The sequence below is a fragment of the Lampetra fluviatilis genome, chromosome 30 (assembly GCF_964198595.1).
Source record: "Lampetra fluviatilis chromosome 30, kcLamFluv1.1, whole genome shotgun sequence".
Lineage (NCBI taxonomy): Eukaryota > Metazoa > Chordata > Hyperoartia > Petromyzontiformes > Petromyzontidae > Lampetra > Lampetra fluviatilis.
The window spans coordinates 4,377,821-4,521,668 of NC_136304.1; the positions used below are offsets into that span (position 1 = coordinate 4,377,821).

Below are 143,848 nucleotides of genomic sequence, written 5' to 3' on the forward strand. Positions count from 1 at the left end.
ATTCCAAATCTGGCATCAGTTTTTGTCTATCACATCAGGTTTTTGAGATATCAAATATTGCATTTACAATTAAAACTGCAGAAGAAAAATATTAAATAAATGTGGATATCTACATAAAATGATATTATAAACACACTATCCTAAAAATTCAGCACCATATTTTAACACTAAAGCAGTCACTGACTCGCAACAACTTGCAATCATAAGTGACAGAGTTAATTTCGGGTAAAATCAATGAAAATGGGGTATGCCGATTAAATAAAAATGAGATGTGATAGAGCAAATCTGAGATCAGATTTGGAATCAGCACCCTGAAATTAGTCTAAAACAGCTGCAAAAGTCTAGGCCAGAAAAAAAATGCTTTTTTTTGTTGATCAGTGTTATCAGAGTTGGGCCTTCACGAATGTACCCACTTACTCACGTACGTGCCAAACGTTAACACATCTAGCCCTTCTGCGACAGCGTTCGAATATTAACGTCGCTCGCTCGCTCGCTCGGTCATGCACGAGCGCCTGCACGGTTCAATGATGATTTATATTTGACGGGTTGAGTGTGTGTTTTTGGAATCGATAGATGGCAGGCAAGGAATTTCAGGTGACCAGTGTTGCATCAAAAATATCATCATCGTCGTCATCAGCATCATCGTCGTCACCATAATCATCATCAAATACGATGTCGCTCTTTGCAGGTGTAACGACGCAATCGATACGTATCGATATGCATCGATTCAAATAGATTATTACGATTATCACGATAGGTCAAAACTGGCCGTTAGAATAATCTAGAGATAAAAAAAATAATAATCAGCGATGTATTATTTCAAATTCATATAACGACGATTATTCGCAATTTGCAACAATTTCCTGATCCACTTGTGGATGACGGCCCTTCCTCGTTGCTGTCGGTCACGTGGCCCCCGCAGCCACGAGAGGCGCTACACCCACCACAACGTTAAATGATCGAATCTTCAAAGTTGTTCACAAAGGCGTCGAGGACGTTTTCGCATTGGGTGCATAAGGAGGGAACTCGTTACGAGAGATATAATCATCATCATCATCAGCAATGACATCGGTCTCTCTAGACCAGGGGTCAGCAACCTGCGGCTCCGGAGCAGTGCCGGATGAAGCTCATGCGGGGCCTGAAGCGTTACTGCTCTAATGAGCCAACAATGTCTGTCTGTGTGTCACGCGCGTGACGTCACTCCACATGCCACACCCCCGTCATTAATATTCATGAGCGGGTGGATTTTTACACTCACGCAGAAGAAGGTCGAGCGGAAATAAAATAAAATCGCAAATTCGCTTTAAGTTTGAACGTTTCTTTATTGAAAGTGAAATTATACGCAGCATCAAAGTGGATTTGGTGTCTTTATTTCTTCAGCACTTGAGACAAAAGGTAAGTCTAATGTATGCTTCTACATTATGGTAAAATAGACATTTATGGGTGACTTTCCAGATATTGTATAGAATTTAAGTTTATTTCAACCCCAGCGACCGAAAGCAGAAGAGAATAAAGTATCAGAGCAGTGAATTTGAACAAATTGAAGGTCAGTTATATACAGTGCTACAGTGACATGAAGTGAAGTGTTTGATGACATACTTTCGTGCAAGATTCACTGCAATTAAATTTACACAAGATACAATTATACTCTGCTCAATTTTTTCGTAAATATAACAGCTTCCGTCCTAGGACAGGCAATCAAGCAAGTTTTTTTTTCATAAAGGGGCCCTAAATTAAAAAAAACTTCATTATTAAAACACAAATGTTTTACTTACATAGTAAAGTAAGGCAAGGACACATCCCCCTCAGTAGGCTATCGTTCCTAGTTCGACGAATTATATTCTTCACAACGGCGCCGATGATTATTTAGACCAATGTATTACACGGTTTGTGTCCTTATTGATTATTGAAGGGTCATGCCCGTGACTCGTGAGCTCCTAATGGGTAACTATCCATGCGCCATTTGAAGCAGCGTTCGTCGAGAAAAGAAACGCAATTCTCAACGGGCCCCACGCTGGTATCGTACAGTCTCCAACTTTCATTTATCATCCACTCTATCTCGCGTCTGGCCTCTCTCTCTCTCCCTTCACGTGCTAATAATAATCGTACTCTTTTACGACAATTGTTACCGCCGTGGCTATTAAATCCTGGCCACATTACACGCCGGCCGGCCGGCGGAATGGCTGCGTTGTCACATCGACTAAGACGGTTCGCAGCCTTCTTCCATTTATAGCAAAGCCGCCCCCGGTGATTGATGGCCCACGCGTCTTTAACTTGCTGCACGCCTTCTCTCCCCTTGGCCGCATCCGCGACTGAGCTCGTAAAACGCACGGGAAGTGGGGGGGGTGTAACGAACACAGCCGGCGCATTTCCATTCATTACCGAGATGTTAACCGCCTCGCTTGGTAGACAGGAGGTCGTGGGTTCGATCCTGACGCCTGTTGTATATTTGGAGTTTGCGTGTCCCTTTTCTCTCTCTCTCTCCCCGTGGTCGCGTGGATTTTTCTCCGCGGGTTCCTCCGGTTTATAATTTTTTTACCTCCACATTTATAATCAACATCACGCGTTTAGAGTATTTGGCTGCCATGAATGTCCACGTGACAAGCTCACTTCGTTGAGCTATCACTTGTGATAGCCAGGTCGCATCAGGCCAAGAAACTACGCAGCTCAGTGGGTTTTACCCCGGTAAAAAATGTTTTTGTAAATTTCGTGTGCTACGAGCTGGCATTGGCCAGATTTCAAGGGTTCCAAGTGAAAGACACGCTGCGCGCGTATTGTTTGCTGTCGCATTGAAACGATTATGACTGTCCGCTCATTAGGGTTGGACCCCGTGTCCCAGTCTGACTCCCTGTCCGCGTTTGACCCGCACGGTCCAGGGATTGGCGTCTGCGTGCTGGTGGCTGCCGGAATTGAGTCGCACCGAGATGTGGTGGTGGTGGTGGTGGGATTGTGTTTAACATTTTATTTCTTTTTTTTTTGGCACTGAACTGCACTGTCATAATTATAGGCCTCTCTGCTGAAAATAATCGAGGTGTTGATGTTAAGATGTTCATCTTGATACTGGTTAAATAAAGGGTCCCATAGATATAAACTGCATAAGCAGAGCTATTAATGCTTGGGCGGTTTGCATTGTCCTTGTACTGTTCGCCTTTTGGCGTAATTTTGGTCTAGAGCGCTGCTGAAACAAGGCCATGAAGGAGGTTGTCTCTGGTGCAAGCCAATCAGTTTCAAGGATAATGCATCCATTGACCGGGCAAATTTGTTTGCATGTTACGACGAGTACGTACGCTTCACGCAGACTTGTAATGGGTATCTAGTTGGTGCTTGAGCATCTTAACACCTCCTGCATCGTTGCCTTTTTATTTTTCAATATATTGATCCTGGCAAAAAGGGTCCCATAGATATAACTGCTTGACCAAGTGCTGATTGAGACGTATATTTTGGTTTAGTGTACAGGTTGGTCCAGATGTATTGTGACCCCGAATGAATTAACCACTAAAAATTGTTTTACCCTTTGCAAATTAATTTATCTTTTAAATAAACCTAACTTTAAAAATAAATGAAGTTTTAGACAATTAAATGGGAGTCACAGGACATCTGGACCACCATGTACAGCGCTGGAAAAAAGGGGTGCAATTGAGGTCACGTGACCTCTGCAGGCCCGAGCGGCCGCTCCATTTCACCAGAAGCGTCAACCTCTCGTCAAAAAAAAAACCTCTCGGTCAAAACCAACCACGGCCTGGAGCGATTACAACTCGTCGTCGAATCGCCAGGATTGCGGGTGGATTCTGGGTGAATATTTACACGGCACCTCCGATTAGCACGGTTGGCTACGTACGGTGCGAAAGAAGTCTAACGTAGATACACATCCATACGTCAGTAGCCCGTGACGCTGCCTCATACCCCCCCCCCCTCAGCACCGCCCCCCCAGCTGTAATTGATGCTGGAACAGAGAAAGGAAATATTTCACCTGAAAATTGCCTCTCATCCGCTCTTTGAAGTAACACACGCGCACACAAAACGCGACGTTGATTGGCCGAGCCGGCTCTCGCACGCGCGTGAACCGGTGCCACGTGACCGTGCGGTAAGCGCGCGACGACGGTCTGCCGACGCTCATTAGAGAGAGGCACCCATTGGTTGCCGTGGTGACAAATTGATTCAATTTTGCTTGGAATGCGGTCAGTGTAATATCTATATCTCTGACAGCTCTCCACCCCCCCCCCCGCAACTCTCCATCCCCTACCACCACCTCTACTATAAAGACAAAGATCGCCCGTATAGCCTTACCAGACTGTTGGGGCAAGTGCTGTTAGCGATCACCTATGAAGGCCGGCACGGCTCACGAGGGGGTGGGTGGTCAGCAGAACGTCCGGCCGCCTTTGTCTCCCTCGCGGCGAAGTTTACACACCGCACCAGCTACCCATTTGAGGCTGAGTCGACCGAGGGCCAGGTGCGATTCAGATCATCGCTACTGGCGTTGGCCGTGAGCGGGAGTCGAACTCCGATAGCGCAGCGCGCTCGCCGCTGCACGACCACTCCCCACACCACAGACACCAGCATTTGACGCACATTTGATAATTTCACAAACTCAGGAAATCGTCCTTGCTCTCACCCCTTTGTCAATCCACTGCTGGATGAAGGCCTCCCCGTGCCATGTCCGTCGCGCGAATTGTTTGATCATACTTCAGCGTGCTGGTTAGTTAAGATTGGTTCGTGATGGTGGTGGTGGGGGGAGCGAATTAGAGGGGAGTGGGTGGGGGCAGGTAGGCTCTACTGCCACTCTTGGTAGATGCGAGTTGGGCCGGTCTATTACGAGGGCCGGTGGGCCGGTCGGTGTGGGGAATAATAAAAAAACACGCGAAAAAAATATGTTATGATTTCTAATGTGTACGTTTCATTGCTAATTTACGCTCTCAGTTTGACATTACGTTTCCATGTTCGACAGCCCCAAAGATTATCCCTCACCAGCCCCATTTAGTTTTTTTGGCACCCAGACCCAAATGGGGCCAAATGAGATCGCACGGTAAATTTGAGCCCTGCTGTGCCTACAAATCCCTGGGCCCATTTTTAGTCCCAGTCCGTCACTTGGTGGGACCGGTCCCGACGTGGACTCACCACTGACGCTAGCCGTGACCGGCGGTTAGACCCACTGCTGCCACCTCTCGCGACCACGTGATCGCGAGAGGTGGCAGCAGCTTGGAGAGACCTTCATCCAGCAGTGGATTGAGCACTGACTGCTGCTGATGATGATGTTGACGATGTTGACGATGGCTATGCACGATGTCACTGCGATCAGCCCCCGTCCGTTCGTCACCCCTTTGGCAGATACCGCACGCGCTCACGTTTTTGTTCCGGTTTGAACCACTTGCTTGCCCAGTTGGGTTACACGGTGTAAAACATACAAAAAAGTCCTGACGGTTAAATCAAAATAAAAACTGAACGAGCGATTGTTCGTCGCCCGGCGCTGCTCATTGCTGTGCTCGCGGCGAAACGGAGCGGGGACCGTGAATCGGTGCGCGGGAAAATGCTGCTGATTGCTTTGGCTGGCTCCCACCGTCCCATCCTGCAGTCTATTTATATCTAGCACGAGGCGTTCCGTCTCTCCGCATCCTCTCCCTCCCTCTCTCTTCCGTCTCGCAGTGAGTGCATTAAATGCTGACCGCCGGATTCGAAGGAAGCCAAACAAATCCAGGAGCACGTGGGGCTTCTGTTGGGGTTTGTTGTTGCTGCTGAAACTGCCCCTGGCCTGCCCCTGGCCTGCGGTTCTGGCCTGCGAAACTGCCCCTGGCTTGCGGTTCTGAATCTGTGCACCCTAACCCCTATCGATCCACGCTCCTGTTATCAATGCATCGGTTATTCCTGTTTGTGATTATATTTTAATTTGCATGAACAATAATTTTTATTATTGTCAATTATGCAATCAACGCATGAAACTATTGGTAAATCTATCAAAACATTGCACAACACAGACGGATATATCCCTGTAACATTCCGCCTGTCTGTCTGTTACGGTCAAGGGGCATTTTCTTGTATTGTCTTGCTCCTTTGGCTTTGCAAGCTTGCGGCTCTGCAGGCCACCTGTAGCGCCCAGACACATCACAAGCTGCCGTGATAATTGTCCTCCCCCCCCCCTTCGCATCCCCTACCGACACCCCCCCCGCGACCCCCCTCCACCGAGACTGTGTCCGTGTATCCAAATAATAACAAGCGGCGGGGGGGGGGGGGGCTTCCTTCCTGCCTCCCTTGGCATTTACTTGGTGTGAACTTTTATCTCAATAATTATTAATCCCTCTCCCCGGTCTCTGTTCAGAAGCAGCCGAAATGTCAGGCGGGCGGGCGGGCGCTTGGACCGCGACAGTGAGGAGAGAGACAGGGACACGATGAGCGAGAGGATCGTCACGTGAGATCCGTCTCCTTTCAAATGGTGCGATGGGGGGGAGTTGTTGTCGTTGCTGCTGCCTTCCGTTCGTTAATGATGAATAACATTAACACACACACACACAAAGAGACAGAGAGACGACAGACAGAGACAGAGTGAGACAGAGAGAGACACGCACAGGCACAGAGAGAAAGATAGAAAGACAGAAATAGACAGAGAGAGACAAAGTGAGAGACAGAGTGAGAGATAGAATGAGGGACAGCGAGAGAGAGAGAGAGGGGGGGCAGAGCAAGAGACAGTGTGAGAGACAGATGGAGACCGAGAGACATAGTGAGACAGAGAGAGACAGACAGAGAGATAGAGTGAGAGACATAGTGAGACACATAAACAGAGAGAGACAGAGAGAGAGACATAGTGAGACACAGAGACAGAGAGATACATAGAGAGAGACAGAGAGGAAGACATCGAGACACACAGAAGCTCAGACCACGATAACTGTCGATCCTGCATCGAGATTTTGCAGCCCCCCCTCCCCGTCAAAAAGCAGCACCGCTCGGTCTTCAAAACTGCCCCTACAATATAATGAAGATCACAAAGTTGTGAAAACCCCGTAACAGTAAATTCTCTCTGCTGTTGACGTCGTCTTGAAGTTATGTTTGCACTCAAATCGTTTCCGCGCCGTTCTTTTTTTCTTTCCCAAGGCCCTGTTCGTCATCATCATCACCATCATCTCATTCGTAGCCGTGTGCTGTATCATGAACCCCCTCCACGGAGCTCCCGTTCCACGTTCACAGCGCAAGCGCCACGTGCACCCTTCAGCCACGGCACGTCTCGCTCACGAGGGCCCATATCCCTCTCTCACTCTCTTTCTCTTTTTTTTACCATCAGAGGAAACAAGAAGATGCTCGGTGTAGTCGGCACTTTGCTTCGTTCATCATTTCTGTTTTTTAATGTTTTGCTTTATGTGCCCCCCCCCCCTTTTTAAATGAAAGATTTCACAAAAGATTTCACGCTCTACTCTCCTCCTTTGTACCCCTTCCCTCTCTCTGTACCCCCTCTCTCTGTACCCCCTCTCTCTGTACCCCCTCTCTCTGTACCCCCTCTCTCTGTACCCCCTCTCTCCCTGCTCTATGTCTATGCCCCCCCCCCCTGTTTCCTCTGTAATATTTTGAGCGTGTGTGCTGTGGTGACGGTGGTGGTGGTGCGGCAGTTAACGCACCGCGCTGCGCCACGAACACCCGTCGAGTCGTGATCGATTCCATCGGTGACGATCATCTGAACCGGTCCTGGACCTCGCCCTAGGTCGACTCGGCCTCAAAATGCGCGCGCGATTGCAGCGTGTAAACATCGCCACTGGGGAGACAAAGGCGGTCGCGTGTGGTGCTGATCACCCCCCCCCCCCCTCGTGTGCCGTGCTGGCCTTCATTGGTGCTACTCGCTCACAACATTTGGGGGGGAGAAAGTCTGCTCAAGGCTATACGGGGGGGGGGGTCTTTGTCTTTTGTTTCGTGTGTAAAGAAGGGCCATTTCCCTAAATGTCACCTATTATAGATAATTATATTTTTTCTGGTCAAGGCCACACGCACGCACAGCGCTGTTGACGAATGTTTTGGAGTTGTGGGTTGTGTGTGTGTGTTTTTTTAATCGGACCCTCTGGAACAAAGCACGAGAGCCGTTATAAAAACGATTGCCGCTGCGAGGAAAAACATTGATCGATCCGTACTCTCAACCCCCCCGCCGCCGCAACTATTTCCATTCAGGGATGAAGTTACCGCCGTCAGGAGATCTATTTGCAGTGTATTGATGCGAGCGCACAGGAGACGGCGGTGGCCTTTTTAAATCCTTTATATTAAGTTCACTTGCTTGCTTGCTTGCGTGCTTGCGTGCTTGCTTGCTTGCTTACGACCGTGCAAATCTTTCGGTCGTTTTTTAACCTACTTCCCGTGATCCAATCGAGCTGACGTTTTGCACACAGACTCGTTGTGCGTGACAATTCATTTTCGTGAAAAAAAATTCCAAAATTTTACACTGTTTAGGGAAATTTTTTAAAATATTTAATTACCAATTGCTTAATGGTGGCAGACAATCATCTGACCCATAGGTGGCAGCCATCTCAAGCCAGAGGACGAGAGGACTCTAGCCGCCCGTTTCATGATGACGCAAATGTTGACTAACCACATGGCATGTAATCCCTGCCCCCACGCTGTACAGTGGAGACTATTTATAGAGCAGTTAAATTGAAGCCGCCCTCTAGCCGCCACGCATATAAAGGATTTATAGTGAAAAACTTTGTTTTTACGGGTTAATTTTTTTCACGTGAACCGCTGCCACAAAAAAGGCCAACCCGACCGTCTCCGTGCAGCTGACGTGTTTCCTGCTTCCGTGTGGTGTTGTTGGTGGTATTGGTGTTGTTGTTGGTGGTGGTGGTGGTGTTGTTGTTGGTGGTGGTGTTGTTGGTGGTGTTGTTGGTGGTGTTGTTGATGGTGTTGTTGGTGGTGTTGTTGGCGTTGTTGGTGGTGGTGGTGTTGTTGGTGTTGTTGTTGGTGTTGTTGGTGGTGTTGGTGGTGTTGTTGGTGGTGGTGTTGGTGGCGTTGTTGGTGGTGTTGTTGGTGGTGTTGGTGGTGGTGTTGGTGGTGTTGTTGTTGGTGGTGTTGTTGGTGTTGTTGATGGTGTTGGTGGTGTTGTTGGTGGTGTTGTTGGTGGTGTTGTTGTTGGTGTTGTTGGTGGCGTTGTTTTTGTTGCAAAGCCTGCGAGCAGAAACTACCACCCTGTGTGTTCCACACGAATGAGCTGAAGACAAAGATTCCCCCCCCCCATAGTAGCCGACACAAGCTTGCCGGGCAATGTATGTATCTATGTTGAACTTCTTTCGCACCGTACGTATCCAACCGTGCTTGTCGGAGGCATGGGGGAAGGACAACAAACTAAACACAAAAAAGCAGTTCTAAAGAAATTCATTTTCGATCTAGATTATTTAAGAGTGCATAGCAGAGCGTTCCAGACGGCCGCAGAAGCGCATCTGAGCCGTCTTAGCACCTATATGACGGCTGGCACGGCGCACGAGATGAGTGGCGTGTCATCCAGCACTACACCCCATCGCCTTTGTCTCCCCAGTGCCGATGTTGGCACACACAAACACACCGCACCAGGTGTACGCCTTTAAGGTTGAGCGGTCCAAGAGAAGTATAACCCGTAAAAACAAAGTTTTTCACTATAAATCCTTTATATGCGTGGCAGCGAACTTAATATAAAGGATTTAAAAATATATTCGCCTGTGGAGGACGCGGGGATCGATCCCGCGACCGTTGGCATGGGAAGTGAGGGCGCTACCAACTGCGCTACTCCGCCACGGCCTGTGGAGGGGTTACGCTCTGGGCTCTTACACTCTGACGTTCAGCCAAAGCCATGAATGCGTTCTATTTGAATATATGTAAAATAAATTGTTTTTGCCTAAAAAGTGTAAAATTTTGGGAATTTTTTTCACGAACAATAATTGTCTGGCACAACGAGTCTGTGTGGAAAATGTCAGCTCGATTGGATCACGGGAAGTGGGTTAAAAAACGACCGAAAGATTTGCACGGTCTTAAGCAAGCAAGCAAGCACGCAAGCAAGCAAGCAAGCACGCGACCTTAATGTAAAGGATTTAATAAAAAAAATGGATTCAGATCCTCACCGCTGATGTTATCCGTTAGTGGGAGTCTAACTCGGGACGCCGGGTTCGTAGTGCAGCTTGCTAACCGCTACCGCTCACCACACACACTCACACAGAAGAACACACTCGTAAGAAAGCAAACGACAGCCGCCACGCGCCGCTAAGTACCTTAGCATCATCCCCTGGCTTGTACCAGGCTAGATGCACTTGAATGCCACATTAATCGTCGGAGGCTCGCTGGTGGCTAGGTGATGGGATATAGGGGCCGTCCAGACATTTGTGACGATGTGTGACAAGGGGGGGGGGGGGTTTGAGAAATGTGACGTCACATCAAAATGCGCAACTTAAAATAAATAGACTTTTTAATAACTGTTTTCTCCTACAACATCAGAGTGCAGCGCCACATTAAATACGCACTACAATGACAATAGTTTAAAGCGATTTGAAGCATGTTTTATTTTGGGAGGGGGGGGCAGAGCTTGTGACGTCATATTTGAGGGGGTCTGACATTTTGTGACGTCGTGTGACGAGGGGGGGGGGTTAAAAATCGTCCAAAATCGCGTGACGTCATTTACGGACGGCCCCATATGTCCAGGTGTTGTTCCAGGTTCACTGGCCCGGATGACTGGCAAATGCACCACATGTGCGCAGCTATGTGCCAACTAGTTTTATCCACCGGCATCTTTGCTCGTTGTTGTGAGCGTTGCCCCCCCCCCCCCCGCCCTCCGTTATCGCTGAAGATTGGTTGTTACCATTTGCCCAGTAGCGTCCTACACGGCCCACCTCCACAGAGGCCAATCTTGACACCGCTGGTACCAGTCATACAATCAGCTCTAAATCCTCCCATACCACCACATAAGCACATAAATCCCCTCGCCTGTGCTGTGACCATTTCGTTTTCCACTATTCGGCCAAACAGAAGCTGCATGGGCATGTGGTGGCTGGGCATGTGGGCTACGTGACCCAGCCAACGCAGCCTCGCCTGCCGGAGGAGCTCACCGATGGGACTGCGTCCAGATCTCTCAAGTATGTGTGTGTGTGTGCAGGTGTTCTAAAACATAGCGCCCTTACAAAAACACCTGCACTCAACACATCAAAGGAAATATTTTCCACTGCGCAAATTATGGATTGTCTGTTAGCGAGCGCCTATTAATATTGGAATGGCAGACAAGCGGGGTGATGTAACTGGCACCAGAGCAGTCTGCCTTCTTTACCCATTGCTGATGTTCATGGGCACACCACACCCGGTACTCATTTTAGGCTGAGTTGAACTAGGGTTATGCATCGAACTTGGGTCACTGGGTTCTCATTTGGATCTCATTGCTATGGAAAAGTGGGAATCGAACCCGGGTTGCGGGTTCATAGCGCAGCGTGCTAACAACTGCGCCACAAACACCAACCACACTGATACACAACGTGAAACGCATGCCCTACCAACACCAAACACACTGATACCCAACGTGAAACCAGTGCCTTACTAACACCAACCACACTGATACACCACGTGAAACAAATGCCAGGAATGCGCCACTAAGTTGATCTCATTGAACTGTGAGCGTAAGAGCCGATGTGTGTGTGTGAGCACATCCCTGTAACGTGCTTACAAGTTGTAATAAAACACATGGAACGTGCAATACGCCTCCTCCACCAGATCCCTGAACCGGTTTCGACATCCAATGTCTCATCAGCAGAGTCCGGCTTGCTTAAAACCAATTGTGGTGAAGCTGCAAGATGTTAAAGGCCTTCTCTGCTCGATGTGGGTTCGACACACAAACGTCTATGACACAGAACGCTAACTAATCCTCGACGTCGTCGTGGATAATACAAATGACTAAATAACATAACAGACAATCCATCCGCCTTGTTCGCATCGCTCCGTCGACGGCGGGCGATGTCCAGTCGGCCAGGTGCTCTGCTGCCCCCCAATGGAAGAGATCTATTGCCGCATGCTAATTGCAAATGCCAGGTCACGGAAGTCATTTTTGGACCAATGCGCTTAACCTCAATCAATGAGAATGTGAATCCCCGGCGAAGCTTTGAAAGCCGAATGGAGTTCAAAAGAACTCACAAACGAACACCTTGTTTTTTATTTAAAGCTTTCGTGACTGCAGGGATTCATATTCTTGGCTCTTTCGGTAAAGTCACGTAGAAGGGAAATAATAAAATAATACAAATATCAAACAATAAAAATTCTCACGTTTCACACCTGATGATGATTGCTTGTGTTGCAGTCGAAACGTCGTGAGAATGTTAATTGTTTTATATTTTTATTATTTCATTATTTCATTATTTCCCTTCTCCGTGACTTTACCGAAAGAACCAAGAATACAAACACTTTGTTGTTGAAAGACCCAACGCAGAAGATCCTTCCACGAAGCTCATGGTCCACCCTAAACCGTATCCAGTTTACAAACCATGGCAGCAGATAGGGATAGCTGATGCACAAATAAAAACTAAAAAATTAACCCGTAAAAACAAAGTTTTTCACTACAAATCCTTTATATGCGTGGCATCGGTTTTATTTTATTATTCATTTCTGTTTTTCTTGAGTAAGAGTTTCATTTTTATCACATTGGTATTTTAAATTAAATATGAAAAAAAAAATTCCTAAAAAGTGGAAAATTTTGGAAAAAAATGTTCACGAAAATAAATTGTCACGCACAACGAGTCTGTGTGCAAAATGTCAGCTCGATTGGATCACGGGAAGTGGGTTAAAAAACGACCGAAAGATTTGCACGGTCGTAAGCGCGCAAGCAAGCAAGTGAACTTAATATAAAGGATTTTAAAAAAAAGCCCCTAGCAGTGTGCGACTGTGGTCATCCAGAAAAGACCGTACACAACTTATGACGACGCAATGCCCGATGCACAAATACAAAGGGGACGTCGCAGCGATGCTACACTCTGCTGCTGCTGATGCGGTTACCTGGGCTTGACCACCTGAAGTGTGACCATCGTAGTTGTTGATCTGCATTGACACCAGCCGTACGAAAGAAGAAGAAGATTGCAGATGCCCCTGCTGCCTCTATGCAATGGGAGGGTAATTATTGTTCTGCTTGATCGCTCAGGAAAGCCTCACTGGAGTCGCAAGACTCATTTTCAGGAGGGTCCTGCCAGGTTTGTCGCAGTCGAGGACGAAGCTGCCACTGCGTGTGATCCCAATCGAGAAAATGTTGCAGGTAAAATGTCAACGTTGGGATAATATAATTGGCCAATTGCAGTTACACGGTGTCTTATTTTAGATATGGATGACCTCTTGTGCTGAAACAATTACCATATTCTCAGGAATATAATTACCTTTTAACGTTCCTTTGATCCTAACATGTATTTGGAGCCTCTTTAATCCTATTGTAATGATTATTGGGCACACTAATGCATCACTAAGTGGATTATACTAATGCCGGTTTTGTTGACCTCATTGCAACAGGGCTACCCATAATGCAATGTGCCAGCAACATTTTTTTATTTCACTTTGAACACAAATGAGTTTATTTACGAGGACACTTTTTATGATCGGAAGATATGTCTGTTATTCAATAGCTACGAATGGCTAACGATTCATATTCAAATTTAAAACTGTTCACCGGTTAACGTTTGTTACAATTTTATTATAATTATCAGACTCCATGGTGCAAGGTGCAACCTCCAAACCTTTCCACTCCATCTCTCAGCCCTCTCTATTTATGGCTACGAAGAAGGGCCTTTGCCCGAAACGTCGCCTCTTCTACATTTACTTACTAAGGCTGCAATGTGTTGTTGACAAATGCGTTGAGTTTTTTGTTGTTGTTGCATGAAATTCTCAGACATCTGGGAGGGGGTGGCAGAAAATGACCCAATTGTTTAATGACGCGGCTAGTGCTGCCCTTTTTAGGTCAAGGTCAATTGTGTTCAGGACGCGCAAAAACAGCGACAATAACGTAGGACTTTATTTCAAAAGCTTGACATTTCGCGTCCCCCCCCCTTCCCCACCGCCCTATCACCCCCCCCCCAACCCCCCCCCCCCCCCCCATGGGACGTTTCTGGGATCACATGATGGACTGTGACCTACTAAATGTCAATCGCCTGCGCGACTTTTATTAATTTGTCCACGTGTCTTGCCGAGCAATGTCTCGTGTGTCCTGCTTGGTCAGCCAGCTGGGTTCAAAGTCAGAGTTCGTTTTAGAGCTGGGCAGGTAATTGGTTACCTTACTGACAATAATCGTCATAATCGGTTCGATTACTCAACTGATGGGATAACACGGAACATGGCTGGACGGGAGGCGATGAGCGGATCTTGCTGGCATCATCGGCGTCACCAGCCGCGTCGCACGTGGGGGGGGGGGGGGGGGGGGCTTGTCGGCGGTTTCCCGCCTTCGGGAGGGATAGGGTGTCGGGAGTGACCGCCAATTTTTAAAGAATCGACCACAAGAGGTGGAATCGATCAATAATCTCAGCTCGAGTTAATTTATCTTGGAAATTCACAATAATTGGCGTAAGGCGTTGAGTTTTCATGTTAAGGCATATCCAGAAAATCTACGAGCGTTTATTATGCTTGTGTAGTAAGACCGAATTAGGTGCACACACACGCAACTTGGAGGCAACACTATTTATTAAACGGTAAATAATATAACACTCTACATGAGGTGGTGACCACCTTCCTCAACTCACTAACACTCTGGAACACGACACAGACTGGACCAGGCAGGCAACGGCCTGCCTGGCCCAGGACGACGACTCGGGACTTGACGACCGAAGATGTCTTCACCTTGGAGTACAGTACAACAGCAGCCTCGCTCTGCGTTCACACCACGCTTATATTTGGTTTGGCGTGGCTGGCTCCGCCCCGGCGTGGCTGGCTCTCTTCAGGCCACGCCTCCCTTCCCAGGACACGCCTCACTTCCCCCACCTCTGGGAGGGTCCGGATCCCTCCACCACGTGACCCCCCAGGCACCCCCTTGGGGCCCCCAGCCTTCGTACGGGCCGACACAGTAGTGACCTTTCTCTGTCACTACATCACCCCCCCCCTGTATAAACACACAGCCGTCCCCGGCTGTAACACAACTGTGAAACATCGAAAAGGTGTGCCTCCGAACCAACAACATCAATAAATGACCGGCGACCGATAAGAAATACAATCACGTAATATATACAGAATCGACGAGGGTAAAAGGGAACCGCATAGAAAACGGGGAATTAACAACAAATATACATGAAAACTGGCTAACCCACTTACGCTCCAGCACAGCCCCCCCCCCCCCCGTTAGAATCACGCATGCAATGACAGTCACCCGTTAGCACCCCCCCGCCTTTCCGACGTGGCGTCACAACTAGTAGCACGCGTCGGCCATATCGGGGGGGGAATTTCCATGTTACCACCCCACCGCCTTTCCGACGCGGCGTCACAACCAGTAGCACGCGTCGGCCATATCGGGGGGGGGAATTTCCATGTTACCACCCCACCGCCTTTCCGACGCGGCGTCACAACCAGTAGCACACGTCGGCCATATCGGTGGGATTTTAACCCAGTCTCTCTCCAAGACTCGCATCGCAGCATATAGCTGTACCGACCGAGCTGAGACGACCCATCGTTCACTCACTGCACAACATGCACCCTAACAACTGAGGGATACAGTCTCAACGTAACAGGACAACTCCACCTGAACCTTACGAATCTCCAACCCACTGTTTCAACGCGCCTCGGAGGGTCTCAACCTCCGAGCCGTCAGGTCAAGCTGTCAGCCATAGCATGACGGGACCACACTCTCTGAGCCATGTGAGCGCACAGCCCACAAGGCTAGACATGCCACGGAGTGTTTCAATCTCCGGGCTGTCAGGTCAAGCCGTCAGCCATTGCATGACGGGACCACACTCTCCGAGCCCTGTGAGCGCACAGCCCACTAGGCTAGACATGCCACGGAGTGTTTCAATCTCCGGGCTGTCAGGTCAAGCCGTCAGCCATTGCATGACGGGACCACACTCTCCGAGCCCTGTGAGCGCACAGCCCACTAGGCTAGACATACCACGGAGTGTTTCAATCTCCGGGCTGTCAGGTCAAGCCGTCAGCCATTGCATGACGGGACCACACTCTCCGAGCCATGTGAGCGCACAGCCCACTAGGCTAGACATGCCACGGAGTGTTTCAATCTCCGGGCTGTCAGGTCAAGCCGTCAGCCATTGCATGACGGGACCACAACGTTCATGTTAGACACGCAACACTCACTGGGCCATCCTGGTCAGGACCTGCGCCCCAAGATAGGTGACAGCCAGCAGCACAATTCCAAATCCCTGGCCGCATGTCACCATCGCAATTTAACACCATCACAACACATACAATTTGAATTATGATCCCCCACAGAACTGATCCAATGCCGAACAGGTACGCACAATTTGTGACGATCCCGAATATTCAATGGGTCACAACAATACACCTCACATCCCGTATCCGTACACATCATCTCCGAGACTCGCATTGCAGCATGCAGCTGTACCAACCGAGTGGAGAGCAACGCAATTTGACGGCAATTAACGGAAACGCACCCCCGATCCATGTAGAACACAAGGAGAATTCTCGCACAAAAGACATCATCTGTGCAACAACGGACAGGAACCAACCAGTGAGTTTGAAACAAATCGAACCTGTCATTTCAAAATCTCCTTCAACATTAACTATGGGACTCAGGGCATTCGAATTTTGAGAGCAAAAAAACTATACACAAACCCCAAGAATCGCCAAATTGATTAATACAGTATATGCAGTATATGAAATTCGTACAGTGAATCATTTGGCGCAATGCTCCATCCAGTCCCCACATGGCAACACACACAATCAATACTCCAGACAATCCGTACATAGTAAATAATCACAAGCAAGTACCCAACAGTCCCTACACTGTTAACAATTCCAAGCAAAGCTCCATACGGTCTGTACCTTGGCAACAATGACGATCAAAGTTTCTTACAGTTACACGTGACAATCACGAGCGAAACTCCATACAGTATACACAATAACAATGGCGATTTCGCAACAAAACGATGTAACAACACGAGTCGTTAACACGGCAACCTACAGCATATCAACGGAGCTCGGGACACCAACAACGAATTAATCATTAACTACACCCAGAAAATACCGATCTCGACGCCGTATTTAACCGTCCGCGGGGAACACAAAACCGGAGAGTCAAACTGAAAAAGTCCCTCCCAGCAGTGTCTCCAACGTCGAAACCCTCTCTTCAATCACGGGCCCCTCTCGCTCTCACCTCCGATGCCCTCCCCCGCTCTTCTTACTTCAATGTGGGGAGGGAGGCCCGTAATCACAGGGCTGCAGCGGCGCGCCGCCAGGCCGGCGCAGCACCCAAAGCGCAAAAGGCGGGAACGCCGCCACCGCGAAACCACTGCCGCGGTGAAAATGGCGGGAACGCGGCTGTGGGAAGTGCGGGAACGCCAACACGTTGAAATGGCGGGAACGCCGCCGCAGTGAAATGGCAGGAACGCCGGCACCGCCGAAACGGCGCGAACGCCACAGCTGCGTCATCTTGCAATTTCGCCATCACTCACCAACACCCGGCCACTCCCTTGCCACCAGCAGCTGGTCGAGTTGACGAGCGACGTCGCTCCAACTCGCCGTCGATGGCGACCAGCCCGGGCCCGCAGCCTCCTCCCATGCAGGCTGCAGTTGCCCATCCCCCGGGGCACATCACCGGGGCCCCGGACTCCGGGGTCGTCGCAGGGAGAGGCCAGGTGCAACCCACACCGTCCATCCGCACCTCCGGTTGGGTCTTGCACTTCGCTGCCAGCTTTTACACCATGGCAGCGAAGGGTACAGCTTCTTCAAATTAATCAGTGAAAGTTCGATGACCACTTCTACACCAAATGTAGTAAGACCGAATTAGGTGCACACACACGCAACTTGGAGGCAACACTATTTATTAAACGGTAAATAATATAACACTCTACATGAGGTGGTGACCACCTTCCTCAACTCACTAACACTCTGGAACACGACACAGACTGGACCAGGCAGGCAACGGCCTGCCTGGCCCAGGACGACGACTCGGGACTTGACGACCGAAGATGTCTTCACCTTGGAGTACAGTACAACAGCAGCCTCGCTCTGCGTTCACACCACGCTTATATTTGGTTTGGCGTGGCTGGCTCCGCCCCGGCGTGGCTGGCTCTCTTCAGGCCACGCCTCCCTTCCCAGGACACGCCTCACTTCCCCCACCTCTGGGAGGGTCCGGATCCCTCCACCACGTGACCCCCCAGGCACCCCCTTGGGGCCCCCAGCCTTCGTACGGGCCGACACAGTAGTGACCTTTCTCTGTCACTACACTTGTGGTAGGAAACCGGAACACCCTGAGAAAACCCACGCGTGCGAGGGGGCAACACTCAATCCCGAAACAGATGGCGTCAGTCCACTGGCTGTACCGCCTTCTACAGGCGAGCCAGAACCAGGGCACCTACTGTGAATATTCCGTCACAGTTCCTATGATCACTGTTTCATTGCTTTCATGGCTTTATTTTGGTGATTTCGAAAAGTGTATTGGTTTAGCCATGTTTGTTTGTTGTAGTGCAGAGTTAGACTGATGGCCTTAATCTAAGTTGTCTTGTGGTTGTTGTTGGTTGTTTGACTTGCATCCCACTGGGATTTTTGCACACAGCGTTGGTGTACAGTGAATTTTTTTTCTTCAATATTTTGCTGTCTTTTCTTGGATTCTCTGTTTGCACTTAGTCACATAGTCACTTTAAGATGTTTTTTTTCATGTTTTTTGTTTGTTGCGGTTGCACCCGATTCAAGAGCCGAATGGCTCACAGGGCTATACCTAATAAATGAACTTGAACCTACTCGACGCCCACGGCAAGTGAGTTTCATGTTCGTGGGATAATTATAATTTCCTGGATAAATTAAATGGTTACGATTGCTAGCAAACAACTGATCATTCCAAGCAAGACCTTCCTTCAAAATAACATTTTAAAAACTCAAAGGCTTAACGCGTTCGTTGAAGTAGGACCACTGTTGCAGTTCACGACACGTGGTGTGGTGACCTTCCCCCGCAACCTCCGATGAGCACGGCTGTCTACGTACGGTTGCGAAAGAAGTTCAACATGCACACGAACGTAGACATACAATATCGGTCAGCCCAGAGCGATGTTTTTTGTTGGAATCGCTCTGCCTCTCTGGCCTCTCGAGTACCGACCGATGTGCTGCTGAAGAAGGGCCATTGGCCCCCGGAACGTCGCCCACATTACGGATCGATTTTTTGCGTTTGTAAGTCCCGCGGTTCGTCGCCGTACCCAGGAGGCTCCGTCGTCCGCCGTCCCCTCGGTTCGGCGGGCGCCAAATTCAATCCGCGGCGCGGATCGCGCAATTGGGTTCGGGGGTCGGTGACATTTTTAAATATTTCAGGTGGCCCTCGGCGTGCTTGATATTTACTCATAAGCCTCATGAATATTTGTAATTACCCGGTGCACAATATGAGGATAGAAGAAGAGTTGGGGGGGGAGGCATGTGGGATGGGGGGGGGGGTGACAGCCGTGCCATCGTCTCACCAGAGTCCGCGTCTCAACCCCTGCGGGCAGGGATTAATTTCTCACTGAATGTTCGCTGGTAAGCGTGCAACGGTGGTGATATGTTAACTACCTCGCCTGGTAAACAGGAGGTCCGATGACGTACTTGTGCATACTTGTACATCGCTAGTTTTTCTTCCGATTCCGTCCCGATGACGTACAAGGCCATGCAGGAGGGCGTGTGGCACAGTTTGGCGCCAGCTATCATAGAGTGCAGTCGTGTCCCTACACTTCTCTGCGGTGAGTACAATGTCTTTAAAAACAACGGCGCTACGCCCCTCTAAATCAAATGAAACGCTGAACCGCGTGCGCGTTCCGAGATTCGACGGCGAACAGGACACCCACCCTGCAACTGGCAGTCGTCTCGGAACGGGAAAGGGTTAATTTCTGCCGCCCCACCACCGCCGAGCGATGTACGATGACGAACACCTCTCTCGCCCCGCGTGCTGAGAGTCAGCGAAGTCAACAGAGCAATCTGCCCACCCCCCACGTGCCCCTCCCCGTCCTCCGATCCGATCACCCCCTCCTCCTACCCCCGCTCCTCCCCTCCCGCCGAGCCTGCCGGGCAGTGACATTCTGAGTGTGAGCAGAGATACTCGTTAATTACTACACTTAGGAGAAAGTTGGGGGGGAAAAACCCAACAAAATAAACAACCCGTATTCTCTAGATTACCTCCGTCCGTTCACCACCAACAAAACCCAGAGTATGTAAAGTGATCGTTGGGGATAAGTCTTATAATCTGGTAGGCACATGATAAAGGTTTTCTTTTGGGCTAGATCGCGTATATATAAATGTGTCGTTAAACCGGCCACCACCCGACACAGCCAATTAGTAAGGTTTGTCACGTAAACAGAACGTGCCAATTCCTAGTGTGTTTTGTTTATGTGAAAAACTTAACCAATTGGCTGTGTCGGGTGGTGGCGGGTTTAAAGACGCATTCATATTTACGCGATCTAACCCAAAAGAAAACCTCTATTATGGATAAAACTGGTCGTGAAAGCCCTACTGCGTGTTAATCTGGTAGACGTGTAACCAAAACTACGATCACATTATTGACACCGGACACAAGATAATACGGCAACTGCACGGTTGTTAGATAGACAGATTTGATGAAACGGATAGAGCTCGGTCGGAGGCAAAACCGCGAGCTGTCTGAGCTGTTGCCGTGATGAAAAATAAAAAGTCGGCTGGGCCCATTTTTTTATTTAAAAAAAAAGATAGCACCGTCGTATTAGCAGCGAACGTGTGTCGTGTCGATTAACACGAACAATTGAGAGCCGACCTTGTTTACACAGCGGCTGGCGATGGAATATATATCACACACACGCGTGTGTATATATAGAAAAAAGGGGAACGTTGCAGGCTCAAGTGCTTGCCTACGTGCTCAAACACAGGGGCCCATTCAGTGCCATTAAAACATCCACGCGAGCTGGGGGGGCGGGGGGCATTTGGTGACGGGGGGGTGGGGGGGGGACCATCACCCCCCTCCCCCCCACCGCCGCCGGCCAAAAAAGACAAAACGCTGCGGTCACAAATCCCCGTTCCGCAGAGCTGTGTCACGAACACAGCCGAAATGGTGCTCAGTTGAGGATGGACAAAAAAAATCGGAAACGCGACAAAAGCAACCAGAGGAAGAGGAGGGGGGAGGGAGTTGCGTACAAGTGTTCGGAAATTATTTTTTTAAATATATTTTTTAAACATTTACAATACATTAAAAAAAAACATAAAATGCCCTTGAACTCCTATTAATTACCGGAGACAAATTGTAAAACAAAAGTTACCCTGTTTGGTTTTGTTGAAGCCAAGGCTTAAAGGTGGGCCTTGAGGTACATAAATGTAATGAAGAATGGCAGGGTATACAACTAAATCAATAAGAATAACTAGAGATAGACAACTTGTAGATGTATTGGACACGTAAGGAGAAAACAAGGGAGTGAATATAAACTTGCTTTTGACTGGGAAAATCGTCGGCACAAGAAGCCGAGGAAGTTGCACGATCAATTAAAAACAAGCGGATGCAACTGGGAGAATCTGATACCAACTTTCTCGAGTGAATAAAATGGGACAGAGCTCCACGGATTGAAGGCCATGCCCGCTGACGTTATGAGAGAGAACGCGGCACAGAGAAAGATACATAATCGCTCTGTTAATATGTATTAATGCGTTAAAGCCACATGCATCGTTAGTTACTAATTAAAAGAAAATAAGCAATAGGTAAAGTCACGTAGAAGGGAAGTAATAAAATAATAAAAATAAAACATAATAAAATAATTCTCACGACGTTTCAGCCACAACGCAAGCAGCCGTCCTCAGGTGAAGACCAGGTCTGTCGGGGAGGCAGCGTCAAGTGCTTGCCAACCTGCCTGGTGAAGTATGGTTAAAGACCAGGTCTTCACCTGAGGACGGCTGCTTGCGTTGTGGCCGAAACTTCGTGAGAATTATTTTATTATGTTTTATTTTTATTATTTTATTACTTCCCTTCTACGTGACTTTACCGAAAGAACCAAGAAGATGAATCCCTGCAGTCACGAAAGCTTTAAATCGAAAAGCAATAGGTAGTTGGTGGTGCAGTGGAGACGGAGCGATGTGTGTTCGAAAGCCGGTCAACTTGAGTTGACATCGGTTCTGAACCCTCAACCCTTGAACCCCCATTTCACAAATCCACATCAACCTGCCTGGTGAAGTATGGTTAAAAAAAAACCCAATGGTCAAGCAAACCCCCCATGACTGACACGGTATGGGGAGGCCACATTCATTCAGCATTGGATTTACAAAGGCCTACACATTATATTTAGTTTTAATTATCAAAGTAACGGACCGTTGTATCCCCAGTTTTCGTCCACTGGCCAAACTAAAAAGACTGATGAGTCAATGTTTGTAGAAATTGTAGCTGGGACGATGAGTAGACCAACACTATTAATCTATTTAAAATTGTAGTCCACTGCTTGTCAATTACTCGGATGCCTTGATAAATGTTCGCCGTCCCCACTCCTGGCCCTCAGAAGCTGAGAAACCCCCCTAACAAGCCATGTCCATCGTGACAAGGCTACTTGTGCTGATGCCATCACTCATGAAATAGGATCGCCACTTCAGCGGTACAAAAAAAACATGGAACTGACAACCACGACGATGACGATCCTGGGACAACCTGGAGAGGTGGCAACCGTGACGTGGATAAAGCGTGGAGTGATACCTTTGATCGGGTGTTTTTGTGTTGTTCAACGAGTCGAGTAATCGAACCGATAACCGTTGTAGCAATCAATTCAAATCAAGAGCAATCAATGACTTTAACAGAGAAATAATGCGAGAGCCCAGCTCTAGCTGACACGTTCAAAATACTTTAGTTCAGTGTTCTTCACTGATTGTCAGAGGGGGGCGGGGGGCACTTTCCCCGATAAGACATCATCAGTGTGAGCGGCCGCCACACATTTGACACCATTGGGGGTTTGACAGCAAAACCACGATGATGATGATGGGGGGTGTTTTCATCATTTGTGTATTGTCGGGGCCCGCACGTCAAAGGCCGCGCTAAAGGCCACCAGGGGCCGCCAGGGGCATGTGAGGGCCTCGCAATGAAGAACGCCGCTTTCGATCGAGTCGTCCTCAAGCCTACTGAGGTCGTCGTGAGGATTAGTCGGGGGTGGGGAGAAGGGTGGAGATGTATCGATTGCGAGGCACGTTAAACTTTTAACCGTTGGCCCATGCATTTTTCATGAGGGCCTTTAAAGCCAAGCGTGGTCCATGGCCACGCTTGGCTTTTATTTTTCCACGATTGCGTCACCGCTTGGAAAAAAAGAGAAATTCTGCACGCTCCGTTGGGAGGTCGTGAGCAGTCAACCAGCGGATGTGCCGAAAGCGTGGCAGATTTTCGTCACTCCGCCTCGAGAACGTGGACAAGCGCGTGTCATACTTCCCCCCCCCCCCCCCGTTCCTCCAGGCAAGAAATTTCCCAATAATTTATTTTTAAGAGTTGTGTGCTCTGGATATTTTTTTTTCTTGAAGTTCACACTGCAGGCTAACCAAATGCGCTGACCTATACGTAAATGTAGAAATGCTTAGAGATGACGTGGCCTATTTGTGCGCAACAAAAGTGCTGGACAAAAAACAAATGGCAGAGCATGGCATTTATTTGAATTAAGTTATATTTTATTAAAATAAAAACCTATTCTAATGAAAAAAAACGCAAAATGTATATTTGTAATAACATGTTTCCTACAATATAAACCCAATGACGCATTCTTCAAAAATGGATGGGATATCATTTTCATTTTTTTTGTATGTGAGCATGCGTGCATAAACTCCCGCACATCATTATGAAACCTATTTCAAATGCCTTTTCCTGCGCCACAGCCCACAATCGAGTGTGCAGTCGACATCCGTCGACCGAACTGCCACAAGCATCTTTGATTACATCGCTCCCATCTCCTCTTCATTAGCACTGCTCTCTTCCGAGTGCTCCTTGCCCAGGATCTCACCGTGTCGGTTCGCTGTCCGTCTCGTATTCACACATCGCATGTTCAACTTATTTCGTACCGTACGCAGACAACAGCGCTAATCGAAGGTACGGAAGAGGAAAGACAACAAAAAACTAAACACAGAATGCAGCTCTAACGAGATAAGTTTTCAATCGAGATTTTAAAGTGCATAGTCCCGGTGGCTTCCTAATATCGAGAGGAGCGTTCCAGAACGTCCGCAGAAGCACACCTGAAAGTGCGCCATGCGGTGACCGTCTTCGTTTACCGTGCAGTAAACGAACATCACAAACTCTGGAGTACGCGGCAGGGAATTCACCGCGTGAATGGTCGTAAGCGAAAGAGTACTTGGGTCTCAATTGGACTTACTATACACGGTTCAGGCAGCAACATGGGTGAGGATTAAGGTTCGTGACGGAACTTTAATTTGCGTGTTTCCACTTCCCATTCATGGTGAAATAACACACCAAGCGTGCCCAGTTCTGTCGAATGCCGGCCGGAGCTTGCGTTCAGCTGGAGAAAACACAAAAAAACTACAGCGATTGCATCTTGTTGCAAAATATTTTAATTACACTTAATTACACACACACACACCGCCAATTACGCTTTCTGAAGCAGCGACGCGTATTAAGATAGAGGGCCACGCGTCACCTTAGGAGTAAAACATTAAACCAGAGGCGGAAATCATTTAACCTGCCCACGTGGAGGAAAAAAAATACCAGCGCGCTCAAATGTGAATTGAAAGACGTTTTTGTTCGTCTAAGATCTGAATCTTTTACGTTAACCTGGTTCAGATCTATGTCGAAACCACTCCAGTGACCGCTACATCACACGTCGAATCACACACGCTCATCATCACGAACCAAAGCGCGGTAAGTTCACCGAGTGCAAGTGTTTGACGTTATCCGATCTCCCCAAAAGATGTGGTCGTGAACCTACAATGCACTGACAGTCGTCACACCGACAGTAGCAGCAAGCGGCAACGCACCTACACACGTACATCAACCAAACTCACAAAGCCCTCCGCCTTAAGATTCCGCGTGTGCATTTATTGCACGGCAGTTGTGACATAAAAATGGCCCGTCCTTCAAAATACCTGCTTGCGTCCGGTGGAGTAAATTCATAATTCCCTCCTCCACCTCACATCTAAGCCACCCCCTCTCGCGGTGCACCTGTATACCGCCCGAGACCGCTCACAAGAGCCGCGGGGAACCATTCGCCCATCCGTGCGGCGGGTTAATTCTGCCGCACGCGATTATTTCACCCGGATTGACCCGTGCCGCGCGTGCCGTTGTTCCGAAGCACGCGCTCACATGCGATTAAAGCCGATGGGATTAACGTTGCTAACGATGCTGGGGGGTGGCGGTTGGAGTGGAGTGGGGGGGGGCTATACAAAGCGTCTTCTTGTGTACGTGCACAAGTGCGTTAGTGTAGACGCTGCGCCTCCAATTCACCCGACGTGCGCGCGTGCGTCGAGCGTGACGTCACGAGGGCCCGTTACATTATTTACACATCCTGCCACTCACGGCGCGCGCGGCTCACGTTCTCGAGACAAGGTCGGCCAGCCATCGTCCCCAGCGACGCCGTTCAGAATCAACGCAAGAGCTTCAAGGGTGGCTTTCAGTGCGGCAAACAACCATGCCCCCCCCCCCCCCGGTCCGGCCTTCCAACTTGCTTTTCAATTAACAGTGACAAACGTGTGGGTTTTCACAGTTAACCGATGTCATGAAAAATTACGCTACTTAACACGTTCGTCGATAACCACTGCCCGAGAGAGGTAACATTATACGAGAGGGGACAGTGGCAAACGGTATTTCTGTAGAGCAGATGGAGAAAGATCATTGCCCAAAACGTCGCCGATTGTAGTTTTTTCCCGTTGAGAGCATTATTATTGATGATCGTGTTTTTGTTATTTCCACCTTTGCGCCACTACCAACTTAGTATCACGTCGTCTACCTAATACAGAAGTGAGAATACTCCACGGCTTTGGGTGTTGGCCACGATTAAGTGACGTTCTTTGAGATCGTGGAGAAAACCTTAATGCCACGTGTTTTTATTAGTAGTATTATCTCCCACTGGATTACGTTCTCAACAGCACAAGTGACGGCCTCGCTGCTAAAATCAAAAGTCCAAATTGTCGCTTAAACATAGCCATTGCTTCGCCATAAGCCAAATAGAAGCGCACTCCCATCGTTTTTCCCACCGATATGCCGACACTTAACGCCACAATGCGTTCCATCAGTCACCATCTCAGGCACTTGCACCACTTTTATGTAACGAGGTATTACGCGCGCTAGTTAATTGGTTGCAACCACCTTCTTTCGTATGAGGGGGGGGGGGGGCGCTTATAATGGGACATCCAATTTAGCTATCCACTCCACAGTGGATAGCTAAATTGGCAACAGATCGTCGTGGGCAGGTTGACGAGATGATGGCTGTCTAACACGCGGTCGTTCTCCGAGAACCTGGCAGCTGATGTCATCAAGGCCTCTCCGGTATGGAAAGCATGGTAACCCAAACATGCGACGATCACCTGCGTTTTGCTGATGAAGCCTAAAGCTGCCATCGCCGGCTCGAGTTTCTAAGCACACACAGCGCCGTAGATATAGCAAAAATAAAAGGAAAATGCTCGCATCTTTAAATAAAGTTTGGATCAAAACAGTAAATTTTTTTGGTTCTTTCGGTAAAGTCACGAAGAAGGGAAATAATAAAATAATAAAAATAAAACTATAAAATACAATTCTCACGACGTTTCGGCCACAACACAAGCAGCCGTCCTCAGGTGAAGAAACAGAGCTGTCGGAAAGACAGCGCTGCCGTGAGAATTTTATTTTACTGTTTTATTTTTATATTTTATTATTTCCCTTCTACGTGACTTTACCGAAAGAACCAAGAAGATGAATCTCTGCAGTCACGAAAGCTTTAAATCGAAACAAGTTTTTTTTCCTTCCTCTCTTCAAAGCATTTTACATCGCACAGCAGTAAACTGACGGATGTATAACAGTGTTTGGTTTTGTTTAGATCAAGTGAAAGACACCATGGAAGGTTCAAGCATGGAAACACCAAGCATGGCAAATCGACGAAGGAATTTTCTTTCGTGAATGTTGCAGACAGCTTAAACAGATCATTAAAATGAGATAGAATGAGGCTATCAACGCTGCGCAAAGGATGACCAAAGAATGCTCTTTTATATCTTCATGATTCGGTAAATGATTCTCCAAGCATGAGGTGTGTAGTTTAAAAGGACAAATCTGGCCATGTAAAAGTCATTGTGGTCACCCTGGAAAATTAAGAATGCTATAAATTGTTTAATTTTTTTAAATAAAACTAAAATCAAACATACGACTCAAGTACAATTATCTACTGACAAATTGATAGAGGACATAGTTAAAATATTTCAAACGTTAACTTATTTGCTGGGTACCAATAGAGCTGATAAAAATGCATTGTGCCCACGGCGCTAAACGATCAATTAAATTACTCAAAATTGATGCGTTTACAATGATGATCTTCCCACAATGCATCATTGCTTCGTGACACTCTCAGCCCATCATCTCAACAGGGTTCATAAAACTAGTACCACTGTGCGGTGGAAGTCAAAGGTGGTTGTCCTATAGGAGAGACTCGCTCACCCTCGCTGTAGGAACGTGGATTTTACACCACCGGCTCTGCAAGGTTGTAAACCAGGAGACATGCACACAATGCTGAAAGCCTCAATGCTGATAAAAGCAACGCTCAAAGCACTGTGCCTTTGTGATAGAAAATGTTTGGTAGATCTGATAAGCGTATATTCCACTTTGCGAGCAGTCTCAACTTCCTCGGTCGTACCGCTTCAACAACACCGCCACCACAACAGAAACCAAAGCGTGAGAAACCAGATGTCACGTCGCAAGTCACGTGTTGGCACCCACGACAATTTTGTAAAAATATTTCACACGAAGCACGTATAATTTTTTCATCAGGGTGGGGGGGGTTCAGAAATTGTAGTTGTTTGACATTTATTTTATGTCACAAAAATAAATGTCTGGTTTTTTGTTCCCCCATCAAGGGAGTCCTGCAATGAAACATTTCTCGCCAATCCCTTCTGTAGAGTGGATGTGCATGCGAGAGGAAACCAGAGTATCTCGGAGCAAACCCGCACGCAGGCAACAGAAATAGAACATCTTGTTGGTTCTTTCGGTAAAGTCACGTAGAAGAGAAGTAATCAAATAATAAAAATAATAAAATAATTCTCACGACGTTTCGGCCACAACGCAAGCAGCCGTCCTCAGGTGAAGAATGAGGACGGCTGCTTGCGTTGTGGCTAAAACGTCGTGAGAATAATTGTATTATGTTTTATTTTTATTATTTTATTACTTCCCTTCTACGTGACTTTACCGAAAGAACCAAGAAGATGAATCCCTGCAGTCACGAAAGCTTTAAATAGAGAAATAGAACACGCAAATGCCACAGATCGTGCAGGCACGCAACCGTCCGCGTGTACTACCGCCACCTACAGGCAACTTTCCAGCCTGCGCATTGCCACCGTGATCCACACGCACGTGGATAATTCGACCGCCGACTCTTTATTGGTCAAGGTGACTGTCCGAAGTGACACCACCCCTCCACTAAAGTGCATACACCACACAGCCATTTACGTTAGAGAAAAACAATGATACCTTTACATCTTCCAGGTGAGAACACGAAAATCCCAAGGCCTATCAAATAAAACAAATTTGAAACGCAACCCCGCACAGGCCTGCCGACGTCTGTGTCCAGTTCTTGGACAACATATTTACCGACGCTAAACTTGGACAGAAGTAACTCGTTATGCAAAACTATACATAGGTGTGTCGCCATGGAAAGTATGATTTTAAAAAAAGAGTTTGTCAAAGTCATGCCTTGTAATGCCTACATCGTTTATACCACAGCCTCTTGCGTAATTTACATGTAATTTGTAAGTAAATTTGCATTGTCACTGCAGTTAATTTACCATTATAATTTACAACCTGCAGAGGAGCAGGAACCAAGACACGCGTTAATGCAGGTAGTACTAGACAGTGCCTCGACTCGGTTTATTTATTCACGTATTTACCTCAGATATATTGTATACCTACATATTTATGTACACATAATAGACCCTGGTCTAATCGCAGTCATCCCCTCGGCACACATTCTTAAAGACAAACGGTAGCCTGAGAAACCAGCAGGAGGAGGGTGGGGGGCGGCGGTGGTGTGTGACGCGTGGGATGTCGCATTTCCCACCACTGCAAAACCCCGCAGTATTACACAGGGCCAAGTTAAAACTAAAACTAAACTATTAAACAACTTGTGTTATTCTACCAGGTAAGGCCCTCAGAGCGAAACGGCTCTTTTTTTCTGGAAGCGGCCCGGCCACAAATACGAGCAGTGGATTAACACGTGGGAAATCATAACAGCCAAATACCCTTTCAATGAAACACCGCGAAAATAGCCCCCCCCCTCCCCCAATGCCACGACCACACCGCGCCGCGTGCACCACCATGCTATGTAAACAACGGCAGCCGAGAGTTGCGAGCTGTCATGCCCACCCCCCCCCCCCACTCCGTACAAAACGCTCGCCCCCCCTTCCCGCGTTACTCTCAAAGCTAGCGATAAGTCCTGGGCCCCCCCCCCCCCCCCCTGAAATGGAGATCCAAGTGAGCATTTTGTTGAAGACGCACGCCATCCACGTCGAACCAACGTGGTAGGCGTGAAACTAGTTATCAGTACGTCGATTTGAAACGCTATTCTTACGCTCCCTCGCGACGAACCCATCGCATTCTGCGCCTTCGGAATCGATCGTTTAAAGCCGGTGCAAATGACGTGCTACTTTGTAAATTTTCGCGAGCAGAATGTGACCGAACGAATAAGAACAAGACGGGCCAATGACCAAATCACCCAGAACGCGCTCGATCTAAAGATGTTAAGCAGATTTAAGCCTGGATACCGCTTGTATGGGTGACCACCATGCGTGCTAGGTTAACGTAGGCAGCTCAAGGGCTATGCGATGGTGAGCAGAGGTCAGTGCAGCGACGTTCATTCTACTTCATAGCACTTCTACGCCCGCGTGTCTGCTCCCCTGCCTAAGGCCAAACTCGTACTGACCGGCACGGTGAAGTACGGTCAAGAAACCCACAACGAACCGTAGGGGCTGGTATATGTTACGTGTACAAAATGAGATCGTGCAAACTGTAATTCATCGAAATGCCGTGGTGGCGAGTCGGTACGTGGCTACCGTATTGGGGGGACCCAAATCATCGGGGCAGGTTTGCGAATCTGACGATTGCAAGCCACGAGTATCTAAAACAAGACTCGCCGCTTGGAAGCAACAGCGTGATGGCGTCGTGCCCTGCAGAGATGGCACCCCCACCCTGTTGAGCTCGGCACAGGTCGGCCGACCGTTAATCGCACCAAACTTTGTACCCCCGTTCCGTTTACTCCCTAATTTTTTTATTCCCAGTCTTTCATGGGGAGGGGGGGGGGGGTTCAAATTGCACATTTTTACATACATATGTATAAAAAAAAACAAATCACGAGAAATAAGACAACAGTATCCCCCCCTACAGCATTGAGCGCAGCTCTTACACAGTTTGTGTCGACGAGGCAAAGTGCGCCCCCCCCACCAGGCGACGGCTTTCCTCAACGCCTTCGCAATTCACCTTCAGCCACAACAGGAGTCACAATCGTCGTCGAGTTGAAGTCTTCCTGCGGTCACCATTGTTCGCTCCGCGGCACCCCACTTCCGCGTCAGCCGTTGGGGGTGGGGGGGGAGTTTTCGGTTGCCCATTGCCGAGTTGTCGCCGATGGTTGAGCGGTCATGGTAACGGTGGATATTTTGGCAAAACGCCGGCTCCGCACGTGGTTGGGGCGGGAGGAGCAGGGTGGCGGGGGCAGGAGGCTGCGGTGGGGGACAGGAGCATTCTCCTCTTGGGGGAGGGGGGGGGGCGGTGGTAGATATCACCTCTTCTGCTCCCAGATCTCAGTCAGATTGAGGTCCAACTGCTCCAGGCCATTCAGCCCACGCAGATTCCCCACGTAGAACGCCAGGTCGGATGTCACCAGCCTGGCACGACGCACAACGCGTTATAGCTTGTACGCATCGTCGTCATCATCATCATCGTCGTCGTCGTCGTCGTCAGCTGTGATCTATCGCACCTCCGCTTAGCACGGTTGGCTTACGTACGGCACAAAAGAAATTCAACATTCGTATCCACTGCATGACGAAGGCCTCCCCCCACCCCGAACTGTCGGCGTCTCTCACGGTTCTGTGAAGTGACAATATCTGGTGCCCACTTTCATCGCTCAATCCCGACGGTGGTCTTACTCTGGGCCGCGTTTACCTCCTTTTTCTGCCACTCCATTGTTAGTCTCGGCCATCATCCCCCTCCAGCGACTCGTCCAGCCCCAAGCCCACTTACTTTTCGAAACAGTCAATGTCGTGTCTCGTACGTACGCATATCTCTACTCCAGGTGTTTATCTTTCTCTACTCTTGCTGTAATTCCATCGGAAAGAATGCTGTTCACACAGATCAATATCAAACTTTTAAACTTTAAATTTTACCGGGCAAGGCACACAGCCATATAGCTCTTGTTCAGAGGTGACCTGGCCACAAATGACAGCTCAACAAAGTGGCTTAACACGTGGACATTTATAGCAGCCAAATACTCTAAACGCGTGTGTCTAAATTTGGGAGGGACAAACTGGAGGACCAGGAGAAAAATCCACACGACCATGGTGAGAACACGCAAACTCCAAATATACAGCAGGCATCAGGGTCGGCATCGAACCCCACGACCTCCTGTATACCAGGCGAGGTAGTTTACACCTCACGACAAAGGCGAGATGTTAACCATCAAGTATGTTACCCTCTCATAACAAGACATTCTGAAATGCTACATATACCTGCACAGGCATCACAGGGTGGATTGAGCACAAGGGGAAACAGACCCGCTTAATACTTGGACTCTTCCCCATCCTACCCCTCCCCCTCGTGTCTCACTCAACCCTCTCCAACCACTCTCGGATTGAGCAATCAAGGCTTTCTGTCAGAGCCTCTATCCAGTCTTCCTTCGCTCAGTCGGTGGTCGCTCATTCTCCTCTGCTGTCCCCACAGTTTGGAACTCACTTCCCCCGGCCATCCGTGCTGTCGACTCCCTAACCCTGTTCAAGTCCAAGGTCAAGACCTTCCTTTTTTTCCCTCTGCCCATGAATTCCTGCCTCTCTCTACAAAATAAACATGCCCATAACAGTGAGTGTTGAAGTGTTGCCAATGTTGACAAGAGCTCAATCGATGCCAGCATTCCTGAACGGAGGATTGAAGTCAAGCTGAGCAGCCAGTGTATGCCAATGTTTCTCAGCAGGGCACCCAATGTGATACTGACCAGGTACTCTCTGTACATTTATCAACAACAACGCCTTCAAAGGCAAAAATATGTGATCGGTGACGGCGCAGGCAATGTCCCTTCTTCACAGCAAATTAGATTATCTAGCACACATGGTTATATAAGTGCTATGAAGATGGGGACATTGCCTGCAATGTTGCCTTTCCGTTTAAGGGCGGCGTTGTTGACGAGCGTTTGTCATTTGTGCTTTGTGCAGCGGCTGCCAACGGAGCTTCGCCATACAATCATCGACTCATCGACTGTCGTTTTCGATTCTGTCGTGGGGGGTGCGCACGCGCGGGAACCCACCCGTGCTGCGGTCCCCCGTCGTTCACGACGCCGAGACGAGACAGCTGCCCCTTGAGGTGCTGTTTGAAGCAGGCGTTGATCCGCAGGAAGAGCAACTTGGTTGCGGCCGGGAACAGGACAGGGGCCGAGAGAAAACAGGAGGGCCGTTCAAACTGTACGGGAGCCGGACAGCTATGCGTGCGATAAATAATCAGCTCAGAGACAATACACAACACGCGCGGTGCTGATGTTTCTAAATCGAGATTGGAAACTCATTTCTTTTGAGCTGCTTTTTGTGTTTAGTTTGTTGCCCTTACACCACACCTCCTACGTACGGTGCAAAAGAGGTTCAATATACAAACAAATAAACTATGGGACCTTTCCTCCCAAATTATATTCAAATCGTGCCACCGGTGGCCACGTCGAAGGATGCAAGGAAAGTTCCACCGGGAAAATCTTAACACGCACACCTGCGGACACTTTTTTGGCGACCCGCGCGGAGACACCGACAGCAACGGCGGTGCCGACGACTCACCTGCACCTGCTCGTTTGGCAGCAGCTCACACACGGCCTCGTGCATCTTGGCCATCTGCTTGCTCACGTTGCGGAAGCACGCCGACGGCACGGGCGCCTTTACCTCGTACTGCGCGCGCACGCAAGCACGCACGCAAGCACGCACGCACGCACGCAAGCGGGGAAAAAAACGACGGGGCGCAATCGGCGACGGGTGAAGCGGCGTGCGATTCCCAAAGCTCGTCAAAAAAGCCACGCGGGCGCCGAGATAGCAAATAAATAATTCACTTATGCGGTACTCCTTCGCCAGGTGAATTATTGTGTTTCGAGCCGAGGGTGCTTAACGTTTAATCCGCTACTCTGGGCAGAGCGGAAACCGTTCATTGTACGAGCGCGAGTTGCGTGGCTAAACTGGTGGCTACGTCAGCACTCTGCAATGGATCCTGTCACATGTTTGGTCGAACAATAACAGTGCCCAGGTTCATCGTAAAGAAAAGAAAAACACATTTTTAAAAAGAGGAACGGCCAACAAACTGGAGAGACGATCATTAACTATTGAAAGGTCATTTTTAATAACATTGGAAAAGGTGGCTCAGCTGATTGAAGACTGTAAAATGTGGCAACACTGTCATTCGATGTACTCCGCAGCATGGGAAGGACTGAAGCTCATTCTGTAAAGGCAACCGAGTTGATAATATCTACTTGGACATGTATTTTCATTTTAAAAAAACGGACCACGCTGGAATTCAGCGCACTTTTATCTGCTGCTCAATAGAACCTGCAATGTATTGGCATCCACGTGGCGCTGTTAACATATTGGCTTATTCGAAGTGAAGTTGGAAAACGACTCTTTGGACAAAGAAGAAAAGGAAAATTGATTCACTGAGATCGACGGATGCGTGGCTGTGAATTAAAACAAAACTCACTCTGAATAGCAGCTTCTCACACATGCTGTCCATTATCGCGACCAACTTGGCGGAAATCTCCCCTATGTGGTCGCTGTAATCCTGTGGCAAAAACAATGGCACATGGGAATAAAGAGTGCGTAGTGAGTGGTGTGTGGCATTGTGCTTGCATCTAGCACACAAGTCGTCCGCAAGGACTGCAACAACCCAAATAACAAATAGGTAGTACCACCTTGTGTCTCCTGGGATGTTTCAACGAGAGTTTGAAGGTGTGTAAATGAGACCAAAAAAAGTTCAAATTATAGAAAATGTAGGCATAGCTAAAGCACACAATGAGAGTTTTATCTGGGCAAGGAGGCAACGAAGTAGTATCATTCAGGTTCTAAAGAACAAAGTAACCCTATATGAAGCACCTCCCGATTGGCACGGTTGGTTACATACGGTGCGAAAGAAGTTCAACATACATCAACTGCCAAGTTGTCAAACGGTAATTTATGGACGGCGGACATCTCGCTGGACGTAGTGACGTCACGCGAAAGGCGACAACGCAATGACCGCAATGTTTGCGCGTGCTGTCAAATTTCCGGCGACGCACGCAACCTATTGACGGAAGATGTGCATATCGTGACTCAGGTCTCATTTCGCAAAACATCGCCCCCCACCGCCCCCCCTCCCTTACCTTGGTCATGTGGTCAAAGTGTCGCAGCATGTTGTACTGCTTGGGCTGGAGGCGGGCCTCGAAGTGTGCGCGGATGAGCGGGATGTATTGCAGGATGAGCTGCAGGCAGCGCGATGCCAGCGCTGGGCACACGGCAAGAGAAGACGCAGCAGGCAGTGAGCAGCACAGCAGCTAGTGATGGGCGATCCCGAGAAGAATCGTACTTTTTAATTTTTTACTGCAACAAAACGCTCACGCGGCACAACGCGCCGGTGACCATGAGGAGGGGAGAACGGAAAATTCGCGAAAAATTTGAATCGGCACGACGGGGACCATAGGTGGGGGAGAGGGCACTGGGTCCACTGCATCAACCAAGTCGGGACCCCATGTAGAGGAGGGGGGGGTGGAAATCTATATGGGGGGGAAGAGGGGGAGGGAGAAATAACCAACATACCAAGGGAATGTTTAACACGTAGGCTTTCGCAAGCAAATGTTTTTGTATTCTGGGCTTACTCTCCAACACACAAGTGGTGTGCTGAATCAGTGATGAATTGGCACGTTTTGTTTACGTGACAACCCTTACTAATTTGGCTGTCGGGTGGCGGGGGGTTTAACGACACATTCATATTACGTAGAAGGGAAACAATAAAATAATAAAATGATAAAACTATTATTTTATTGTTTCCCTTCTACGTGACTTTACCGAAAGAACCAAGAATCCCTGCAGTCACGAAAGCTTTAAATCAACATTTATATTTACGCGATATAACCCGAAAAACCTCAATTATCGATACTAAGGGAAGACCAAGGATAGGGGGGAGAGGGGAAGGAAGACAAGGGAGAAGAGGGGGGGGATAGGAATCGTACTTGAACCTTCATCCATGGGCAATCTTACAGGAATCGCGATTATTACTGCCGTGCCCATGTTAACCTACATTTGCTCGAATGTGGTTCTAGCAGGGTTAGCCTGCCATCTAAGGGCCATCTTCGGAATCGCTGCTACATTCCCATTCATTTGCATTGTGGTCCAGAAAATACAATGGAAATGTGGGATTCTATGAAATCCTGGATCTCTGTTCAAATGAATGTCATTCCATTCACGACTCCATGGTCCGTGAACAGATGGCACACTTTAGCAGTCCCACATACAATATTCTACAAAATTGCACAATAATAACTATCCAACAACCCTTTTACAAACATTAATCCATCCTGAGGATTTCATAGCAATTCCGGGATATGAATCACGGTAATCGTCCAGTATTACTTTCAGCATTTACTCACATTCAGTGCCGTACAGAGTACAACTCGGAGCCGCGAACTGGGAACTCTCACCGAGGTTTTTGGTGGTGATGGTCTTCAAGCCGACCACCTGCAAGGCCCCAGCGCCCAGCACGAGCTGACAGCTGCGAGAGTTGAAGTGCTTCATATGACAATGGGAATAAGCAAATAGATATTGGTCATCAGGGCTTTCAGAAACACACAGAGACGTCATCCTACACCACGATGTTTCTTTTTGAGTTTTCTGTCCCGAGTTGCCCTAAGGCAGATCTCCCCCGACTCAAGCACCCTCCTCCATCCATTCCCACAGAATCCTTTTACATCTCACAACTCCCACTGCGTATCAGAGTACTTTAGGCCGTAACAAGGCGAGGATACCAGAAATGGCTTCCGGTTATCTTTTGCAACAGAGTTTATTTGACGACACCCATCAGGCGTTCTAGATTTGAAGCTTTCGTGACTGCAAGGATTCATACTCTTTGTTTTTTTTGGTAAAGTCACGTAGGTAAAACAATAAAATAACTGTGTTATTATAATAACACAGTTATTTTGCTGTGCCTTTTTACACCTGATGAGGGAGGCTTGTGTTGCCTCCGAAACGTCGCGATTTAATTTAGTTGTTTTCATTTAGTTTATTTTATTAATTGGTTTACCTACGTGACTTTACCGAAAAAAACAAACAATATGAACCCATCAGGAGTGTTTGCCAATGGCGATGATGATGATGATTATGGCTACAAACTAACGTCAAATATTAGATGAATTTGCAATGTCCTGGGCTCTCACACCCGATTTAATGAAATAAACGAGTGACTAAACTAATGCGATGAAACTTCCAGATGCTGCGCGGCAGCGGGTGACGAAAAAAAGAGCGAATATTACAACAGAGCATCGTCAACAGTGCCCGACGCGACTGCCTCACACACCTTCAGGAGGTCTGTGAGCCTGGGCAGCATGTCCGTGGTGACGGACGGGATATCCTCCACACACTGGCAGTACTCCAGCACCATGCGGATCAACAGCAGCACGGTGCTGCATCCACACAATCGCAACACACGCGCGATCGCGTTATGCGTGCATGCGCACACAAAGACAATATCCTGCGCAAACACCACAATCCAGGGGCATTGGGCCTTAGTGACGGATTGCATAAAGACTTATGGCGCAGTGACGTGGGCCAGCGTTAGAGCGTTCGCAGCTCGTTTGGAATGTTCGCAGTTTGAGTCCGGCAGGCGACCCTGGTTATTACTGGGGGTTGCATTAACTGTGAAATATACGCAGTCTGTTTCGCATAGAACGTCAAAGATCTCCTGAATTCATCTGACATGAGCCGGCCTTTTATTGCTGGCATCAGGGTCCAAATGTTCCACATTTGAAAAATAACCTGCACAGTAGTCAATTGTGATTACACACAGCAGCATCACCCCCTACTGATAAACAACCGCAGACTACGTCTGTGCCAAACGTATTGCCTTAGTGATGGCCTTGCGCTATAAGAACGGCATGAATAGCAAATGTACAAAATAATTCGTTAATTATTAATACGATAGTGGTTACTGACGACATGGCAATAATAAAAACGCTCGATAGAATAACTCCCGCAGCAGCAGAAGGGCATGCAAGCATCGAGAGTGGACTACAATTATTATTTGTTAAACTACAGAATCCAGCCACGCAGAACAGAGTGTGTGGGGAACTCTCACCTCACCACCGTGTACTTCTGCCCGTCCACGAAGAGGTAGTCAGCCAGCTTCTTGTTTTGTGATGCTGTCACGCGCGAAAAAAAATTGTTCCATATAAATTATACGCTGATGCTGCGTTGGCAGTGGTACACAAACACAACAACAACATCACCAGCCGTCAATAACACGTCTGCCTTAAAATGAATGTATTTTCTTAGTCTGGAATACCCGGGTGGCCAGTGAAGGCCGTATAGGTTTTGGGTCTTGTCAAAGACCGGCCTTGGATACCTGCGGGCTTTCTCTCCGACAACGCGATCACTCCTCCGGCCATCGAGTCGACGAGCTGCTGAAACTCCGCGGGGACGTCCGCCTGTTTCCATCGCTCGTTATCGAGCAGCAAGCTGCTCCGCGCGACAATGGCAGGCGGATTAAAATCACTCACAGATGGACATCGACGCACCACCTAGAAATTTGTATTTTACAAACAAAACGTTTTTGTTGTTGTTGTTGATGGGCATGATAGTTCATGCCCGAGGTGTGGTTGGTGAGGCACCAAAAAAATTGTTTGGAAAGTAGATAGATGCTGTAGGATATGACGGTGCTGGTAGCGTGCGTGATGATCAAGGCGATGATGGTAATCTCGCTGGTACTCGAGTTGCTGGTACTGGTTTTATTGTTCCTGGTGGTGCTGGTCAAGGCAATGGTCGTCGTCGTTGTGGTGGTGGTGGTGGCGACGGTGAACCAGCCACGCTCATGGTGTGCGCGCACCTCAATTTTGTTCTCCGCTCCTCGTGGAAGCGCTGCACGAAGCGGCTCGCCTGGCTCTGCAGCGCCCCCCGCAGTGAGGTGCTCTTGCGGCCCGAGATCTCCTCCGATACGGCCACGAACCCCTCCACGGCCTGCGAGAGGGCCACGAACTCCGCGGGGCTCAGCCTCTCGAGCGATCCGTCCTGCTGACAACCACCACAAACCACCGCATTAAAATTGAGGAAGAACAATGGAAGGGTAACGCGTGGATTTTCCAACGCGCTATTTGCCGTCAAAATTATTTGATTAGCGACAGTGCACGGTTTAAACTCTGGACAATAAAATGAAGTCGCGTGCAATGATGTCGTGGAGAGGTGAGGTGCACGCGATCTGCCGATTGACGAACCATGGTGTAGCCATCTCTACTGCTGGGCGGACGGGACGGGGGGGGGGGTGGAATTTAACGAGACCCATTCCTTCAACCGCTGCTCCAGATTGAATTGAACCAGCGGCCCCTGATTCTGCAAGTCCGCTGTGCCAACCGTTACACTGCGGCAGCTCCCTTCGATGCCCGGTTCGTGCTGGATGCAGCAGTCGCGTTTTCAAATGTGATTTGTGACTTTGATCACTACCTGTGTATCGATAGTTCAATGTTAATGTGACATTTTATTGAGGGACTACTGCTGTGTGGTGTTATCATGGTGTGGTCTGTTCTGTTGTTTTTGCTTGCCTGGCCCAAGCTTGATAATTCGGACTAAAATAAAACACGGATTTATTTTTTGTTACTTGCTTACCATTGTCTCTATTTTGAACTATCGTTTTTTTAAATTGTTTGTTGTAACTTGCCGACCCACCCATTCTGGACATCTGTAAAAATAGCTTCATAGCTCATCGGATTCCTCCCTCCAGTCTAAATAAAGATTCTGAAAATCGTAAAATACATCATTGTTACGAGACGTTGCTATACGTGCAGGAAAAAAACCGACTGAACGCGTTTTTTTCGCCATTTATTCTCGCAAAAATGAAGCTCCACTTACACGTGCCCTGGCCATGATGAACTTGACGCAGCGGTCGTGGCAGCAGTCCGAGGTGCTGTGCAGCAGCTCCTGGACGCTGCTGGACACTCGCTCCAACTCCAGCACGCTGAGTCGCAGCTCCTCCCCCAACCTGGGCGCAAATGCACGAGAGGCGAGCGCCACGCACGCACACCGTAAAAACACATTGCCACGCGCGTCTTCAATCGACACGCCGTACAGCGCGTGTCAATACACTGCCAGTTGAGGACAACCCCAGGTCGTGCGGCACACGGGCAATGGTTGGTGAAGGCAAAGAGCGCAGACTTGGCAGTATAAAGGGACGCCAAGACCTCGCTTAAAGCGTGGTGTTCACACTGTAATGCGTGTATTCGCTATAACGCGGTTTTTCCACTCGGGAACACTTTTCGTACGAAGTGGAACGTGCACCGTGATAACGCGGAAAGCGTTCCTCTCTCTTTTTCTTGGTCTTCATATCCAAGCGCGTGTCTCTCCGTGATTGTCTGGACAATGTTTTAGCTTGAGTTGCGTTTTCTTTGTCAGTGTCCACTGTTTTCCGATTCATGCAATAGCCGGCAATATGCAGCGAAGGGAAACAGTGGTCGTATAATTTGTTTAACAGAGGCATTCGGACACAGACAGAGGGTAAAAGGAAATGGAGCTCCAAACTTTGGGGCAGCAGAGAATATTGAGTGACCACCCACACTGAGCTCTCATACTATTTAGATGCAGGCGTTAGGTGATGGGTTGAATAAAATGCACACGTTAAGTCTTTTAAAAAAAAACAAGCGTAAAACTCATACAGGAGGTAGAAAACATACGGCACGTAGCCAGAGACACTCGCAAGCAGAGAGCCGGACAATCACAACATTGGCACGAGCGCATTACGGGCGGTCGCGAAGCGTGCAGCTGCGTCCGAAACTCACAGCTGCAGCTGAAGGCCCTCGTGAGCCTTCGAGGAAGCCAAGGCCTTGTCACAGCTGGCCGAGGAGTCCGTCGTCTGCTCGGTGTCGGACGCAGAGCCACTCGACGGCGTGTCACCTCCGCCAGCAGCGTCCTGACGCACGACCCAGACAAAGTCACGATTGGCATTGAGAGCACTCGCTCTTATTATTATTGTGGTCCTCCCTTGCATGCGAGAGGGGCAAGCAGTGAAGCTGGCAGCAGACCTCGCGGCCTTTACCACCCCCACTGCTGCAGATGACATGCAACGTTAGGCACTCATTTTAGGCCGAGCGGAGTCGGCAGTGGGGTGGGGGGGGGCAAGGCCAGGAGGGAGTAGGGAGACAAAATATTTAGGGATTTTTATTTTTATTTTAACGTGTCCGAACCTCCTGCTGGCCAACATTGGGGAGCTCGCCGCCCGGCCTGCATTCCAGCACGGGGAGGTCCGAGCGTTCGGCGGCGTTGTGGCTGCGCTGCGATGGGCCGCGGGGAGGAGGCCGCGTCCTCTCCTCCAGCTCGCGGGCCCTCTCGTAAGCGCGCTCCAGCGCCATGTGCACCACGTCCCGCATCACGCCCAGCGTGGCCTGTGGGCGCGACAACACGCGCCCCGCGCGCCAAAACGAACATTGCATTTCCATCGAGACGGCACCGTTCGCGTAATCAATCGGAATCGGAATGTTTATTTACTGGAGGTACCTGGATGAGCTATAAAGGCCTTTTTCGTAGATGTCCAGTACGTGTCGGGTCAAAACGTTACAACACACAATACCAAAACACGATAGGAGTACAAAGTATAGAAAAAAATACAAATAAAACTAAACAATTTTTATCTTACCAGGTAAAGCCCACTGAGCTAATAGCTTATTTTTGAGAAGCGACCTCGCCACAAAGGATAGCTTAATAAAGTGGATGAACATGTGAAATTTCTAGTAGCAAAATAATCTAAATGCACGTTTCTAAATGTGGAAAAACCATGAAAAAATCCACATGACTACGGGAGAGAGGAACACGCAAAATACAAATATAAAGGCTTCAGGGTCAGGATAGAACCCCTGATCTCATGCATACCAGGCAAGGAAGATAACATCACACCACCATGGTTGCCTTGAAATAAAGAAATAATATTGGTTCTAATCGCTTGAGTACATTCTTCCAGTCAGTTCTCATATAAGTAACACATTCTTACATTACACCGATTGGGGGCGACACAGAGTAACTTCTGATACAATACAAACACACTTCTTACATAAGGACAGCTGGTCTTACTCCCAAGAGGTTGGGATTACATAAAGCGCCTAACACATTCCTTCGGAGGGAGCTGGTAAGAACGTTGGGTTGCTTGGTCAATGGCCAGGGTCAACGGCAGCGTGGTGTATTCCGCAAATATGCCCGACTGTGAGGGCGGGCACAAGCCGGCGTGAGTAGGTTAAACGTTGAGTTTTATAAGGGCACCACAGAGTGACCAGCCCCCCCCCACGCAGCCCCACCCCACCTAGCCCCACCCCTCCTACCCCCCCACGCAGCCCCACCCTATCCCACCAACCCTTCCCCACCCAGCCCCTCCCCACCCAGCCCCTCCCCACACTCCCCACCCAGCCCCACCCTCCCCACCCAACCCCACCCTCCCCTCCCTCCCCATCCAACCCCTCCCTGCACGACAGACACAATAATCCCCTGTGGGCTGGTGTAACCAGGAGCTTCCTACCAGTATAATCATGTCGCAAGACATACCTTCACCCGACGTAGAAATACGAGAAGGTTCGAGAAGACCTTCTGGAGGAGTTCGAGCCAGAGAGGAAAGATCATCAACCGTATTTGATCTGCCAGTCTAAAGACAAACAACAATGGGATGCACAGGCGACAGGGTTAACATTAAAACATCAATTTGAAGCTTTCGTGACTGCAGGGATTCATATTCTTGGTTCTTTCGGTAAAGTTACGTAGAAGAGAAATAATAACATAATAAAATAAAACAATAAAATTCTCCCGTTTCGATTGCAGCACAAGAAATCATCATCAGGTGTGAAAACCACGGCAAGAAAATTTGAAAAAAGTGGCGTTTTTTTTTTCAAATGATATTGCTGTGGTTTTCACAACTGATGATGATTGCTTGTGTTGCAATCGAAACGTCGTGATAATTTTTTTTTTCATTATTTCCCTTCTACGTGACTTTACCGAAAGAACCAAGAATATTAAAACATCAATCACGACTGCGTTTAATAAATGCATTGAGTTCCGAATGTAAGTACCAAGAAGGCGCAGATGAAATGTCCTTACTTTGTCACGATTTCAGTGTCAATTTCATCAACTTGAGAAATTGCTTCCATCACAGTCTGTGCAGAACAAGAAAGATCGTTATTCTCAATTTGACCTTGTACATACCTTTTTTCTCAAACTAATCATGCCTTCACGCTGCTCATGTGACGCAGCTGTTTCGGCGGCCAGACAGAGAGCTGTCACCACCATGTGGAAAAGTAGTGGAATGTAACCGCATGTTCGAGCAAAATTAAGTTCCATATATCATTATTACAAGCGCTGCTTATTTCAACAAGATATTGCCTCTCCCTTGAAATGTAGACGACAACAATACTTATGTTACTCCACCTAATATGCGCATTAAATATATCCATTTTCCAAACTAAGCAGAGGCGTTTGGTAAATGTTATAAACACAGCGCCGATCAGGATGTAATACCGCATCGTTTCATTGACCAAAATGGCTTATGACGCTCACAATATACGCATCGAATGTTGTGCAAGAATCGATTATTTATAATTATGCCCACGATATTCAGTTGATTATCTGTTACGCGAGGTTACTGTAATGGACACAACTGCGAATATCCTCAACAAAAACACGCAAAAATGTTTTAAACAATTACTGTCAAAAACTAGACAAAATACAAGCACCACATGGATTTATAAACAGTAGGGAAGAATACACAAATCATATGAAAGCATTACCACACTGCTGACGTAGCCTCAACAATGCCTTGGGAAAGCCCCTGAATCGTGACAGTTCATTGAATAGCTGGGGTGCATCACAGTGTGCCGACGATAGCGTGACGCCACGCCACGTGGCAACGATAGCATGTGACGCCACGCCACGTGGCAACGATAGCTTGTGACGCCACGCCACGTGGCAACGATAGCATGTGACGCCACGCCACAAACCTGCTTGACGATGTTCCTCACGGCCATGACGATGCGGTCATTGTACATGTCCAGAAAGTCCAACCTCCGCTGGCGCAGCAACCCAAACACGAGGGACACCAGCCGCTCCTGTACACAAGACCACACGCCATGCATTTTGGGACACGCGCGAGAGAGAGAGAGCGAGCGAGCGCACGTGCCTCGAGCGGCAGCGCGTTCGCCGCTCGTGTCAGAGGTTGTGCGGTTAAGACCCGGGGCAGTCAGCCCTGGTTCAATACTGGAGGCATATTAAATCGCAAAATTGCGTGCCGACTACTTTTACGGTGGACTTCAAAGGTCCCGTGACGCGATTCGCAAAAGGGGTAGGCCGGTGTATCTGCTGGCGTTATGGTACAAAAGTTGCCAATTTGGAATAATTCTGTGCACATTTTATAGTTTTTTACCGTAATTGATTAAAAATTTTTTGCGTGTTTTTGTTTAGGATATTCACAGTTTTGTCCATTACAGTAACCTGTTAAAATAGCATTTCATGCAAGTGTAAACATAATTACAGTGTTTGTATACCAATGTTTTGTTTCTATATTCCAATTTAAAATATGAACTGCAATGACAGTGAACAAGCACAGAATTAAATATCCAATGTTCTCTGTCTCTCTGCTTTTAATGGCCACTGCCAAAAACTTGAGTTTTCCACTAGATTATGCATATTGCCTCTAAAAATCTAAAATGTATGTAAAATTGTCATGCAACGAATGCTCCTTGCAGGACATAGAACATGTCTTCGCACCTCCGATTAGCACGGTTGGCTACATACATGCAAAAGATGTTCAACATACATACATCATCATCATATTTCTCCATTCTGCTCACCACAATAAAATCATCGTCGTATTATCGTGCAATCATCATCGCCGTCGTCATTAATCCATGTATAATACTGCTAACATCATAAATGTAAATAATAAAATTCGACATCTATTCACCAGCCATCATCGTCATTTGCTGCACTGTTCACCACGGTATAAGTAACTAATATTTACTGCAATAATCAATCTAATCAATCATCATTTCCAAAAACATTGTCATGCCTTGGAACAGCTGGCAGTTTACTCCACAGAGGAACACACACATTTTACAATAATACTTCACACCATAATCCATCAAAATCAGCCAACGTTCAATTAGACACGCGTGCACTATAATTAATTTCATAACTGAAGTCGAGATAATTTCAATATAGAGTAATAATTTACAGCCCTCCACTGCTCAATCCCTACATCGTGTTAGTTGTGGACGTGTATTGACCATACTTCACCAAACTGGTCAGTGCGGGTTGTTGAAGTAGCTAGGACTATATCAGTAGCAAGGACCCTTGCCTACGTACGGTGCGAAAGAAGTTAAACACACACATACGTACATACGTCTGCTCTCTAGGATTTTCACCGACACACACGGCTGTGTACTAACAGCAGCAAGAGTTACAAAAGGTAAACTATCCGTGCGTCACGTCAAGATACATCCTCTCCTCCGCGCCACGCACACCCCCCCCCCCCCCATGGGAATATTAAGAGATCCATACTCTTAGTTCTTTCGGTAAAGTCACGTAGGTAAAAAATGAAATTAAAATTTATAAAAATAAAACAGTAAAATCACGACGTTTCGTCATCAGCAAATCTGGCTGTGACGGTCCCACCTGATGACGGAGACTTGTGTTGCCTCCGAAACGTCGTGATTTTACTGTTTTATTTTTATAAATTTTAATTTCATTTTTTACCTACGTGACTTTACCGAAAGAACTAAGAGTATGAATCCTTGCAGTCACGGAAGCTTCAAATGTAGAAACATTAAGAGAGCGATGATCAATCACCGGGGCGAAAAGGGAAACCACACACACCTCCTCCAGCACGGCCTCCCCTTCCTGCAGGGTCCTGTTGAGGTCCACCTCGGCATACCTGCAGATCTCCTCCACCATCATCTTGTCGATGAGCTTTTCCAGCTCGCACAGCTGGGAGCCGAGGTGCCTGCGTACGCACGTCATTGGTCGCATTGGGCACTCGGGTCTGCATGGCCGATCGCGCGCAAAACATGTACACAGAGAGAGCGTAGCACACTGCAGAGAGAATAGCATTGGTGCAGGAAGGCCTTCATTCCGGAATGGCTCGGTGGTAGCTGTGCGTGTGTGTGGACAATTCTTGAACAGAAAGGGTTGCAATGCTCACCTCTACTTGACACACTCATGACATGGCAAAATTGATTAAACAAATACTTACCCGACCGTTGATTCCCTTTGCAAAATTATGAACTTTCACAATATAGATTCATGAAAAATCTATATTTTAGCATCGCCGCAATGTGGTGCACGCAAAGTCCAAAGTGACAGGTCAAGGGGCACGGCGGTGGTGAAATGTTAACTCCCTCGCTGGGTATACAGGAGGTTGTGGGTTCAATCCTGACCCTGACACCTGCTGTATATTTAAAATTTGCATGTCTCTCTCTCTCCCCGTGGTCGTGTGGATTTTTCTCCTCCAATTTTTCCCTCCACATGTAAAAACATGCGTTTAAGAGTATATGGCTGCTATAACATTTGTGCATGATAAGCCACTGTATTGGGCTATCATTTGTGGCCTGGTCTCTTCTGGAAAAGAGCGATATAGCTCAGTGTGCCTTACCTGGTGAAATAATAAATAGTTCATAGTTGATAATATAAAGTAGTATTTACAGAAGTTGAGACGTTTTAAAAGTTTACCACTCGAGTAGATGCCCATTTCACCACAGGGACTCTTCTACTTACGAACATTCTACTTACGAACTTTCAGATATATGAGCAAACTTGTCCGTATGTCCAGTTGCCTGTTCAGACCAAGAGTCATAAGTTCAACCGCCACGCAATAAATGGCGGTAGTGGCATCTACACCTGCAGAACATGAAGAACCAGTGGCATCTACATCCATAGGAAATTACTGTATACAACCTTTAAAGCCATTCCCCGTGTTTAATGTACATGCCGTACAACATGTTCATTAGACTTACGAACAAAATGACTTAACGAACAGACCTCTGGGACCCAACTCGTCCGTAATGCAGCGTCCTCATACAGCAGTTACTGTATAAGGGCGCTGCCTGCGTGCGCACGCGCGGGTCCGTCTCACCGGAAGCTGTGCACCCCCTGCAGCTCCTGCTGCAGCACCTCCTGCGTGGTGGCGATGAGGTCGAGGGCGCCGCTGTACTCGGCCGTGGACAGCAGCAGCTGCACGGTGGGCTGCGTCTGCTGCACGGCCGCCATCAGCTTGAGCTTGCCGTGCAGCGACGCGGCGTTGCGTCGCGCCGTCGCGAGGCGCAGCACCCGCAGCGAGCCACTCGCCAGCACCGTGTCCACGCGCCCCACGAGGGAGCGCAGCGAGCGAACCGTGAGCGCCGCTCGCCGCAGGTGCTCCTGCACGTCGCGCTGGGACTCCATCGCCTGGAAGAAGGCATCGGAGCGAAGCGAGATCTGCCGCGCCAGGTTCACCTCCACCACGTCCAGGTAGTGGCTCAGCTACGTTGGGAGCGGGCGGGGGCGGGGGTGTGAGAGGAGAGCGGAAGTTACGGACACATTAATTTCACGTTTCACAATTGGGTTTCTTTTGGCGAGGCCATAACCTGCTGCCGGGTGAGGACCTCTCCATGCCGAGCGAGTCGTGTGAGTTATTATGCCGGACTTCACCATGCTGGTTAGTGCGGATTAGTGAAGGCAGAGAACACACACATTGCAGCAGAGTAAAATACAGTAGAACCCCTCTTAACGACAGTAAACTGGTTCCACGAAATCGGTCGCTAAATTATTTGGTCATTAAGAGAGTATATGAAATGCATGTTAAAGGCTTAATTTGTTCCGATAGCATCGAAAGTTACCCTTTTACACCCAAAAAACGTACTTTATAATATTTTAACAATTAACAATGGATATAAATACATTAAGTTACTAACAACATTATAAACACATCGATTAACATGGTTAATGAATGCCCCGCGGCCGCCTATAATGGCTTGTCTATCCACGGCGGCTATCCATCCAGACACTATCAAAGTTCAAACTTGCTTATCTTCTAAAGGTCTGACAAGACTGGGCAGATTCTGGGTGATTTGATCAAAGGCAAAAACTGTTTAAATTACAATCCTCAATGACGGACGATACTTTTCACAGACACCTTGCATACTGCGATCGACCCGCAACTCTCCGTTGTGGCGCGAGGGATTAATTCGTGGCGGCGCGCACCTTCTCCTGCAGGAGGCGCGAAGAGAATCCGTCGGGCACCGCCGTGGCGTTCCTGGCGCCCACGCGCTTCTGCGCGCCGCCAAACTGTGACCAGGGCAGCACCGTGTTGAACGTGGCCGGATCCTCCAGGGCAAAGTCTGGCTTCAGAAACATCTGAAGGACGGGAACACCAACGTCCGCGTCGTACAAGGATGCACCTAAGAACGCTGACCCCATCCCCCCCCCATATAAAACCAGTACAAGTGTTGTGTGGTAAGAAGGACGCTGAAGCCAGTCGTGTTGGGGCTGACGCCAAACTCGGGGGAAGGGGTTAACACAGAGTTATTAACTAATCTCCCCAGGGGAAGGGTACTGGGAGTTCCCTACACCCCACCAGGCTATCAGGCTCTTCCCACAGCACTGACCGAGGGTTCATCCAACTCGGCCAGCCGGGTAAAGCAGCCCCCTTAGCCTGGCTCTCAATCCCTCTATCCCGGAGCCCCCTACTCCCCTAACACTCACTCTCCTGGCTCACCGCGAAGACCCCGTCTACGTCACGGGTCTCCCCTCAAATACGCCGGGTGGTATGACGTCACTTTTCCTTGACGGCATTCCCCCCCGAGGCGAGTGTGACCTGACGTCAGCACTCCACTCCTCAATGCAAGTATAAATTGCCTTGCATCGCGGACCCATGTCAAGATGCCCGAGTCGGCCGCGAGAGCCACTCATAGTCCGGTGGTGAGCTATGTGGTCTGCCTGCGATGTCCCGAACAGGACACAAATTCAAGATAAAGGGAGGAACTACCTGGCTTCTCTGTCTCGCAGGCACCTGGACCTCACATGACCGGGTTAGAACGACACATGGGTGGTACGACCGCCTCCTTCATAAGCGGAGAATTAAGGAGTCACATAAATGTGTCCGTGGTTAAGTGCAATCCATCACTCGCGTAACATTGTGTCGCGCAGCATGGCTATTTATGAGCATGTGGGTCTCTGTGCGAGTGAAGTGTAATCCATCACTGATAATTGCCCACCACACACTTTTGCAGAAGGTACCAATAAAATCTACCTGGCGACCCTAAATGCCATGGAATGGCTTTCCAAACTCAACAGTTAGTTATAAACTCAGTTCATTTATTTTCAAATGTCATAAGGTTTAAAGAATCATCTTGTATTGTGTGTTGTTGAGGTCTGTGTAACTTTAACAGACTCAAGGATAACAACTTGTATACGTGAAGCATGCATATGTTTCACGTGTGTGTGTGTTATCTTCTCAAGCATCTTGGGTCTATTCATGCACATGTACAGCCCTTTGTCAACTTCATGCTAGATGAGAGCTTTCTATAGGCCCCTTCGTCTCAACTGTTGTACTTATACTTGTGTGTTCTCGACCATTTCTGTCTACTCCTTTACATAATAATATACATGTAATTTAAGAATATAATCTAAACCATGAAATCTGATGGATGTTGTGGCGTTGCATGACCTATAATACCAGCGGTGGCCAACTGGCGTCTTCCGAGCCGCATGCGGCTCTTTAATACACCGCATGTGGCTCGATCGAAGGGGCGTAACGTCGAATGCACCATCTCAGTCGTAGCAAAGAATAAGGAATGTCTCCCGTGCCGTGCTGAAAACTGTCTACATATCTAGACACTTGGCTCTGTGCAGAACTCCTCGGTACGTTTTGCCTCTTGGTCTGTTTCAGGTTGGCCACCCTTGACCTATACTATCAATGTGTAATGCGCTGTTGAGTTTATGGCGATTATTGTTTAACTTACTTTAGGCACTTGTTCCAGATCACTTTGCTGTTTGCCTGTTGAAGATACAATAAGAAAGGCTTAATGATTCACTTGGGATTGTATGAAAAATTTCAACAACACTCGTTTCTATAAACTGTCAAGTTTACGTATGTAATTTTAAAAGCCAATACAGCCACAACCAAAGAAAATGTTCCGAAAAATCTTGTTTCAGTTTCAGCAATAAAGTGGGGGTTTCAAAACTTGAGTAAATTATCAACTCAAGACAATACAATACAAACTAGATGCGAGGGCTATTCTCCAACACAAAGGGTTGCACTGCTCGAAAACTCGAATGGAAGGACATTCAACCGAAAGCACAAAAGAAGTGTGTAATCGGCCTTCATGTGCCCACTCACCGTGCGTGCAACTGACAGCATCAAGGACCCGATCCACTTCGTCCTTCTGCGGACATGTAGCCTGGTACTTCTGGTGGACTGCGTAACACTGTGAGGGAACAAACACACGGTTAACCGCGCTGGCCCGTGAGATTCAGGGCACAAGAAGCCACTCGTTAAAAACAACTTCATTTAAACCGTTGTCATGCACAAGGCTGTGAATAGAAATAATACTTTTGGAGACAAAATGCCAGCATAGTAAAGGTTACATCCTGAATTCCTGCATATGTCAAACACTACCCAGGCTCCCTCCTGATTAAGATTCCGAGACATGATGAGATAGGGCGCATTTATGGTGGTTCGGTCATAGACAAAAATTCTGATTCTCGCTGTTGGGTCTTCCCTGTCAATGTTCACACTGTACAAGTTATCTCCTGCAAAACATCAGACAATGTTTCAACCCTTCCATCTCCATTACAATGTGCCATAAATTCAAGTCCCTTGTGGTTCTGTGCAGATGAACTAAAGAGGTTTGTTTGTTCGTATCCTTTACACAAGCGGGATATTAAAAATAAACCCACTGGAGACATGTGAGAAGGCAATGCCTCTTGATTATTAAAGACCTGGGTGACATCGAGAACAAATGAAGAACACAATATTAAAAAAAACATTTAAATATTCACAAAGGCAGGGTATATTTTCCAATTATATAATGCATAAGTGGTGACCCGTGGGCATCGCTTTGCCCACCTTGCTGGTGCTGCTCAGGTACTTCTCAAAGTCCTCGCGCGTCACCTCCGGCAGGTGGGGCGACGGCTGGACGGGCACCTCGGTGAACTCGAGGCCCCACGTCTTGGTGAAGAAGTCGGACTCGCGCTTGGCCCTCCGCGGGTCATTGAGCGCCGCCGGTAGGTTCACCTTCGAGTGGTACACCGTCCACTTGTGCTGGTCCGTCACTACGCTCGGCCCGTTCCGGGCCTCCCGCAACCCATCTGGTGGAACGAATTAAGCAATGAGCGGTGGAGGGGGGGGAAGGAGGTGGTCGCCCCCGGTGGCTCAGAGGTCAAAGAGAGCAGAGTTGGCACCGCTAAGAATCTGCATTCAAATCTAGGTTTCAGTCGCCCTCAATTGAATGTAAAACAGCCGATTGTCTCGGCCTGATCACCGTCGATGACTGCACACAGAGAAACATCGGGTTGAATTTGGTTCTCCACTACATTTGGCTCTGTGATAACTGCGTGTGGACAATTCTCTAACAGGAAGGGTTGCGATGCTCACTCTACGTGACAGTCTCATGAGATAGTAATATTTGGATAAAATTATGGTGAACATAAATCAATGCTCAAACATATGCTTAACCGACTTCATAATTTTCGCTAAACTATAAAATTTCACAATTTAGGTTCACGATTGAGTTTGCAAATAAATATTTTAGTTTTCCAATGTCGTGCATGCAAAGTCCATAGTGACAGGTATAACATGAAGTGGCATGTACAGAAGGTCATAAGTTTTACAAGTTTATGACTCGAGCATAGCCCATTGATCTATAAAACCTCTTTTTTAAGGGCAACTCAGCCAGCAGACAGCAGCAGCAGAATAGACATATCAGGAACCAGTAGTGGGCTCCGCCAGCCTTCCCATAACTACAGCATCCTCAATTGCTTCAGCATTCACACGTGCACCTAATATCACAGAACCTAGCTACTCGTGTATTCACGCGATGGTGTTACTTGTGCTGCCTCTATTGCTGGCGTGGGGTTTACAAACGGATGGCTTCCGTGACGCGAGACACCGCCGTGAGCCACCTTGCACACGTGGCACCGAAGAGTCGTTGGGGCACACATCCGGAAGCGAGCGGCTCGGGTGGAGTGCCTTGGCACGGGCCGCCGCTGCTGCGGTGACGACGCCGCCCTTGCCAAGCTCCTCGGCGGCCCTGCCGCGCGCCAACGCCGCCGACGCCGGTGTAGCTGTCGACGGGGGGCCTTGCCTGCCGCTGGCCATGACTCGATCTCGCCCCCCGCCCGCCACCGCCGCTGCTCGGCCTGCGCCTGCAGAGCGGTTTGGAAACAAGAAACGAAACGTTGGCCGACACGGAAAGGCCGCGCGTGGAGTCGAATAGAATTCTGCCGCGTAGGTTATCGCGCGTTTGTGTTCTGTAGAGCTCTTCGACGCCGGTTTTCCTGAAGAAGCCTCCAGCCATGTGCAACGAAACGTCAAGACATCACACCAAACAACACGAGGTGCAAACCCGAAAACATCGCAGAGCATGCCGGTCACGTGTTGCAATATTAACCAGTAGCAGCTGCTGCTGTGCTTTATTATTTAAACATGTACTGTGTATTGATATTGTAGAGTAATGTTTCAAGCCCTACACAAAAGCCAAATGTCAAAGTGCTGTCCCTGTTCAATGTGAGGGTGAAGCAGTATTAAATTCCTATTTACAACCCTCAGCCAGTGGTGGACGCTCTACATACAGTAGGTAGGTTTGATACGCTACGTCATGTATACCTCAAAAGTATTATTTTTTTCTGTCTCATAAATATACTGAATACCCATGTCCATTGTATTGTAATAAATGAAAAAAGTATATTCTGTAATGTATACATTGCAATAACGTACATTCATAGTGTTTATTAAATAATGATATAATATTAATGCACTCAGCATTTTTTTTCTTCCAAACATTGATAGTAATTGATTTGACATGCACCGGTATAATACGTTTTAATTATGCATGTCGGCATGCATAGAACACGCAGTTAACTTAACGACATTTAATCCCCCCCAATTTACCGCTAAAAGACAGCCTCCCCGTACCGTGCGGGCAATAGGGTTAATTTGACCATACTTCACCACACTGCGAGTTTGTGAAGGTGGGGAGCACGGACGTTGGAGCATAGTACCATACAATCAAGGTTTTTACCATTCTGTCCTCTGCTGACATCGTAGTCCCGCAGCTGGGGACAACATGCGTTTATATTTGCGGTGGTCGCCAACGGAATGTGGTCAAGAGGCATTAAAAGAGTGCAACCCTTTAAATTTGTTGTGAAACAGAGGCCAAAATATCGTGGCAAGTACTCGTGCTTAACAAGTAGCATGGTATAAACTGCGCATCACAATTGGACTCGGCTTCTAACACATCTGCAAGGGTTAAAAATCAAAGTGCTATGCCAAAGTTCAGTGAGCAGCATTAGCAGCTATACAAACGTGCCGTTTATAATGTAACACACACACAGTTTCACAAGCCCCAATGCTCATGGTCCATGAAAGAGCTGACTGCACCAGTGGTGTTGTGCTGGAAAACAGGTTTCATTGTGGGAGTGTTCGTGACAAATACTGAAGTGTGCAACAATGCCATCAAATTCGCAGTGAAATTTGTACAACAGATTTGCACTGCATCAGCACTCATTATCGAAACATAACCAATCAAGGCAGATAGCAAATCATCTAAGTTAAAACAAACTAATTTAAAGTAAAGCATTTTTTTCCAATTCATTTCTACTGCACCAAAATATCTACCATGAGTGATGCGATCCAGTCTAACACATGACCATTAATTTTAAAAAATATATAGCCCTCCAATCAACTGTTGGACTATGGCCTGTCCATGCCTTTCAGTCACTTCCTTTGCACCATACATAGCCAACCACGCTAAACGGATGACAACTAAACACAAAAAGCATTTCTAAAGAAATGAGTTTTCAAACTAAATTGAAAAGTGCATAGCTCCAGTGGCTTCTTAATAGCGCGAGGAAGAGTGTTCCAGACAGCCGCAGAAGCGGCTCCAAAACCGTGAGACGCAGTGGCCGTCTTTATTCAATGACTAGCCCGTGACCATACTGGTCTGTGCGTGTTGGTGAAGGAGGCGGCAGGCCCAGGACCGTTTCATATAAAACCTACTAATGACATTAGCCGCGGCTGGCAACGAAACTCAGGTTGCCAAGTTCAAAGTGCAGTGTGCTATCCACCGCTCCACCACTCTACCCCACATCAAAATGAGGGCATCTAATTACGAAATGCATTCGTGCATGCAATTTACACATCATATCAATGTGAATTACACGTGCCATTTAAGGTTAATGTGCAATAATACTCATTGAAATGTTTGCGTGGCTTACGTCTGCATGAAAAAAAAACTGATGCAAGCGAGATGAAAGCGTAGTCATCAACGTGCTCTGTGGGTCCTACGATGGAGAGTTTTGTCATTTGTACCGAAAAACTACCAACATTTTGAAGTAGAACACTATTTTGAAGGAATAAAAGGTATTTGAAAGATTGTCATTGAGAGCGGGTTTTGACCATCAATTGTAAAAACTCGGTCGCACTTGCCAGATTATAAGATGCCCAACATTTGCTTTGACATACAGAAGTCTCAATGTGGAGAATACCTCTGTATGGGAATGAAGCAGAAGTTGCGATACTTATAAAAAAACACATTGAACTGGTGACCAATAGCGACCTTACGGAAAAGCCACGTGGAATCTGATTTGATGCAATGCCAGGCCACATCCCCTAAACTTGTAGTGCCTTGAGATGATCAGATGACATTTAGACTCGATATGAATCCAAAGGCCATTATTATATTGATTAATCCAGTCACTTATAAACAAGCCAGGGGATATAGTAATAAGATGGACACTATAAAACACAAATGTCATTTAATAAGCACTATGCAATAGTTATGTAATACCATTGCTAGGCCAAGTCTTTATCTAATCGTAAAACTGAATATTATTGCCCAATCAAAATCAACGAATTTTGCCTCAACTGTTATGGTGAGCAGGGATCTCTGGGGGAACTTTAGGGGGGCTCATGCAGTTAGAAGTAGTCAAGTCAAGCAAGGGATGTTGCCACACTGCCATCTGCCACCCACCACGTAGCCCTGGTGTGGGGAGGCCCTTATCCAGCAGTAAATTTACAAAGGGCTATGCGTGAACACGTACAAAAAGAGGGTGTTCATATGGGTGGCCTCCTCTCCATACAAGGCAGATGCCCCGAGATGCCCCCACGTTTATTTTGTCCTCGCATCGCCACTTGTCGTGCAGGTTTCCTTGTACAGTCGAGTGACAACTGCACCGATTTGTTTTACAACACACGTTGCCACTCACAGAGTACCGCGGCAAATAATCCGCACAAAAATATTTAATTACTGAGATGCGCGTGCGATATACACACACACACAAGGACGTGGCCCCTTGGATATCCAGCCAAAAACAAACACTAAAAGCGCTCAGGTTTTGTAAGCACGAATGCAGGCAACACTTCCTAGACTAGACTAACACACTCCACCCCCATCAGTGGCTCGGTTGAAGCCGTGTACAGTGCCAGTACTCGAGAGACACGGTGACTTACCCCGATTATTAGTTTCAAATGAGGAATTCGCCTGCAACTAGATCGTTTCCCTGCATTCAATCCGGCCTCATTAGGCAGTATAGCCCTTCAATTGAGAATAAACCAAGCGTAGTGTCTGAAAACGTCCCAATTGTTTCTGCTCCTTGTGCTCATTAAGGCGATATTCACATCCCCTTGTTTAAAGTCCCTGTGCCAGCGGTGAGAATTCCACCATCCTCTGCTGGGGAGAATCTATTCACAGGACAGCCACTGATGACTACCCCCACCCCCACACACACAAAGTGGGGCATAAACAATCGACCCCAACAAAATGATGGGCTGAATCAACCCCCAGCATGTAATTTAAATTGGAACAGTCCGATTACGGGCCGTTCGTTCCACCAATGAGCCATCTAATAAGAATAGAATCCGGATCTAGGCATGCACAGCCCTCTGTTAATTCACTGCTATGTATACATTGCTATTTATTTTTTATCACGGTTGAGAAGCACAGGCTCAAAATGCCAAGCGGTCACCAAAAGAGCAAAGCAACGAATACGTGTGTGTGCGTACGGAGATATGGAAAAGTGTGTATAAATACATGAGCATATGTGTGTATACAGTATAAGTGTGTGCTCGAGAGCATTGTATATAGAAAAGGGCAATAGACTGTGCATATCGCACGCGTATGTCAGAGTATCTGATAGTCATATCGACACTTCACGTGGTCTCCAAGCGCATCTAGCCTGGCACAGGTGCCGTGGGGACGTCACCGCCACTTTGTGGCGAACACAAGTTTTTGTTTGTTGAGCATCTGTTGAGCATTTCCCATTTTTGGTCAAAAGCGAATCGCTATGGATTGGTCCACTGAAGCTCTTAACACAACTGAACTAAACAGGCTCCATAAAAAAAATCTGAATTCAAGTAACGAGTGGCGATAACAGCTAAAAAGCTAACTGTCATTTTAAAGAGAACTTGGATTTAAACATTCAAATCGTATCACACCCAACTGGATTCACTTCTTAATTGAATTCAATGAGATGATCCAACGTGGGTTCTTGATCAAACGAGCGGAGAGCAGCACTCATTCTCCTGTTTCGTGGTGGCAATTCCATATCACGATGGCGGGGGACAGTACATCCAAACGAAACCTACAATATACAGAGGAAAGCTACAGTCCCAATAATCTTTAAAAAAAATGGTCCTGCTACACTGGAACGTGTGGCCAATTTTGTGAATGAGTTTGGCTTAGTGTGGGAGGAAAATCTGAAAACACAAAAGCTTGGGGGGGGAGGAGAGATAAAACTCAAAACTCCGCACAGATGGAATCAAACCATGGAACTCAATCCAAGTAAGAGGACCGTATGAACGCGCACTTATGCTGCCACCTGTTCCACAGCGACACAAAGCGAGCACGATACGAAACCCAATCAAAAACAGCAAAACAATTAGCAGTAATTAGCCATTAAAACAACTAGGCTCAATTAACACGGGCGGCCTGGGCCGGTCTCGCAGACACAACACACTCCCCGGACCTTCAGGTGCGTCCACCGCCTTCGCGACGACACCGGTGCGCTGCGTTTAGTCCCCGCCGTCACCGCCGTAGTTTGATTAAGCGGAACGCGCTTAATGAGCAGCTTAATTGGCTGCGTAATTGTCGCTCTTTACCTGGTTTCGCCGCTTCGCTCACAGCCGCAAGTCGGCGGCGGCCATGTTGGTGTTGACGGTTTCCTTCCCGGCGTCCCTAGCGCGAGCGCGTGACGTCTCCTGCCCCCTCCTCTCTCGCCTTCCACCTCCCCCCTCTATCCCCCCCCCCTATATCCCCCCCCCCTATATCCCCCCCCCTCTATCTCCCCCTCTATCGCCCCCTCTATCCCTCCCCCTCTATCCCCCCCTCCCCCTCTATCTCCCCCCCTCTATCCCTCCCCCTCTACCCCCCCCTCAATCCCCCCTCTATCCCCCCCCTCTATCCCCCCCCCTTTATCCCCCCCCTCTCTACCCCTCCCCCTCTATCCCCCCCTCTATCTCCCCCTCTATTCCCCCCCTCTATCCCCCCCTCTATCCTCCCCTCTATCCCCCCCTCTATCCCCCCCCTCTACCCCTCCCCCTCTATCCCCCCCTCTATCCCCCCCCTCTATCCTCCCCTCTATCCCCCCCTCTATCCCCCCCTCTACCTCTCCCCCTCTATCCCCCCCTCTATCTCCCCCTCTATCCCCCCCCCTCTATCCCCCTCCCTCTATCCCCCCCCCTCTATCCCCCCCCCCTCTATCTCCCCCCCCCTCTATCCCCCCCCTCTATTTCCCCCTCTATCCCTCCCCCTCTATCCCCCCCTCTATCCCCCCCCCTCTATCCCCTCCCTCTATCCCCCCTCTACCCCCCCTCTACCCCCCCTCTACCCCCCTCTATCCCCCCCCCTCTCTATCCCCCCCTCTATCCCCCCCCCCCCTCTCTATCCCCCCCTCTATCCCCCCCCCCCTCTCTATCCCCCCCTCTATCCCCCCCTCTATCCCCCCCCCTCTTCCTCCCCCCCCTCTTTCCCCCACCCCCTCTTCCCCCACCCCCTCTTCCCCCCCCCTCTCCCCCCCCCCTCTAGCCCTCCCCCTCTACCCCCCCTCTATCCCCCCTTCCTCTCTTACCCCCCCTCTTCCCTCCCCCTCTCTCCCTCTCTGCCCCCTCCCTCTCTACCCTCCCACCCCTCCTCTCTCCTCCCCCCCTCTCTAGCCCCCTCAGCCCCACCCCTCCTCTCCCCCTCTCCCCCTCCCCTCGGTTCCACGTGGAGCTACAGACACGTGGAGTGGACTTGCATGGCCAACGCGCACCAACTACGCCAGTGGTTCTGAACCTTCACTGCAGCCTTGCACCACCTTGTTTCGCAATCGTTAAAATTGTTTCATGTTAATAAACGCATAGTTATAACTTACGTGCCCATGCTTAAGTCGGATTTTCGATGATTTACCTTCTAAAAAACATCTGGCCATGTCTCGCACCCCCAGAAAGGGCATCTTGCACCCCAAGTTAAGAAGAACCACTGAATAACAAACGTACAAAGTGCTGGTCCAGATGTCATGTGACCGCCACAATTAAATGACCCCCTGACGTGTTTTAGTGTTTCTCTTTCCATATTCATTTCTTTTTAAAATAAACATAACTTTTTTAAATAAACGTAACTTTTAGATACCTGGTCCACCCTGTACGCAAACCCACACCGTGTTCGCCAATACCTCTATGGCCTTACAAAGGAAAAAATATATAAAATAGGCTAAGCGTCAGGCAATGGCCCCTTCATAGCACAATCATACAGTACTGTACAGTGCATACGGCTTCATGTTAGTCCACTGCTGGATTATCCCCACACACACACACCGGTGGATGTCGCGGAAGTTATTTCCAAATTCTAAAAACTTCGCTCAATTTAAGAAACGTATTAACTATTTCACTAATGTAATCGTGTTTGCTCTGTGTTTCTGCCCACGTTGTGTGTTTGGATCTATTCTCAGTAACCATGATAACAATATATATTTAACGTCGCTGGCCTGTGCGGATTGGTGGCGACAGGGAGTCAAAATCAGTAACGATAAATCATATACAGGAAGCATAGACGTGGGAGCTTTGAAGTGCAGTACAACAGCATGGTGCTGCCCACAATGTAACCACGGAGCAGACTACAGCACTTGGTCTGTGCACTGATGGAAAACCAATAAAGCAGCCTTCCAAGCTTAACCCTCCTTCTCTTCCGAGAACTAGCGAGCTCCACCGCGTTCCGGTGATTTTGTCTTGAGCGTGTGGAATAAGCATGGGAACACACACACACACAATACCCAAGGTGCAGAGCCTGGAATTGAACAGGGAGGGTATGGAGTCGACAGTACAGTGGCTGGGCGAAGGGAGATCCAGACAATGGGAAGGGGCGCTGGAAGGGCTGAGTCCACCCTGAAGGGGCATGGGACCAACAGAGGTGTGGTCGTTTGGAATGGGGCATTGAGACCCTGGGCACTATGGGCATGACCGCGTGTGTATGGGGGGCATGGTGTTACCAGGGCATTGTGACGTGGTCGGTCGGGCCTTAGGAGCAACAGGAACATGGCCACGAGGTGAGGAAAGTGCATTTGGGGTTCGGGAGAAAACGGCGTTCTGGACGGGGCATTGAAACACGACCCAGCGGAGAGGGCATGGCAGGCATAGTCACGCAGATGGGGGCAGCGATGAACCAAGGGCATGGATGGTCAACGAGGAAAAACGGCAAGGGTGCACGTGAGCACAGACTGACATTGATGACATTAAGGCTATAAAGCGGCGCTGTTGTAATAGCACGAGCCAGGGCGGTCGATGCCTATTAGCAGTAGTGTGTTTTATTTATCCGGTGTTGTGAGCGCGTATGGATTTACTGCGTCTGGAAATGGGTTCACGTCGTTCATCATCGGTCGGGCGAGCTATCAACATTGTCCTCCACGTCTGTGATCCGAAGCTTTGGAACGGAGGGTTGGTGGGTCACGCAGAGATTTGTGAAACTGCCAAACCCGCTGGCCTGTGAAGTGACCAGATGAGACGATAGCAAATGTGTTGAATCCTTCTGTACGCAGCTTTCAGTTGTATCCTTTCGAATGCATGGTGGGCTTTCTCCGGGTATACCCCAGTTTCCTTACACATGAAGCGAAAGATAATAATTTATTTTAAAACTATTTTTACTTTTACCAGTTAAGGTCCACTGAGCTATACAGCTCTTTTTCAGAAGCAACATAGCCACAAATGATAGCGCAACGAAGTGGCTTATCACGTGGAAATTTGTAGCAGCAGCAGCCAAATACTCTAAACGCGTGTTTGTAAATGTGGAGGGAAAAAAAACAGAGGCCACGGAGTAAAATTCCACACCTTCCAACAACTCACCTTTAAATGGCCTCGCCTTACAACGCCTCACCTTTAAATGGCCTCACCTTCCAATACATTGCCTTTAAATGGCCTCACCTTTTAATGCCTCAACTTTAAATGGCCTCACCTTCCAACACCTCACCTTTAAATGGCCTTACCTTCCAATACATTGCCTTTAAATGGTCTCACCTTCCAATACCTCACCTTTAAATGGCCTTGTCTTACAATTCCTCACCTTTAAATGACCTCACCTAACAATTCCTCACCTTTAAATGGCCTCACGATAAGTGTTCCCGTTCGGGAGCACTTATCGCACAACACGGGACGCGTACCCCGTTATAACGCGGAACGCGCACCCCGCTATGACGTGGTGTCTGAGCGGTCGACGGCGAACTACTTTCTTGAGCTGCGCGGCGGCATACCCAGACTTATTTGTCCGGCCATCTGTGTAGTGGACATCGTATCTTGCTAAACGAGTTTTTCGCTTAACACGACACTTTTCAGGAACGCATCTACCGCATTAAGCGGGGAATTATTGTACTTGAGATGGCTTCTTTCGGGCAGCTGTAAGAGATGGATGGCAATGGCTTGAGTCCCTCATCCAGCAGTGGATTAGTACTGGCTGATTATTGATAAATGTGAATTTTTATTTAACACGTAGGCTTTTGCGACTAATAGCATCCTTAATAGACAAGATCAAAGGGCTCGCATAATGTTCATGCATAATGTGCGTTGGCTCATTATTCACCCCCCACCCCCACCACTTTGCGCAAGAGCGCAGAAGTGTGATCACCACATCTACGCCTCTATATAAGGAACGAAACAGGTGGACTTCTCCACAAATCTGGCTGTCGCCTGATGAAGCTAGTTGTAATTACTAGCGAAACGTCGTACTCAGATTGTAAATGTTGTGGCTTAGAATTGGTACGTTCTATTTACGTGACAACCCTTACTAGTTGGCTGTGTCGGGTGGTGGCGGGCTTTAACGACACATTTATATATTTACGCGATCTAACCAAAAAAAACCTCTAGAATGGGTAAATGTTTATATTTAAATGTCGCATGAGACTAAGCACCTTTCAACGTGGTTTTCTTTGCCCTTCTAGAAGATAAATATGCAGCTCTGAAATTGCTTGCTCACAATCACTGCTGGTAGAAGGGCCTCTGAAAGTGAGCTCGAGATGACGCTCCCTCGAGTGTGAGAGCTCCCTTAAGCATGAGAGCTTCCTCTAGCGTGAGAGCTCATTCTCGTGAGGGCTCCCTCTAGCGTGAGAGCTCCCTCTTGTTAGAGCTCCCACTCGTTAGAGAGCTCCTCCTAGAGCAGGGGTCGGCAACCAAAATAACAAGAAGAGCCATTTCTTTCCAATTCGGTACAAAATTCAGTATTTCAAGAGCCGCAATGCATCTGAGTACATACGTACATATCGTCAAGAAGCAGCCCGTAAAGAGCCGCATGCGGCTCCGGAGCCGTAGGTTGCCGACCCCTGTCCTAGAGCAACCCCTTAGAGAGCGCTCCCTCTCGAATCTTAGATGGCTCCCTCGACAGGGAGAGAGCTCCCTCTCTTCAGAGCAGGGGTCGGCAAACCTCTGGCTCCGGAGCCGCATGCGGCTCTTTGATGGACCTCTTCGTAATGTTAAGGACCACCACGGTCTCGTATTAACAACTTGCATTGCGGCTCTTGATATATTGAGATTTTTTTTTTTACCAAATTCGAAAAAAAAATGTCTCGTTATTTTGTTAACTAGATATTATATGGCCGACTCTTCCGCATTGGCCAAACGTTTTTTGGGGGGGGGGGAAAGCGGTGGGAATGCCTTCACTATACCCCACCATGCGCATGACCTGCGTGTCTACTGTGCGGTTGTAACCCCATTTCAACTTTGTGGGTGTCGCTGTAAGATCCACGCTGTTGCTCTCAAATGCCACTGTGGGATGTAGAACCGGTGACCCGTGGGTTGCAAGCTCGGCGCTCTAACCATGCAGCCCTTAAAGAACACCAGTCGGCTTTGCATCAGTCCACTGACACTCGACTGTCCATAGTGCGGCAGGAATTGAGTCTCCGACACTTTTTTTGTGCAGTAGGGGGCGACGTTGCTACAACGCGGAATCGCAGTGGAGTTCCGCTCCGTAATTCGCAGGAAATTTTACAGCGTTGGGGACACGCGCACCGTGAACTTCTTTCCCACCGTACATAGCCAGCCGTGCTAACACCCGATTGTGATACTGCATTGGCAGTAGTGCAGTGGTCAATTTGTCCATAACATTTACCCTAACAGAGAAAACTAAATGTAATAGGCGACGTTTCGGGCAATAGCCCTTTTCCAACGCACACAGATCACCCAATGGTTGAACGCCACCGAGAAGAATGACGAATGTGCAATCATTTTGTTAGGAGTGGAAACATGTATTAGATTATTTATTATCAACTCTTAAGCTCACGATACGTGCATGGGGGTCGCGTGAGTAAATATCAATGTTTGTGTAATATGGCTCACGTTACCTGGTGGAGCTATCGCATGAGCTGCCGGTCCTTCGCTATGTTTAAATAATCCCATTGTTTAATTGAATCTCGACAATCCCATCGAATCGATCTACCTCGAACTAATCTCGAGCGCACGAGACACGTTCCGTCCTGTTCATCAGAACGCGTCAAAATCGTCACCGTGCCAACTCGGTGCTGGCATCGAAATACTTTTTTAGTTTCGTCATTAAATCCAGGTTCCAGTAAAACAAAACAAATAGAGACAAGCGTGGTGGATATATGTGTGCGTGCATTGTAGAGCGTTAGAGAACAAACCCCGGACTTTCTGGAAATGAAAAAAACGACGACGTGAATTCAGACACAGGGGTAGGCAAGCGGACATCTTTCCGGGTGGAGGGCAACGTAACGACAATTCCGGAACCCAGCTCCGAACAGCCGTGCTGCCGCTGCTGCTGCTCCTTCACGCTTGCTTCCCTTTCGGCTTGTGGAAGAAACCCGCCACTTTCCCGAAGAATCCAGCCACTGCGTTTCTTCCTCCTCCTCCTGCTGCTGCTGCTGCTCCTCCTCCTGCTCCGCCTCGTGCTGCGCCCGCAGCCTTCACCTCTTCTCGCGCGCACTTCCAGGAAGCGCCCAGCTTGCACTCTCGCATCGCCGCACAGTCGCCCTCGCCGTTGCTGCATTTGCACTCGTGGGCATTGCAGGGCACTCGCTGGTAGCCTGCCAGGCCCAGGACATCCTCCGAGGGCCTCTCGCTCCCCGGGGCCACGCTGATGAGCCGAGCTCGGCTCATGGACCCCGCGGCGCAGTTGCAGGCCCACGAGCCCCAGGGCCCCGACTTGAGGGAGCTGCTCTCGTCGTTGCTGGAGGCGATGGAGGTGCTATCGTTGGTGGTGGCGGCGGTGGTGATGGTTTTGGTGATCAGCAAAAGCAGTGGCAGCAGCGAGCAGCACCAGCGAAGCATGGCGCTGCTGGTGAGGGTCTTCTTCGTTCGGTGCATGGCTCCTTCGCCAACTTTGTCTTGAAAAGAAATCGAATTATCATCGTCAATTATCATCATCAATCAGCCATCGTCGCCCGCACCTCCGATTAGTACGGTTGGCTGCGTGCGGTGCGAAAGAAGTTCAACATACATACATAATCATCATACTTTTCTGTCCTGCTCACCATGATAGCATCATCGTCGTAATTATCGTTCAATCACCATCGCCGTCGTCATTCATCCGTGCACAATACTGCTAGCATCGTAATTGTAAATAATACAATTCGACATCTATTCACCAGCCATCATCATCATCGTCATTTGCTACGCTGCTCACGACGGTATAAGTAATTAATATTTACTGCAATAATCATCAATCTAATCAATCATCATTTCCAAAAAACATTGTAATGCCTTGGAACAGCTGGCAGTTTACTGCACAGAGGAACGCACACATTTTACCATGATACTTCACACCATAATCCATCATAATCAGCCAACGTTTCATTAGGCACACGTACACTACAATTAACTAAATTACTGCAGCCGAGATCATTTAAATATACAACAATAATCTACAGCCCTTTGCCAATCCACTGATCAGAAGGCCTCCCTGCACCGTGTTGGTCAGGGATCGGTAACCAAAATAACAAGGAGAGACACTTTGTTTCGAGTTCTGCAACAACAACAAAAACTCTCAATATTTCAAGAGCCACAATGCATGTGAATAAGCGACGGCGCTTAAAGAACGGTCCACGAAGCGGTCCTTAAAAGCCGCAGGTGGCCAACCCCCTGGTGTTGGTCGTGGAGGTTGTTTGACCATACTTCACCGCGCCGGTCAGTGCGGGTCGTTGAAGGAGCTGGGACCGCATCAGATATTCAGATGTCACTCGCGTACTCGGATCGCTGGTTTCATGGCGCAAAAGCGCAACGGCTCCGCACGAATCGTACGACATTTAATATTGACCTCGATGGTCACAACTTCACAGTTCAAAATCAAACATCACCAATGTTCAACATCGCTAGTTCATCGACCTGAAAAGCGAAATTTTACATGGAAGTTAAACTCAATAATCTCAAAGTTGACATACCGGATTCAATAGCGACGTTCACGTTTCCGTCTGGTCCAGGGGGGCGAGTCCTCCCGTCTCCTAGCAACCGTTTCCCCTGGCGACCGTTGCCAAGGCGCGCGCTTCTGCCGGATGGACGGTGATAATTCATTCACATTGTGACTAAACCTTAATTATACATCACTGCGATCATCCCCATCGTAATTATCGTCGTCGTCGTCGTCAATAGCCCGTCGTCTTTAATTAGCATCGTCAATCGGAAATCGTCATCGTCAATGCCGTTATTTACCAATTATAATCCGTTGCACCGCTCGTAATAACTTTTAATTCTATGTCTGTTTTTCCCATGAAGTAGGGTAATTGATCGAAACGTCTCCTATTATATATTTTCCCACGTAAGGCCGGTGATATTGAGGAATGTGAGTTTTTTTTTTGTTATCAGTGCTTGTACATCACTAAATATATATTTTTTTTATAATTGAAGTCTTTCCTTGCGGCAGTTGACAGTTGCATCCATAGAGGACCGGGCAAGTCCTTCAACACTTCTAAGTATATATTTACTATACTCTTTAGTTTTTTTCGGTAAAGTCACGTAGGTGAAAACAAAATAAAATACAGATAAAACAACTAAATTAAATTACTGTAGCGGCAATCACACGCTACAGTAATTTTGCTGGAGCGGTCACACCTGATGACGGATGCTTGTGTTGCTTCCGAAACGTCGTGATTTAATTTAGTTGTTTTATTTTTATTTTATTTAGTTTTCACCTACGTGACTTTACCGAAAAAACCCAAAGAGTATGGATCCTTGCAGTCCCGAAAGCTTCAAATCTAGAACATAATTCAATTACATACTTTAGAGCCAAAATGTCAATCCACTGCTGATTGAAGGCATTCCCCCGCACCAATATGGGTGTTGTTTGACCATACTTCACCACGCTGGTCAATGCGGGTTGTTGATGGGGACATTGACATTAGCCATGGTCAAGAAGCGAACTCAGACGACGGAGATTGTAGCGCAAGTGCAATGCCTCTAGCCCATGGATCGTACAATACTCAACATTTACTTTGGCCGTCACCACCTTCACGGCCCGATATAAACTATCGCCAATCTCAACATCACTTCTTTATCGACCTCCAAAGCGAAATTCAACGTTAAATTAAACAAAATAATCGTAAAGTTTACGTACGAGAGCCTGCAGCGACGTTGCAGTGTGCATCCATGCACCGAATGCGGCCGTTCAAGTCGTTAACTCGTTGAGGCGACCACGTGCGTCTCGTCCAATGGGAGCCAGTCCTCCCGTCTCCTAGCAACCGTCTCCCGTGGCGACCGTTGCCTAGGCACGCGCTTCCATCGTTGGGCGGTGCTCCCATTTGCAGTGACGTCATCGCGTTTAAACAGCACGAGGGAGGGCAGCAGTGACATCATCTTACCACGGACTCACCATATTGCGAGACGCAAAAAGCCACGTGGTTTGTATTTATAATAGTATCCACACAACGCAGGCACCGGTGGTGGTGGTGGCAGCCATGGGTGGAGAAAACCCGATTTTTCCAGCGGCAGGCATCGGGTTTTTTTTTAACCAATTAAACCGGATTTCTCCCAATCTCAGATGATCGGGTTTAATATAAAAAGACAATTAAAACCCGATTGTAAAAAACCCGACTGTGCCACCCTTGGTGGCAGCTGATGATGGATGCGTGATGGTGGTGGTGACAGTGTCTCATCAGCAGTCAGCCTTACTTGAATCAATGCTGATGAACTGCCCATCGTACAGGCAAAGGCCCCCCTCTCTCTTCACGATACGAGTGGCGAGACACTAAATGTCGAGACGGGTCCAGAGCTTGTTGTTCGTGTTGAACCGATGCTGGTGAAATGTTGCACCCCCCCCCCACCCCCAGATTGCGGGTTTTGCAAATTTAACACGTAGACTTTCACGACCAATACCCACAGGTTTTTTTTGGGTTAGATCGCGTAAATGTGTCGCTAAACCCACCACTAACCGACACAAGCAAACTAATAAGGGTTATTGCGATTGTTTCTTTTTGTTTGCATTTTGACTGCTTGTGTTGTGGATATTGCAAACATGCTGCCTTGTATAAAGGTGTCAGTTGTTGTACCAGTTGAAAGGGTAAAAACCTATCACTATGTTTTGCCACTGGTTAAGGAGGTCTCAGTCTAAAAGGGTTGTCGCATAAACAGAACGTGCCAATTCGTCACTAGTGCAGCACGCCAGTGTGTTGGAGAGCGCAAGATACCTTAATGTGTGGAGGTACAGATACAACAAGGAGACACTGGGCTGCTGATCGATGTCAGAATCTATAAGCAACGACGCTAGTGGTTTTATTGATACATCCCTTTGAGAGTCACTTTATTTTCGGATTAATATTCGCGTGCCTCGTTTCGTTTCTCAGATTTCTCCGCCTCGTGAATTGCATCGCAGTTATTATTTCATTGAAATTATTGGGGCCCAGAAATCAGAGGTGGGACAAAGTCATTGTTATGCAAGTCCAAGTCGAGTCGCAAGTCATCAAATTCATGACTCGAGTCTGACTCGAGTCCAAGTCACATGACTCGAGTCCACATCTCATAGGTGGGACAAAGTCATTGTTATGCAAGTCCAAGTCGAGTCGCAAGTCATCAAATTCATGACTCGAGTCTGACTCGAGTCCAAGTCACATGACTCGAGTCCACACCTCTGCCAGAAATATATTGCCAAGTGCATTGCCTCGTCCTCAATGAAATGTGACAGCAACATTTAATCAAGTTACTTTTAATCTAGAGGAGTTTATATCGTAACACTTTTTTAAGGGTTTGTGCATTTTCTTGATTCTTTCGGTAAAGTCACGTAGAAGGGAAGTAATAAAATAATCAAAATAAAACATAATAAAATAATTCTCACGACGTTTCGGCCACAACGCAAGCAGCCGTCACCTGAGGACGGCTGCTTGCGTTGTAAAATAATTCTCACGTTTCGGCCACAACGCAAGCAGCAGTCACCCAAGGACGGCTGCTTGCATTGTGGCCGAAACGTCGTGAGAATTATTTTATTATGTTTTATTTTATTATTTTATTACTTCCCTTCTACGTGACTTTACCGAAAGAATCAAGATGAATCCCTGCAGTCACGAAAGCTTTAAATCGAGGTTTGTGCATTACTCAATCGTTAATATCGGGGTAAATAATCCTGCCGATTTTAAAACTGGTGTCATTAAAAATCGTATTGTCATCGGGTCCCACGGTGAAGCGTGCAGTCTCCGACCCATATCCACCTCATCTCCTAAGAATCGGATTAAGTGCTATTAAGAAGGGCAATTTCCCAACACATCGCCTCTATCATTTTTCCTTTAAAGGCCTTAGTGTTTACGAATGTGTTGTCCTTTTGTTAATTGCTATTATATTTCGATTTAAAGCTTTCATGACTGCAGAGATTCATCTTCTTGGTTCTTTCGGTAAAGTCACGTAGAAGGGAAATAATAAAAATAACAATTCTCACGACGTTTCAGCCACAATGCAAGCAGCCGTCCTCAGGTGAAGAACAGGTCTGTCGGAAAGACAGCGTCTGAATCATTATTTTTTATTATGTTTTATTTTTATTATTTTATTATTTCCCTTCTACGTGACTTTACCGAAATAACCAAGACGATGCTATCATATTAGAAACACATCCAAGGGGACATCTACAAAATCACGTGGGGAGCTCTGCTCTTGGTTGCATTATTCCATCGCAGACCCATGAGCAATGACTTGGGGAGGCCTTCAGTCAGCAGCGGATTGATCATGGCTGACGATTGTACAAGGCAAGGGACTGGAGATTAGGATTGAAATAAATAAATGTCCGTATTATTGGTCACGAAAAGGACCTTTGCTCGAAATGTCAGCCTACTCTACGCACGTTCCGTTATAAAGCCATTGTCGATGTGTGGGTTTTGTTATGCATGTTCCCGTACCACGTTTAATGCAGTCACTTTTAAACGAAGTACATTTTAAAAAATATCTTAAAATGGCCCTTGTTTCCGCATTGCGCAACATAGATGGAAACTGGTTCGGTCAGTACATTATTAGGTACAGTGTACCTGCAAGGCTATGGCGAGCCTCCTCTGTTGCCTCACAGCAGGCGTAAAACAAGAGTCGAAAATTCAAATAATCAGAATCTGACTTCATAATATTTAGAGCACCATACCTCAAGGCACTTGAAACAGTTTCAAAATTCGGCAACACAATATTGACTTAGATGGCAGGGGCAATGCAAGGGCCGAAGAATGAGTGACCGGAACAGAGGGCACGTGGAGGTCACAAAGGGCAGGGAAGGGAAGGGGGAAGGGTGAGGGGAGGGAAAAGAATGGGCAATGGCGAAGAGGCGAGCCTTTAAGAGAGGCGCGAAAGGGGGTTGAGAGAGTCTGCTGAATGTGTAGGGGCAGTGCCGAGTCTACGGGGGGCGGTGCCGAGTCTACGGGGGGCGGTGCCGAGTCTACGGGGGCAGTGCCGAGGTCGAGCGTCACGTGGAGAACGATAGGTTCAGGAGGTTCTCGAATGCTCAAGCGTGGATGCAAAACTCCACTCTTGTTTTTTTGTGATAAATGTTGCCAATATTTCCCTTGGGCTAAACGCTCGAAGCAAACCGGGGGAGAGGACGCGATGGCACGGACGAGACGAACAACACCAGACGCGACGGAGCAATCTCGGGCAGGCGAAGCACCGGCGAGAGACTTGAAAATAAATCTCGCGCGCCACAATGACCACGCCGCACATTTGGAGCAGTTTGCGAATTTATTTTCCTTGCCAAGCAACGGCAACAAAAAAATGCATTCACTCGTCAGCGACAACAATCTCGAGCCGTTCAACCTACCTCCGCAATTATCAATGTGTCGGTACTGCAGTGTCACTAGCGGGGCGGAACATTCAGCCACTCGCGTTAAGCCAGAAGGGCATTGCGGACGACCCCACGGGCTCACCTCCTGAGATGCTGGCATTGCCAGCCGTGATCACGGGAAGGTGAAGCAAGCAGAGAGATTACATCACAAAATTTGCATTGTTTCGGCTCAAAGAAGTTACCCGATACAAGCAGAAAGCAAAACAATCGGGTGCTGCTTCATATTGCAGTGGAAAATAATCCTGCCAAATTTTTTGGTGGAGATCACCAAATCAGGCTTTACAAAAAAAGCCCCCCCCCCAACTCAACCGCATTTCTACAAACCCACTAAGATTGGGCCCAAAAGTAGCAGAAAATGACAGCGACGAGTCCACCGCACCGCTCACGCGCTGACGCAGAGCGTCACGCGAGCGCTGCCGTCTCCCCACTGGGGTGCCCTAGGAAGTCTCGACGGCGGAGAGGGAGACGTCGCCGGAGATGTGGACGCCGGTGATGCTGGAGGCCTCGGCGCGGTGGTGGAAGTCGCACAGCGGGATCACGTCGTTCACCTCCACGCGCCACACGTCCTCACAGCACCGCAGCCTCACCTACGAAGACAGCGTTGCGGGCGAGTGTGCTGCCTTTAGCGAATAGTGGGCACCTACTAAAGTTGACGTGGCACACGAGGGGGTGAGTGGCCAGTTACCACGCCCAGCCCCCTTCGTCTCCAAGTGCTGATGTTTACACATTGCACCAGGTACTCATTTGAGGCAGAGTCGACCTAGGGGAGGTCCAGGACCGGTTCAGATAGTCACTTATGTTGGCCGTGAGTGGGAATCAAACTCGAGTCGCGCGGCGCACTCACCGCTACACCACCGCTCCCCCGTGGTTGATGAGACATACATGCCAACATGCGCACGCACACACACCTTGACCAACTTGTGAAAGCGTTACCGTTGAGCTCACCTCGAACGGCTCACCAGGAGAGAACGGGAACTCTCCGGGCCGCTCCTCGGAGCCCCAGCTGTCGCCGAGCTGCGAGTTGAGGACAACGACGCGGCCAGCGTCATCGTCCTGGAAGCGCGGGTTCAAGTGCAGCGCGATATTCCCGTCGGCGGTGCGCAGGTTCAGCGTGAATCTGACGACATCGACAGACGGTCGTTGTCAACAATAAAAAAATTATACATTAAAAAGATAGTTGAAAAATTAGCCTGGGTCGTTTCAGCTGGATCCGTGACCTGGAAAATATTTTCGCATCCGGCACCCTGCATACACAAAGTAAACGTCCAATGTTTGGGCCTACGCTGGGATGTGGTTGGGAACCCTTAGCCCAACGTTCCACCTTTACTGGGCCTTTTGCTAATCATCTGCCAACTACTCGCTCCACTATCGGCGTTCCGGAATAGATCTGGTGAGAAATGAAGCCCCGGATTATGCAATCAAAACCGATTCCTTACTCCTGATTAAAATCCTGTTAAAATTGGTCGAATCGTGTGCATGAGAATTAGTTATTTTCAATGCAGGCGGATTTTTTTTTATTCTTTCGGATGACATTGGGGAGATTCTTTTCACACACCATAGATAATTTCCAATGGATATGTATCGAAATTTAAGGAGACCGAATCCCAACCGACTCCAAATCTTGTAGAATGCTCCGTGCCACCTTACGCTTGCAATAGCACCACAGTGCGCCACTGGATCTATGCACTTTTCAATCCAAATTGAAAACTCATTTCTGTAGAACCGCTTTGGGCTCGTGACCCTTACTCCGCACCTCCGATCAGCACGGTTGACTACGTACGGTACAAAAGAAGTTAATCATACATACAGGCATACGATGTGCGTTAAGTTGATCAGATGATCAGTTTAACACCTCGGCTTTCGCGACCAATATTATTCACAATAAAGCTTTTTGGGTTTCGATCGCTGTTGTGCAAATACGTTTGGAGAGTCTTTAATTTCCCGTGCGCCGATGCTCAATTAAAAAAAGCGGCGGTTCTCAATTCCGGCGGCGTTTCGGGACTCTGCTCCTTACACACGGCACAGTACACCTGCGTTACGCGGCAAACAACAAACTCTTGACGACGAGCGTAACGCCAGCTCCAGAATTGGTATCCATTACTTGAGCATCATGATGTCAGGCGTGGATCCAAAGGAGGGGGTGGGTGGGTGGTGGTGCCCCCCCCCCATCCCTCCCACCCTAATCACCTCGGGACGTTGCAATTATGTCTGCGTCTGCGTTACGCCCCTTGCAATAGGACATTGTGTACGGTAAATACAGTGTGTGTGTGCATGCGTGTAGCGTAGTATAAGGCGTGGGGAGCGGTAGTGTAGCAGTTGGCACGCCGCGCTATGAACCAGAGTTCGATTCCCGTTCGCGGCCAACACCAGTGACGATTATCAGAACCGGTCCTGGGCCGCCCCTAGGTCGACTCGGCCTAAAATGAGCACCCGGTGCGGTGTGAACAAACACCAGCAATGGAGAGACAAAGGCGGCCGTGTGTGGTGCTGGCCAACCACCCATTTCGTGCGCCGTGTCGGCTTTCGTCAGGTGCTCGCCAATAGCACTTGCCCCAGCATTTACGTTGAGGCTACACGGGGGCACCTTTGTCTTTGTAGCGCAATACGATCTGTAACAAACTGTGCGATTGTGTTACGCAAGCTTGGGGGAAGGTGGGTGGGGGGGGGCAGGTCGTGGTACCCGGTTGGGTTGTCCAGGATGGCTCCGCGCACCGTCAGGCACCACCCGAAGTTCACGGCATCAGCCACCGGCAGCTCATAGGGCACCTCCTGCGAGAGAGGGGGGGGTGGACAAAGCAGCCACGGGGTGGGATTTCAGGAATCTCTGCTATCACCCCTCGGCCAGCCTGATCAGAAGCGTTTGGGAATTATGTCAACCAGCTGGGAATGGCGTTTCCATCATTCTCGTGGTGAGGGAACAAAAAAAATGGATAATAAAGTAGCAACTTAAAAAAACATGCGTTTGGCGATGATTTTGCGTAAATTGCGCACAAGCACAGTATAACGACAAACTCACATTCGTCAATAACAACCGTGTGTGGCCTTAATAGGTAATTTATAAACAGGCGACGTTTCGGGGAAATGGCCTTTCTTCATTGCACACGAAGGATTGTAAGGGGTCAGACTTGCTCAAACCGACTTTTTCCTCCCTGCTGGCATGGCGACAATCTCCTTGGTGGCCGTGTCGAGCCATTGACGTATTACATACAGCCATAGTGGTGGGGGTTTGTGTTACTATAAATATAAGCAACTTGAAAATTACACCCGTATTTGAATTTCACGTTTTTCTGCCCAACTCCACATTTGTAAGTTTGGCCAGTGACCAACTTTAAAAAGGGCCCTTTAATTCCTGTCCCATTCAGCTTTGTTCAACATGAACAGGTAGCCGGTACAACAGCACTGTACGCGCAAGCTCCATGATCACGATAACGCGTTTATAGATTCTCCAGTGTCACGGCTCCGACCGCTCTTGGCCGGTAAAGGTAAAAGTGGAGCCTCAGCATCTTCCGCTCACGCTGCTGGCGGAAGGCTCTCCTAAGGAGGGACTTTGGCCTACTCGTCCACACTAGCCAGACGTCTTGGAAGGAGGTGGGGGAGCGCCCACACTTTACCCCACCACTCGCCATCGGTGATTATTGCCCGTGGTGTACCCATTTATTATACTGCGGGGTCGAGAAAGGGGGTGAGGGGAGGGAAGAAATTCATGATTTTGCCCGTTGCTTTCTATTATATTTCGGATATAGCATCATTTCCAGTGCGCTTTAAAATGCAAGCCGACGGCGGTCAGCGAGGGAGGTGACGGAATGGGGTGAGGGACGGGGCTGAGAATGGAGCCGATGTTGCTGGGGTAGGAAAGGTGGAATAAAGGTGGAATGTGATGGCGAGTGAGGGTTGTCCGATGGGTGCAACGTGGATGAGAGGCAGCGGGGTATGGGGCACATGCGTGAAGTGGCAAAATGGGCACGGAAGAGGGTGGGTGAAGGGTGGTTAGGAGGCATAGGTTTCGACGGTCGTAACCGTGAGATCGAACCGGCTGCATCTGGATTTAAAGTCGACTGTGCTAATCGTTACCGTGTAAGTATCCCCCGGGCTGGTCCTGCGACCGGATTAGAATGATCGAACAGAGATCGCACGACAGACAGCATGTCCGTCCAGCAGGAACTGCATCGCGTTCCGCGGCACCATCACGACAAATTTCTCAACGGTTGGCTGCACGTTTTGTGCCATTAATCCGCGGTGTTTCGATGACAAATTCCGCGACAAAAGTTGGAGCGCGAAGGGGATTTGCTGTTAACTTTTCATGCAAATGCGTTGCAGGCGATGGGCAGCGGTGTTGTGCAGCGGTGAGCGCGCTGTGCTGTGAACTCTGTAACCCGAGTTCGAATCCCGGCCACGGCTAATTGAGCAAAGGACAAAAAGTCAATCTTACAATAATTTACAAGTCCAGGCAACAAAATGCGTATTGATGGAAGGAGCGGTAGCGCAGTGGGTAACAACACTGCATAGTGAACCCGTGACAACCCAGACAGATTCCTAGCTCCGGCTAATATCAGTGGTGAATGCACAACTGAACCGGTCCTGAAACCCGCCCTTTACAAACCCGCACTGACGAGTGTGGTGAAATATGACAAAAAAGTAAAACAACCAAAAGGCTTTCAGAGGCCTTCGTCCAGCAGGGGATCGATAAATGACGTACATTCATTGTTTTACTATTCGTTGTTTTAATTATCAATCCATAGTATTGTCTCAATTTCAATCAACATTTCAAGTTTCTACCACATTGCGATCTTGGCCCATGATAATTCATGGGCGTTTGGATTCGCGTGAGAATTTCAGTACCCGGAGAAAACCCATCACGAGAGTGAGTGGAGAGTGGCTTTGCCCAAGAGCTCCTCTACGCACCGAATGATCATCTGTAGACGCATTGCTGGAATGGCCACCCCACAGCCCAAAGCTCACCACACCCTGCAGTTCACATTTCAGCATAGCGCTAACCAGGCTCGGCCTTTGCTTAGCTTTCGAGAATTGCACCCAAATGTTATTTTGAAACAACAGAAGGCCAACAACGCACACTACACTTATGACCCAGTAATGGCCATTAAAACCCACAGCCCCCAAACCAACCACACATTGCTACTCTCAGGCAGTTTAACCATTCAAAATATATATTGTACCCACCAGGATAAATTGCCGCTTAGCTTACGAGATCTGCACTCAATGTTAGAACCGTTCACAAGAGATGCTGAAACTTACCAATGATCCCATGATAATAATGGTGGTGGTGGTAGTAGTAGATATTGATTATTCGGCGCTCGCTGCTGACGAATATTAGAAAGGTGGTGGTGGACCTGACGGTCGCTCTGCTTTTATACCGGTCCCCCCAAGTGGGCGTGTTAGGCCGGCGCACAGTGGGATTTTAAATGGGTGGCCGTGGGCGTGATGAGCGATAGGTAGATGCAGGGGCCGTACTTCGAGAACGCCCCGTTCCCATGTGGCTGGAGGCTTGAAATACTGGTCGGGGCAGCATTTATTTTGTTGCTGTTCAAAATTCCAGGCATCTTTGACCCACTAAACGTGATGGGCATCGGCTTCAATGGTGCCCAACCTCCCCCGTTCACAAGCATACAAGTTCGGTCGTTTACACGCTGCATGCGCCTGATAGTTGGTAAACACGCTGCACGCGGTGGCGCGTAGAAGAGGAATGGTTAAAATTAAGTCACGAATTAAGTCATTAATACATGAATACGTATATTTCGGTATATACTGATATTTTTTTGCAACGACGCTAGTGATTTATACTAGTTTATAATGTTAAGATACCGTATAAATGCAAGGTGCTTCAAAATATTTTTTTAACACTGATATGGGATTATCTTTTAATGGAAAATTACGGATAATCCACTGTAACATGATGACAAATGTAATGTTCATAGCTTCAAAAAGTCAAAGAGTCTCCACCTGCTCGCCATCATTGTCAACACGTGCCTGGAATCTTCTTCAGGTGGTCTCCAGAGCCCGGAGGCACATTTCTTGTGGTGTTGTTGCAAATTATCAGAAGTGTGAACATTTTTGAAGCATTCTGTATTGTGTAGTGGGGCGTGGTGCAGTGGTTAGCACATCGTGCTACGCGACCCGAGTTCGATTCCCGCTCACGGCCAATAACAATGGCGAATATTTGAACCGGTCCTGGACCTCCCCTCGGTCCACTCAGCCTGAAATGAGTAGCTGTGAAATGTGTGTAAACATCAGCGCTGGGGAGACAAAGGCGGTCGTGTGTGGTTGCTGGTCACCAACTCCCCTCGTATGCCGTGCTGACAGCACTTGCCCCAAGTCAGTTAAAGTGTATACCGGAGTTCCATACTCTTAGGTTTTTTCTGTAAAGTCACGTAGTTAAAAATAAAATAATAATAATAAATGAAAATAACTAAATGAAATCACGACGTTTCGGAAGCAACACAAGCCTCCGTCATCAGGTGTAACTTAATTTTTCGATTTAAAGCTTTCGTGACTGCAGGGATTCATCTTCTTGGTTCTTACCGTAAAGTCACGTAGAAGGGAAATAATAAAACATAATTTTTTTTTATTACTTCCCTTCTATTGTGTTTTTTTTTTATTTCCCTTCTACGTAACTTTACCGTAAGAACCCAGAAGACAGGTGTAACTGCTCCAGTAAAATTACTGTAGCGTGTGAAGCAATAATTTTAGTAGTATTTTCTTTGTAGTAATTTTAGCAGTAATTTTACTGGAGCAGTTACACCTGATGACGGAGGCTTGTGTTGCTTCCGAAACGTCGTGATTTAATTTAGTTATTTTCATTTACTATTATATTATTATTATTTTCACCTACGTGACTTTACCGAAAAAACCTAAGAGTATGAATCCTTGCAGTCACGAAAGCTTCAAATCTAGAATGTATGCAGGATGATCTTTCTCGTTTTGCCATACGTGATTTGATAAACGTTGATTCAACTAAGACCGATATTGTGTGTGTGTGTAAATACAATCCCTCGTAATGCAGATCATGTTTAGCGCTCCCTCCGTCGGGTTCTGATGAGTGTAGCAAACATCATGCGAGTACATCGTATGCCCGACGCACTTTGTACTAAGACTTAGGCGACTGGTGAATATGAATGAGAGGCGATGCCGTGGATTGTGAGTACAGTGGTAGAGTTTGGGAACCCGTGGTTATGGGCAAGACGTAAATTAAATTCACAAGTGTCGTAATGTCATTCATGGTGATGCTGCTGCTGCTGCGTTGGCAGTGGTGCACAATGGCAATGAACGATAACAACAACAACACTCAACGCACTCGTCAATAACACTGTGGCCTTAAAATGAAGACAAAACACATAAAAGTCTAAGTTTTCGGCCGGTGGTAATCAGGTGGTGCTTGTGCGCTATCAAAATGGGCTGTTGTCCGAAACGTCACCTCGATATATCTATTGCCATTTTTTTTAAAGCGACGCTGCTGTTTGGCGAACGCCTTGAATATCCACTCTTTCTTCACACCTTCAGTGAAATAAACCCCATGTGGTCTTGTCTTGGGACATCCTCGCTCCGAGGGTCGGCCGGACCACGGGAAATCCTTCCCCACTGACTCCTGTCTTCTGCTATCTTCATTTGTCTGTTCCAGCGTGAGCCTCCTCCATGATTTCAATATCACCATTGGGTCTTCTTCGCGCACGCGAACAGCGCAATTGTGCCGTGCATAAACTGCTTTTCCAAAAAAGTAGACTAAGCGTTCTTCATTGCATCACCTCTTAACATTTTTCATTCAACACCAGCTTTCCCCAGAACCCATCCACGTGTTTTCTTTTCGGTCCACGCTACGTACGCAGTCATATCCATCCGCCCGAGTCTTTTCGTTAAAATCTCCAAAACTTTCTACGTGGAACGCAACTTTCGGTTCCAAGGCTGCACACGTGTTCCTGGGAAACGCCACGTGTGCGGTCTGCGTACCGTTCCATGACGCGTTGTGTATTTGAACCTGAACGCAGGCCATCTAGGGTCAGGAATATTTGTCATCTATTTTCATATACAGTATTAGACGAAAGGTAGATGCTAACGGGCAACGCAATTGACACATTGACGTCGAGGTTAAAGCACGCTTTCATTTGATATACAGGCAGACCTCGCTTAGCGGTCAAGATGCGTTCCTGGAGATGCGAGTGCCCATCGAATCAGCGCTCAATGGGACCATCACACCATTCTTACTCTTAGGTTTTTTTCGGTAAAGTCACGTAGGTAAAAATATAAATAAATAATAAAAATTATATTAAATAATTTAATAGAAATAAACTAATAAATCACGACGTTTCGGAGGCAACACAAGTCTCCGTCATCGGGTGGGACCGTCACAGCTAGATTTACTGTATCAATACAGTAAATTAACTGTATCAATCAATACAGTACATTTACTGTATCAATACAGTATCAATACAGTAAATTTAGCTGTGACGGTCCCACCTGATGATGGAGACTTGTGTTGCCTCCGAAACATCGTGATTTATTATTTTATTTCTATTATTTTTATTTATTTTTTACCTACGTGACTTTACCGAAAAAACCTAAGAGTTATGAATCCTTGCAGTCACGAAGGCTTCAAATCTAGAATCATCACACCATTGCTATCCTGTGATATTACAGCGTTACCGCCTTTGTCTCCCTCGCGGCGATGCTGACTTACACATCGCAACAGGTCACACGACTCATTTCGAGGCCGACTCGACGGAGAGAGAGGCGCAGGACGATGTTCAGATCACCGTCACTTGATGTTGGCCGCGAACGGGAGGAATCCAACTCGGGTCGCCAGCTTTTAGCGGCACTCAAAGTCGCACACGCCCGGCACCGCAGCCTCTGTTGACTCTTCGCCAGTTCCAAACCTGCTTAGCTTCCGAGATCCGGCGAGTTCGGCGGGCGACGTTGCAGATGATTTTGGTGATCGACGCAACCTCGGAAAGGAGATGGTCACAGGTTTTGCTTGGAGCCGAACGTTAACAGATGGCACGGCGGTGTTGATTTTAGATTCGAAGTTTTCGTGACTGCAAGGGTCCATTGATACAGTAATTTTGCTGTGACGGTGCCACCTGAAGACGGAAGCTTGTGTTGCCTCCGAAACGTCGTGGTTTGATAAATTTTTATTTTACTTTTTTACCTACGTGACTTTACCGAAAAAAAAACAAAGAGTATGGTGTTTTTTCCTTCTTGGTTCTTTCGGTAAAGTCACGTAGAATGGAAATAATAAAATAATAAAAATAAAACATAATAACATGTTTTATTTAATAATAATAATAATAAAAGAAATCATTATTTAATTATTTCCATTCTACGTGACTTTACCGAAAGAACTAAGAAGATGAATCCCTGCAGTCACGAAAGCTTTAAATCGAAAAGTATGGTGTTTATTTTCTTGATGAAATTACAATTGAACGTTTCGGCATTAGGCGGAGTTTTGCTTCTATGTTGGGGGTTGGGCATGGGGGTTCACTTTGTCGCTCACGTAAGGGATGACGGATGCATATAATTAACGTGGTTTTTTTCATCTGAATTGCAAACTACTGAAAATAAATTAATACAGGTGTCCAGTTTAATTGTGTCGCAAGGCAACAACGATATGGGGAAGGGCACTCAGGGGGTGTCAATTCATCGACACATTCTATCCCTGTCCATCAGAGGGCGACCTCCCCACGTGGTTCATTGTCTCGGATCAAGACGACCGCACTATATGCCTCTCATCATCCGCCCGCCCGAATAGTTTCAGAATCAGAACCTTGATTGGGACCGCAGGAGAAATCCGATGAGCTATGAAGCTCTTTGTCTTTTACAGATGTCCGGTTCCGGGGGGGTGCTGGGGGGCGAGTCAGAAAGTTGCAACCGCATGCGGTGCTACTGCATCGACAGCCGTGCAACATTTGGGTTGTAAGCAAGTCACGAAATATAAAGACATAAACACGACAGTATGCTAGTCAGGTTTCTCAACACTAAATGCAAGCTTGGCGACAATAAAATAAAAAAAACAGTCCCAGACCACACCAAGACCAGCACAGCAGAAGTCCCTCGATAAAGTGGCACTCTGAAGTCGGACTCTCGATAACACGGCTAACGATCAAAGTTGCAAATCACGTGTGCAAGTGTGGTTGTATCCAGCAATAAGCTCTCCTCCTACAAACAACCAGACTGATGGTGATGCTGCTGCTGCTGCGTTGGCAGCGGTTTACAAGCACAATAACAACAACAACAATCAACGTTTTTAAAGAACAAGTTTACGTGCAGGATATGCAGAATATATTTTAAACGAACATAAAATGTAATAGGAGACGTTTCGGGAAGGGGCCATTCTTCATATTACGGCACGTAAACATAAATATTGTATCTGCTACGAGGAAGGATCATTTCCCAAAACGACGCCGATTATAACGTCGTCGTCTCTGTGAAGACTCTGTTATTGACAAATGTCTGGAATCGAATAACTTTGGGAAGAGGCCAAACGGACCGGAGTTTCAGCTGTTTCACCGCTGTCAGCGCGAGGAGGGACAGCCTCTCCACAGCGATTACGCCAATTTAGTAAGGGGCCGTCCATAAATGACGTCACGCGATTTTGGACGATTTTTAACCCCCCCCCTCTCGTCACACGGCGTCACAAAAAGTCAGACCCCCTCCCCCTCAAATATGACGTCACAAAGCTCTGTCCCCCCCTCCCCCAAAATATAAAACATGCTTCAAATCGCTTTAAACTATTGTCATTGTAGTGCGTATTTAATGTGGCGCTGCACTCTGATGTTGCAGGAGAAAACATTTATTAAAAAGTCTATTTAATCAAGTAGAACGTGTTGTCTATATTTATTTAAAGTTGCGCATTTTGATGTGACGTCACATTTCTCACCCCCCCCCCCCCCTCGTCACACATCGTCACAAATGTCTGACCGCCCCCCCCCCCCTAGTTGCGTGACGTCATTTATGAACGGCCCCTAACTTTGATCCCTTATTTTCTATCCATCATCGGGTGGAGCAGTGACGCACACACGACTGGCACCACTGGTTAGACATGTGTGTTTATATTTGTGCATCCTCTATACTCGGAAACCACTGGAGCTACGTACTTTTAAATGTAGATTGAACACTCAATTCTTTAGAAACGTGTTTTTGTGTTTAGTCTGTTGTCCTACCGCCCGCACCTCTGACTAGCTAGGGTTGGCTACATACTATGTGAAAGACGTTCAACGTCCATACACACTGCTACTTCTTCTTAAACTACTTGCCTGCGTGGAACAGTAGGCCAAATACAGTCTAGACTTTAGAGGAACTCTCTAGACCTCCCTTGATTGTAGGCCCTTCTGCCAGCAGCAGCACGAGCAGTTAATAGTGCAGCTGTACCTGCACCTTTATACATAATAATCTCAATACCAGCGTGGTGAAGTCTGGTTCAAACAACCCCATGCGTGGGGAGGCATTCATCCAGCGGTAGATTGACAATGGGGGGCTGTCAATTACAATTTAGGTCACGTGTCGGTTGTGTGAAAAAAATGACAATAAGTTTAGCATTATATTCTTGGTTCTTTCGGTAAAGTCACGTATAAGGGAAACAATAAAATAAGAAAAATATAAAACAATAAAATGGAGTTCTGCCATTACTCGTACGGTACATTTCATTAAAGCGTGTTTTTAAAAAAGTATTTTTAAATTACTTATTTAGTTTCGAAGCCGCCCTACCCTCACTGATCCCATCTACACCCACTGCAGGGCCTACGGGCATTCCCCCGCCCCTACCACAACCCCCACCACTAACTCAAACCAGGCCTCAACTCCTTGCCGAGGGGGGGGGGGGTGTGTGAAGGGGGCGGCGCTTAAGAAGAAAGAGGCGGGGCCTAAACAGGAAAGGGGCGGATCCTGAAAAGGAAAGGCGCAGACACGAAAGGGGAGGGGCGGGGTATAAGTAGGAATGAGGAGGGGCTTAAATGGAAAGAGGCAGGCGATGAGAGGAGAGGTTGAACTTCCCTCGATCTGAGGTCACAGAAGCGTGGAATCAAACACGTGCAAGCGGGCAGCATAGCTTATTTAGTACCGCAGATGCGGCCACAGGCCAACTGTTGTTTATTGTGGAGGGTTGTGCGTTGTATGGTGGGAAACCGGAGAACCCGGAGAAGGGCCATCTCCTGGACGAGGGGCTGTCGGAGTAACACTCACAGCAGATAACGTGGACTGAAGGTTCGTTTACGGTAAGCGTTGAGTTTAGTGTTCGTTTGTGATGTGTGCTTGTGCCCCGCTGCCAACGCAGTGTCACCGGTTTTTGTTGTTTTTTTTAATTTAAGCTTTGGCGTTGGCACAAAAATAAAATAAACAAGTACGGAACCCAACCAGGAGTTGCGCCGCGAGGCTACTGTCAGATTCGTAAAGTTAACTTGCTTAAATTGATTTATTTTACCATTGTAATTCTTTAAAGAATGGTTTAAAAAAACTATTACTTTTCTGAAATATTCTTGAAGACAAGAAAGGCCCCACTGAAGACCCACCCAGACCGATCCGCTGGTACATTGGAGTATTAAAAAATATTACATTTGAGATTTAATATTTTTGTTCCACAGATAATAATCAAATAAATCTTGATTTAAAGCTTTTTTTTCAAATTTTCTTTCTGTGGATTTCACACCTGATGATGATTGCTTGTGTTGCAGTCGAAACGTCGTGAGAATATTTTTATTGTTTTATATTAATATTATTTTATTATTTCCCTTCTACGTGACTTTACCGAAAGAACCAAGAATATAATAATCAAATAGGCAGAAAGTTGTTTCCCACCGACAGATTCACCGAGGTTCCATGACACAGGGCTGCATAACCGCCACGCCAGTGGTCGCACGCACCTCCGATTAGCGCGGTTTGTTGGCTACGTACGGTGGGAAAAGAAGTTAAACATACAGGTACATACTTGCACGTGATGGGACCGTTTTGCCAGTATTAGAGTATGAAAAAATACAAGAATAAGTTGTATCCTTTCTGGCAATAAAGCAGGTTAACGTTAAGATCTTCAAACACCAAATTGAGACCTTTTTTTGCAAGGAATCAAGTTCGCATTAACCGCACGTACTTGTGATAAACATGCAAACACACATGCTCTGGCAAAAATGTCCCATTTTATAGCTGCGCTGATCATGGCATTGTCCTTGTGCTGTTCGCCTTTTGGCGTTCTCTGGTCTGACACCGGTGAGACTAGGCCCTAAAGAAGACAGCCTCTGGCGTAGCCCAAGGCCGTAGCCATGGAGTCAACATTGGGGGGGACCAAATCTTCCAGGGTGTCTGGGGGGCCCAACCCAGATAAAATATCTAAATTTGAAAACTAATTTGCTGCCATTTCCTGCCTAAAATATTTAAAAATTAACTAACACATGGGATGGGCTTTTTATTTATGTATTTACAATAATGTCTAATAGTGTTATTGTATTACATTGCTCTGTTTTTACTTTTTTTACCATTTCTTGTTTCATTGTATGCAATGGCAGAGATTAGGGATTAATAAAGTACAACCATAACCACAATCATATAAACAGAAATCTATGCATTGATTTATATGAAGACAAGTCCAGATATTGTGGCCAATGTTTAGCAAATTGTTGTTTTTATTTACATAGCATAACATTTTCATAGCAATATATTGGGGGGGACATTTTGAGCATATTTGAATATTGGGGGGGGTGTGTGTCCTCCCCAATATATATTATAATTACCGCCTTGGTGTAGCCCAATCAGTTGCAAAGACAATGCATATATTATCATAACATGTCTTGTTTGCATGTTCACTACATGTACCGGTGGTTCATGCAGACTTGATGTCTTGCAAAAGGTTTCTATTTCGTGTTTGAACATCTAAACACCTCCTGTTTTATTGCCAGAAAGGGTAAAACATTCTTATATTTCGTAGTTTTATACTGGCAAAACAAAGTTCCCATGATACACAGATTTTGCGTAGGCAAGGACCCATCAGAGCATGTTTGTATGCGTGTTCACTACAAAGTACCCGTGCGTGGTTAACGCGAACTCGAGTCCTTACAAACAGCTCTCTATTTGGTGCTTGAACATCTTTACAGCTCCTGTTTTTATTGCCAGCAAAAGCCAAGCATATGCTCATATTTGTTTGTATAGGGGCCGTCCATAAATGACGTCACGCACCTAGGGGAGGAGGGGGGTCAAGACATTTGTGACGATGTGTGACGAGGGGGGGGGGGGAGAAATGTGACGTCACATAAATATAGAATTGTTATAACAACACTAATTGTTATAACAACACTCCTACAACATCAGAGTGCAAGCGCCACATTAAATACGCACTACAATGACAATAGTTTAAAGCGATTTGAAGCATGTTTTATTTTCAAAATGGAAACATGGTTTTGGGGGGAGGGCAGAGCTTTGTGACGTCATATTTGATAGGGGGAGGGGGGGTCTGACTTTTTGTGACGCCGTGTGACGAGGGGTGGGGGGGGGTCAAATATCGTCCAAAATCGCGTAACGTCATTTATGGACGGCCCCAAACTTCACGTCATCGTCGTCTCCACACCCGTGACGTGAAGCCTCTCCACTGCGTCAGAGCCCCGCTCGCTCCACCTGTGTCCAATCAGCGCTGCCCTCCCCCCACCACCCACCGTACCTGTGACGCCGCGTCCAAAGTAGGAGGAGGGATGTCGCCTATTCATTATTTTTCCTACCGCCTACAGTAGGACGAAACGTACATGTCACTGCTCATTTCCCTGTTTCTGCGTGCGTGCGCGTGCGCGTTCTTTCGCTTTGACTCACGCACAGCACGGCCGTCAATTTACCCCCGACGTTGGGCGCTGGATGGTAATTGTTAGTCACGGCTTTTAAACCGGCAGCGGAGGCACCCTGTCGATGTTGAGGTTTGACGAGAGAGCGTGCCCAAGTGCGTGTGACAACCGTCTCTCTGCGTGTGTGTGTGACAGGCGAGGCAGGGCCACCCAGCCATCATCGCCGATGGTGACAACGCTCCCACGCTCGATGCAGGTGCGCTCGATCGTGCCCCTAGCACGCACAGCCACGCGGTGAGAGGGGACATCGTGGGGGCGGGGGGGGGGTGAACGAGGACGCGCACGCGTGCCCGAGTCGCCAAATGGAAAATCAACTCCACCGCAATAATCCCGCGCCGTCCGTGACCTCCTCCTCCTGCGACGATGCTGCCCGTTGCCATGGACGTTAATCGCGGCGGCCTCGGGAAGACACCGAGGAAGCAGGCGCAGAGGGAGAGTCCCACGTTGAGTCGAGAGATGGTGGCGCCTGCCTGCGTCTCTGAGGACCTGGGCGGTGCAGGCGAGGAGACGAGAGGCTCGACTCGGCGGCAGGAGGAGGGACGCGTGAACGGAGGCGTTCATCCAGAGGCGCGTGGGGACGCGGATGACACGGATGAGATCAATGGTGATCGTGGTGATGACGGTGGCACAGGGCACGGCGCAGATTCTGCATCGGAGGAGGTGACGTCGGCGAGTGGAGAAGTCGAATCGTCAGCGGTGTCGACTGGACCGCGGTTATCGTCAGCGGTAGTGGCATCAACAATACGTCTGCCACCAGTACAATCATCAGCAACGGCAGAATCAGCACCACGACCGTCGTCAGATATCGCAGCGCTCTTATCGACACCGACACCAGATTCAACATCATCAGCGTTGCCACCATCATCAACACCACGACGTCCATCATCTCCACCACCATCATCTTCCTTAACACTACCACCCTCGTCATCATCATCACCACCAACACCATCAACTTCACCGCTATCATCACCACCACCACGTACATCAACACCCCCAACCCCTTCATCATCATCACCACCACAGCCATCAACTCCACCGCTATCATCACCACCACCACGTTCATCAACACCCCCAATCCCTTCATCATCATCACCACCACAGCCATCAACTTCACCGCTATCATCTTCGCCACCACCACCACGTACATCAACACCCCCAATCCCTTCATCATTATCTTCATCATCATCACAACCACAGCCATCAAATCCACCGCTATCATCACCACCACCACGTTCATCAACACCCCCAATCCCTTCATCCTCATCATCACCACCACAGCCATCAACGTCACCGCTATCACCACCACCACCACGTACATCAACATCCACAACCCCTTCATCATCACCTTCACCATCACCTTCATCATCACCTTCATCATCACCTTCATCATCACCTTCATCACCATCAGCAGCAGCAGCAGATACACGGGGCCCGGTTTCCACCGCCGCTGTCTCCGCGTTCAGCGACGACAGCGACGACGATGACTTCGGCGAGTTCGAGGCAGCGCCGTCCCACACAGCAGCTCTGGGTTGGCCTGAGGCCCTGGGACTCCTTGCCGGCGAGGCCCGGGGGGGGTCCCCGCACTCTCGCGGCGTCGCGGAGTGGCCCCCCGGGACCGTTGGAGGCCCGGCGCGCGAGTTGGCGCCGAGCCGTGGAAGCGACGCCGCATCGCGCGGAGCTGTCAAGGTGTTCGTCGTAAGTATGGGTTGGCAGTGACCGCTCTTCATCGACAATCGGAAATTTCGATGGGCAACGAAAGGTCGTTTTTCGCAGATGTTCCGGTAGGGGCACGGGATCAGAACGTTACAACAACAACAAGCGCGATAGGAGTGCAAGGTATGGGAAAGGCAAGCAAGTCACTTTACAAATAAATACAAATGAAACGAAACTGTACATATTCTTGGTTCTTTCGGTAAAGTCACGTAGAAGGGAAATAATAAAATAATACAAATTTAACAATAAAATTCTCACGACGTTTCGATTGCAACATCCAAGAATATGAATCTCTGCAGTCACGAAATAAACTGTATATGTTTTGTTATGTTACCGCAAGTAAGGCTCACTGAGCTATTACCATCTTATTCAGATGCGACCTGGCCACAAATGATAGCTCAAAGAAAGTGGCGAACCGAGTTCGATTCTCGCTCACGGAACGCGCGCTCCGTTATAACGCTGAATGCGCTCCATTATAACGCTAAACGCGCTCCGTTATAACGCTGAACGCGCTCCGTTATAACGCTGAACGCGCTCCGTTATAGCGCGGAATGCGCTCCGTTATAACGCAGAACGCGCTCCGTTATAACGCGGAACGCGCTCCGTTATAACGCTGAACGCGCTCTGTTATAACGCAGAACGCGCTCTGTTATAACGCAGAACGCGCTCTGTTATAACGCAGAACGCGCTCTGTTATAACGCAGAACGCGCTCCATTATAACGCGGAACGCGCTCCGTTATAACGCGGAACGTGCTCCGTTATAACGCAGAACGCGCTCCGTTATAACGCTGAACGCGCTCCGTTATAACGCTGAACGTGCTCCGTTATAACGCGGAACGCGCTCCGTTACAACGCGGAACTCGCTCTGTTATAACGCTGAACGCGCTCCGCTATAACGCGGTTTCTGAGCGGTCGACGGCGAACTACTTTCTTGAGCTGCATGGCTGGTGCGCAGTACGCAGAACGGTGCCGCAATTTGTGCCGCCACCCCGCCGTGGACGCGCAGTGCCGCGTCGTCGTCTCGCCAAACGTCACCGCCACGCTACTTGTGGGGGTCACCGCGGGGACAATCGTCAGGAACGCATCGTCGGCCGCCCGCGTGCGAACGAGGACTTGAAGCTGCCAAGCACTTCCATGTGTCCATCCACTGTTGGACGAGGGCCACCCTCCTCGCACCGTGCGCGTCGTCGCGGTGTGTGTGTGGTGGGGCTACGGAGGGTTTGTTTGACCATATTTCACCACGTTGTTTCATGGGGGGGGGGCGGGAGTGGTAGCACAGGGAGTTGGTTGAAGGGACAGGACAGCAACGGATTTTTCAGCAAGACCGGAAGCAACAGGAGAGCTTCACCATTCTTGCCCGATGAAGCTGATTGTAATTATCAGCGAAACGTCGGACTAGTCACATTATAAAATGCTGTTGATTCTCTCTTCAACACACCGGTGGGCTAAAGAAGTGAATTATTTTGTCCTTTGAAAAACGTGACACTTTTTTACTGTTTGGCCGTGTCGGGTGGTGGAGGGTTACGACACATTTATAAATAACACGATCTGACCCAAAAACCTATATTATGAATAATATTGGTCGCAAAAGCCTACGTGTTAAATTTCGATTTAAAGCTTTCGTGACTGCAGGGATTCATCTTCTTGGTTTTTTCGGTAAAGTCACGTAGAAGGGAAGTAATAAAATGATAAAAATAAAACATAATAAAATAATTCTCACGACGTTTCGGCTACAACGCAAGCAGCCGTCTCTATGTAAGTCTTCACCTGAAGACGGCTGCTTGCGTTGTAGCCGAAACGTCGTGAGAATTATTTTATTATGTTTTATTTTTATTATTTTATTACTTCCCTTCTACGTGACTTTACCTACGTGTTAAATTAAGCACCATCCTCGTGGCGAAATGCAAGTGATCATCTTGACCCCAGCGACAAAGCAAAAGGAGCATAGCCCCGCGATGAAGGTTATTAGGTCACAGCTCGTAAACAGCCCTGAATGGTGACACAATCGCCTCCTCGCACGCACAGCGAGCGAGCGCTGTGAGAAACCGCAAGAAATATTACAAATCACACAACTTCCTGCCGACGCCTTTGAGGAAATAACGTCCGGTGTGATGGTGATGGTGGTTGGTGTTGATGGTGGTGGCGCTAGCGGTGAACGCTACGCTACGCTGCGAAACCGGCGACCCGGGTTCGATTCCCGCTCACGGCCAACACCCGGTGACGATTATTTGAACCGGTCATGGGCCTCCAATAGGTCGACTCAGCTTCAAATGAGTACCCGGTGCGGTGTGTAAACAACGCCACTGGGGAGACAAAGGCGGTCGGGCGTGGTGCTAGCCATCCACCCCTTTCTGTACCGTTCCGGCCTTCATAGGTGCTCGCTAACAGCACTTGCCCCTACAATTCGGTTAAGGCTATACGGGGGATCTTTGTCTTTGTTAATAGTTGGCACAGTGTGGCGCACAGTTGGTGCATCTGCCAGTCATTCAACCCATGGCACCTGCTTGGTCTGTCCCGTGACCTCTATGTAAGTCTGTAGGTCTATATGTAAGTATGTTGGGTCTCTATGCAAGTCTATGAGTCTCTATGTAAGTCTGTGGATCTGTATGTAAGTCTGTGGGTCTTTAAGTCTTTGGGTGTCTATGTAAGTCTGTGGTTCTCTGGGTAAGTCTGTGGGTCTCGATGTAAGTCTGTGGGTCTCTATATAAGTCTTGGATCTGTATGTAAGTCTGTGGTTCTCTGGGTAAGTTTATGGGTCTCTATATAAGTCTGTGGTTTTCTGGGTAAGTCTGTGGGTCTCTATGTAAGTCTGTGGGTCTCTATGTAAGTCTGTGGATCTGCATGTACTTCTGTGGGTCTTTAAGTCTTTGGGTCTCTATATAAGTCTGTGGGTCTCGATGTAAGTCTGTGGGTCTCTATGTAAGTCTGTGGATCTGTATGTAAGTCTGTGGGTCTTTAAGTCTTTGGGTGTCTATGTAAGTCTGTGGTTCTCTATATAAGTCTGTGGGTCTCTATGTAAGTGTGGATCTGCATGTAATTCTGTGCACGTTTCTCTGCGGCGCGGTCTTGCGTTGAACCCGCAGTCGGGCTCCCGCGACGACGACGACGCCGCCGCCGTCGCGCTGCGTCGAGCCCTCGAGGAGTGCTTCTCGCCGGAGCCGCCGGCGGTGACGACGACGGGGAGATGCGCGGAGCACGGCGACGCGGACAGCCGTCCCGCCGTGGACGAGACGGTGACTCCGCTCACACGGCACCTCCTCGGGGAGACGCCCGCCGGAGACACAGTCGCGGACAACGGGTAACGAGACTGCTGCGAATGATTTAATTTTTTATTTTATCGGCGAGGTGCAACTGAGCTGCATTGCTCTCTTTTTCCGAAGCGACCTGGTAGCCAAAAGAAGTGGGCAATCGTCAACAATTCGTAGGGTTTGATGAAACAAGGTAGTTGTAGTTACGTGCCCGTGATTCATTTGTGTTTTCGATTATTTACCTTATAAATAAATTTGGCCATGTCTCGCACCCCCAGAAAGGGCATCTCGCACCCCCAGGGGGTGCGTGCACCCCAGGTTAAGAAGAACCAATGCTCTAAACGCACGTTGATTCTAAATGTGGAGGGGAAAATCGGAGGACCCGGAGAAAAATCCACACGACCACGTGGTGAGAGAACGCGCAAACTCCAAATACGCAACAGGCGTCAGGGTCGGGATCGGGATCGAACCCACGACCTCCTCTATACCAGGCGAGGTAGTTAACATCTCGCCACCGTGACACCCACAACGGGAGACAGCGGGAGACGAGACGAGAGAGAAGTGGGACACTTGGCAGTGGAAACCATGGACAAGGGTAGAGGTCCTGTAATGTAGCTTCAGCCGACACGGCCGTTGTGCCGTTGCGTGGTGGCTGTGGTTGCAGCAGCGCTCAAAACGGTCAGCGTAGGAACTGTGGCTGTAATCAGTGGTCGTGGCGGAAAATTAGCAGTGGTGTGATCACGGTTGCAGCTGCGATTTTAACTTCCGTCGTTTGCTGTTGGGGCCGCGAGTCAAGACGCTGCGGCTGCCACCCTCGCAACAGCAGCAGCGGAAGTAGTGTTTAAAACCACGGCCTCCTTAAACCGACCCTAGCTCTCTCTGTAAATGAACAGACAGGAAAGCGTGTGTCGGCCAGACACGAGCAAGAGTAACGATGCTGTGCGTGAAGAGGCGATGATTTGTAGACAGCGCGAGGCACAATGGTGATCATCGAACCGGCCCTCAGGTCCTCGCTACCATGTCACGCAAACACAACGGTTAATCTCGTTGTTACGCCATGGCCACATGTCAAGCTAAGCTAATACCACGGTTCTTGTTGTGACCGTTGTTGTTGTTGTCGTTGTTGTTGTTGTGACCGTTGTTGTTGTTGTTGGAGTAATTTCTTGTCTTCATCGTCGATTATTTGTTCAAATAATTCGTGTTATTAAACAGGCGCAGGAGACGCGGAACAATTTTCGTCGTTTCAACAACCACGGGGCGCTAACCGCAGCAGAGAAGCGCCCCAGCTCAGACCTTCAGACACCCAAGAGCCACGCTTCGATGGAGTTGCCGGGCACGTGCCGGAGGCACGGCAAACAGAAATGAGCCAGGCTGCTAACCTGCAGTTAGCGGCCCTGTGTTTTTTTTTAAATCATCTATGTTGCCGTCGTCGATTTTTTGGTTTTCGGTTCGTTTGACGGCGTCGTTGTTGGCCGCTGCCGCTGCCGTCCCGCGCCCGCGTTTCACCGGCCCAGGCCCCTGCCGAGAAGCGTGTGGCCCAAGCTGCGGACCGTGGAGGACGGGGAGACCTGGCGGCTGCCCTGGGCCGCGTCGCACGCCTGCCGCCAGCTGCGCCAAGCCCTCGGAGCCGCGCGTGCACGCACACCTGTGAGCACGCGCGTGCACACGCGTGTACATGCATGAGTGTGCATGCAGGCACGCACGCATGCACACGCAGGCACGCACGCATGCACACGCATGCACAACAATAATAACCGCCATTCGCCACTAAGTGGCGGTGATGTCACCACGGCGCCTGTGCCAGGCTAGATGCACTTTGAGACCACGTGAAGTGTGGAAGGCTCCTCTGCTGGCAGGAGATCACGATGCAGACCCAGGTGCCATGAGTTGATTGACTGAGATGACTGGCCCATGCACCACCTGTGCCCCCTACTTTGACACGCATTGACGTACACGCATACACAAGACAGAGACAAAGATCCCCCGTATAGCCTTAGCAGACTGTTGGGGCAAGCACTGTTAGTGAGCACCTATGAACGCCGGAGCAGCACACGAGGGGGTGGGTGGCCAGGACCACGCCCGGCCGCCTTTGTCTCCCTAGTGGCGACATTTACACACTACACCTCGTACTCATTTGATGCCGAGTCGACCTAGGATAGGCCCAGGACTGATTCAGATAATTGTCACTGGGTGTTGGTGACCGTGAGCGGGAATCGAATTCGGGTCGCCGGGTTCGTAGCGCAGTGCGCTGACCGCTACGCCACCGCTCTCCAAAGACAAAGATCCCCCCGTATAGCCTTAGCAGACTGTCGGGGCAAGTGCTGTTTGCGAGCGCCTATCAAGGTCGGTTCGGCACACGAGGGGGTGGGTGGCCAGCACCACGCCCGCCACACGCACCCGCACAGCACACGCGCGCGTCACCGCCCCGACACGCGGGTTGCACCTGAACGCACATCGGAGCGACGTGGTCCACGGTTGTTCAGCCGCCCCCCCCCCCTTGCCCTGCCACCTCGCTCAGCTGTCGGTGGACGAGGAACAGAGAATTCCCGGCTGCCCGGAGGAGGGAGAGGAGACGGCGGCACGTCCGACGAAGCCCTGGGACTTGGCGGTGAAGAAGGAGACGATGCAAGAGCCGGTGATTCACACGAGGGTACGGCATTGGGGGGGGGGGGACTGTGGTGCGGGTGCAATGAACCAGTGTAGCCCACTCAGCCCTCTCATTCAACAGCTTAGTTAGGCTCGTAGGATGTCACGCCGCACAGGATCTTGTGAGTGAGAGGGTGAGTGAATGAGTGGGTGAGCGAATGAGTGAGTGGATTGATGAATGAGTGAGTGAGCGAATGAATGAGTGGATGAGCGATTGAGTGAGTGAGCGATTGGGTGGGTGGGTGACTGAACGAGTGTGTGAGTGAGTGGGTGAGTGAGTGAGTTAGGAAGTCAGATGTGGGAGGAAAGTGGAATACAGAAACAAATGCCAAAATATGAGATAACACGCAAAGCACCACACAGATAATCTCAAGAATCCATCGCTGCACTGCTATCTCCTCCTGGCCGCGTTACACTGCATCGTGATTAATAATTATTTTTTAAGAGGCCAGTTGGCCAACATTTCCCAGTGTAAATCGTACCAACAAATGAAATGCGAGAATGTATTACTCTCAGTCCAGCCAAATAATAATGACCATTAAAGCAGAAAAATATTTTAATAGCGTAAAATCGATTAGCAAATCACCCTGAATGTGCCCAATCACATCAGCTCTTGGAAGCTAAGCAGGCTTTGGCCTGGTTAGTGCTGTAGGCAGCCTCGGGGCTGTGCTAGGTGGGGGTCACCAGGTGGAAGTGAAACAAAATCCATTGTTCTGCTGCACTTCTATTCCACCATGAAGGTGTCCCCAACACCTTCAACCCGCACTCACCAGCGTGGTGAAGTATGGTCAAAGAACCCTGCACGACCCACATAGCTAGGGACGGCCCTCATCCAGCAGTGGATTGACCTGTGGGCTCTTCACGAAACCTATTTATTGAAACGTTTATGTTTTCGCCAGGGCTTGGTTTCGCGGTAGCTTTGGCGCCGAGGTGTTTTTCGGACCGCAGCGGACGTTGCTCAGGATCGTGTCCAACGTTTCTCTCCACGTGTCCGGGATCTTGTTCCCGAACAGACAATTCACGAACAAACTGTTCGGGCAAAAAAACGGTGCGGGAACAATTCAGTTCCCGACGACACTCCCAGCATATGGGGCGGGAACATTGGGTGTCGTGCCAAACGACGCGGGGTCCAACCCGGAAACACTCATCGGAGAGTTCAATCTCACACTGCGCCTGTGTACAGCGACTCCTAGAGTGCTGGAGAACACAAGGACAAAGATCCCCCGTGTAGCCTTGAGCAGACTCTTGGGGCAAGTGCTGTTAGCGAGTAGCACCTCGGAAGGCTGGCACGGCTCACGAGGGGGTGGGTGGCCGGCACCACGCCCGACCGCCTTTGTCTTCCCACATCGCACCAAGTACTCGCTTAGGCTGCATCGACCTCGGGTGGCCACGCACGCACGCAACGACAAAGATCCCCCATGTAGCCTGAACAGACTCTTTGGGCAAGCGCTGTTAGCGAGTGGCACCAAGCAGGCCGGCACGGCACACGAGGGGGTGGGTGGGTGGGTGGCCGGCACCACGCGTGACACACACGACGACAACACAAACACGCCACGCGCGCGCTCATTCACGCCTTCGCGTGCACAATCTCGGTGCCAGCACGCCGTCACGACGATTGAACCGGGGCCCGGCGTGGACTTTGACACGCCGCCACCGCACACCTGCGTGCGCTCACGTGGCGAGCAGGTCACGGCCGGGCGCTACCGCCCCCGTGCCGCTGACGGGGTCATCACCCTGGCGCGCGCCCCCGTGCGCACCGTCTTCGGGTTCGTGCGGCCCGGACCGAGCTGATCCGAGCAGAGCGGCGGCGGCGGCGCCGTGAGGCTCAACCAACCACCGGAACGCTCCTGGCGCTAACGGCTCATCCGGAGCCTGAACCCGGAGAAGAAGGCCAGACACAGCGGGATACACTCGCACCGCACAGCCTTCACTTGAGGCCCCGAGTCTGACCCTGAACCCTGACCTTGATTACCCACAGCGGGACACTCACGCATGGTCCTAACGCAAACCCCTGAATCTAACCCTGAACCCTGACCTTGATTACACACAGCGGTGCACAGTGGCATACACTCACACGCACGCACAGTCTCAACCCCAACCCCTGATTCTAACACCGGACTCTAATTCATCGCAGTAAAACTCCAGGAGCAGGGGCGCACACAGATCCACTGGCCGAGCCGCGACCCCTGATTCTGGAACCCAACACCAGTTTACAGCGACACACGCGGCCCTCACCCCTAACCCTGACGTCAGACCTGGCGGTATATGTACTGGGTGCTTCAAAAAAATGTTAACACTTATATGCGACGATCGTTTTTTTATGGAAAAAGAACGGATAATGCACTGTAACATGATGACAAATGTAATGCTAAGAGCTTCAAAAAGTCAAAGAGTCTCTACACTTGTTCGCCATCGTTGTCAAAGCGCACCTGGAATCTTCTCCAGGGGGTCTCCAGAGCCCGAAGCACCCTGTATGTATGGGCCGAAACATTATCCCTAATCCCTGACCATAGCTCTAACCTTGACACTCACCCTGGGTATGGTGGCACCTCGAGTACTTGCGTGGTCCTAATTCTAACCCTGACACCGAATCCTGAAATTGGCCACGGTGACTCGCACACAGCCTCAACCCTAACCCTCAGGTGCACAGCTCCCCGCTACAACCCCGACTCGTAACCACTTCCATGTACACGTGAGTGAAATGTGTTGGCAGCTCAATTACAGTATATGTATTTCGATGTCGTAGAGAAACGAACGCTGATGACTCGTTAACGCGTCTATTTGCACTGACTACAACCCGACACTCGTGCCTTTTTCTTGTTATAAGAGTGTACGTACAGCGAGCACTTTGAAACGCACACGGCTATTAATAGGAGCCATTCTAATTCGGATGGACGATAAATTGTAGGCACTGTGAAGGGCAGACGCTCCGCGCTGTGCCGACGCAAGCGAGCTTCCCGCTCGTTCCGCCGCGCGAGCGGCCGAAGAAATGTTCCATGCGGCCGGGCAACGTCGCGTATCCGACTCGGGACTCGGGGCGTCATTTGTGATCGGCCGCTGAGGTCCCCCGATCCCCGATGAGCCGTGCAGCTCCGTTGCCAGGACGAGCCCACGGACCGAGGCCGAGGGCAGTGGCGGCAGTTGCGGAGCATCGCTGGGTGGGATTGTGCCAACGCGACAAGGAGCAGAAAAACAACAACAACAGCAACAGCAACAACAGCAACAAGGGACGTTTTGCCCACGCCAGAAACTTAACCGCAAACAGGATAAACGATCCATAATAAAGGGGTGGGGGGGGGGGTTAGATCGCGTAAATATGAATGTGTCGTTCGACCCGCCACCGCCCGACGCAGCCAACTAGTGAGGGTTTTCGCGTAAACAAAACGTGCCAATTTAGTTACTAGTTCAGCACTCCGGTGTGTTGGAGAGTAAACCCACAACATTTACAATTTTACCCTTTTATTTTAAGTTGTTATGTAAACAACATTTTTGCAGGATAAACAATAAACGGTGCTTAAATGCAGATCGAAAGCAGGGCCACAAAATCCTGTCCACAGACATAACGGAGGGGCTCTTAGATATCGCGTTCGTAGCAGTAGCAGCAATAGGTGATCCAAATCACACATGGGCTAGGGAAAATACACTTGGCATATTCAGATTGATGACAAGGACTGGGGTAGAGGCGGATATGCGGAAAGGTCGGATGTGAACATCGATAGAAAAGAACAAGGAACGCCGGCAAGCACAAATATTGCACTGGGTGTTGGTGGGTTATCGATCGTGGCGGATATGCGACATTGCACTGCACAATGCGAAGTTGACATCGTGGTAAAATTTGCATTCTGTTTGTGGAAAATTTAGCGAACGACAATGTATGTGGGTAGCTAATCACGTAGTCAAAATCATTATTATTATAATAATTATAATCAGGGCTTCGTTAATCCACTGCAGTATGAACACCTCCCCGCGCCTTGTCAGTCGTGATGGTCTTTTGACCATACTTCACCACACCGGTCAGTGCGGGTTGGTGAAGGGGGTGGCACGGGCACCGGTTCGAGCACACCTTTCTCCCCTGATGTTAGCCGCGGCCAGGAATTAAACTCAGGTTACTGGGTTCATAGCGCAATGCGCTAACCGCTGCCCCACCACTCCACCCCCCCCCTCTCCCCCCGGTTAATTCATAACACGTACGGTGGTAGTTCCTTAATGAATGCACTTTTTGTGATGCACAACCAGAGATTTATGTAGAGCAGTACAATTCGGGAACTGTTGCTGTCTGTTTGATCGATTACATTTGTAATTGCAATTTGTGAACCACAATGCAGCGATTACTGCCTTATGGCTCAATTCTGTAAATAATGATGAATCCGAATAAACGATTGGTTCTGTTTGTTCATAACCTTGTGCGTCTGCTGCTGCTGCTGAATTGTCCAGGCTGTGATGTCGTCCCACCTTATAATAAGAATAATGTGTTTGGTTTCATATCACGTCGTTCATGCAAATTGCATCTCACAATCGCCGAGGAGCAACAGACGAAGCTGGAAGGTAGCAATTGACCACGCTCTGCAGTCCTCTATATATTAAGATGTTTTCAGCCAATTCATGAGCTGGTGGGGGGGGGGGGGGGAGCGGGTTGAAAATATATTTTCTTTAGCTCAGCCCCGGGGAATAATACCCCACCGTGGCAGGTATTCATCGAATCAAAGTACGTTCATAAGGGGCACGCATTCCATCGTGCAGGAATAGATTGCTTACCGCTCATGCAAATTCATGAGAATCATTGACAGCCCTTCGTCAATCAACCGCTGAAGATAAATGCCTCCCCGCCCTCCAAAAGCCGTGCCGGTCTTTGGAGTTGCTTGAGTATCCTTCACCACGCAGGTCACGGCGAGGAGTTAGTGAAGGCTCTGGGGGGTGGACCTCGGCTGGGAATCGAACTTAGGTTGCCGAGGTTCCAGCCACTGCACCGCTACTGCTAGGAAGGCGGCGTCCACCTGTGGCGAAGCGGTGATTAGCGACACTGCGACTCTGAACCCGGCGTCCTGAGTTCCAGTCCCACCCGCGTCTGGCACGAGCGGCGAGTGATATCTACATCCAGTCCTAAGTCCAATCCTCCACCCCTTATTAATACGTAAATATGTTGATAAACGTTTCGCCTCTGAACATTTTAACGACGTAAATAAACCAAACTAACCGTCAGTTTTTCCACCATACTGTACCATGTGGAAATCCAACAGTGGTTATCCTACGGTTGGATTGATCTTGCCATAGGAACGTGGACTTTCCATCACGGGCTCATGACGGCCAACGCTCATGCACAAGAGGACAATTTGGCCGCGGCTGTGCAGGCTAATTCAATGTTGTACTTTACTTCTATGCATCCCCCACGTCTAGAAACACGCACCGGACCGGCACGGTGAAGTATCGTTAAACAAACCCCCAATGCTAATTATTTCGCTATGGGTTCAGCGTGAATGATTAAACTCTCGTAGCGCGGAATGATGCACGCTTATTTGGGATTAAAGTGTGATACGGGGAGGGAGGAAAGCATGGATTAGAAAACATGTACAGTACAGGTCCTGAGAAACATCATCCTAAGGTTCAGCCTCCACTTCTCCCCGACAATCCTCATCTTTGGATACTCGAGGGGTGACGGGTGACGGACCCCAACGTCTTCAGGGGCTGGTCAACGTGCTCGTCAGCTACGCCAAGCTCGCCATATACAGGGCGAGGAAGGTGGTCGTGGAGGGGAAACGTTCGGCCAGCAGCCTGGGCATCTTCCGCGCTCTGCTCGGAGCCAGGGTGTGTGGCTGGAGTTCCGCCATGCGCGGCTGACCCACGCCGTGCCGGCCTTCAAGGAGCAGTGGGCGATGGAGGAGGCCGTGTGCTCGGTGGCAGAAGACGGGGAGCTCTACATGCTGATGTGAGCTACCCGTCGGAGGCCGTTGGACTGCGAGAAGGGCTGCGTGCAGATGCAGCACTTGTAGTTTTTAAAAAAGAAAGCGCGAGAGAGCGACATGGAGTATGGAGAGAGGGAGTAGAGAGAGAGGGGGGCAGAGAGGGTGGTAGAGAGAGGGGAAGGGGTAAGGCGAGCAGAACGAGAAATCTTTTGCGAAATCTTTCATTTAAAAATGAAATGATGAACGAAGCAAAGTGCCGACTACACCGAGCATCTTCTTGTTTCCTCTGATCGTAAAAAAAGAGAGGGGGGGGGGAGAGAGGGAGAGACAGAGGGGGGGGGAGAGACAAAGAGGGGAGGGACAGATGGGGAGGGAGAGACAAAGAGGGAGGGAGGGAGAGACAGATGGGGAGGTGCACGTCACGGGACGGCACGACGAGCGGCCAGCAGAGAGCGGCAGCGGCTCGCGCAGCCACGGACCCCCCCACCACCCCCCACCACCACCCCCCACCACCACCCCACGCCTCCGTCCGTGACGGGGGGGGGGCCGCGGAGTGACTCAGAGCCACAGCTCCATTAGCGCCACCCCTCCCCTCCTCCCCCCCCTCCTCCTCCCCCCTCCTCCTCCCCTCCTCCTCCCCCCTCGCCCTCCCCCCCCGCCCTCCCTGGCTGTTTAAACACGAAGGGGAATGTGCTTTGACGTCGGTAAACAGCCTCCCTCGCGATGAGCCGAATGCGCCCGATCCGAGCTCCCGTTCACATCGACGACGATGTCCGCCCGTCAGCACCCCCCCCTCCCCTAGGTCGACTCGGCCTCAAAAGGGTGTGTAAACATCGCCAACGTGGGGGAGACAAAGGCGGCCGGGCGTGGTGCTCGGCCACCTTACCACCACCCTTCACACGTGCCGCTCGCTAACAGCACTTGCCCCAACAGTCTGTTCGAGGCGAGACGGGAGGGATATTTGTCTTTGTGTGCATATGAACCGTGCGCGTGTTGATGGGGGGGGGGGCTCCATCCAGCGGTTGATTGGCCATGGCAGTTTATGCTGCCGCTGCTAGCGATGCTGATGCACATGTAAAGGCAACCTTCCACTGCTGGATGAGTCAATCCACTGCTGGATGAGTGTCTCCCTCCGAGCCCCCCCCCCCACACACACCCAGCCCCATCTAGTAAGAAGGGTAGAGGCGGTGATCTTTGGCCACGCCGCCGATTGCAAAGCCCTCCCAGGTTCTCGACACGCGGTCGTCCACCCAAGGGGTTGTTGTTGTTGTTGTTTTCCACGAGGTCGCTTGCGTTCACGCACGAATTGTTCGCGATCACAAGTACTCGTTTTGTGGATTTTGTTTGGCTGTACTCCCCCCCTCCCCCCCGTTGCACCGCGATTGCTACCCACCCACGTAGCCTCCTGTGCTCATCATGGAGCCGTTGGCCGTCGTGGGTTAAGGCCCGCACGTTCCTATGCCGGGGACCAGTCCATCCTCCCGTCAGTCAAGATAGCCACCTTTTGTTGGTCGGTTGACTTCTCCGACAAGGCAGTAAACGCTCCACTTGTGAACATTTCCCAGGGAGAATTCACTGTTGAGCGCCGACATTGCATTCTGTCGCACTCAAGTCGCTGATGTGAAGAGCCACGAGCCCACGGTTAGCGGACCTGCTCGACACAGTTGCCACACAGTCACATCCACACGAGGGATGCCTTCCCAATCTTCAGATTAATTCCGAAAAAAAAAAACGAAACTTTGGGCCCTAGATATGAAGGTTCTCATCATGTTGCTGTTGTTGTTGTGTGTTAGGTGTGTAAACGCATGATGTCACAGGGAAAAGATGTGACATTCTGACGTTTTGTCCGTAACAACAACAAAAAAACAACTCGTCATATCGCGTTATTTAATTAATTCACCGGCATATGAAGCAAAACAAGACCCCCCCCCTCGCAATGGAGACGGATGAACCGGCATCGTCGCCTCTTCTTGCAAGGGCGACCTGGGAGCCGGTGACCCCCTCACGCCCCGCCCCCCAAGTAGCACCGTTGTGACGTCACTTTTGTTCGCAAGAGGTCACGTGGGCTGTGAGAGCAACAAGGGCAGCCCTCTGGTGAGCACGGTTGGCCCACGTACGGTGCGAAAGAAGTTCGACCAGCACCGTACGCGTGCCGCACTACATAATCTCAGCGATGCGAAAATCAGATGACTTTTTTGTTGTTATCTTATCTCGGATTGTATCGAGCGCTTCGACAAGAATTATAAATTGTACTTTGGTATTGGCTGACGGAGGGTGGGGAAGGGGATGGGGTTTGAGCGTTGCGTCGGGGAAGGGATGGCAAGGAAGAGTGGTGATAGTGAGAGGGGGTGAGGTTAGGATGGTGATGTGGGGAGGATGGTAAGGGAGGGTGATGATAGGGAGAGGTGGGGGTTAGGAAGGGGAGGATGGTCAAGATTGCAAGCACGAGGACAGGAAGTCATAGAGGGATACGCTATTGAAACTCATCCCGAATCGACACGGGCCTCTTGATTGAGGTGTACGCCACGGTACTGTGGTGTCAGTGCCGAGGTTTAATATTCAAGTGTATTTTGTTTGACCGGCTGGTGAGAATGTCAAGAGACTCAGGGTGAGTCTCATTTAACCTGGGGGGCATCAGTCTGCCAGTAGGCGGTGGAGGGGGGTGATGTTTGCTGCTGCTGCTGCTGTGTGTATAATCCCAATTGACTCATTTGCGGTGTACATGTTCGAATTGTGGCCAAATGTGGTGGCTAACGCTGACGGAGCTTCGAGAAGAACAACACACAAACCGGGCGTTCAACAACAGCCTCCTGGTTCAGTGAAATCCTCTCGAAGCTGGACTCGAAGGGACAGAAACCAAGATCATCACCACCACCAGGAGAGCACGTGGTGTACATATATATAACTTGACCCTCACAGAAGAATGTTGGTTTTTTTGCCCGTCACCTAGGGTGAATGTGCAACTTGCGTCGCAAAAGAGAAGTAGCTAAGGTACAGTGTTTTAACACAGGATGTTGCGCAACAGTTGAAGAATGCGACATGTATATGGGCAGGAAAGTTGCGCAATCTAACCTTGGAAGTCCCTACTGTCCCCCGAAGATTCTTATCCAATCACCGGCGAGATTTTCGGCCAATCACAGGCCTCACTTGGGCTTCGGTTGATTGAATGTGACGAAGGATTGCCAACTTCCTTAGTTTTCGTGTCGGGTTCAGCAGTTTTGGTTCGAATTTTGGGTTTGGGTTAGGAGTTGGGGTTAAAGGCTAAGGTTTATCGATGCCAACCCTGACGCCTGTATATTTGGAGTTTGCATGTTCTCTCTCCCCGTGGTTGTGTGGATTTCTCTCCGGGTCCTCTGGTTTTTCCCCTCACATTAAGAAACGTGCTATAAATGTCCACGTGATGATAAGCCGCTTTGTTGAGCTATCATTTGTGGCCAGGTCGCTTCTGAAAAAAGGGCTATACAGCTTAGTGAGCATTACCTGATAAAATAGAACATAGTTTAGGGTTAGTGGTTATGGATATGAGTTAGGGTTAAAGATTATGGTTTAGGGGTAATACTAAATTTGCGGAAGGGTTAGAGGTTTCGTTTGGCGTTTTGGTTCAGGGTTTCTGGGATATTTTACGAGTATAGATAGGATTATTGGGTATGGTTTAAGGTAATGGTTATTGCCTGGAATTCATGGCTTAGGGTTGGGTTAGGATTTATAAATATGGCTTTAGGGTTTTGCTTAGGGATCAGAAATACATACTCATGATGGGGGTTTTAGTTTTTGAATTCGGAAGGGTGACATTTTCGAACGCCATGATGCCCCCTCTCCACCAGGCGCACGAACGCGGCAAACGACCCCGGGAGCCAGCCGGGCACAAATCAAAGGTCGCAATCGGGTACCCGATACCCGTACCCTACCCGATACCCGGCTACCCGTACCCGGCCGGGTACGGGTACCCGTTTGCGACCCTGGTGCGGCCGGGTACGGGTAGGCCGTGAGTCACTGGTGAGTAACTGTTTGTCACTCATTTCCCAACGTCTTGTCTCTTCTCACAATTCAAGTTCCTAGAATCAACCCACCCGCGCCTGCAACATGGCTTCATCCCAGAGGTCGCAATCGGGTACCCGTCCCCTACACGATACCCGGCCGGGTACGGGTAGCCGGGTATCGGGTAGGGTACGGGTACCCGCTTGCAACCCTGGTGCGGCCGGGTATGGGTACGGGTAAGGAATCAAAACCCTTTTTGCGACCTCTGGCACAAATTAAAACAATCGACTCGATCGACGAGCCTCACGCGCGTGTCGCATTCCTCTTGCACAACGGCGCTGTTTTTCACAACGGTAGTTTGTTTTGTTACAACTCGAACCACGCGAACACGGCCATTGGCCACGTGACGCGCTTCACTGGGACAGGGAAATTAAAATGCTCTTTTTTTTGGTTCGGAGATCTAGACGTGACATTAAAATTGAGCGCAACAACATTGATCTAAATATGTACCCGACTGGGTTTCAAGCTCACTTTTCTGTTCGAGAATATGTCTTTAAATGTATTCAAATTATCTTTGGAGATTATATGCGAAACAAATGTACGCGTCCTTCCAAAAAACCTATCCTACCAGCGTGAACGGTTCGCTAATGTCGCAAGGCTCCCTGTCAAAGTTTGTCGTACGAACGCGCGTTTAAGGCCGAAAGTGAATTAGATTTAAGTTGAAGTGAGCCACGCGTGACAGATTCCGTCCAATCGCCAAGGTGGGGAACGCTGCCGTGAAATCAACTCGTAAATCACAGCACAGGCGGCGCCAGTCGTAGCCGTTACAGAGAAACTATTTGGTCTTTGAAAACGGTCAGTTACTCAACTTGTAAACAAAACATTTCGATTCCAACAGGCCGAGTTATTTCTCTGACTTCTCAACAAAAAAAAAACCCACACACAATCTAAAGCCTACCATAACCTCAAACTTGCAACGTTTCGCATATTTGTTATTATAAATTAGTATGTTTGTGAACCCAGGAAAAGCTCACGAAGCCTCGTCCAGGGGGTCGGCAACCTACGGCCCCGGATCCACGTGCCACTCTTCAAGTGACTGCTTCGTGACCGTTATTTATTAAGGACCCACCATCGTCTCGTATTCACCACCACCACCACAACTGTGCATTGCGGCTCTTGAAATATTGAAGCAATTTTTTTTACCGATTTCGAAAAAAATGGCTCTTCTTGTTACTTTGGTTTGCTTACAAAAAAATTGGCTCAAGATATTTTTTTCTCCGCAGGGTCCTGCAATGTGTTGGCAGTAAGGGTCCAACGTTACTTCGTGGAATCGCAATTGAGTAATTTGCAGGTAATCTTTCAGCAATTGGGATGTTTGGTAAATTCTATTTTTTTTATTTTACCAGCTAAGGCCCACTGAGCTATGTAGCTCGTTTTCAGAAGCGACCTGGCCACAAATAGTAGCTCAACGAAGTGGCTTATCACGTGGAAATATACAGCAGCCAAATACTCTAAACGCGTGTTTCTAAACGTGGAGGGAAAACCCGGAGGACCTGGAGAAAAAATCCACATGACAACGTGGGAAAGGAACATGCACACACTCCAAATATACAGCAGCAGGCGTCAGGGTCGGGATCGAACCCACGACCCTTCTGCATACCAGGCGAGGGAGCTAACATCTCGCCACCGTGGCACCCCAATACATTGAATCTTAATACTGCTTGTAAAAGCCTACGTATGACACGAACCAAGTATATTGCGCGTGCTATTTTTTATTTCGCTATGAGAGCAAAATGTAGAACCTGGAGAAAGACCAATGCACAAGTGGGGGGAGAAGGTACGAACTGCACGCAGAAAAGCGCCAGAGCCCGAAGTCGAACTCGGGTGCTTCTTACTGCGAGTCACTGCGCCACCCTGCTGCCCAAGTCTAAGTATCTGTCTGCTCAAACGAGTCATGCGGTCGTGCTCATCCCTGTTCGCTGCCTCGAGCCATTGGTGGAAATTCCACGTTCCCTTGGCAATGGCCAGCGCCTCTATCAGCCCGTTTGTTTTGAATGAGGCCCTTTGAGCTTAGAGGATATTTTTCAACGTTGACCCGACCAAGGCGTCGGAGCATGTTGCATCAGAAGCGGTTGCATACAACAAAAGCAAGGACATTTTATAAATGCGACCAATATAAATATGAACAACAAATAACCAGAGCTTCCGTGCTGTACAATTAAAAGTATCGTCAGGAATTCAAAATAGCATTGCGCGTGACACCCGAGAGATGAACTCACGCATGGCGTTCAAAGTGTTACCATTGATATTCTCTCTAGGAAGACCAATATAGACTTCCCTACAAATTGTTGCTCATTTTATCGACCCCTCCCGGAGGGATGATGGGCTGAGTCATCCACCCCTGCCACGATTTGAACTCGTATAGTTCCGACTGCGAGCCACCGGGCCGTGTGGCCTTAATGCACAATTTCTATACACGAAATGTTGAACATTTTACTCCCGTTCACAATGATCTATACAGACCAAGCTCGTAACGAAGAAATGCATTAATAGCGTCGTTGTGGAGACCGTAAGTAACCGAATAAGCGGCCCGTATACATAATACATGAATGTACAGAATGTTTTACACGCCCTGCCAGTCATACCGCCTTCTGGGAGTGCATAATTACAGCATTATTGCTGCAATGCAAGCAAACTGCTGATGAGATACTCGAATGTTGAGACCGGCCCAGACTTTGACGGATGTGTGCAGGAGGCTCATGGGCTGCCCGTTTATGGTGATGGCCTACGACTGGCTCTGCCTGCTTTTTATTGGCTTTAGCGTCACTCGCAGCTTGCATTGTTGATGAAGAGGCTCGCGTGGAACGGCCCCTTCCGCCTGGATCGATCGTAAGGTGCAAGGCCGCCGCAAGGCGCTGAGTGTGAAGCATCTACGTCGACTCCGCCTTAAACGAGTCGCTGGCGCGGTGTGCAAACGCCATCCCTGGGGAGACAAAGGCGGCCGGGCGTGGTGTGTGGCCACTCACCACCTCGTGTGCCCCGTGCCGGGCCTAAGAGGTGCTCGCTAACCAGCACTTGCCCCAACAGTCTGTTAAAGGCTACACGGGGGGAGGGGGACTTTTGTCTTTGTGTGCTTACGAGCCGCGTGGAATATAAAAGGCGCTCATCCATCCTCCCGTGGGGGGGGGGTAGCAGGCCTCGTCTTTTGTGGGATTCGTCATTTAAGCAGCAGCCGCACCCATTTTTTTCTCCTCCCTGCCGGAGCGAGGGGCTTGGCCCGGGGAACTCGGTGGCGTTTTTTTTTTCACTTTGCCGCCGCCGTCTACAGACGGGGGCGGTGCCGGTCGTGGTGGCGGTGGTGGTGGCGGTGGTGGTGGCGGTGGGGAGGACTTTGCGGTGAAACGCCACTCGTGGAACCAGCGCCTGTTCCGCAGTCGTAGTCCAACTCCCCGGCGCGCCCTGTTTGTTCAACGGTTTGGAGATCCAAGTTTTGTGGGGGGGGCGGGGGGCAACCTCTTTTATCAATGTGGCCGAATTTTTTTTATCGGGTACGTCCCAAATAGCACCGCGACTTTTACAAGAAAGTTTCGTTCAAATTGGATCTTTTTTTTCTTAAAGAGTTATCGTTGCCCCCTCTTCCCCCCCCCAGACTGAGTTAATGCATAAGGCGCCTTCAACCTGAGCTGGAAAGCGATAGATTCCACAGCCCTGTTTTCTGTGGTCACTAGCGATGCACGTCATACCTTTTGGACAAGGCTGTTGAGCTGCAGCCGCATTCAGATACGATACAAAATCCAAATTGCACCGTACACTGAGCTTGTGAGAGGGGGGTGCTCTGGCTGTAGGCCATGCCAAGACCACCACCAACGTTTCTGTGAGGCTCAACACGGACACATGGCGGGCTAGCGGCTCATCCTTCCTCGCCGCCACCCACTTTCACACAGTCACACCCACTCAACCACTATCTCCATCTTCTTGGTTCTTTCGGTAAAGTCACGTAGAAGGGAAATAATAAAAAAATAAAAATAAAACATAATAATTCTCACGACGTTTCGGCCACAACGCAAGCAGCCGTCCTCAGGTGAAGACCAGGTCTGTCGGGGAGGCAGCGTCTGAATGAAACACCACCACGCTTGGAGCGTCTATTTAAGCTGGGTTGGAAGGGGGGAAGTGCGCCTTGACAAACGAATTTGCATATCAATAGGAATTTAGCATATTTATGGGAAATGCAGGTATGTGATTAGTACTACTTGTGAAATGCGTAGGAGATGGGCGGGGGGTTTCAAAGTCATATTATGCCCGTGCATTATGCAGGATTAGCAGCATCAAAGGGAGGGGATAGGGGTAGTAGTTTATTATTATACAATCTGCTCTACACTATACTCTCCACTCGCAGCGAATGGCCTCGCTCCGCTCTGACGTTGAGCCCGCCCACTACTCCCGAGGCCCCGCCCGCTGCTCAGATAGCCCCGCCCATTGCCATAGTAGCCCCGCCCATAGTGAGTCGAGCACTAGGCTAGATTATACTGGTAGGAACGAAGTGAACCAGCCTACAATAGATTATATCGTCCGTCCGTCCGTGTAGCAACATCGCCCCCTACTGCAAACACTTGGCAGGACCCTACAAAAACCTTTAGACTCAGTGAGGCTTTCCTGGCTAAACAAGTGTAATAATACATGATGTTTATATTATTTGGTTATTCGTTCCTACCAGCCCACCCCGCAGGGACCTGTTATTCGGACAAAGGGGCACTCATTCTGAAACCAACGGGACTGGATCAGGCAAACCGCGACCTATGGCTGTGTAGTGCCGTAGATGGGCCGCACTTACCGGCAGTGGTGGACGGGGCCCATCTACAGGCGGGACCTCGTACCGCCAGGGGAGGGGCTGCAGTACCAGCCCAAGAGGGGAGGGGCTGCTGGGGGCTCAGGATCCCAGACAGCTAAGCCCCTCGGCGCTACCAACGGGGGGGGGGGCTGCGGGGGATCTAGGATCCCACGCAACCCCACCCCTCGATGGGCAAGGGGCATAAAAGGGCACCTCCCCAGCCGTGCGGGACCCAGTTGAAGGCCGAAGCTGAAGACCAGCGAGATAGGGCCCTGAGACCCCTAGCCCCGCTGTGCTTATCAGGGCCGGGACTCAGTGGTGAGACCCTGGGAACCCCCGGCCCGACGTCCTTGTAAGGGCCAGGTCCAGTGGGTCAGTGGTCAGAACCCGCACCCTGGCTCGGGCGAGTTAGAATAGCCTCCCCCTAGCACCCGTAGCCGGAGGAGCCTGAGTGTCGTCCTGTGTTAGGGCACGTTAGCCTTGAGGCAGTACCTCCCCAGACAGTGGTGTAGGAGGACAGTAACCCTGAGTGATCTGGGACTGTACTGCCGAGCGAGGTGGTTTAAACACATTCCTGCCGAGGGAGCTGGTAGGAACGTTGGGTTGCTCGGTCAATGGCCAGGGTCAACGGCGGCGTGGTGTATTCCACAAATATGGCCGACTGTGAGGGCGGGTACAAGCCGGCGTGAGTAGGTTAAACGTTGAGTTTTATAAGGGCACCACGGGGTGACCAGCCCCTCCCTACCCAGCCCCTCCCCACCCTACCCTCCCCACCCAGCCCCTCCCTCCCCACACAGCCCCTCCCCACCCTCCCCTCTCCACCCAGCCCCACCCCTCCCATTTTTGGATGCACGACGGACACAATAATCCCCTGTGGGCTGGTGGAACCAGGTGGTTCCTACCAGTGTAAGCAGTGTTGCCTCCAAGAACCGTCTCCGGCGTCTCCTGAATCCACAACACTTACAGGAGCGTTAAAATATCCCCTCCTCTCCCCCCAATGCTCCTGCTGCTGCTCGTTGTGCCTTTACCTGCTGAGTTTTGTTGTTGTTGATGTTGCGGCCTCTCCGTTTTTCCCTCCCCAACTCCTTTGGCACACGCCGCTTGGATTCACTGTCAACTCACTCACCAGCCAGGAGGCAGAGATGGCTCGAACGTGGACGTGAGATGATGGAGAGAGACGTGCAGGCGATTGAATTGCTAACCAAGAGACGGAGATGCACGATGAGAGTGAAGCTGTGATGATGATGATGATGATTTTGATGATGGACTTCTGTAACTTTAGCGGTAATAGTTCCCACCATTACCACATTTAATTCATTATATTAGCCACCCTATTTTATATTAAAAACGACACGCAAAAAAATATTATTTGAATCTACATCCTCCGTAATAATGATGTGTTTATGATAGCGCGCCCTCGTATAAGCCGAGACACGTGATAGCGCTTTACATGTCGCCCCAGCACATTTGAGAGGGCACCCCCAGTGGCAGCTGTCACTGTGTGGCAAAATGTGGCTCCGCAATGCTACTATTGGTCTTCCAGCAAGCGGCGATGATTGCTGCTATGTGTAAACCCAGTTGAGCATTTTCGGGGTAATTCTTCGAATCTGGCCAAATATGGACCGTGATTCCGACGCAAAAAAGCGACCCACTCGTTTCGAATGACGTCAGGGCGACCTGTAAGCTGACGTCATACGTAAATATTGTAAACTAAACGATTATTTTAGCATGTAAAGCCCACTGAGCCTGATAGCTCTTTTTTAAGAAGCGACTTGGCCACAAATGATAGCTGAACGTCGCGGCGTATCACGTGGAAATTTATCGCAGACAACTACTCTAAACGTTCAATTGTATTTTTTTCTTTTATTGCAGAATGCAAACGCTGTGCTAACCAGGGCGGCCGCCGCGGTTCGAACCGCGAAACCTCCGCAACGAGCGGGCGAACCGCGGCTACCGCTGCTGGGGCCACCAGTGACAATCCACTGAATCGTTATGAGTGAGGCGGTCGGGGGGGGGGATGGTGGAGGTTGAATGATAACGTGCCAACAGGGACGCCCAACACACTCCCCTCCACCCAGCTACTGCACCCATCACTGGCCTCTGGCCAAAGCTCTCTTACCCCACCACACCCGCCCGCCCGCCCCTGCCTCCCTCCTTCCCTCCTCCTCCTCTCCCTCCTCTCTCTCTCTCACTGCTGGACTACAAGGTCGCACTGTATCCTGGCTCACTGCCCCTGAATGACGGCCAATCCATCCGGACCGGACAGTGCGGGCGAGAATGTTCGCTTGGTCACTTTTGCTCGGTCAAGGCAACAGAAAATTGGCGCAGCACAAAAAATTCAGATCGGGCAGAATTTTAAGCACTGCATTTATAAGCGTGATATGTTTCTCTGTGTGTGTGTGTTTATATTGAAACAACAAAAAATCGCCACTGGAGAGACAAAGGCGGTCGGGCGTGGTTCTGGCCACCCACCCCCTCCTGTGCCATGTCGACCTTCAATAGGTGCTCGCTAACAGCACTTTCCCCAACAGTCTGCTCAAGACTAAATGGTGGAACTTACCATATGTGTGTTACACGTGGGTGAGTTCTTGATACGAGCGTGGCGCCACGGTGGCGAGATGCTAATTACCGGGCTCTGTACTGTAGCTCTTTTTCAGAAGCTGAGCTGGCCACAAATGATGTAGCTCAACAAAGCGGTTCATCACGTGGCAATGCATAGCAGCCAAATACTCGAAACGCATTTTTGATTCTAAATGTGGAGGGGGGGGGGAAACGGGAGGACCCGGAGAAAAATCCGCGCGACCACGGGAAGAAAGACACGCAAACTGAAAATATAAATGCGTTAGGGTCGAGATCGACCCCACGACCTCCTGTATACCAGGCGAGGTAGTTAACATCTCCTAGCCACCGCGGCACCCCACAAGGCAAGCATCTACTTCATAAATAGACAATTATGCCTGAGCGGCCGATGTGGATTCCAGTGATGTTATAGAAGGCTTAGAATGCTGATATTTGGCACGAACTCGGTCCTGCTAAGTTTATACACTTATAAGCATATACATAAATAAAAGACATCTTTCTAAATTTGGGCCGCGAAAAATTACGGCATGGACGTCGATTGTTTTCACTGAGATTCCCGCTCACAACCGCAGTGCAGGTCCAGCCTAAAATTCCGCATTTCTTTGTGCCTGTGGCGCTGAACATTTACATCGTACGATTAGTACGATATCCTCATCACCAGTGCACCACGTGACTCTGCTTTCTGCGAAGTGTATCCGACAGAAGGCTGCTACCGATTGCTGGCATGATTATTATTATAGAGGGGTCCGTATGGGTTGACCAATTGTCAGCTGTATCGTCAACTCTTGATCATACGGGGGGGGGGTAGGGGGGCCTGGATAAAACGACAACACAGAAAATTAAAAACACGCGTAAATTTCGTCTTTAAAAAGCCATAATTATTGTTTGCCTGCGTAGAATGTGAATTAGGACTTGGAGTTTGTCACGTGTTCTTTTTTAATTGACTGAAAGTGACCGGTTTACCTGCCAAATTGTTTGCGATCACGTGGGACATTTGAGTCAGTGGCCCGCGACGAGTGAGGAGCAGCTGATATAACCAGCGCGTGCGTGTACACTTGTTTGTTCCAGCGATTTTATTTATTCGTAACCACAGCTAGATACAAATTCTATATGCTCGCCGACGAGTAGCTAAGAGTTAACTCTAACCCAGCTTAAATATACGCTGCCAAGCTTGGTGGTGTTCATTCGGACGCTGTCTTTCCGACAGTCCTGTTCTTCACCTGAGGACGGCTGCTTGCGTTGTGGCCGAAACGTCGTAAGAATTTTATTTTATTATGTTTTATTATTATATTATTATTTCCCTTCTACGTGACTTTACCGAAAGAACCAAGAAGATGAATCCCTGCAGTCACGAAAGCTTTAAATCGAAATGTTTCACATAGTGTTGAAATTCCATTTAGCACGGTTGGCTACGTACGGTGCTAAAGAAGTTCACCATACATACGAAACGCTCTTCCGACCAATCAAAATTGCTCTTGGGAGTGTGGGTATTGGGTGTGTTAATGGTTGTGCCAGTGCTAAATATGGTGAAGAGGACACTGCAGGACAGGCTTTGAGTTGGGGCAGTGATTTAAAAACCGTGGTCACCGCTGCAAATAACGAGGACCGAGCAACGCTTTTATCGTATTCTTTATGAGCGTCACTGGTGCATTGTGGTCCGTGAAATATTGTTGAGGATCGGTCGACGGGTGGGTCCGTGGTTACACAGCGGTTCAAATCCCCTGGGTCGAGGGACAAGGGTCAGGATTCCAAATTGGCTGCAACGGCGTCGTTCCGAGCAGCAGTGAATCTGTCTCGACCATCCCCTCGCGCCGCTGTGTCGGTTGCTCTGCGGTGGTTTGCAATCGACGCCAGGACATCAGTTTCGCTCCGCCTCGAGACAGTTCGACGGGGCCGTCAAAGGGTGGGGGGGGGGGGCACGGGGCCCCCTGGTGACTGCGCAACGAGGGTGCGCTCCAGTGCACGCGCCGGACGGATCCGTCGCAACGTGGGATCGTAGGGTGCATTGGATGTTGAACATCTTACGCACCGTGCTCCATCGGAGGTGCGGGAGGTGGAGGGGGAGGACAACGGGGATGGAGATGCCTTCATCCAGCAGTGGATGGATCAAGGCTGCTGCTGATGACGTTCGTGACGAATGGGTCCACAGTGGGAGGAGCGGTGGCGCCAGTGGTTAGCGCACTGCACGGCGAACCTCCTAAGGGGGGGGGGGGGCAAAGCACCTCGGTTCGATTCGATTTAGCTTTTATTGGTGTTGTGTCCTTATCTAATTATAATCGATTCATCTTGGCACGTCTGATGGCCTCCCTCTGCCATCGTTTCTGCCCAGTTACAAATACAGAAAGGGGGGGATGGTGAGGATGAGGGGGAGGGGTCAGGGGGACCACACCCAGCCCTCTGCTGCGGCTCAAGTGTCAACCGGACGGGGGAGGGGTGGTGAGGCTATGGGGGGTAGTGGGGGTGGTGAGGGTATGGGGGGTAGTGGGGGTGGTGAGGCTATGAGGGGAGTGGGGGTGGTGAGGCTATGGGGGTAGTGGGGGTGGTGAGGCTATGGGGGGTAGTGGGGGTGGTGAGGCTATGGGGGTGGTGGGGGGTGGTGAGGCTATGGGGGGTAGTGGGGGTGGTGAGGCTATGGGGGTAGTGGGGGTGGTGAGGCTATGGGGGGTAGGGGGGGTGGTGAGGGTATGGGGGTAGTGGGGGCGGTGAGGCTATGGGGGGTAGGGGGGGTGGTGAGGCTATGGGGGTAGTGGGGTGGTGAGGCTATGGGGGTGGTGAGGCTATGGGGGTAGTGGGGTGGTGAGGCTATGGGGGTGGTGAGGCTATGGGGGTAGTGGGTGGTGAGGCTATGGGGGGTAGGGGGGGTGGTGAGGCTATGGGGGTAGTGGGGGTGGTGATGCTATGGGGGGTAGGGGGGGTGGTGAGGGTATGGGGGTAGTGGGGTGGTGAGGCTATGAGGGGTAGTGGGGGTGATGAGGCTATGGGGGTAGTGGGGTGGTGAGGCTATGGGGGTAGTGGGGGTGGTGAGGCTATTGGGGGTAGTGGGGTGGTGAGGCTATGAGGGTAGTGGGGGTGGTGAGGCTATGGGGGGTAGTGGGGGTGGTGAGGCTATGAGGGTAGTGGGGTGGTGAGGCTATGTGGGTAGTGGGGGTGGTGAGGCTATAGGGGGTAGTGGGGGTGGTGAGGCTATGAGGGTAGTGGGGTGGTGAGGCTATGTGGGTAGTGGGGGTGATGAGGCTATGGGGGTAGTGGGGGTGGTGAGGCTATGGGGGTAGTGGGGGTGGTGAGGCTATGGGGGGTAGTGGGGTGGTGAGGCTATGTGGGTAGTGGGGGTGGTGAGGCTATGGGGGTAGTGGGGGTGGTGAGGCTATGTGGGTAGTGGGGGTGGTGAGGCTATGGGGGTAGTGGGGTGGTGAGGCTATGTGGGTAGTGGGAGTGGTGAGGCTATGGGGGTAGTGGGGGTGGTGAGGCTATGGGGGTAGTGGGGGTGGTGAGGCTATGGGGGTAGTGGGGGTGGTGAGGCTATGGGGGGTAGTGGGGTGGTGAGGCTATGTGGGTAGTGGGGGTGGTGAGGCTATGGGGGTAGTGGGGGTGGTGAGGCTATGGGGGTAGTGGGGTGGTGAGGCTATGGGGGTAGTGGGGGTGGTGAGGCTATGAGGGTAGTGGGGTGGTGAGGCTATGGGGGTAGTGGGGGTGGTGAGGCTATGGGGGTAGTGGGGGTGGTGAGGCTATGTGGGTAGTGGGGGTGGTGAGGCTATGAGGGTAGTGGGGTGGTGAGGCTATGGGGGGTAGTGGGGGTGGTGAGGCTATGGGGGGTAGTGGGGGTGGTGAGGCTATGAGGGTAGTGGGGTGGTGAGGCTATGGGGGGTAGTGGGGTGGTGAGGCTATGAGGGTAGTGGGGGTGGTGAGGCTATGAGGGTTGTGGGGGTGGTGAGGCTATGAGGGTAGTGGGGTGGTGAGGCTATGAGGGTAGTGGGGTGGTGAGGCTATGAGGGTAGTGGGGGTGGTGAGGCTATGGGGGGTAGTGGGGGTGGTGAGGCTATGAGGGTAGTGGGGTGGTGAGGCTATGGGGGGTAGTGGGGGTGGTGAGGCTATGAGGGTAGTGGGGGTGGTGAGGCTATGAGGGTAGTGGAGGTGGTGAGGCTATGGGGGGTAGTGGGGGTGGTGAGGCTATGAGGGTAGTGGGGTGGTGAGGCTATGGGGGTAGTGGGGGTGGTGAGGCTATGGGGGTAGTGGGGGTGGTGAGGCTATGGGGGGTAGTGGGGTGGTGAGGCTATGAGGGTAGTGGGGTGGTGAGGCTATGGAGGTAGTGGGGGTGGTGAGGCTATGGGGGGTAGTGGGGGTGGTGAGGCTATGGGGGTAGTGGGGTGGTGAGGCTATGAGGGTAGTGGGGGTGGTGAGGCTATGAGGGTAGTGGGGGTGGTGAGGCTATGGGGGTAGTGGGGTGGTGAGGCTATGAGGGTAGTGGGGGTGGTGAGGCTATGAGGGTAGTGGGGGTGGTGAGACTATGAGGGTAGTGGGGTGGTGAGGCTATGGGGGTAGTGGGGGTGGTGAGGCTATGGGGGGTAGTGGGGGTGGTGAGGCTATGGGGGTAGTGGGGTGGTGAGGCTATGGGGGTAGTGGGGATGGTGAGGCTATGAGGGTAGTGGGGGTGGTGAGGCTATGGGGGTAGTGGGGTGGTGAGGCTATGAGGGTAGTGGGGGTGGTGAGGCTATGGGGGGTAGTGGGGTGGTGAGGCTATGAGGGTAGTGGGGGTGGTGAGGCTATGGGGGGTAGTGGGGGTGGTGAGGCTATGGGGGTAGTGGGGGTGGTGAGGCTATGAGGGTAGTGGGGTGGTGAGGCTATGGGGGTAGTGGGGGTGGTGAGGCTATGGGGGGTAGTGGGGGTGGTGAGGCTATGGGGGTAGTGGGGGTGGTGAGGCTATGGGGGTAGTGGGGTGGTGAGGCTATGAGGGTAGTGGGGTGGTGAGGCTATGAGGGTAGTGGGGGTGGTGAGGCTATGGGGGTAGTGGGGGTGGTGAGGCTATGGGGGTAGTGGGGGTGGTGAGGCTATGGGGGGTAGTGGGGGTGGTGAGGCTATGAGGGTAGTGGGGGTGGTGAGGCTATGGGGGGTAGTGGGGGTGGTGAGGCTATGAGGGTAGTGGGGTTGTGAGGCTATGAGGGTAGTGGGGGTGGTGAGGCTATGGGGTGTAGTGGGGGTGGTGAGGCTATGGGGGGTAGTGGGGTGGTGAGGCTATGAGGGTAGTGGGGTGGTGAGGCTATGAGGGTAGTGGGGGTGGTGAGGCTATGGGGGTAGTGGGGGTGGTGATGCTATGAGGGTAGTGGGGGTGGTGAGGCTATGGGGGTAGTGGGGGTGGTGAGGCTATGAGGGTAGTGGGGGTGGTGAGGCTATGGGGGGTAGTGGGGGTGGTGAGGCTATGAGGGTAGTGGGGTGGTGAGGCTATGAGGGTAGTGGGGTGATGAGGCTATGGGGGGGGGGTAGTGGGGGTGGTGAGGCTATGGGGGGTAGTGGGGGTGGTGAGGCTATGAGGGTAGTGGGGTGGTGAGGCTATGAGGGTGGTGAGGCTATGAGGGTAGTGGGGTGGTGAGGCCATGGGGGTAGTGGGGGTGGTGAGGCTATGGGGGGTAGTGGGGTGGTGAGGCTATGAGGGTAGTGGGGTGGTGAGGCTATGAGGGTAGTGGGTGTGGTGAGGCTATGGGGGGTAGTGGGGTGGTGAGGCTATGAGGGTAGTGGGGTGGTGAGGCTATGGGGGTAGTGGGGGTGGTGAGGCTATGGGGGGTAGTGGGGTGGTGAGGCTATGGGGGGTAGTGGGGGTGGTGAGGCTATGGGGGGTAGTGGGGGTGGTGAGGCTATGAGGGTAGTGGGGTGGTGAGGCTATGAGGGTAGTGGGGGGTGGTGAGGCTATGAGGGTAGTGGGGTGGTGAGGCTATGGGGGTAGTGGGGGTGGTGAGGCTATGGGGGTAGTGGGGGTGGTGAGGCTATGGGGGTAGTGGGGGTGGTGAGGCTATGGGGGGTAGTGGGGTGGTGAGGCTATGAGGGTAGTGGGGTGGTGAGGCTATGGAGGTAGTGGGGGTGGTGAGGCTATGGGGGGTAGTGGGGGTGGTGAGGCTATGGGGGTAGTGGGGTGGTGAGGCTATGAGGGTAGTGGGGGTGGTGAGGCTATGAGGGTAGTGGGGGTGGTGAGGCTATGGGGGTAGTGGGGTGGTGAGGCTATGAGGGTAGTGGGGGTGGTGAGGCTATGAGGGTAGTGGGGGTGGTGAGACTATGAGGGTAGTGGGGTGGTGAGGCTATGGGGGTAGTGGGGGTGGTGAGGCTATGGGGGGTAGTGGGGGTGGTGAGGCTATGGGGGTAGTGGGGTGGTGAGGCTATGGGGGTAGTGGGGATGGTGAGGCTATGAGGGTAGTGGGGGTGGTGAGGCTATGGGGGTAGTGGGGTGGTGAGGCTATGAGGGTAGTGGGGGTGGTGAGGCTATGGGGGGTAGTGGGGTGGTGAGGCTATGAGGGTAGTGGGGGTGGTGAGGCTATGGGGGGTAGTGGGGGTGGTGAGGCTATGGGGGTAGTGGGGGTGGTGAGGCTATGAGGGTAGTGGGGTGGTGAGGCTATGGGGGTAGTGGGGGTGGTGAGGCTATGGGGGGTAGTGGGGGTGGTGAGGCTATGGGGGTAGTGGGGGTGGTGAGGCTATGGGGGTAGTGGGGTGGTGAGGCTATGAGGGTAGTGGGGTGGTGAGGCTATGAGGGTAGTGGGGGTGGTGAGGCTATGGGGGTAGTGGGGGTGGTGAGGCTATGGGGGTAGTGGGGGTGGTGAGGCTATGGGGGGTAGTGGGGGTGGTGAGGCTATGAGGGTAGTGGGGGTGGTGAGGCTATGGGGGGTAGTGGGGGTGGTGAGGCTATGAGGGTAGTGGGGTTGTGAGGCTATGAGGGTAGTGGGGGTGGTGAGGCTATGGGGTGTAGTGGGGGTGGTGAGGCTATGGGGGGTAGTGGGGTGGTGAGGCTATGAGGGTAGTGGGGTGGTGAGGCTATGAGGGTAGTGGGGGTGGTGAGGCTATGGGGGTAGTGGGGGTGGTGATGCTATGAGGGTAGTGGGGGTGGTGAGGCTATGGGGGTAGTGGGGGTGGTGAGGCTATGAGGGTAGTGGGGGTGGTGAGGCTATGGGGGGTAGTGGGGGTGGTGAGGCTATGAGGGTAGTGGGGTGGTGAGGCTATGAGGGTAGTGGGGTGATGAGGCTATGGGGGGGGGGTAGTGGGGGTGGTGAGGCTATGGGGGGTAGTGGGGGGTGGTGAGGCTATGAGGGTAGTGGGGTGGTGAGGCTATGAGGGTGGTGAGGCTATGAGGGTAGTGGGGTGGTGAGGCCATGGGGGTAGTGGGGGTGGTGAGGCTATGGGGGGTAGTGGGGTGGTGAGGCTATGAGGGTAGTGGGGTGGTGAGGCTATGAGGGTAGTGGGTGTGGTGAGGCTATGGGGGGTAGTGGGGTGGTGAGGCTATGAGGGTAGTGGGGTGGTGAGGCTATGGGGGTAGTGGGGGTGGTGAGGCTATGGGGGGTAGTGGGGTGGTGAGGCTATGGGGGGTAGTGGGGGTGGTGAGGCTATGGGGGGTAGTGGGGGGTGGTGAGGCTATGAGGGTAGTGGGGTGGTGAGGCTATGAGGGTAGTGGGGGTGGTGAGGCTATGAGGGTAGTGGGGTGGTGAGGCTATGGGGGTAGTGGGGGTGGTGAGGCTATGGGGGGTAGTGGGGTGGTGAGGCTATGGGGGATAGTGGGGGTGGTGAGGCTATGAGGGTAGTTGGGTGGTGAGGCTATGAGGGTAGTGGGGGTGGTGAGGCTATGGGGGTAGTGGGGGTGGTGAGGCTATGGGGGGGGGGGGGTAGTGGGGGTGGTGAGGCTATGAGGGTAGTGGGGTGGTGAGGCTATGAGGGTAGTGGGGTGGTGAGGCTATGGGGGTAGTGGGGGTGGTGAGGCTATGGGGGGGGGGTAGTGGGGGTGGTGAGGCTATGAGGGTAGTGGGGTGGTGAGGCTATGAGGGTAGTGGGGTGGTGAGGCTATGAGGGTAGTGGGGGTGGTGAGGCTATGAGGGTAGTGGGGTGGTGAGGCTATGAGGGTAGTGGGGTGGTGAGGCTATGGGGGTAGTGGGGGTGGTGAGGCTATGGGGGGGGGGGGGTAGTGGGGGTGGTGAGGCTATGAGGGTAGTGGGGTGGTGAGGCTATGAGGGTAGTGGGGTGGTGAGGCTATGGGGGTAGTGGGGGTGGTGAGGCTATAGGGGGGGGGGGGTTGTGGGGGTGGTGAGGCTATGGGGGTAGTGGGGGTGGTGAGACTATGGGGGGTAGTGGGGTGGTGAGGCTATGGGGGGAGGGGGAATGGGGGTGGGGTAGAGGGGGTCGATGGGTGGGAGGGGTGGGGGTTGTGATGCCGAGGAGGGTGGTGGGGGGGTAAGGTCAGAATGGGTAGAAGGGTGGGGGCGAGGACAGGGGGAGTGGTGATGGTGGTGAGGACAGGGGGAGGGGTGAGGACAGGGGGAGGGGTGAGGACAGGGGGAGGGGTGAGGACAGGGGGAAGGATCGAGAGCAGTGAGGAGAGGGGGAGGGGTGAGGTTTGGTGAGTCCAGAAGCGGTAGGCGGGTGTGGACGTGGTGAGGCTGGGGGTGGAGGGAGAGGGCGGGGGCCAGGGTGGGGGTGGTGGCGCCGAGGTCGGCAGAGGGCAGCTGGGGGGGGGGAGAAGCGGTGAGCGAGAGAGGAGGGGGGTGGGAGAGCGAAGCGAGAGAACGAGGGGAGATGAGGGGGAGAGAGATTAGAGATAGAGGAGAGGGTGGGAGAGAGGGGCCAGAGAGAGGGGACAGAGAGAGAGAGGCAGGAGAAGGTGATGTGGTAGAGAGGCGGAGAGAGTGGGGAATTGGAGGCGGAGGAGGAGAGAGGGGAGAGAGAGAATACGCGAGAGGATGGGGATAGAGGCGAAAAAGAGGTGAACGATGGCTGGATGGGGGGGGGCTCTAGAGGGGGTGTATAAGAGAAGGCAGAGAGGGGGTTAGAGAGATTTGAGGGGGAGTTGTTCTCCCAGAGCGAGAGGACAGACAGACAGAGAGACAGAGAGACGGAGAGAAAACCGGGCCACCGTCCGTGGGCCTCGTGCCTGGCTGATAAACCGAGAAATCTGGCCAGTGGAAGGCATTGTGTGTGTGTGGGAGCCCCCCCCCCGCTCCTCGAGTGTGAAGAGAAAACGCGTGGCCCCCCATTTGCCCCACAGAGAGGCCAGGCGCCAATAATTAACGGGGGTAATTATGTACGGATAATAATAGTTATGTTTGCGGTGGTGAGGAACAGCGATAGCGGGGTATAATCGTAATAATGATTACACTGTGTAACACAATTTTTGTTCCTGGGTAGTAGGTGTTATGTCGTAATTGCTTATGCCTAAAAAGTATAGAAAATGGCTATTATTCCACACAAACTTTGCTTTTGTGACCAGGACAGTGATATTTTGAAATGTACTTATTTTCAATGAGAAAACGGTTAAATTTGTGTCTTTTCGTTCAAATAAAGTAAGAAAACAACAACATATGAATCAAAATTAACATGTATTTATAAAATAAAATACATGTTAATTTTGATTCATATGTTGTTTTATTTTCATTATTTTATTATTTCCATTCTACGTGACTTTACCGAAAGAACCAAGAAGATGAATCCCTGCAGTCACGAAAGCTTTAAATCGAAATGTATTTATACTTAAGTAATACAAAAACTGACTACAAAAGATCTTGAAGTGAGCAGTTTTTCGAGATTTACGATTATACTGTAAATCACTTTCACGAATCAGCCCCCAAATGTAGTCTCCCATCATGTTCTCGTTATACTGTACTTGGTAGCGGCGTTCAAAGTCCAGTATATCCTGGTGGAAGTGCTCGCCTTGCTCCTCCGAGTACGCTCCCATGTTCTTGAATTTATCAAGATGAGCATCAAGGATATGGACTTTGAAGGACATCCTACAGCCCATTGTGCCGAGTCTCAACCAGCTCCACATAGTTTTCGACCTTGTGATTGCCCAGAAAGCCACGAACCACTGCGACAAAGCTGTTCCAAGCCACTTTCTCCTGACTAGTGAGCTTCTTGGGGAATTCATTGCACTCCAGGATCTTCTTTATCTGTGGTCCGACGAAGACACCGTCTTTGACCTTTGCCTCAGACAGCTTAGGGAAGAAGTCTTGAAGGTACTTGAAGGCTACCGACTCCTTATCTACATCTCTGATAAATTGTTTCATAAGGCCCAATTTGATGTGCAGTGGTGGCATCAGCACTTTCCGGGGGGTCCACCAGTAGCTCCCACTTGACGTTGTTCCTCCCCACAGAGAACTCGGTCCGCTGTGGCCAGTCCCGCCTGTGGTAGTGCGCCTTGGTGTCCCTGCTGTCCCATAGGCAAAGATAGCAGGGAAACTTGGTAAAACCACCTTGGAGACCCATCAGGAATGCCACCATTTTTAAGTCTCCGATGACCTCCCAGCCGGACTCATCATACTTCAAGGCGTCAAGCAAGGTCTGGATGCTGTTGTAATCCTCTTTGAGGTGCACCGAATGAGCCAGGGGAAGAGACGGGTACTTGTTACCATTATGGAGCAGCACGGCTTTGAGGCTTCTGGATGAGCTGTCAATGAAGAGGTGCCACTCATGCTGGTTACAGGCGATTCCGATTGTCTCGAACAGACTGGTCATATTGTGGCAGAAGCAGAGCCCATCTTGACGGGTGAAGAAGCTGCAAAAAGGTTGGTGACGCTTCCTCTGGTCTTTCATCTAACAAGTTCCTCTGCTTGAGCCTAGACGTCAAAAGCTCGGCATTGGACTTGGTAAGACCAAGATCTCTGATCAAGTCGTTGAGGTATTTTTGGTTGGGGTAGTACGGGTTTCTCTCCTCAGCTCCACCTCTGAAATTGTCATCTGGATCTACGTCTTCCTCGCTCTGACTTGTTGCTCTCTCCTAAAGATGGCTGCTCTCTCCGGAGGAGTGGGTACGGGGAGCTCATGGCAGTGTGGCACTGGGGCGATGAAGGAAGGTCTGGATACGTGATAGCAGGAGCATTCTTGCCAGTCCTACGTTTGGAAGGGTCCACCATGCAGAAGTAGCAGTTGCTTGAGTGGTCAGTGGGATCCCGCCAAATTCTTGGGATGGCAAACTTCATGGCTCTCTTTTCCCCTCTGCACTATCCTACAAAAATACATTTATTTCACCCATGACTAATGTGTGAGAGATTCTCGAAACATTTTTCATATATATTTTTTTCAATTGATCCCCGACAGGCATGCCGAAATATGCCTTGTAGGCCTCACACATCTTAGCAGATGCTTCCACAGAGTACTTTTTCGCTCTCGTCTTGATAAATTGGCAGCAGACATAGCAAAATGTGTCTGCCAGATGCGTGCAGCCTCTTCATGCCATCTCTCAGAAAAATTCAGATATGTATCCAATTTGGCGGCTGGAACTAAACTGAACTGGTGGGCTTAAGGCCCCTGTATTTATACGACTATTTATATTAGTGGAAAGTTCTAGAATGTTCTAGAAGTTACTACAAATTCACTCAGCACTGAATCTATCTGGAATGTTCTGGAAAATAGGTAAATTTCTAAATATCACTGTCCTGGTCACAAAAGCAAAGTTTGTGGGGAATAATAGCCATTTCCTGTACTTTTGATGCATCAGTAATTAGGAAATAACACTTACTACCCAGGATTTTTTTTTTACAGTGTTATCATTTGCCTCTTGACAAAGACGGGGGGGGGTGGGTGGTGGTGGTGGACTCTGCCGTGTGGACACGTGGGTATTGTTCTGCATCCAGTAACAACAACAGCAACAAAACGTCACTGCATTAGATGTGTCGCCTTTGTCGCGGCTTGGTTTTCTCCGAGGTTCTTCGTTGAATTGAAATTCGTTCCCCCGTAGGAGAACCTTGCCAAGCAACGGGGGGGGGGGGGTGCCGAGACTTGGTGCATCTAGAAGCGACGCAGCGCGCTCGTCGACAGGATGTATGAACGAGCTTTCCGATGCTCCCCCCCTCCTCCTCCTCCTCAACATCCGTCGCTCCAACATTTGTCGTTGCTGTGAACAACATCACATCAGCCGGCACGGGCTTTCTGGGAGCGCGTCATTTCAGCCGCTTTGGGCCTCGCCACAAAGCCGAAGCGTCGCTCGTAAACTTCGGGCCGTACAGTGGGTGCCTCGCCAACAGGCAGCCTTGCTCCGAACATTTGCTGGCGAATTGCCAGCGAATGTTTAGTGGGAGGGACCCCCTCTCTTTACGATCGTGCGCGGAGGGTGGCCCGCGTGCATCTGTGTCTCTGTGCGTGTCGGTCGGCACAGTCAGGGGGGCACAGGTGGCGCATGGGCCACTCATCTCAGTCAGTCCACCCTTATGCGTGGCACCCGCTGGGTCTGCCCCGTGACCTGCCGGCGTGCGTTCGACACTTCACGTGGCCTCAACGTGCGCACGTGGCCTGGCACAAGCGACGTGGTGACGTCATCGGCGCTTAGTGACGAATGGCGCTTGTTGTTGTCGGTCGGGGAAGGTGCTGCTCACTCACCCACCCACCCCCCTCGTGTGCCGTGCCGGCCTTAATTGGTGCTCGCTAACAACACTTGCATCGACGAGATTCTGCTCAGGCGATAGGGGGGGGATCTTTGTGTGTGTGTCTACCCACACGCCACAAAGACAAAGATCCCCCCTATAGCCTTAACAGACTGTAAAGGCAAGTGCTGTTAGCGAGCACCTATACCCACACGCACACACGTGGGGGAGCGGTGGTGGAGCGGTTAGCGCTCCTCTGCGCTACGAACCCGGCTTTCCCGACTTCGATTCCCGCTCACGGACAACGCCGGTGACGATTATCTGAATCGCTCCTGGGCCTCCCCTAGGTCGACTCGGCCTCGAATGAGTACCTGGTGCGGCGTGTAAAGACATCGCCACTGGGAAGACAAAGGCGGCCGGGCGTGGTGCTGGCCACCCACCTCACTCGTGTGCTGTGCCGGCCTTCATAGGTGACAGCACTTGCCCCAAACATCTACTAAAGCTATACGGGGGATCTTTGTTATCGGTATTTGGTCAGCGCACAGCGCGATAATGGTGAAGCGGCCAGTAACAAACAGCACTTTCAAAATGATCATACTGTCGATAAGTTTAAACAAGTTTTTTTTTTATATGAGCAAGATTAGACGAACCTGGGGAAGAAAAACTGTGGGAGGCAATTCCGAAGTGAAGCAGATAGAGACGTGTTGTAACCTCGTGTAGTGAGTGGGTGAGTGTGCAGGTGTGTGAGTGGTTGAGTCAGTGAGTGAGTTAGTGGGTGGGTGTACGAGTGGGTGAGTGTGCAGGTGTGTGAGTGGTTGAGTAAGTAGGTGAGTTAGTGGGTGGGTGTACGAGTGGGTGAGTGTCTAGGTGTGTGAGTGGTTGAGTAAGTAGGTGAGTTAGTGGGTGGGTGTACGAGTGGGTAAGTATGCAGGTGTGTGAGTGGTTGAGTCAGTAGGTGAGTGAGTGGGTGGGTGTACGAGTGGGTGAGTGTGCAGGTGTGTGAGTGGTTGAGTAAGTAGGTGAGTTAGTGGGTGGGTGTACGAGTGTGTGAGTGTCTAGGTGTGTGAGTGGTTGAGTAAGTAGGTGAGTTAGTGGGTGGGTGTACGAGTGTGTGAGTGTCTAGGTGTGTGAGTGGTTGAGTCAGTGGGTGAGTTAGTGGGTGGGTGTACGAGTGTGTGAGTGTGTAGGTGTGTGAGTGGTTGAGTCAGGAGATGAGTGAGTGAGTGGGTGTACGAGTGGCTGAGTGTGCAGGTGTGTGAGTGGTTGAGTCAGTAGGTGAGTGAGTGGGTGGGTGTACGAGTTGGTGGGTGTGCAGGTGTGTGAATGGTTGAGTCAGTAGGTGAGTTAGTGGGTGTACGAGTGGGTGAGTGTGCAGGTGTGTGAGTGGTTGAGTAAGTAGGTGAGTGAGTGGGTGGGTGTACGAGTGGGTGAGTGTGCAGGTGTGTGAATGGTTGAGTCAGTGGGTGAGTTAGTGGGTGGGTGTACGAGTGGGTGAGTTTGCAGGTGTGTGAGTGGTTGAGTAAGTAGGTGAGTGAGTGGGTGGGTGTACGAGTGGGTGAGTGTGCAGGTGTGTGAGTGGTTGAGTCAGTAGGTGAGTTAGTGGGTGGGTGTGTGAGTGTGTGAGTGTCTAGGTGTGTGAGTGTCTAGGTGTGTGAGTGGTTGAGTCAGGAGGTGTGCGAGTGGATGGGTGTGTGAGTGTGTGAGTGTCTAGGTGTGTGAATGGTTGAGTAAGTAGGTGAGTGGGTGGGTGGGTGTACAAGTGGGTGAGTGTGCAGGTGTGTGAGTGGTTGAGTAAGTAGGTGAGTGAGTGGGTGGGTGTACGAGTGGGTGAGTGTGCAGGTGTGTGAGTGGTTGAGTCAGTAGGTGAGTGAGTGGGTGGGTGTACGAGTGGGTGGGCGTGTTGTTGTGACCCGCAGTGTAGTGAGCGTGTGTGGGCAGGTGAGTGGGTGAGTCAGTAGGTGAGTGATTGGATGGGTGTTCGAGTGGGTAAGTGTGCTGTTGTGACCTGCAGTGTGGTGAGTAGGTGAGAGTGTGTGGGCAGGTGTGTGAGTGGGTGTACGAGTGGGTGAGTGTCCTGTTTTCACCTTCAGTGGTTGAACACAGCGTGGATGAGAATAAACAGTCATCGATTACTTATAAGAATCGAATATCCCACCGCTATAAACCCTGGTCTCATGGCCACTTAGATCAGTATTACCGAGCAGACGAGATGGCACTGAGCACCACACACACACCGATGCCTTTAATAATGAATCAAGGCGCGGGTAATTGACCTAAATGGTGTATACTTAACTAACGCGCTCGGCTCCGAGGTTAATTACGCGTTAATTAAGTTTGCCTGATGACCCGGTCACGTTTGTTATGGATGCCATTGTGTGTGCGTGGGTGGTTGTCGTGTAAATCGCACGCGTGTTTGTGCGCTCTATGCACGTGGGTGTGTGTGCGTGTGTGTGTGCGTGTGTGCGTGCGTGTGCGTGTGTGTGTGTCGGTGTGTGTGTGTGTGCGTGTGTGTGTGCGAATTCCTACACAATTAACTGATGGATGTGGCGATTAGAAGACACCAACGTTGGATTGCTGGTCACGCTCAACACCGGTGGCAACTCGGTTCGTACCTCTACGTGGCCTGGGTCTCCCCTAGGTCGACTCGACCTTAAACTAAATACCTTCCGTTCTTCCCTCTCCCCCGCCCCCGGGGCCACGCCACTCCACCGTGTTGCCGAGACGTCTTCCGTCAGTGCCCCCCCCTGGCTCACAGCGGTGGCCATGCACGTGGCACCTGCGATGGAGCGCTGCGTAGACAGCGAAGGCTTCACGCGTGGTACACAAATGTCACGAACACTTCCATTACCCCCCCCCCCCCACCTGTATAGCGTCGAGGTGACGCCGTTATACCCTGGGTCGCCAGGAGGGGGCGGTACAGCAAATGTGGACACCCCCCCCCCAACATCTGTTCCATCTGCATGGAATTTAGTTACCACCACCACACCCTTCTCGCACACACACGTGGGTTTTCTCCGGGTGCTCCGGTTTCCAAAGACAAAGACCCCGCCCCCTATAGCCTTCACAGACTGTCGGGGCAAGTGCTTGTTAGCTAGGGCCGGCGAGGGCCGTTACGGTGGCACACGAGGGGGTGGGTGGCCAGCACCACGCCCGGCCGCTTTTGTCTTCCCAGTGGCGATGTTGACACCGCGCCAGGTACTCACTTAAGGCTGAGTCGACCTCGGGGAGGCCCAGGACCGGTTCAGATATATCGTAACTGGTGTTGGACGTGAGCTGGAATCGAGGTCGGCCGGCCGGGTTCATAGCGCAGCGCGCTAACGGCCGCATTACACAGCAAGCATACCATACCCCCCACACACACATCTCTCCACGTCCCACACACACATCTCTCCACGTCCCACACACACACAACTCGACATGTCTCACACACACACACATATCTTGACGTTTCACACACACGTCCCATACCCAGACACATCTCCCCATGTCACACACACACATATCCCTGACCCACACACACACATCTCTCCATGTCCCAAACACACAACACCCCAGGTCCCACACACACATCTCTCCATGTCACACGTGCTTTACTGCGTCTCCCACACATGATCACATCATGTCTGAAATCTGACAAAAGAAACACCCCCACCCCACACACACTTTAAAAGTCAGCTGAGTTCACAAACACCATCGGGTTAATTTGTGTCCAAAGCCCACGCTGTTTTCGACTCACACGAGGAAGTTACGTGGTTTCTATATCCACGTTGAAATATTCATTATTTTAAGTATTGTACGTATGCATGCATACTCATACAGCCATGTCGTAATTCCGCTTTCTGGATTCAGGCGTGCGGATCGTGGCAGTTAAATGGCCATACTTCACCGCGCTGGTCACATGCGTCGAGTTGGGGAAAGGCGGCCGGCGGAGCATATACATACGGTACAACAATGGATTTAGATGCACGCGCCATCAGCTGCCCATAACGTGACCTCGTAGCGGGGCCCGTAACACCCAGGCCACCCGTTCCATCGCTATGCAGGTTCAACGCCTGCTTAGCTTTCGAGATATCACACGAGATCGGGCAAGTTTGTCACAGGCACTGTGATGATACACTTCGTTGTGAGACGGAAACGAATACGACGTGCTCTTGACACGGACATGTGGTGAGCACAGCACGCTGTGAACCCGGTCAAGCTGAGTTCGAGTCCAGGCAATTGCTCAACAAACAAACAAAAACATCTTTGGTGATATCCGAGCTTGCGAGAAGAAGTTTGGTGAAATAACCTCCATGACCGATTTGGTAATCGGGAGGTCTTCGTCTATCTAGCCAGAGCGGTTCACAAAGGTCTGAGATTCATATTCTCGGTTCTTTCGGTAAAGTCATCGAGATAGAAAATAAAAAGCAAAAAAAAACACGACGTTTCGATCGCAACACAAGCAGTCTTCATCTCCGCCTGATGAAGACCGCTTGTGTTGTGATCTTCATCTCCGCCTGATGAAGACCGCTTGTGTTGTTATCGAAACGTCGTGGGTTTTTTTGGCTTTTATTTTTAATTTATTTTTAAATTTATTTCTATTTTTGTTTTCATTTTCTATCTCCGTGACTTTACCGAAAGAACCAAGAATATGAATTCCTGCAGTCACGAAAGTTTTAAGTCAAAGGTCTGGGAATTACCGTATTCTCTGGATTACAATACACTCCGGAAAGTTAGACGCACCCCAAAGCCCCCTTTTCCTTTAAAACACAGAGGAGGAGGGGGGGGGCGGAGCGCGTCTTATAATCAGGAGAATACGGTTATATGAATGTGATCAATATCGTAGTGTAATGTTAATCTGACGTGTCTGTTGCCGTGTCGAACCGCTCACGGCGACAGTGGCTCAGGCTGGTCGCGAACGGCGAGGAGCGAACGGAGCTCCGAGCGTTCACGAGTTGACGTGGGGCACGCGACAGCAGGCGACGGGTTAAATGGGTTCACGTCCGTCTAGGCGCGCGCGCGTGTTTGTCTGTCTGTGTGTATGTGTCTGTCTGTGTCTGTGTGTGTGTGTCTGTGTCTCTGTGTGTGTGTCTGTCTGTGTCTCTGTGTGTATGTGTCTGTCTGTGTGTGTGTATGTATCTGTCTCTGTGTGTGTATGTGTTTGTCTGAGTCTCTGTGTGTGTGTCTGTCTGTGTCTCTGTGTGTGTGTCTGTCTGTGTGTGTCTGTGTGTATGTGTGTATCTATGTGTGTCTGTGTGTGTGTCTGTCTGTGTCTCTGTGTGTGTGTCTGTCTGTGTGTGTCTGTGTGTATGTGTGTCTCTGTGTGTGTCTGTGTGTGTGCCTGTGTGTGTGTATGTGTCTGTCTGTGTGTGTGTATGTGTCTGTCTGTGTGTGTCTGTGTGTCTGTCTATGTCTGTCGTGTCTCTGTGTGTGTGTCTGTGTCTCTCTGTGTCTGTCTGTGTCTCTGTGTGTCTGTCTGTCTGTGTGTATGTCTGTGTGTGTATGTGTGTATGTATGTGTGTGTGTCTGTGTGTATGTGTCTGTGGTCCGGCAAAAAACAACCCCCTACATCCTCGTTGGTGCCGGACGGAAACGCTGTTGTGGGCAATGCTGTGAGGGGAGGGGCCAATTTAGATTGGCCCCTCCCCTCATGGCGTTTGTAACCACCGCAGCGGCCAAATGGAGGCTCTGGATGGGTGCGAAGGGCTGATAACCCCTCCACCTTCAATTAATTACCACCAACCCACGATTTAATTTTTTATTAAGCTTGTGCCGGAGGCTCCGGGGAACAGGCGTCTATGATGTCTCCTGGCCAAACCCTATTTGGCGGAGCCAGGAGACTGAAACCTTCCCCTCGGGGCTCCTCCAAAAATAACAAAAAGCCACTATCGGTGGCCGCATGGAATGTTCGAATGCTCGCTGCGGAGGAGAGGCTGCCACTCCTCTGTCGGGAGCTGGACCGGTACCGCCTGGATATCTCTAGTATTCAAGAGGTCCGGTGGACCGGCTCTGGCTCCTGCCACCATGAGGGGTGGACAGTCCTCTACTCAGGGCAGAAGACAACCAAACAACAGGGAGTGGCTCTTTTTCTGAACAAAAGAATGAAGGGGGCGTGGAAGCGTGGCGGTGAGGTGTGGGAAGCTGTAAGCCCTAGGCTACTTTGGGATCACCTTCCCATCAACCAGGAGTGATGGTCGTGGTTACTTATGCCCCCACCGAAGATGAACATCCGTGGAGGGATGCAGGCAAGGCCGATGAGTCAGATGCCTTCTATGACCTCCTGTCACAGGTGCTAGCCAAAGTGGCCCCTCGGGATAGAGTCATCTTGTTGGGTGACTTGAATGCCCATGTTGGTCATGATGCTCGCACCTGGTCTGGAGTGATTGGAATGCATGGGCCAGATCAGCTCAATAACAACGGTAGGAGGCTGCTAGATTTTTGTGCAGCCCATGGGCTTGTAATTACCAACACGCTGTTCCGGCATCGGCGCATCCACACAACATCATGGATGCATGCCGGGTCCAAGCAAGAACATCTGCTGGACTACATAGTGACGAAACAGCGGATGCGGGCCCATGTCCTTGACACCAGGACCTACCGTGGAGCTGATTTGCCCACTCACCATCGACTTGTCATCTGTAAGATGCACCTGCCATTCTTCCACTCTGGTGGTGGGTGTACACCAGGACCCCATTCATACCCATAGTGGCATGGTCTCAGCTAGCTGATGAAAGTTGCAAGCGAGAATTTCATCATCACTTGCGGCTGGGGTTGGCATCATCCCCCACTCCTCCTGATGTCGAGGGGAAATGGGCGAGGTTTAGGACTGTGGCTCATGCAGCTGCAATGGATGCTTTGGGTACACGGTCCAGACCTCCCCAGAGACCCTGGCTGACAGAGGAGGTGTTAAAGCTGGCTGAGAAAAAGCGACAGGCTCACTCTCATCGTCTACAGCATCCAACGTCAGAGAATGAAGAGGCCTACCGCAGCCTTCGCTCGGAGGTTCGGAGAGCCGTGAGGCGCTGCAAGGATAGTTGGTGAGATGGAGTCTGCCTCAATGGCCCGCGATCACTAATCACTCTTGAACTCCATAAAAAAAGTAACCTGCAGCACCACACCTATTACCATCATTAGGGGATCGAACGGTGATCCAATCTCCGACCCCCAGAAACAGGTTTCCAGATTTGCTGAGCATTTCTGAGGTCCTGGGGGAGGGGAAATCCCTCAGCCTGGAAAACATCGTGGGACATAGTGGGGATGACCCTACTGAGGCTGCGGTGCCTCAAATATTGGAAGGAGAAGTCACCCCTGAGGTGCCATCTGTTGAGGAAGTACTGAAGGCAATCCAGAGCCTGAGACCAGGAAAGGCACCGGGCAGAGATGATCTCCCGAGCGAAATGCTGAGGGTGGCGTTTGTGCACAGACTGCCCTAAATGACATCATGACAACAGTCTGGACCACTGGACGGGTTCCGCAGGATTGGAAGGATGCCCTGGTGGTCCCCCTCTTTAAGAAGGGGGACCACAGAGACTGTAACAACTACAGGGACATCTCACTCCTCAGTGTGCCGGGAAAGGTCCTGGCAATAATTATTCAACATCGCCTTGCTAGGCACGCTGAGGAGAGGCTTGAAGAGCCCCAATGCGGTTTCAGGAAAGGGCGGTCCTGCACAGATGCATATTTTCTGTCTGTCTGCTACAGCAGAAGTGTAGTGAATTCCCACAAGACCTACATCTCTGCTTTATTGACCTGGTCAAGGCCTATGATACCATCAGTATGCCTGGGCTATGGGTTGTTCTTCGTGTTTTCGGAGTCCCTGACCAGCTGCTCACGATCATTAAGGACCTTCATGATGGTAAGCGGCAGAGGTGTGGACTCGAGTCATGCGACTTGGACTCGAGTCAGACTCGAGTCATGATTTTGATGACTTCAGACTCGACTTGGACTTGCCTCATCTTTGACTCGACTTGACTCGGGACTCGAGAGCAAAGACTTGAGACTTACTTGTGACTTGCATAACAATGACTTTGTCCCACCTCTGGTAAGCGGGCCCAGGTAAAACTATGTGGCCGGGAGTCGGAGCCATTCCCTATTCACTTTGGGGTGCGACAGGGATGTCCTCTGGCTCCCACACTATTTAACATCTATTTCGACCACGTAGTGCGTGAAGCCTTCAATCGCTGTACTGGAGGAATTTCCATCTGGTACATATACAATGGGAGGCTGGTCGATGCCCAGGTGCGGTCAAGGGATGGCTCCCTATTGCTCAACCATGTTATGTATGCCGATGATCTGGTAATTGCTGCTCACTCAGAGGAGGAGTTGGAGGTGCTGCTGCTGAACCTGGAACTTGCCATTAAGAGGTGGGGCCTTACCATCAACCCCATACAAAACTAAGCACCTGCCTGGGTATTTTGTGCCATCGGACATTCCACCCCCAACAACTCCCAATTGGTGATAGGGTAGTTGTGGATAGAGTGGAGAGTTTTCCATACCTGGGCCGTGTGCTCATGACCGGCTCCGGTTTGAAAGCAGTCTCACTCCGAATCAGTCGAGCGGCATTATCTTTTCATTGGTTGCGTAACGCTGTGTGGAAGCCACCTGGTCTGCCACTCCGCAAGAAGCTTCAGGTCTTCTCGGCCACGGTTATTCCCTCCCTTCTCTACATTTACGAAACGTGGACCCCGCTAATGAAACATCTTCGACGGTTAGAAACATTTAGGCTGGCCTGCCTACAATCCATCCTGGGATTAACCAGGCTGTATTGTGTGAGGAGCTCACATATCCTTGAAAGATCTGGACAAAGTCCCATCGGTGAGCTCCTCTAGCAGGCAAGGCTGCGTTGGCTGGGTCATGTAGCTCGCATGCCCAGCCACCGCATGCCTAAACAGCTTTTGTTCGGCCGGATCGAGGGGGCTAAACGGGCGCGGCACGGGCTAGAGTAGAAATGGAGTGATATGGTACAGGAGGATGTGGAGCTGAGTGGACTTGCCGATGATTGGTACCAGCGGTGTCAAGATCGGCCTCTGTGGAGGAGGCTCGTGAAGACGCTACTGGGCAGTTGGAGGCAGTCGCCCTCCAACAACAACGGAGGGGGGGAGCGAGGCTCACAACAACGAGTTGAGCGCCGGGTGGCTAAAGCACAGCAAGGTGGCACAGTAGGGGGCACAGGTGGTGCATCAGCAAGTCATCTCAGTCGACCCGTGGGACCTGGGTCTGCCCCGTGACCTCCTGTCAGCAGGCATTCGACACTTTAGGGGCCGTCCATAAATGACGTCACGCACCTGGGGGGGGGGGTCAGACATTTGTGACGATGTGTGACGAATGGAGGGGGGGGGGGGTTAAAGAAATGTGACGTCACATCACAATGCGCAACTTTAAATAAATATAGACAACACGTTCTACTTAATTAAATGTTTTCTCATACAACATCAGAGTGCAGCGCCACATTAAATACGCACTACAATGACAATAGTTTAAAGCGATTTGAAGCATGTTTTTTTTTGGAGGGGGGGGGCAGAGCTTTGTGACGTCATATGAGGGGGGGGTCTGACTTTTTGTGACGTCGTGTCACGAAGGGGGGTGGTCAAAAATCGTCCAAAATAGCGTGACGTCATTTATGGACGTCATTTATGGACGGCCCCTTACGTGACCTCAGCTGTCACACAGCCTGGCACAAGTATGGTGGTGACGTCACCGTCACTTCGTGGCGAATGGCGGTTGTTGTTGTACTGTGTGTCTGTGGGGAGCGGTAGTGTCGTGTTTAGCGCGCTGTGCTACGAACCTGGCGACCCGGGTTCGATTCCCACTCACGGCCAACACCGGTGACGATTATCTGAACCGGTCCTGGGCCTCCCCTAGGTCTACTCACCCTCAAATGACTACCTGGTGCGGTGCATACACATCGCCACTAGGGAGACAAATTCGGCCGGGCGTGGTGTCGGCCACCCACCCCCTCGTGTGACGTGCAGGCCTTCGTAGGTTCTGGCTAACAGCACTTGCCCCAACCGTCTGTTAAGGCTATACGGGGGATCTTTATCCTTGTGTGTCTGTGTGCACGTCTCGTTGGGAGCGGTGGGGTAGTGGTTAGCGCTCTGCGCTACAAACCCGGCGACCCAAGATCGATTCCCGCTAACCTGCCAACACCAGTGACGATTATTTGAACCGGTCCATGAGCCTCCCCCTAGGACGACTCAGCCTCAAATTAGTATCTGGTGTGGTGTTTACTAATCAGGAATGGGAAGACAAAGGCGACCGCGTGTGGGTCTGACCACCCACCCCCCTTCCTGTACCGTTCCGGCCTTCATAGGTGCTCGCTGAAAGCACTTTCCCCAACTGATCGTGAAGGCTGTACGGGGGATCTTTGCCTGTGTTCGTTCCTGTGGAGTCTGTGTCCCTCCATCCCTGATGGCCGCTCCAAGCACAAAGCGAATGTGCTTGCTGCATTTACAATCCGTTATTCATTCCACGAATGACTGAAACGTGGGGATTAATTCGTGTGTCCCGTTCATTCATTCAATGCATTTACGTGGATTCATTAATTGGATGCTTACATTGGCGATTAAGTTGAATTAATTAATCGTCATGGTTATTAATCGTCATTCATTCGTTCAATTAATCCAACGATTCAATCGCAGCACATTTCATTCACTGAATGAATTCTAATTCGTCGGATGTAACAATACATTACATCGTTTCATTAATTTCTTAATGATTTCGGATGAATCGTTGACAATTAACTTTGGCAATTAATGCGGCCGTCGAATTTACACATCCTTTCGTTCGTCAATGCGTTTGAATGAGTTAATTAATGACACGTGTTTATTTATTTCGTGTCGCAATTCATTCGATGAATGCGGCCGACACCCGCGTGTATCGTCACGAATTGTATGATTGAACGAGACGGTTCATTGTTCTCACGGGGCATTCGGTGAAATAATTAATTCCATATTCGATTCGTTCGGTGAACGTATCATTCACGGACATCGTTCATTCGGCCAAATGCTTGCTAACCATTGCGCCACCGCCGCTTTGCCCCCTATAATTATTATTGTTCTAAATATTAAACGAATGATTATGCTCATGACCAACAAATTGCGTGGCAGACGATCTCCACTGAAAATAAACGTGCTAAAAATAACACGCACGGTCTGTTTTTAATCTGTGTGTGTGTATATTTATAGTGTTTACTATTCTACCCATATCTAAGCCGCTTGGTTTGGCCCGGTGAGATGGGCGGTGCAATACAACAACCACCATCTCGGTGTCACTACCAACCACTTCAGCTGTGAAGACACAGAGGAGCCTTTGGTCTGCATTCCCCACCCCTCCCCTCCCTCCCCACTCACCCCACCACTCACCCTCACTCACCCCGTCCCTTCTCCCCACTCACCCCACCACTCACCCTCACTCACCACCTCCCCTTCTCCCCACTCACCCCACCACTCACCCTCACTCACCACCCCCCCTTCTCCCCACTCACCCCACCACTCACTCTCACTCACCACCCCCCCTTCTCCCCACTCACCCCACCACTCACCCTCACTCACCCCGTCCCTTCTCCCCACTCACCCCACTACTCACCCTTACTCACCCCGTCCCATCTCCCCACTCACCCCACCACTCACCCTCACTCACCCCGTCCCTTCTCCCCACTCACCCCACTACTCACCCTTACTCACCCCGTCCCTTCTCCCCACTCACCCCACTACTCACCCTCACTCACCCCGTCCATTCTCCCCACTCACCCCACTACTCACCCTCACTCACCCCGTCCATTCTCCCCACTCACCCCACCACTCACCCTCACTCACCCCGTCCCTTCTCCCCACTCACCCCACTACTCACCCTCACTCACCCCGCCCCTTCTCCCCACTCACCCCACTACTCACCCTCACTAACCACCCTCCTTCTCCCCACTCACCCCACCACTCACCCTCACTCACCCCGTCCCTTCTCCCCACTCACCCCACTACTCACCCTTACTCACCCCGTCCCATCTCCCCACTCACCCCACCACTCACCCTCACTCACCCCGTCCCTTCTCCCCACTCACCCCACTACTCACCCTTACTCACCCCGTCCCTTCTCCCCACTCACCCCACTACTCACCCTCACTCACCCCGTCCATTCTCCCCACTCACCCCACTACTCACCCTCACTCACCCCGTCCATTCTCCCCACTCACCCCACCACTCACCCTCACTCACCCCGTCCCTTCTCCCAACTCACCCCACTACTCACCCTCACTCACCCCGCCCCTTCTCCCCACTCACCCCACTACTCACCCTCACTAACCACCCTCCTTCTCCCCACTCACCCCACCACTCACCCTCACTCACCCCGTCCCTTCTCCCCATTCACCCCACTACTCACCCTTACTCACCCCGTCCCATCTCCCCACTCACCCCACCACTCACCCTCACTCACCCCGTCCCTTCTCCCCACTCACCCCACTACTCACCCTTACTCACCCCGTCCCTTCTCCCCACTCACCCCACTACTCACCCTCACTCACCCCGTCCATTCTCCCCACTCACCCCACTACTCACCCTCACTCACCCCGTCCATTCTCCCCACTCACCCCACCACTCACCCTCACTCACCCCGTCCCTTCTCCCCACTCACCCCACTACTCACCCTCACTCACCCCGCCCCTTCTCCCCACTCACCCCACTACTCACCCTCACTAACCACCCTCCTTCTCCCCACTCACCCCACTACTCACCCTCACTCACCACCCCCCCTTCTCCCCACTCATCCCACTACTCACCCTCACTAACCACCCTCCTTCTCCCCACTCACCCCACTACTCACCCTCTCTCACCCCGTCCCTTCTCCCCACTCACCCCACCACTCACCCTCTCTCACCCCGTCCCTTCTCCCCACTCACCCCACCCCTCCACCTCACTCCCTCTCGCCCCTCCCCATCACTAACCCCGCCCATCCAACCACTCACCCCCCTACCATCCACACAACCCTTCCCTGTCCACCAGATCCTGAATCTCTTTGTATGGTGGCCACCACCTCACGAGCAAAACTACAATTCCTTAAAATCGTATCGACACTCGCGTGTACAAACGTCCGCCGCCACCACCACTATCACAATCGTCATGGCTGTATTTGATATACTCAGCCCCCTTGTCATTCCCAGCGTGAAGTAGAGTTAAATAACCCCCACGCAGCTTGGAGAACCCCTTCATCCAGTGCGTGCCATGCGTGATATGTGATGACGATGATGATCATCATCATCATCGGTCTTTGGGTGCATTCCCACACAACGCATGCAAATACTTCTTAACAATGAGCGCCGTTTTTGCTCGGCAAAGCCTCGAGTCTCCAGACCGTTTTTTGGAGAGGGCCCTGCCACGTTGGAATGTTTGTCCAATTCCACGTCTTGTTTTTGGCTTCGTGTGGGAGGCCATTGGCGTACCCAGAGAAAACCCACCACGCTGTACCGTGTAACCATCAACGCGAAGCACAGATGGATACAATAATCCGTGTGCTTTATGCGCAGTACTATACAGTAGTTACATCCGTCAAGGCAGGTGACTTTCCAAAGCCATGATATTCATCAGCATTTTGTTTGAGCGGGGCGAAGTCATCACCGGTTGAGACTTTCAGGGTCTCATCGGCAGGCTGTGACCTTAAAAACTAAATGTTTGTGTACTTGAAAAATGTTAGCCTCTCACCAAAACCATCGAGAACGCGGTCAAATCTCGTCAGAGCCGTGAATCTAAACAAAAACGATTTCTTATTTTATCAGGCAAGGCCCACTGAGCAATGCACCTCCTTTTCAGAAGCGACGTGGCCACAAATGATGGCACAACGAAGTGGCTCATCGTGTGGACATTCATAGCAACCCATTTATTTTATTTTCTTTCTCCGTGACTTTACCGACAGAACCAAAGAGGAACCAAATAATTGTTCGTGTAAAACGTAAACGCATGTTCATTCTAAGTTCTACATGTGGAGGGGAAAACGGCAGGACACGGAGAAAAACCCCACACGACCACGCGGAGAGAGACACGCAAACCCCAAATACTGTAGAGAGGCGTCAGGGTCGGGATCGAACCGACGACCTCCTGCATACCAGGCGAGGGAGTTAACACCACGGCGCCCTAAGCTAAGCAAGCTTGAGGTCGTGCTTGGATGGGTGACCACCACTATGCGCGTGTTACAAGACATGGGGCCCGCGTGTTGATCAGTGTAGCGAAGATCCATTGATGCACTGCACTTCTCCCACACCATTGTGGTGAAGTATGGTCAAATCTCCCAATCACGGGACCCGCGCAGAGTTTGCCAACAGGGATTGTCGTGTGCGCGCAATAACCTTAATACAAACGACCCATGGCGACTCCGTGTCCCATGTAACAAAGACAAAGATCCCCCGTACAGCTTGTACAGACTGCTGGGACAAGTGCTGTTAACGAGCAGGCGCCTATGAAGGCCGGCACGGCGAACGCCTGGATGGCTTTGTCTCCCCATTGGCGATGTTTACGCACCGAGTCGACCTAGGGGAGGCCCAGGACCGGTTCGAATAATCGTCACTCGTGTTGGCCGTGAGCGGGGAATCGAACTCGGGTCGCCGGGTTCGTTTCGCAGTGCGCTGACCACCACACTACCGCCTCCCCACCCATACGACGCACACCACGCCACCACGTGACGGAGACGTTACACCAGCGCCTGTGCCAGGCTAGGTGCACGCGTGAACGGCTGCGCGTTTGGTCTCCCTTGCTTGGCAAATGGACGGCAGAATGTGGTTTTTTTTGTTACCCCGTAAAGCGAGGAATTTCCGTGTTGGTGACAGAGGAGGGAAGAGGAGTGGGGGACGCGGAGAGGGGGGAGAGAGAGGGGGGGAGGAGATGGGGGGGGAGGGAGATTGGAATCCCCTCCCCCATGTTTTTGAAGCTATTGAGCCACCAATCTCCCCCCCCCTTCTGCCCCCCCCCTTCTCCCTCCCTTCCCCCCGCTCGGCTCAGCTGTCCGCCAACCGGTTCGGCCGGCTCTGAGTGCAGCAGCTGTTTTTAAATTTAAAAAATCACCCGTCGTGTGTGTGTGTCTCTGTGTGTGTCGGTGTGTGTGTCTCTGCGTGTGTCTGTGTGTGTGTGTCTGTGTGCGTGTGTCTCTGTGTGTGTCGGTGTGTGTGTGTGAGCGCGTGTGCCTGTGTGTTTCTGCGTGTGTCTGTGTGTGTCTCTGCGTGTGTGTCTGTGTGTGTGTGAGCGCGTGTGCCTGTGTGTCTCTCTGCGTGTGTCTGTGTGTGTCTCTGTGTGTGTGTCGGTGCGTGTGTCTGTGTGTGTCTCTGTGTGTGTGTGTCGGTGCGTGTGTCTGTGTGTGTCTCTGTGTGTGTGTGTCGGTGCGTGTGTCTGGGTCTGTGTCTCTGCGTGTGTGTCAGCACGCGTGTCTGTGTGTGTGTGAGCGCGTGTGTCTGTGTGTGTCTCTGCGTGTGTCTGTGTGTGCGCGATGTGTCTGTGTGTGTGTCAGCGCGTGTGTCAGCGTGTGTCTGTGTGTGTGAGCGTGTGTCTGTGTGTGAGAGCGTGTGTCAGCGTGTGTCAGCGCGTATGTGTCTGTGTGTGTCAGCGCGTGTGTGGAGGAGCGGTGGTGGAGCGGTTAGCGCGCTGCGCTGCGAACCCGGCGACCCGAGTTCGATTCCCGCTCACGGCCAACACCCAGTCACGATTACCTTGAACCGGTCCTGGGCCTCCCCTAGGTCGACTCAAGCCTCAAATGAGTACCTGGTGCGGTGTGTAAACATCGCCACCGGGGAGACAAAGGCGGCCGGGCGTGGTGCTGGCCACCCACCCCCTCGTGTGCCGTGCCGGCCTTCATAGGCGCTTCTCGCTAACAGCACTTGCCCCGACAGTCTGTCGCCACGAGGGAGACAAAGGCGGCCTCTTGTGCCACGTCCCGGCCTTCATGGGTGCTCGCTAACGGCACTTTGTCAACACAAAGGGCTATGGAGGGAGGAGAGGGAGCGGATCTTCGTCTGTGTTCCGTGTAAGAGCACGCGTGTTGGCTGTGTGTCGTCGTCGTCCTGCCAGCACAGTGCACCTAGCCTGGCACAAGCTCCGCCAAGGGATCGTCACCGCCACCGAGCGGTTGTTTGTTGTTGTTGTTGCTGCGGGCGAGGAGCGGTGGCGCAGTGGTTAGCGGACTGCGCAGCGAACCCCGGTGACGTCATCGCCTCTTGTTGCCGTCGCGCGGCTAACATGAGTGGCGAACGACTCCGCCCGAAATGAGTTCAAAGTACCTGGTGGCTGGGGGAAGACAAAGGCGGCCCTGGCGAGGTGTCGCTGGCAGCACTTTGCCCCAGCAGGTCTCGAAGGCTATACGGGGGATCTTGTTCTTTGTGTGGTGCGCGTGGTCGATGTCTTTGTGCACGCGCGCGTGGCTGTGGGTGGGTGGGGGGGGAGGAGCGGTGGCGCAGCGGTTAGCGCACTGCTTGCGCTACGAAGCCGGGCCACGGCTAACGTTAGTGGCGAGTGGTGGTAGCGAGATTCTAGCCTGGGCCTCGCTTGTGTCCACGCGGCATTGGGGGAGACAAAGGCGGACGGGTCCTCCTCCTGCCGGTCTTCATTGCTCGCTAAAACCACTTTGCCCCCCCCAAAAAAGTCGTTTCGGCTATGCGCGGGGCGGGGGGGGGCATCGTAATCTCTGTGTGGTTTTGTGTTTTTTTTGGTGCCGTGCCATGAACCTGCCAGCGATCGAGCACTTCGCGTGCACCTAGCCTGGCACAAGTGCATTGGTGGGGACGTCACCCCCCCCCCGCTCCGCTTGTCTGGGTGCGTGCGGGGAGCAGTGGCAAAGCGGTTAGCGCGCTGCGAACCCGGCCACCCGAGTTCGATTCCCGCTCACGGCCAAGTGACGATTACCTTTAACCGGTCCTTGGCCTCCCCGAGGTCGACTCAGCCTCAAATGAGTACCCGGTGGGGTGTGTTAACGTCACCGCTGGGAAGACAAAGGCGGCCGGGCGTGGTGTTGGCCACCCACCCCCTCGTGTGCCGTGCCGGCCCTCATAGGTGCTACTCGCGAACAGCACTTGCCCCTACAGTCTGTTTAGGCTATACGGGGGATCTTTGTATTTGTCGTCTAAAAGGCAAAACTGGGGATTCATATTCTTGGATCTTTCGGTAAAGAAAATAACAAAAAACTACGACGTTTCGGTCGTCGCCCGACCGCCTTTGTCTTTTTTTGACGTTTCGATAGTCGTAGTTTTTTTATTTTCTTTGAACCTATCTACGTGACTTTACCGAAAGACCCACGAATATGAATTCCTGCAGTCACGAAAGCTTTAAGTAAAAACTGGGGATCTTTGCCTTTCTTGTACGTATGAGCACACGTGTCCTAGTGTGTTTGCCCTTGAGTGCTTTACCTCTTCTTTTGTGCACGAGTGTGTTGTGCGTGACCCTAGGTCGACTCAGCCTTAAAACGTGTACCTGTTCCGGTGTGTAAACACATCGCACACTGGGGAGACAAACACCACAGCCACACTCCTCACCCCCTTCGTAATGCCGTGGCAGCCTCCATAGATGCTCGCTAACAGCACTTGCCCCAAAATTCTTGCGAAGGCTATACGGGGGATCTTTGTCTGTGCGTCGTGGCTGCCTTGAAATGTCTTCGCTCGCAGCACTTAAGTCTATAAGATGAATAAACCCAACACATTGGTCCATAACACTGCCGACGTTTCGGACCGTGGCCCTTCATAACACCGACGAAGGGCCATCGAGTCTGTTATCTTTATCAAGAATGTGTTATTTAGGCTGGAGGAATCCGATGAGCTATGAAGCTCTTCATGTCCAGACGTCCATTGCCATACATGTCCCCTATGACATTGCGTGTTCTCTTTTACTGCCACACCACGGCGATGTTGACGAATGTGTTGATTTTGTTTGTAAAGCTCTCCGCCTGCAAACTTAATTTGGAGCTTTCGTGACTGCAGGAATTATTCTTTGGTTCTTTCGGTAAAGTCACGTATAAAGATAAAATAATACATTTAATTAAATACTAGCATACGACGTTTCTATTGCAACACAAGCAATCATCATCAGGTATAAATTAAATAGAAACACAAATCTAGGATACTTAGAAATGTAATGTAATACAACAGAGAGTCGGATAACATAACAGTCAACACCCTACCTGGTTGATTACGTTCTTCCTGAGAATGCTAAATTTGAGAGAGAGAGATAAAACACAGAACCAGAGACATATAGACAGACATATAAGCAGACAGATATCACAGAGATACATAGAGAGAGAACAAACATAGGCACACAGAGAAACCTCCTCCTGCAGCCACGCGGCAAGCAGTTAGCGGCAGCGTTACCATATTACAGGCAGCCCTCGCTTAACGCTCAACATGCGGGCAGGGAGGGAGGAGGGGGGCTCGCGCAAAGCGAGATGTGCCTGTAGTCTGTAATACTAAGTGGTGGTGAGCTCTTGAACAGATACACGTGTCCACGTCGCTTCTTACACGTGCTAAATTACCACCAAAGCTGTGTTGGGGATCGCTTGCAATTAGCGTCACGCAGCAGCGGTGTCGCTCGACATGGAATTAGCAGTCGTCGTCTGGGCGTCGATCATCTCTTAATTGACCCTATTTTGTGCACTTAAAAGTTGCGCACGTTTCGTTAAATGGTTCACGCGCGTGGTGGTGGTGGTGTCCTGCGTGGGGGTGAACAACAATTCGAGAGGGGGGGACTCCACGCTCCTACGCGTCTCGTGTAGGAGGGCGTCGCTATATGGGGTAAGTCCTCGTTTAACGTGACTGCGGTGGTGTAGAAGTAGTAGTAGATGCGTTCCTAAAAAAAGAAAAAAATCGCGTTAAGCGAAAAACGCTTTGAGCAAAAAAACAACAATCCCCCCCCCCTAACCCCCCACGCCCCCCCCCCCCTACATAACGTAACGATGAAGTTTGGCGTGATAACGATGTGTTACTATGCACACGCAGTGAGATGGCGGGACAAATAACGGAGGGGACACCGCCACCGCGTTACTGCAGCAGTCTGCGTACTGTATCACTGAACCACTCAGCCGTGCAGCACCAAAAAGTAGTAATGGTGCCCGTTTTGCATTATAATGGGGCGCGTTCCACATTAAAATGGAGCCCGTTTTGCGTTGAGGCCCCTTTTCGCGTTATAATGGGGCGCGTTTCGCGTTATAACGGTGCTCGTTACACCTCATGTGAAGTGTTCCCAAATGGAAGACCCGCGTGATCGCGAAAACGCGTTGTAGTGTGAACCCCACGCGTCAAGGGAGGACTTGCCGTGTAATCCTTAACAGCGAGCGTGCGGACAGAAGTACGAGTTGAGAGATGATCATGTAAAACCCCTTTGTCAATCCACTGCTGGATAAAGGCCTTCCTACGCAATCGTTCACGAGGATCAGATCGTTTGACCACATTTCAGCACGCTGGTTCAGTGTGATTTGGTAAAACTATCAACTTTTATTTTATCTGAGCTATGTAGTTATTTTTTTAGAAACGGTCTGGCTGCAAATGATAGCTCAACGAAGTGGCTTATCACGTAGAAATATACAGCAGCCAAATACTCTAAACGCATATTTCTAAACGTGGAGGGAAAATCCGGAGGACCCGGAGAAGAATCCACACGACCACGGGAAGAGAGACACGCAAACTGCAAATATACAGCAGCATATGTCAGGGTGGGGATCGAACCCACGAACCTCCTGTATACCAGGCGAGGTAGTTAACATCTCCTAGCCACCGCGGCGCCGTGGTGATTGGGGAAGCCCAGGATCGGTTGAGACATCACTCGCCACTGATGCTTGCCGTGGCCAGGAGTCGAACTCGGTTTCACGGTGCGGTGTTGCTCACCACTGCACCACCTCACACAGTTGTTTATATGTCAATAGCCTCACGTCCGCATGGCTTCAGTAGTTCAGTCACGATGAACAATCACCAGCAGTTGCAATGTCATCATCCAACCCGACGTCATCACACTGGCGGACATAAAAACAAAGCGATGCAGCTGTAAGAGTATTTTTTTTATTGAACAGTTTATTACAACAAATTATATAAATAACGCACTGATTTAAAATAATTACTCGTAGCAAATGCATAGATTGACCGGTATATGTTTTCTTTTTTTTGTAATCTTAACTTACAATAGCAACATCTACAATTAAAACTGACATTCTTCCAAACGTCACCCCATCGAAAGCGTCACATTGCAACAATTCCACACGTTTGAACTACAGGGCCGCAGGGTACGCGTTGTTGGGGAAACGTGGCGGTGGCGATGGACGGGTTTGGTTGCCTGCAACACACATTTCAACTGTTTGCCTTGCGACCAAAGCGTTGCACATCAACCGCACCACGCAGTAACCCGCTGGGTCGCACGCACGCGCTTCCACCAACGCGGTGGTTGCAAGCAACGAGTCGCCGACAAACGAAGTCGCCCGGGGGGGGACAAGAGCTGGCTGCGATTCTTTCCCGGTTTCGAGGCTGCCGATTTGAAACTCGAGTCGCTGTCGGGAGCGACGTCAGAGCTCGGGGTGAAGTTACGTTTCAGTCTCACGACAATCGTAATTGACGCTGCGCTACCGGAAGGAATCCATTCGGAAATCTCACCGAGCTATGTGACCACCACCACCACCACCCCCCACACACACCGTGTGTTCGATAACGGCCGCGCAAGAGATGTTTACAGAACTTATTCTGAAATACCCTTCCAAGTGGCAGCTTTTAAACCGAAAAGCAACATGGGGCGGAGCTTTCTTGCACACAATTTGCCAGGACATTGGTGTTTGTCGCGTGAAGGGCAAAATCAAGATTTTAAAATTTTGTGAAACCGCACAAATGTAACGTGATATTTGGAGACTGGGCCGAGACCATCTGGCTACACGTGAAGACCGCGTTTTATCGAAAAGCGGCCTAAGTCTAGATACTTAATCCAGTATCACAGTGGTGGCTGCTCCGCTCTCTGACCTCTGACCCAGAGTTCTATTCGGTTTGAGTTTAATTTTCTGCATAGTCGCAGGAGCGTGTGACCCAGCTTCATGCAGAACTTCTATCTGTGGTGATGTGGGGGACAAACATAGCAAATCTTGCGTCGTTATCCGCTTGGTTATCTGGGAAGTTACTACACCCATCTGTCGGGCAAAATTGCGAATAATCTCAAAATAATGGGGACTACTTCGCCGATTGGCTATCTGCGGAAACATTCGAGCGTAAGAATTACGGTGGAATTTCCCGATGAAGACCCGCGGATCATAGGAGTCGTAGGTAGTAGGGTCCAACGGATAAGGGGGGTTTTGTCTTCAATGAGAGATGTGTGGCAATTACAAAAATTAAAGTGGCCCACATTTTCAACGATCGTCCATGGACCACGGCGAAGGTTAGGACCGCAGGAGAACGCCAAAACTTTGCTCGTAATGATTTCTTTTGTACGATCGATAAAAGTGGTTAAAAAAAATAACAACCAATTCATTCGGAAAGGTTGTGTCACAAATCGCTTTTATTGAGCAAATAAAGAAATTGGTGCCACTAAAGTTTCGTCGCCTTGGGCGGTCATGGCAAAGTGAAACGTTCGGTCTCGGCCCGTGAACTGTGGACGGTTCTTGGTTGTTGTTGTTGTTGTTGTTTTGCGAAAGGAAAGTTAAGTTGGAGGCACAGCCAGGAATTGTAAGGTGTTCGCATTGGTGTCTGGGAACCATTGCTCCTTCCGGTTTGTAACGTTATACGCGTGAAAGAGAAAATGCCGCAGAATTGGAAAACAGAGTCGAAAACGGATGCTTCAAGTCATCGATGGACATCGATTCTGAAGCTCCCGATGCACCCAATTAAAAAGGCGACGTTTGTCGATCACGACGCACGTAATGGAGGTCACGTGACTCTCCACCACCGGACGTTGAGACGACGATCGATTCTCGAATCGAATCGCGACCCCCGATTGACGACAGATCATCGAATTGTCTTGAATTGATCGTTACGGTCAACCAGCTGAGCCAAACATGAGATTATTACGAGAACACTGGATGGAGAATCTTGATGGCTTTT

The 143,848-nt window shown here is 50.2% G+C and overlaps 5 protein-coding genes across 8 annotated transcripts in view; 1 reads left to right on the forward strand and 4 right to left on the reverse strand.

Annotated features, from left to right (window-relative positions):
* Nucleotides 1-30,515: 30,515 nt before the first annotated feature.
* Nucleotides 30,516-57,128, reverse strand: VPS54 (VPS54 subunit of GARP complex). Of its 3 annotated transcripts, none has more exons than XM_078870361.1 (24): nt 57,005-57,128; nt 51,811-52,053; nt 50,756-50,997; nt 50,027-50,114; nt 49,650-49,684; nt 47,890-48,042; nt 46,784-47,169; nt 45,529-45,655; nt 43,656-43,763; nt 42,760-42,815; nt 42,214-42,310; nt 40,869-41,066; nt 40,464-40,594; nt 39,541-39,670; nt 38,525-38,706; nt 38,045-38,157; nt 37,778-37,841; nt 37,001-37,106; nt 36,129-36,216; nt 34,815-34,936; nt 34,157-34,237; nt 33,253-33,360; nt 32,739-32,833; nt 30,516-31,110 (listed from the first exon to the last, which is right to left on the reverse strand). In XM_078870361.1, the coding sequence occupies exons 2-24, from the start codon at nt 52,004-52,006 to the stop codon at nt 31,005-31,007; spliced, it is 3,012 nt and encodes a 1,003-aa protein (XP_078726487.1). In that variant the 5' UTR covers nt 52,007-52,053; nt 57,005-57,128; the 3' UTR covers nt 30,516-31,004. The 3 variants fall into 3 exon arrangements, with proteins under 3 accessions (XP_078726487.1, XP_078726485.1, XP_078726486.1); XM_078870359.1 differs by having other exon boundaries at nt 38,525-38,709; XM_078870360.1 differs by lacking the exon at nt 57,005-57,128 and adding an exon at nt 56,872-56,998 and having other exon boundaries at nt 38,525-38,709.
* Nucleotides 57,129-62,599: 5,471 nt separating this feature from the next.
* C30H1orf56 (chromosome 30 C1orf56 homolog) lies at nt 62,600-65,961 on the reverse strand. The gene is made up of 3 exons (XM_078870674.1): nt 65,925-65,961; nt 64,756-64,859; nt 62,600-63,702 (listed from the first exon to the last, which is right to left on the reverse strand). The coding sequence occupies exon 3, from the start codon at nt 63,680-63,682 to the stop codon at nt 63,146-63,148; it is 537 nt and encodes a 178-aa protein (XP_078726800.1). The 5' UTR covers nt 63,683-63,702; nt 64,756-64,859; nt 65,925-65,961; the 3' UTR covers nt 62,600-63,145.
* Nucleotides 65,962-69,499: 3,538 nt separating this feature from the next.
* On the reverse strand, nt 69,500-85,010 carry LOC144943145 (galectin-3-like). Of its 2 annotated transcripts, none has more exons than XM_078870363.1 (4): nt 84,745-85,010; nt 72,289-72,377; nt 70,554-70,725; nt 69,500-70,195 (listed from the first exon to the last, which is right to left on the reverse strand). In XM_078870363.1, exons 1-4 carry the CDS (start codon nt 84,802-84,804, stop codon nt 70,046-70,048), a joined length of 471 nt encoding a protein of 156 aa, XP_078726489.1. In that variant the 5' UTR covers nt 84,805-85,010; the 3' UTR covers nt 69,500-70,045. The 2 variants fall into 2 exon arrangements, with proteins under 2 accessions (XP_078726489.1, XP_078726490.1); XM_078870364.1 differs by lacking the exon at nt 84,745-85,010 and adding an exon at nt 74,862-75,214.
* Nucleotides 84,803-94,534, forward strand: LOC144943351 (uncharacterized). The gene is made up of 6 exons (XM_078870726.1): nt 84,803-85,113; nt 85,888-86,123; nt 89,139-89,436; nt 90,901-91,033; nt 91,905-92,036; nt 93,719-94,534. Exons 1-6 carry the CDS (start codon nt 84,803-84,805, stop codon nt 93,821-93,823), a joined length of 1,215 nt encoding a protein of 404 aa, XP_078726852.1. The 3' UTR covers nt 93,824-94,534.
* A 47,314-nt stretch (nt 94,535-141,848) lies between these two features.
* Nucleotides 141,849-143,848, reverse strand: part of LOC144943146 (SERTA domain-containing protein 2-like) — a 20,726-nt gene continuing 18,726 nt past the window's right edge. The window contains exon 2 of the mRNA XM_078870365.1: nt 141,849-143,848. This exon is cut by the window's right edge and continues 4,502 nt beyond it. The gene's annotated coding sequence lies outside the window, so the exon portion shown is untranslated.

Excerpts from the sequence above, each read along its gene's own strand:
- VPS54 (XM_078870359.1), bottom strand. The coding sequence starts at position 52,006 with ATGGCCAGCGGCAGGCAAGGCCCCCCGTCGACAGCTACACCGGCGTCG. Across the intron at positions 49,685-50,026 it reads TGCTGTCAGTTGCACGCACG|GCAAACAGCAAAGTGATCTG; the intron begins GTGAGTGGGCAC and ends TATCTTCAACAG. Across the intron at positions 33,361-34,156 it reads GTGAGAAGCTGCTATTCAGA|TACGAGGTAAAGGCGCCCGT; the intron begins GTGAGTTTTGTT and ends GTGCGCGCGCAG.
- C30H1orf56 (XM_078870674.1), bottom strand. The coding sequence starts at position 63,682 with ATGCACCGAACGAAGAAGACCCTCACCAGCAGCGCCATGCTTCGCTGG.
- LOC144943351 (XM_078870726.1), top strand. The coding sequence starts at position 84,803 with ATGGACGTTAATCGCGGCGGCCTCGGGAAGACACCGAGGAAGCAGGCG. Across the intron at positions 89,437-90,900 it reads GACACAGTCGCGGACAACGG|GCCCCTGCCGAGAAGCGTGT; the intron begins GTAACGAGACTG and ends TCACCGGCCCAG. Across the intron at positions 91,034-91,904 it reads CCGCGCGTGCACGCACACCT|CTGTCGGTGGACGAGGAACA; the intron begins GTGAGCACGCGC and ends CACCTCGCTCAG.
- LOC144943145 (XM_078870363.1), bottom strand. The coding sequence starts at position 84,804 with ATGGCAACGGGCAGCATCGTCGCAGGAGGAGGAGGTCACGGACGGCGC. Across the intron at positions 70,726-72,288 it reads ATCCTGGACAACCCAACCGG|ATTCACGCTGAACCTGCGCA; the intron begins GTACCACGACCT and ends CGATGTCGTCAG. Across the intron at positions 70,196-70,553 it reads CTCCTGGTGAGCCGTTCGAG|GTGAGGCTGCGGTGCTGTGA; the intron begins GTGAGCTCAACG and ends CTGTCTTCGTAG.